General features: G+C 44.0%; 11 protein-coding genes and 2 long non-coding RNA genes across 15 annotated transcripts; 7 read left to right on the top strand and 6 right to left on the bottom strand.

Moving 5' to 3' along the window:
- Nucleotides 1–227: 227 nt before the first annotated feature.
- Nucleotides 228–3,680, bottom strand: LOC134222892 (uncharacterized protein K02A2.6-like). The gene has a single exon (XM_062702036.1). The coding sequence runs from the start codon at nt 3,678–3,680 to the stop codon at nt 228–230; it is 3,453 nt and encodes a 1,150-aa protein (XP_062558020.1).
- Nucleotides 3,681–7,530: 3,850 nt separating this feature from the next.
- On the bottom strand, nt 7,531–64,768 carry LOC134226521 (uncharacterized). The gene is made up of 5 exons (XM_062707353.1): nt 64,626–64,768; nt 37,348–37,732; nt 27,992–28,850; nt 27,891–27,927; nt 7,531–14,276 (listed from the first exon to the last, which is right to left on the bottom strand). Exons 1-4 carry the CDS (start codon nt 64,630–64,632, stop codon nt 27,907–27,909), a joined length of 1,272 nt encoding a protein of 423 aa, XP_062563337.1. The 5' UTR covers nt 64,633–64,768; the 3' UTR covers nt 7,531–14,276; nt 27,891–27,906.
- Nucleotides 13,268–17,868, top strand: LOC134222891 (muscle LIM protein Mlp84B-like). The gene is made up of 6 exons (XM_062702035.1): nt 13,268–13,354; nt 15,169–15,265; nt 15,340–15,427; nt 15,760–16,056; nt 16,116–16,436; nt 16,537–17,868. The coding sequence occupies exons 1-6, from the start codon at nt 13,268–13,270 to the stop codon at nt 16,811–16,813; spliced, it is 1,167 nt and encodes a 388-aa protein (XP_062558019.1). The 3' UTR covers nt 16,814–17,868.
- Nucleotides 38,488–41,805, top strand: LOC134223657 (uncharacterized). Its single transcript, XM_062702844.1, has 3 exons — nt 38,488–38,723; nt 39,488–40,110; nt 40,175–41,805. Exons 1-3 carry the CDS (start codon nt 38,502–38,504, stop codon nt 41,751–41,753), a joined length of 2,424 nt encoding a protein of 807 aa, XP_062558828.1. The 5' UTR covers nt 38,488–38,501; the 3' UTR covers nt 41,754–41,805.
- LOC134226519 (uncharacterized) lies at nt 48,493–50,090 on the bottom strand. Of its 3 annotated transcripts, none has more exons than XM_062707350.1 (3): nt 49,899–50,090; nt 49,633–49,837; nt 48,493–49,282 (listed from the first exon to the last, which is right to left on the bottom strand). In XM_062707350.1, the coding sequence occupies exons 2-3, from the start codon at nt 49,799–49,801 to the stop codon at nt 48,588–48,590; spliced, it is 864 nt and encodes a 287-aa protein (XP_062563334.1). In that variant the 5' UTR covers nt 49,802–49,837; nt 49,899–50,090; the 3' UTR covers nt 48,493–48,587. The 3 variants fall into 3 exon arrangements, with proteins under 3 accessions (XP_062563334.1, XP_062563335.1, XP_062563333.1); XM_062707351.1 differs by having other exon boundaries at nt 49,938–50,090; XM_062707349.1 differs by having other exon boundaries at nt 49,633–49,920.
- Nucleotides 50,353–64,399, top strand: LOC134226518 (uncharacterized). Its single transcript, XM_062707348.1, has 3 exons — nt 50,353–50,669; nt 62,768–63,767; nt 63,833–64,399. Exons 1-3 carry the CDS (start codon nt 50,404–50,406, stop codon nt 64,328–64,330), a joined length of 1,764 nt encoding a protein of 587 aa, XP_062563332.1. The 5' UTR covers nt 50,353–50,403; the 3' UTR covers nt 64,331–64,399.
- Nucleotides 64,650–67,312, bottom strand: LOC134226520 (zinc finger protein 311-like). The gene is made up of 3 exons (XM_062707352.1): nt 66,515–67,312; nt 65,392–66,358; nt 64,650–65,330 (listed from the first exon to the last, which is right to left on the bottom strand). The coding sequence occupies exons 1-3, from the start codon at nt 67,138–67,140 to the stop codon at nt 64,650–64,652; spliced, it is 2,274 nt and encodes a 757-aa protein (XP_062563336.1). The 5' UTR covers nt 67,141–67,312.
- Nucleotides 67,313–68,575: 1,263 nt separating this feature from the next.
- Nucleotides 68,576–70,906, bottom strand: LOC134222890 (uncharacterized). Its single transcript, XM_062702034.1, has 2 exons — nt 70,890–70,906; nt 68,576–70,553 (listed from the first exon to the last, which is right to left on the bottom strand). The coding sequence occupies exons 1-2, from the start codon at nt 70,904–70,906 to the stop codon at nt 68,576–68,578; spliced, it is 1,995 nt and encodes a 664-aa protein (XP_062558018.1).
- Nucleotides 70,907–81,736: 10,830 nt separating this feature from the next.
- On the top strand, nt 81,737–82,717 carry LOC134222889 (uncharacterized). Its single transcript, XM_062702032.1, has 4 exons — nt 81,737–81,843; nt 81,954–82,071; nt 82,237–82,364; nt 82,430–82,717. Exons 2-4 carry the CDS (start codon nt 81,954–81,956, stop codon nt 82,715–82,717), a joined length of 534 nt encoding a protein of 177 aa, XP_062558016.1. The 5' UTR covers nt 81,737–81,843.
- Nucleotides 82,718–83,020: 303 nt separating this feature from the next.
- Nucleotides 83,021–84,940, top strand: LOC134223656 (uncharacterized). The gene is made up of 3 exons (XR_009982660.1): nt 83,021–83,158; nt 83,805–83,950; nt 84,862–84,940. It is a non-coding gene; the product is annotated as an uncharacterized LOC134223656 (long non-coding RNA).
- A 1,028-nt stretch (nt 84,941–85,968) lies between these two features.
- Nucleotides 85,969–86,984, top strand: LOC134222888 (uncharacterized). Its single transcript, XM_062702031.1, has 2 exons — nt 85,969–86,004; nt 86,070–86,984. Exons 1-2 carry the CDS (start codon nt 86,002–86,004, stop codon nt 86,982–86,984), a joined length of 918 nt encoding a protein of 305 aa, XP_062558015.1. The 5' UTR covers nt 85,969–86,001.
- Nucleotides 86,985–89,922: 2,938 nt separating this feature from the next.
- Nucleotides 89,923–91,078, bottom strand: LOC134223655 (uncharacterized). Its single transcript, XR_009982659.1, has 3 exons — nt 90,909–91,078; nt 90,507–90,849; nt 89,923–90,432 (listed from the first exon to the last, which is right to left on the bottom strand). It is a non-coding gene; the product is annotated as an uncharacterized LOC134223655 (long non-coding RNA).
- Nucleotides 91,079–91,398: 320 nt separating this feature from the next.
- LOC134226517 (regulatory-associated protein of mTOR-like) lies at nt 91,399–116,991 on the top strand. The gene is given in 5 exon segments (XM_062707346.1): nt 91,399–91,570; nt 91,630–92,642; nt 92,757–93,976; nt 116,060–116,154; nt 116,157–116,991. Coding segments are annotated over 5 exon segments (3,117 nt in total). The 5' UTR covers nt 91,399–91,536; the 3' UTR covers nt 116,912–116,991.
- The last annotated feature ends 12,045 nt before the right edge of the window (nt 116,992–129,036 follow it).

Raw genomic sequence — 129,036 nt, 5'->3', positions numbered from 1 at the left:
CTGGTGATTTTCCTCCTGGCACGACATTTCGGCTGGGTGTTGAGCGATAGCAGAGTAAGAAAGTATCTATGGCTTGTTCTAGATCTTCCCCCCCGGCTTGAATTTTTTTGATTGTCCTTTTAAAGGTGTCGACAAACCTTTCAGCTAATCCGTTGCTTTGTGGATGGAACGGTGCTATTTTTAGGTGCATGATGCCATTTGACTCGCAGAATGTTTCGAACGCATCGCTAGTGAGCTGGGCTCCATTGTCGGAAACTAATACTTCGGGCATTCCGAAGCGGCTGAATATCTTGCGAAGAATTGCGATTGTTGCTGTTGTTGTAATCCGTTTGTTGGAACAACTGGGCCCACTTAGACAATGAATCTACAAGCAGCAGGTAGTATGTGTCGTTGACAGGTCCTGCGAAATCCACATGCACTCTTTCCCAGGGTTTAACGGCAGTAGGCCAAGGTTCCAATTTTGTTTTAGTGTCAGTCTTGGCTACAGCAGCGCATTCTTGACAGTTTCTGACTAGATCAGTTATGTGTTCGTCGATGTTCGGCCAATATACGAAATTTCGTGCTAACGACCTCATCCGTTCAATACCTGGGTGACCCTTATGTAATTGCCGAAGAACCTTCTGTTGAAGCTTTTTTGGAATAATGACTCGTTCTCCATACATCAAGACCTTTTGCGCTTCATAAAGAGATTCTCGACGAGCAAAATACTGTTGCAGACCACGATCCTCCGCCGGTGCCTTGCCGGGCCAGCCCTTCCTGATAAAACTCGTTATACTTTGAAGCGTTTCATCCTTAGCAGTCTCTTCTGCAATTGTTTTATAGGAAACTGGAAGATGCTCAATTGACTGACCTACAATATTGCAGATGACTTCTTCGATCTCAATAGATGCGATGACAAAATCTTCATCTGGTTTGATATGGGAATTGATTAATCGTGACAGGATATCCGCGTGCCCGAAATGATCCGTTGAAATGTACTCGATTTGAAAATCGTACAATAACATAGTGAGCGCCCACCTTTGCAGGCGGTTGGCAGTGTATAGCGGAATTCCTTGTTTCGACCCGAAAATGGCCAACAATGGTTTATGGTCGGTCTGTAGTGTGAAACGTCTGCCATAAACCATGCGATGAAATTTTGTAACAGCATAAACCAAACCCAATGCCTCCTTTTCGATTTGGCTATACCGACTTTCTGCCGGTGTAAGGCTCCTTGATGCGTGATATACAGCCTTTTCTGACCCATCCGGAAAACGATGAGCTATTCGGGCACCAATGCCAACGTTAGATGCATCCGCTGATACTACGATGTCGAGGCGAGGATTGTAGTGTGTCAACATTAGAGGTGATTGTAATATTTCTTTGAATCGATCAAAGGACTGTTGACACTGATCGGACCATCGAAAACAGACTCCTTGTTTCAGTAGTTCGTCCAGTGGTTGACGAAGCTTCCTCATTTCCCGGATGTATTTCCCATAGTAATTAACTGCTCCCAGATACGAACGCAGTGTCGCGATGTCATTGGGTGGAGGCATGTTAACTATAGCTTTCACTTTTTCAGGATCAGGGCGGACGCCCTCCTTGTCCAGCAACTGCCCCAGGTAATTTACCTGACGCATGAAGAAATGACATTTTCCGAATTTTACTGTAAACCCAAAGTCTTGGAGGCGTTCTAAAACTTTGTGTAGGTTCTGCCTATGTTCCTCCTCTGTACGGCCTCCGACAAGGACGTCGTCAAGGTATGGACATGTACAGGTCAGTCCGGCTAGCATTGCATCCATTATTTGCTGGAAAGATCCAGGGGCACTCTTGATACCGGGGGATAAACGGTTGAACTGGTAAAGGCCCTTGTGCGTATTGATGTTGATCAGCTTTCGACTTTCTTCATCTACTTGGACCTGAAGATAGGCATCCGATAAATCGATATGGCTAAACACAGTGCAGTTGGCCATCCGATTGAATATATCTTCCGGGAGAGGCAAGGGGTAATTATTTGCCTCCAGTGCGCGGTTTAACCCAGTAGAGAAGTCGGCACAAATTCGGACGGTACGATCCGGTTTACGTACAACCACTATTGGCGCTGCCCATTCCGCGTACGTAATTGGAGTGATTATTCCTTTGTCTTGAAGCCGGTTCAACTCGTCTTCCACGACAGCTTCCATGCTATACGACACCGGACGCTTTGGTTTAAACACCGGTCGAGCGTCGTCATGGAGGGTCAAGTGCACCTGCATCTTCGTACATAGACCCAACCGGTCGGTGAAAACGTTTGGAAATTTTGCTTTCAATTCCGCGACTTGCTTATTTTCTTGCTTGACATCAATCACCTTACAGAAGGACGAAAATGGTACGTCCCACAGCCCAAATTTGTCGAGTAGATCTGAGCCTAGGACGTTGAGAGACAGATTTGAAGAACAGACGTAACAGTCACCTTCTCTTTGATTGCCGCTGATGCCAATGTAGGCGCGGAACATTGCGTCGATGCCTAGTCTGTCGCCAGATGCAGTCTGAACTTCACAATCTGGTGGTGAAGTTTTTGGCGAACCGATTTTGAACCAGTTCTCCTTCGATATAATTGTGATGTCGGAGCCGGAATCAAGTTGAAGGTCAACAGGAACACCGTTGATGGTTGTCTCGACGTATCGTCTGTTTCGCTCCACGTTTTTAACCACCACAATCTTGTTTGAATGCTTATTACGGTTTACTTGCTTCCCTTTGCCTGGCTTCGGACGTTGCTTGGATGAAAAACAGCTGCAATAGCCCTCCTTATGTCCCGTTCTCCCGCAATCACGACATTTATGATCCTTAAATCCACACTGACTTGAAAAATGCATTCCGCCGCAAGACCAGCATGGTGACTTCGGCGCACTTTCTCTATAACGGATTGCCTTTTCCTTCCTATTAGACTGCGAGTACGTACGGACGGCATTTGTAGCAGCAACGGTTGATGTGGACGGTTTTCCTCCAATGAGTACCGTATCCTGCTTTAAATTGATGAGACTTTTGCATTCTTCGACAATTCGTTCAAGGGTCATGTCGCCCTCGTTCATTCTTGAAAGTAGCCGCATCCTTATATCCGAATCCTTCGGTGACTTGAGTCCACATACAAAGATAAGACATTTAAACTGATCTTCCTTCAATTCTTGGAGCTTGAAATCAACGCACGCCTTGTTGACTTTACACGAGTAGCTGATGAAATCTTCATCTTCGTCCTTCGTTGTTTGAAGGCACTGATATCGTCGATGAAACGTAGACACGGGTGTACCGAAAATCGTCTTCAATTTGGACACGGTTTCTTCAAATGAAAATTCCTTGGACAATTTCGGCAAGATGAATGATGTGTAACGTTCGTGCGCATGTGGACTCAACTTTCTTAATAATAGTCGTACCTTCGCATCATCTGCAAGTTGGGCTGCATCCTTCTCAAATAAATCTGCATACCGTGAGAACCAGGCATCAAACGAACAACCTTTTTCAAGGTCATATGCGAATTCGGTGATATTTGTTGCTAAGGAATCCAATATCAACTCATTCCGATTTGCATTCTGAACGTTTCCTTGGATGGCAGAAACTTGCTGCGACAGCTGTGTCATCAGCGCTTGCTGATTGCTGAGGATTTTCAATATCGTCTCTTTGAATGGCTGCTCTCCATTGTTGGACTGCGATGATTGTGATAGCGACATGTTCACACTATAGATAGTGGAATATATAGATGAGCGAAGATAAATCCTCTGTCTCCAAACGAGCTGTCAAACGTGTCTCCAAACGAGCATGACGTCACGATTTCAATGGAAACGTTAAGGGCTGTGACGTCATATGCGCGTGTGCACGGGCAAAAAAATCGACTCAGCCATGCTTTCGCTCATCTATAGATTCTACTATCTATAGTTCACACGTGGTGCCGCACTACAAGTGTTTATATGCTTCTTTTATTATCGCGACGCAAAAATCAATACTACGCGAATTCCCGCAAACTCGTCGCCACTTTGTTACGATGGACAACACGGAGTTATAGTGACTCGTAACAACTAATAACTTTATTATGCGAACTACATATAACGAAATAAAACAAAACTAACGCGCACACGTTGTGGCTTCTACTCGTGACCTCAGCTCGTGATGAATAGGATGATGACATGATGACGTTCGACACGAAGTTGTCACAGCTGCTGTTTGACAGCAGTAGAGGCTCAATAGATTTCGCGCTAGGGACGCGCAACAATTAGTACTGATGAACACTTTTGGAACTCATGAAATTCCTGAATTTTCAAAATGCTTTGCAGAAGGGAAAAACTTTCTAGAATTATTATCTAATATTATATTTTCAAAAAAATCCTAGAATTTCGGAAGCAATCTACTAGACAAATTCATTGAGAACTTCTGAAAAAAAAAACTATCGAGAGAGCACTTGTAAATTTCTTGCGAATTAGAAAGATTGTTTTCGTGAAAGATTGTTTATATTCAGTAGATAGTTTCATAAGATCGTCGAAGACATTGAATAAGAAACTTTTGAATAAACTCAAAAAAAAAAGCGTGAAGGTTGTGTAAAAATCATTGATGTAAAAAAAAGTAAATTAAATTAAATTCAGCCAACACCAGAACAATGACATAATAAATATTTTTTAGACTCTCTAACCCTAGAAACATCTCAAATATGCTTTAACAGGCTTTTTGAGATATTTCTAATTTATTTTAAAATCTAATATAAACTTCAATTCAGTAGTGCATATTTTGTACTTATATGCAAACCCAACATTTTTTGGATCATCAGTATTGTGAACAAAGTGTTCAAAAAAGCAATAAATTTTCAATTCTGGGTTTTGTGATTTTTTTACTGACCTCAATGAAATTCCATAACTTTCCCTGACATCACCAATACAAATTAAAATTTTCTCGAAATATATGCAGAGTCGGGAAGCAGATCCATATGCTATGATAAAAGACTTCGTTCACGCTCATTTGTCATTAGAGTGTACGGTTGTTTTTCGTACAGCTGTGTGAAATGAGTTAAAATACATCTTCAGCACAGTTAAGGGAAGAGGCCCCAAAACGACGTGTGGTACTTTGCTCCTTAGGAGCTGCAAGCTAAAAGGCGTTTTGCCACATGAGTTTTCCGGCAGCAAAATATCACCACTTTTTTTTTAATATGAATATTATTAATATGATGTAGGTATTAAACAATTCCAGTGTTGGAAAATATCATTTCAGTGTCATAGGATTAGATTGCTAATAACTTTAATTTGTTTTACAATTTTACATGGGACTAGCTTTTTAGTAACTTTATTTCAAAGATTTTATGATGTTGATGAAGCTAAAAAGCTTGAAGGATTCTATACCATTGTCAAACAAAGTTTGGTTCTAAACATAAAGCTTAGGACACAAGAACGTAATTACAAAATTTTCACAAAGAGTAATATCCCGTCTGACCAACTTATAAGATCATTGATTTTTTTTAGTTTCATGAAAATTACAAATTGGAAATAGCTTTTGAAAGTACATTTCTATACATTTGTTGATGCATTTACAATGAAGCTTATATAAAAGCAAAAATTCTAGAGGAACATTTGTCGGAATTTTCTGTCGAAATTCTATGGAGAAGTTTCGAAGATATTCCTGAGGCAATCTTCCAAGAAGCTCCTGAGTGAGTTCCCGGAGCAATTCCGTGAGGAGTCCAGGACGGCGTTTCTGGGTACGCAGAGTTTTTGATAGGGTGGCAATAGAGGTGGCATTCCAAAGGAATTTCAGGAGGAATTTCGAAAGAATGTTTTGAAACATTCCTAGTGAGAATCCTGAATAGTTTCATTAAGGAGGTTTTTTCCGAATGTATTGCTGGAGGAATTCTTAAAACAAATTCCTAAGGAATTCTTGAAGGATAGCCGGATAAATTCCTGGAATTATTTTGGAAGAAGTTTCATAAACACTAAAGAATTTTCAACGAAATAAAAATTTATAACCACTTTTAAAAGCTAAAAAAATTTATAACCACTTTTAAAAGCTAGAGTGAGAGGCATTTTTATCTTTTTGTCATAGTCTCGAAAACCAATAAAAAAGCCCAATTTTATTTTGTCAAACTCATCCGTACCAAATCGTAAGGTCAAGTGAAATGTTCTGTTACAGTGGAGTTCTAGCAAATGAACATTGTTTTCGTTGATTTTGGCCTCTACGACGATGGACGGAAATATCTGCCGTGTCCTTATAAAGTAGCGATTCTCAACCTGGGGTACATGTACCCCTGGGGGTACTTTTGCCGGGCACAGGGGGTACCTCGGACAAAAATGCCTAATGGCGGATGTATCACAATTTTAATCAAAATTAATCGATAAAGTTTTGATATATGTTTTTTTTTCAATATTTTCTACACTTCTTGAAAGCCTCCTTCTAAGGATCTCGGAGGACTCATTTCAAGAGGATCGGAAGTCTCCTTTCAAAAGGTTCGGAAACCTACTTTCAATACGTTCAGAGGCATTCTAGAGGTAACTAGAGGCTCAGAAGCCTCCTTTCAGCAGGTTCGGAAGCCTTCGGAAACGTTCTTTCAAGCCTCCTTTCAAGAAGCCCGGAAGCCTCCTTTCAAGAGGCCCAGAAGCCTCCTTTCAAAAGGCCCGGAAGCCTCATTTCAAAAGGCCCGGAAGTCTCCTTTCAAAAGGCTGGAAGCCTCCTTTCAAGAGGCCCGGAAACCTCCTTTCAAGAGGCCCGGAAACATCCTTTCAAGAGACCCGGAAGTCTCCTCTCAAGAGCCCCGGAAGCCTCCTCTCAAAAGGCCAAGAAGCCCCCTTTCAAGAGGCCCGGACGCCTCCTTTCAAGACGCCCGGACGCCTCCTTTCAAGAGGCCCGGAAGCCTCCTTTCAAGAGGCCCGGAAGCCCCCTTTCAAGAGGCCCGAAAGCCTCCTTCCAAGAGGCCAGGAAGCCTCATATCAAGAGGCCCGGAAGTCTTTTTTCTAGAGGCCCAGATGCCTCCTTTCAAGAGAACCGGAAGCCTTCTTTCAAGAGACCCGGAAGCCTAATCTCAAGAGGCCCGGAGGCCTTTCTTGCGAGGGGTACCTCTCTGGAAAAAGGTTGAGAACCGCTGCTATAAAGGAAGAATTTAAATATAAAATTTCCATGAATAAATCAATATAAGCAATAAGCAATTATAATATTTTCCACAAAAAAATATATTTTTCCACAAAAATAGGAACTTTCCATAAAAAAATCATTAAACACTTTTTAAAATAGGAAACTTTCCTTGGAAAAATATGAAAAAGGAATCAATCTGAGATTTTTTCCATAGATGACCCCTTCTTCAGAAACGTTTATCGTTCATGGAAATTTTAATCATTTTATGGCTGTGGAAATATTTTTATATTTTTATTGCTTTTTATAGATTTTTTCTTGAAAGTTTTATCGTGGAATAAAACATCTTTTTTGTGGATAATTTTGTAATTATTCATTGCTCATATTGATTGATTTTGTGAGAATTTTGTATTTTTTTCAAATGAACATTTTGATTTCTTTATGGGAAATTATTTTTTTTTATAATTGAAGGGGTTAAGCCTGTAGTACACTGTTTGTTATGATGACAAATATTTGTCAAGTCAGCCTGATATCCATGTCGATTTCTAATCAGTCTGATAAATGTCCGGATAAACTTGACAAATATTTGTCATTGTGACAAACAGTGTACTACGGGCCTTAGAAGCAGAGTGTAAATGACATATTGATCAAAATTGAGTTGACTACAATAAAAAATGCTTGGGTTCTAAAGCTTTGCGGCAATATATTGATGTAGTTTGTACGTTGTTCATAAAAAATGTGAGAATTCACAGAAAATTAGTAAATTTTTGATCTTCCATACTATTTGTATGAAACGAAAAAAAAATGATAAACTTTGCACTCATTTTTCTCAAAACTAAATTTTTGTCACTTACACCCCTTTGCGTTTGACCCCCTCAATTGCAGTTTTTGCTTTAAAAAGTGCTTAATATATTTCTGTTTCATGGAAAATTATTTATTGTTTATGGAAATTTTTGTATTTTTTTTTGCTTGGACCATGATTTCTTTGTTGCAAATTTTCTGGTTTTTGTATGGAAAATTTCTAATTCTTTATGGAAATTTTATCTAGTTGCCACTCTCGAATCGTACGGTCATAATACTCATGCTCGGTTTGCAGAGCCACTCTGATAGAATTCGTAAAGTATTTCAGACCTTCATCACGTCATTCAGCGAGTTCTTGACTCCTTTCTTAACAGGTGATTCGGAGATCTTATTTACAAAAGACTGAAAGAGTAATTATTCCACTGCAGAAATTTCTCGAGCAGTATACTACCGTTCCAAACATAGTTGTTCCATGTCATATTACAATAAAATTATTTTACAAACATACAAAAATAAACACTTAACAACACATTCAACGAATTAAAATAACTGTCGACCTCTCTGTGCCCCGAGAGAAACGTTCAATGTGCTACCCATTGCGAGATATGACGAGGTTTCCTTATACATACGATTTTGGTCCATCAGTCAAAAATCCCGCAAATGTGTTTTCATTGCGTTTTGCATTTTGTCTACAACAGCCAATTAGTTGTATTCATAGCTCAATTTCGTGTAGGGCACCCTTTCCTATTTGGGCACCCTTTAGTTAATCTGTGCCATGTGCGACCAGCAATATAAAGTCTGTGTCTGGGAATTTTGCCTATTTGTAGTTTTTATTGCCTATCTACAGGCCCAAACACAGAACATTGAGAAGTGGTACGCACACAATTCCATTCAAACATTTGTCGCTTACAGGTAAGATAAAATAAACCGTAACAGTCATTCAGAGGTGATATCTTTCTCGCTGCCATAGCGGTCACCACATGTATCCATCAATGGATTTAAACCCTAGAATGGATTGCTGGCAAATGATGAACAATGTCTGATAGAGAAATAACTTATTTGGACAAATGCGCAATGGGACAACTACAACAAGGCAGTATTTAAGCTGACAAATATGAAAAATTTCGAAGAATCTGCGATATAAATTAAATGGACTAGTACGAGTAGTGAAAATGTGGGACGTCCTTTATCGTAGAATAACATTGCCTCGTATTATTTAAAAAATATTCGATTTCCTTCAACGAATTCAACGTCTGTCTGCCCATTTGTGTGTTTGTTTCGTTAAGACGATCCCCACCGATGTGTATCCAAATGAGTGTCTAGTATAGGAACGAAATGCGTTCATATTTTATTTATGCACTTGTTCTCGCACCGGTTGTTTCTATCAAGGTTGTTGAAGTGCAATCATGCTTCGCACCGGTGGTGAATATCCGGTTGCTATTGAGGCAAACACGGAAATAAATAAAATCAGGAAAAAAATATTATTTATTTTCAAATCTTTCAGAACGCGCTCCATCTTTTTCAATATAAATATGTGCGTAATGCATTTTGTGATTATCAAATTAGCTAGACACACATATGGCGCTAGCTTATATGCAATAATTTAGTGAGGTGGAGATCTATATCTCGAGATCTATAAGACTTGGAAAGATTTTGTCTTCTACAAAGTTGTTCGGGTAGCCATAACATTTATGATGGAGACTAGTTTAGTTTGGAATTCATACGCATAGCGGCGCTGGTGTATAAGAAATAACCTGTTAGGTTAAATATTTCTCAATCCGTTAGAGTTAGAAAGTGGCCATCTTCTACAAAGTTATCCGAATTATCTGTTAGCACAGACAAACAGACATAACACTCGTCAAATTTCCATCGTTTACTGATTTTCTGGTCAATTCAAATAATCATTAGTTGGCCAATCGGTCACTAGTGGGGCGCGCATCGGATTTGCTCGAGTTTGACATATGCTCATTACCGCCATCTGGTTTGTGATTTGCCCAACTAACTGAAATCAACAGATGTCGTTAGTGTTTATATGACGATTAATTTTGTGATTGAATGTTCAATGTGTTATGTCTGTTTGTCTGTGCTGTTAGGTTGGTTATTATGTAAGATTTAAAAGGGTAGTTAAAACCAGAAGTTTAGTTTGAAACCGCAATACTCGTTGGCGCTCGAGTTGAGTCGAATCGAGTCAAGTGCGAGACACTGAAGATGGCCTTACTGCAGAAGTCGAAATAAGTATCTGTCAAAAGTACAACCAAGTGGTGGAATTAAATGGAATTGTACGAACTCGTCTTATGGCAAGTTACTTTGTAGAATACGGCAATATTCTGAAAATTCCAGATTTTGAGATATTTACCCTATCAGTTTATTTCTTATACACTAGCGCCACTAAGCGATTGTGTTTAAAACTAAAATTGCTTGCATCATGATGGTTTTCACCACCCGAACAACTTTGTGGAATACGGCAATATTCTAAAAATTTCAATATTCTAAAAATATCTAACCTAGCAGGTTATTTCTTCCATCCACTTCCATTACACTAGCGCCACCAAGCGGTTATATCTTAATCTAAACCTGCGTTGGTCATAATGGTTTTGACCACCCGAACAACTTTGTTGAAGGCGGCAATATTCTAAAAATTACATATTTTGAGATACCTGACCTATCAGGTTATTTCCAATACACTAGCGCCGCCAAGCGGTTGTATTATTAACTAAACTTCCTTTCGTCATGATGGCTTTAATCATCCGAAAAACTTTGTAGAAGACGGCAATATTCTTAAGATTTCAACTATCGAAATATCTAACCTTTTAGGTTATTTCCAATTTACTAGCGCCGCCAAGCGGTTGTATTTCAAATTAAACTTGCTTTCGTCATAATGGTTTTGACCTCCCGAACAACTTTGTAGAAGACGCCAATATTCTAAAAATTCCAGATTTCGTGATATCTGCGCTATCAGGTTATTCATATGCACTAGCGCCGCCAATCAGTTGAAATCCAAACTAAACAGACCTCAATCACAAAGATTTTGATGATGAATAACCGAACAATTTTTCAGAAGGCGGCACATTTTTTATTTATGCGTTACTCTTTATTTCCGTGTGATGGTTTGGCAACGGTTGGAGCGGGTCGCCAAATTTGCCAACTCGCTATTCACCGAAGGTTATGCGTTTACATTTCCCAAACCCGTTTACCAACGACCGGTGCGAGTTCGCGTCATGATAGAGGTTGCTATTTTGGCTTTATTTACGCACTGGTGGGGATCGTCTAAATAAACATATTTAAGACCATGAAAAAAATGACTCACTGATAAATTTGTATTTAATTATTCGCGAGGTTGAAACTAATAATTATTGCTGATCTTCGTTCCTGTGGAAAACTTCATTACTAGCTGTCAAAGTTTAAGTGAAACATGGCCGCCATTCGAAGAAACGAAGAAATTTGTTTCGACTTTGCAAATGGCGAAAACTCTGCATAGATTAATCATGTTCGGCTAATTACGAGGAAGTCAGCGAAATAAATCAAATTGAAACATCAAAATATCTTAAAAGTGTTATAGCCTGATAGTAGGCAATAAATAGGATAAATTCAATAACCCTAAATGAATTCCAAACACAGACATCATAATGTTGATGCCAAATGGCGTAAAGAAGTTAAGAAAATGTTAGACCCCAATCCCCCATAAGCCGTAATTAGTCCACGGCCCCATACTTAGTGACCGTGAACACACCAACACGAATGCATCCCAGGTGGTGTGAAGTGTTTTTAATAAGCAACAACATTTAATAAACAAATCAAAGATTCAAATGTGATGATCCATGATTATTCACAAAATAACAAGCAATGAAAAGCAAATAGATAAAGGAACCCATAACCACATTTGCCCATATTACTTACCAGTTATTTCCACTGGCTGGTGGTAGTTCTTCAGAGATCCTGAATTTACGAAGTACTCCGTCTCCGCTTATCAACATTGATAGTTAGCTGTAGATGACAAATACTCAGACGTAAATCATTCCGGATGTGTATCCAGTATTTTGCGCTCGATAATGGCGGCCTGGTGAGTGCCTTTTTGACATTCAGGAGGTAGAAAATATTTACATATTTCAATCAATGCAGGCCTTGACTCATTGAAAAACATTGGCACTCACCCGGTATCAACAAACAAACGAATTGTCAAATATTTCCTTCACGTTACACATGGGTTTGAACTTTCATCATCCTTTTTTTTAAATAATTTTATTGTTTTTTTCTAGGAATAGTAGAAGAAACAGAATAATGTATAATTTTTATAATCAGTGCTTTTAAGGGAAACGAAATCTGCACCCAGACACATGGGTGAGACGATAGCCAGGAATGGATTCATTACGCTCGACTTACTGAAATCAAGCAATACTTTAAGAGGACTTTTGAACATTATGGTCACTGATTTGCATGTACTTAGATGACTTAGACCACCCCCCTGGCGTCCTATACTATCACAAGGGGTTTGACAATAGCCACCATGTCCACGGACGGTAGCTCATTACCGTCCGTTGTTGTTGTACGAAAATAAACATCATGTTTTTTGTTTACTATTTGTTTTGGGTAAATCTGAAAATTGTTTTCAAAATAATTTGCAAGATTTACATCTTTGACCATGGGAATTATGTTATTTGATGATAAAATATAATAAACTTACGAATTGGAGGGAATCTAGAGGTGAAATCAAACGCTACACGAAATCATATTTTGTAACTTGTTCTCCCGCTCCGAATCAAACAAAAGATATTATTATTGTTTATACTGTGGTGAGCATCACAGTTGAAATGGTCCGGGGATGCAAATCGAACAACATTCATTAGTGAAATTTAAATGAAATAAATGGTGTGCTGAAAGATGTTTTAGGATCATGATTACATGCCCATAATAGCTGGTATTATTTTTGAGCAAATTGAAAAAGTGTAGCCAACAATATTTTGGATAAAATCCAGTTGCTTGTAAAGGCACGATTCGGGAGAAGTACTTTTCAAAATGTATGCTGGACATATTCATGAAGATGTTCGCTACGCTGAGAAGCATCTGTTGCCACGGGGCTGACTTAGACAGACACCTCTAGCATTTCCCTGTATTTCCCATGCTTATCCACTTCCATCTTGATCAACTTGGCACCACTGGATTGTTACAGGCGGGTAACAAATAATTTATGATTACGGCGGGTAACAAACAAATCATTATTACGGCAAAATAGAGTATTGTTAAGAAGTTTCAACTAATTGTTGGTTAAACTGGCAAGTTTGAAAAAGGTGAAGTAAAGAATACGTTGGGAAGGTCCTTGACTATTCCAAACAGATATCATATTGTGAAGTTGATTTACGAACTCCAACGATTGTTTTATATTGATGCGCATGGTTCAGTCGATATATGCGCGAGGCGCACCATGTTCGATTACATTACATATTTGGTTGCCGAGTGGGTGACGAGAACTATTGATCCAGTTCAAGGATGCAAGAAGTGGAAAGCAATTGTTGGTTTGGGCGGGAAGTTGTTTGTGAAAGCTTGGTGTGGCAGTTGATGTGAACTTGCGAATCGAGAAGCATCAAAACAGTAGAATGGGCATTTTTAACCTAGAAAAGCACATTTCGGTGACGATTGAATTGAGTTTTATTTTTCCAAATGTCCAACCGGAAAGTTTCAGAAGTTCCGAATCGGAACTATTGTGGTCAAACTAGCCTCAAGTTTATTCACGCAGCTGAAGTGCAGGTGAACGGTCATAATGGTCCGCGTATTCGAGGTTGCCATTCCGTAGTCATTCACGTGCCTCTGAATGGTGTATCTAGCTACGTTGGTCCATCAAACGGAGCCCCCCGAGGTCCACGATCTGAACCGCCTCCAGGGTCGTAATCATATGCACTCCGGAATTATTAAACCTGCTGCCGCGAGCCCCGGCTGAACGTGTTTATCAAACCCTTCCTAACATTGATACGGCCATCATTGGGATCGCAAATAGATGCCATTACAGGGAACCTTTGTTCTTCCCATTTGCGGTCTACAGGCCCCGATGCTTACAAAGCCCCGCGGCTAGTAACATAAACCGGCGCCAGTGAATTACCGATCGAGCCCTCCGTTCTAGAAGTTGCAGTTATGCTAGAAAATAAAATAAATTATTAACAAAAATCCATAGGAGAATTACCAATTACTTGAATAATACAATGGAACATATTTGACATATTATATTTGTTGATAACAGATGAGTGCCAATGTTTTGCAATGAATCAAGGCCTACATTGATTAAAATATGTAAATATTTTCTACCTCTTGAATGTCAAAAAGGCACTCATTCGGCCGCCATTACCGAGCGCAAAATACTGGATTAAAATTTCGTATATTCCTAATCGGTTCATCTCCAGAAAATTTCATGGTGCGTTACTTCAACTTAAAACTGGTACCTAAAATTGAAAAAATGAAGTGAATTAGAATCAATACATAACAACAATATCCTACAATCTTTTCTATTAATAATAATTAACATAAAGCTTTATAAGAAATGGACTTCAAGAGCATTATAAAACTTAAAATGTTACTTGGGATATTACATACAAAATTGATACTTTATCCCTTTCTTTTGGGAATGCATTACTTATATATTTTTCCCAATGAGTATCTTACGCTGATATTCACAAATCAAAGATTTATTTATAGTACATGTTTTCAAATAGAACACTCGGAACTCTGCCAAATCCGTCGTTATTAAACAAATATTATAAGAGATCTAAAAAACACCGTATGTGACACACTAACTACAACAACGTTCAACACTCCTTCAAAACTAGTCAACGCTTCTTCAACAAATGTTAAGCCATGAAATGACCTATGCCAAGCCTTATACACTGAAGGGGAACTTTGACCTGAAAACAAAGAACACCAATGCAACAATTAAATTAAGAACAATTTCAAATGTTCGACCAGTACTTTCTTCCAGTGTACAATACTTATGCTTATGCTTTCTGCCGCTACTAACCGCAAACCTAAACTAACCCGCAGGGCTACCATCGACGCTGCTTCAAGTGCTTGGTTTGCAATCGCACCCTTGACTCCACGATGCACTGCGATGGTCCGGACAAAGAAATCTATTGCCGAGGTACCTACTTAAATCGCCAAACCAAAGAAACATTCCCATGTACTCCTGTAGTATCAGACGATGTAGTTGTTGTATTACGCTTACGGAAGCCATTTGTACTAAACCAGACGTATTAGTCGTTAACTGGCGTGCCGTTCGAGTCCACGTGTTCTCACCACCATCTTTGTATCTGTGTTGTCCGTTGATAATGTCTTCCGCAGGCCTACCATAAGGGATGCTTCAAGTGCGGCGACTGTAAGAAGAACCTGGACTCGGTGAACTGCTGCGAGGGTCCTGATCGAGAAATCTACTGCCGAGGTGGGTTTGCTATTTGTTAACTGTACGTGTCCACTCCGTGTATGTTAAACGTATTCCTCGTGTTGTCTTCACAGTGTGCTACGGCAAGAAGTTTGGCCCCAAGGGCTACGGCTACGGCCAAGGTGGCGGAGCTCTACAGAGCGACAGTAACGATTCATCCAGGTAAGAATGGATTTTCTGTTTGTGGGAATGTTGTCGAAGTCTGGTACCAGTCACTAACTGCTCCGAAGTCTAAATGTTCCGTGTTTGAATATGAGATAAAACATTTAAGATTGTCCTTTTGCGCAGGATGCTACGCCAGTAGATTCGGTTCACGCGGGTATGGACACTCGGGTATTTCCTTCCTCGGGCTGATGTGTGATGCAAGGGACCTTGAGTTCCAGAGGTACAGATTCCATTACTTCGTATTTGTGTCGGCTAGTGACTACCAGCATCCATTTACAATGTAGAAGGTCAGCCCCAAATAAGTGAATAATTTGTTTTTTTCTCCATAGTGAGTTTACACCGAAACCATCGGCCATCGATACAAGTGCCATCAAGGCAACCCCCGGACAAGGCTGTCCACGTTGCGGTGGTGTAGTATTCGCTGCCGAAATGGTCTTGTCTAAGGGACGCGAATGGCATCGCAAGTGCTACAAATGCCGTGATTGTACCAAAACACTGGATTCGATCATCGCCTGTGACGGCCCAGATCATGATGTATACTGCAAGACCTGCTATGGCAAGAAGTGGGGACCACATGGCTATGGATTCGCCTGCGGATCCGGATTTTTACAGACCGATTGCATGACGTAAGTTAGATATTGTTTTCAAGACTTTGTTGTTGACTTACAGTGTGTTATCATTACAGAGAGGAGCAGTTGGCCTCCCAAAAGCCATCGGTTCCTATCGATACGACCAGCATCAAGGCTCCGGCCGGTCAAGGTTGTCCACGTTGCGGTGGAATGGTGTTCGCTGCTGAACAACAGCTAGCTAAGGGCACCATGTGGCACAAGAAGTGCTTCAACTGCAACGAGTGCCATCGTCCACTGGACTCGATGCTGGCCTGTGATGGACCAGACAAGGAAATCCACTGCCGTGCATGCTACGGAAAACTGTTCGGACCTAAGGGATTCGGATTTGGACACACTCCCACTCTGGTGTCCACCGAAGTGCAGGAGACTCCGTTCCAGTAAGTTAATCCGACGACACTATCACCACACGATCATTACTAAGCCTTTTTCTTTTCCCTACATTACTAAGCCCTTTTTATCTTCCCTACTTCCCTACAGTACCGAGTTTAACCCAATGAATGGTCCAAAGGCCAAGGACGGCAAGGGCTGCCGCCGGTGTGGATGCACCGTGTATGAAGCTGAAAAAATGCTTAGCAAGAACCTGGTATGGCACAAGCGGTGTTTCAGTTGTTTCGACTGCCACAAATCGTTGGACTCGACCAATCTGAACGACGGTCCCAACGGAGAAATCTACTGCAAAGGATGCTACGGTCGAAATTACGGTCCACGAGGCGTCGGATTTGGAATTGGAGCTGGTGCGCTAACGATGGTTTAAATCCCACATCCTACCAGATATAGATTCGTTTATTCTTTTTTCTATTATAATAATTTTTATTTATTAAACTAAATGTGTATTCTCGAGCTTCTATATTTTGGAAGCTTACAGACTTGATCGCTGATATTCCCTTTAAAATCCCTTTTTAAAATGTATAGCTCTGACCAACCAACCAATGCGTAAGATTTAGGAAACAACTTTGCTGCTCGACAAAAAAAAGGTCTTCAAACTAACCATCCCTTCAAACTTCAAAAACTGTCATCCATTCACTACAAAACGTAAAAAAAAACAACAAAATGAGCAGTGCAAAGTGTCCAGATTTAGTGAATACAATTGCGAACGACCAGGACACGAACCTGCGATCACCGTGAAAACACAAATCAAAAACAGTAACCGAAACCGCCAAACGAATTTAACCTGTCCCTTTTACCTTCTATCAAGCACCCTTTTCTACCACACGAAACCATTATTAATAATTTGCTCAGCAGTAGATAGGAAGTCCAAAATCTTATTAGGAAACCCCGCAGTTAGGCGAGTTATAGTAACAGCGCGCTTTTTGAGAGATGAATGAAAACAGGCTAACCACCCCGCCCCCTTTCGGTGGTTCTAGTTAACAAACATTACACAATAACAAATCAAACAAGTTCTACAATAGCTAGATAGGTTGAATGAATTGCAATGAAAGAATAACGATCGAATATATTGTTAGTTTAAGCTCTGAACCAAAGGAAAACAAAAGAATGTGCTTGTCATACCGTAGGAACTAGTGTGCAGCCCCTTTCCATTTTCTTCCCTCGAGAGAAAGAGAAAAGTAAAGATCTTGTTATATCACATAATTGATTATCATCATTACTGTAATAGTCTGTCGTTTTTTTTTATTATTTTACTATTTGCTAATTAATAATACAAAACCCAATATACAACGCGCTAGGTTAAGTATTACTTTCGTAACATGTAACGATGATTCTTGTGTACAATTGAAACACAAGCATGCAATCACACCCACAAAAAAATGATATTTATTCAATAAAGAGAAACTGCTAAAACAAAATAAATAGAGTCTTTATTGTTCTATCCTTCCTTGTCATATCGTAAGTTCGCTGATGGAACGCCGTCGAAGCAAACCTTCAACAAACATTGTTTCCGGGAAACAACAACGAAATCATCTGGACGATCATAACGACAAATGGTAGACCTTACTACCCTTGAGGAAGACCAAAACCCATCGGTCGAAACGTCGAGAAAGTAAAACACTTTCTTAAGTATACAAATCAAATTAAAACAGTATTTTAATAATTCTAAAACGATAATATAGGCAGTCTATACTTACAGACACAAACAAAAGTAGATCTGTACACATCGTTTCGTCCAGTTGCCCTGTACGAGTTGCAAGACAAGAACAGGGCGCTTATATCAGGCGTGTAGCGGCCGCAGAGAAGATAGCCAAAGGTATCCACTAATCCAGACCAAGGCCCTCTCCTCTCCTAGCGGTGTTACTGCGGCGAAAGAGGCGACCGCCCTTACGGCCAGTGAGGGTAAGAAAACGGCAAACTCGAAGCGACCCGAATGCGCTACCATTAAGGCAAAACGTCGCCCGAAAGCCAAAAGTTGCTGAGCCACAAGCTGATCCCAGCCAGCCATTGGTATCCGCCGAAGGGAATGCAAATCCTTGGCAGCTGGTCAGTAGGGTGCGGAAGTCGACCACCCCTCGACCTGCGAAGAAGGTGAGAGACAGAGGCGAGGCCTTGCTAGTGAAAGCCGACAAGGACAAGTACGCCGATGTCCTCAAATCGCTGCGAGCGGCCGATAGCCTATCGGCCCTGGGTCAGCATGTGCGCAGCGTCAGACGTACCAAGAACGGTGAAAAGATCTTGGTACTGAAGCATGGCGCGCAATCCAGCGGTGTAGCTTACAAAAAGCTTTCCCAGGAGGTTTCGGGTGACGGCGCTCAGGTCAGGTCGTTTGGTGCGGAAGTGACTCTCCAGTGTAAGCAACTGGACGAGGTCACGGAAGACGTCGTCTCTGCCGTCAAAGAGCAGTGCGGCACAGAGGTTTGGCGGTCCTCTGTGTCATGATTTTGGCCCTTAATTCACCGGATGCCGTCACGAACCGTATTCATGCGTCTTGTAAAACAGAAAGCTTCTTGTTTTGCCACGGTCACCAAGCTTCCACCCTTCACTTATTTTTTCACGCCGTTTTAGTGAAGAGGAGAAAGGTTCGTTCTTCTGTTATTTCTTGAATAATTTCACGCACATCGATACTCTTGATAAATCTGCAAGGTTGATTTTCTTCATAAGATGCGTTCGTCACGCCATCCGTTATAAGAATGACTTCTAGCCCGTTGACACCCGCATTTTATACTGTTTGGCGTTGGCAACGACGATGTGTTATTTGTTATATTTAACCACGCCAACCAAGATGCAGCGAGTTAAGCTTTGTTTTGTTGGTCACACCTCTTTTGATGCAAACACCGAAAATATCATAGAGTGGCGAATTTACATACTTTTTATTGTAAGACGAAATTATGTAACAATTTGAATAATGCTGTATTTATTGATCAAGTCTTATTCTCTACACTCTGTACGTCTAAGAGGGGGATTCTTTGGTACGCAGGTAGCCTATCTCAGACTACCGGTGGCTGATGCCGAAAAGGGCACTGAGAAAGGGAAGCTGAAGATCGGCTGGTCAGAATGCCCAGTAAGCGTGCTCCAGCCACCTTCAGTGGACAGGTGCTACTGGTGCCTTGAGTCCGGGCACAAGTCTTATGACTGCAAGGGCCCAGACCGAAGCAAGGTGTGCCATCGCTGTGGCGAGGAGGGACACAAGGCGCAGGAATGCGACAAGACACCTAGGTGCCTCATCTGCGCCAGTAAGAAGCAGGCCCGGAACCATGCTATGAGCGGAATTGCGTGTCCCTTCGGAGATGCCAATAGGAAAAATCCGTGCAAGTAACACAGCTGAACCTGAACCACTGTGCATCTGCCCAGCAACTGCTGTGGCAGTCGGTCTCGGAGTCGAGGACCGATGTCGCCCTCCTGTCTGACCCGTACAACGTCCCTGCCGACAATGGCAACTGGGTGGCGGACGGGTTTAGGTCAGCGGTAATCTGCACAACGGGAAGGTACCCGGTTCAAGAGGTTGTACACTCCTCCGCGGAGGGTGTCGCGATAGCCAAGATCAATGGTGTGTTCTATTGTAGCTGCTACGCCCCACCAAGGTGGCCAATGGAACAATTCAACCAGATGATCGACAGGCTATCGTCCGACCTAGTAGGCCGGAGTACGTTCATTATAGCGGGAGATTTTAATGCTTGGGCAGTGGAATGGGGCAGCCGCGGCCCTGGGACTGGAGGCCAACACCGACAGTCTAAGCGGGGATGCGCTGGTAGCTGTCCTACCACGCGCGTGCGACGCTACTATTCCGAGGAAAGCCCTGCCAAGAAATGGCAGACGCCCGGCATACTGGTGGAGTGCCGAAATTGCAGCCCTACGATCAGCCTGTCTCAAGGCTAGACGTAGGACGCAACGAGCCCGCACCGAGGAGGAAAGAGCGGTCCGCCGTGAAGTGTTTAGAGCTGCGAGACTGGCCCTTAATAAGGCCATTAAGAGCAGCAAGAGAGCGTGCTTCGACAACCTGAGCGAGGGTGCCAACGCGAATCCGTGGGGTAATGCCTATAGCATCGTTATGGCCAAGACCAAAGTGGGCTCTTCACCCCCCGAACGGTCACCGGACCGGTTGGCGAGGATTATCGAAGTACTCTTCCCGTCCCGAGCCACAAGTCCCTGGCCTCCTCCTGCGTTGCAAGGCGCTGGGAGTGTGGCCGAAATAGTAGCTCCGGTGACGAACGAAGAGTTACTCACAGTGGCTAATTCCCTTGCGATAAACAAAGCTCCAGGGCCTGGTGGAGTCCCAAACAGTGCACTCAAGGCAGCGATCATAGCGAACCCGAACATGTTCAGGCTAGCTATGCAGAGATGCCTAGATGAGTGTCGTTTCCCTGAGAGATGGAAAAGGCAGAAGTTGGTACTGCTGCCGAAGGCCGGGAAGCCTCTGAGCGACCCATCGGCGTACAGACCACTTTGCCTGATCGACACGACGGGTAAACTGCTCGAGAGGATCATCCTCAACAGGCTTACCCCGTACGCAGAGGATACGGATGGCCTGTCGAGCAATCAGTTTGGTTTTCGGAAAGGTAAGTCCACGGTGGACGCTATCAACTCAGTGCTAAAAACTGCAGAGGTAGCGATCCAACGGAAAAGGCGAGGAATTCGATACTGTGCGTTGGTGACACTGGACGTGAAGAACGCATTCAATAGCGCAAGCTGGGATGCCATCGCGCTCTCGTTACACCGGCTTAGCCTGCCGGTGGGACTGTACCGGATCTTGGAAAGCTACTTCCAGAACTGTGTGCTGCTATACGAGACCGATGCCGGTCAGAAAAGTGTTCCCATTACCGCAGGAGTCCCGCAAGGGTCAATCCTGGGCCCGGTACTATGGAACCTGATGTATGACGGGGTTCTGAAGCTAAAGTTCCCTCCTGGTGTGAAGATCGTAGGCTTTGCTGACGATGTAACCCTAGAGGTGTACGGGGAGTCGATCCCCGAAGTAGAACTAACCGCAAAACACGCGATCAGCACTGTGGCGGACTGGATGAGTGCGAGAGGCCTTGAGCTCGCTCAACATAAGACGGAGGTGGTTATCGTCAGTAACCGTAAGTCGGCACAACATGCAATTTTTCACGTGGGAGACGTCGCGATCACTTCAAAGCGGAGTCTGAAGATTCTTGGGGTCATCATAGACGACAAGCTTACCTTCGGTACCCATGTCGAATATGCGTGCAAGAAGGCTTCGACTGCTGTGGCGGCGTTATCGAGGATGATGTCCAACAGCTCCAAGGTGTGCGCCAGTAGACGTAGGCTACTGGCAGGCGTTGCCGCATCTATTCTTAGGTACGGCGGCCCGTCCTGGGTAAAAGCACTGGGGGTAACCAGTTACCTGCAGAAACTGAAGAGCACCTACCGCTTGATGTGTCTCATAGTGATATCGGCCTACCGCACGGTATCACACGACGCATCCTGCGTAATAGCGAGTATGATGCCAGTCGGGCTGGTCATCCGGGAAGACGAGGAGTGTTTTGAGCTACGTGGCACCAGAGGAGCCCGCGAGCGTACCAGGGCGACTTCGGTTGCCAGATGGCAGCGCGAGTGGGATAACTCCTCGAAAGGTAGGTGGACCCACCGGCTGATTCCTAACATATCAAGCTGGGTGGGAAGACCCCTTTGGGAAGTTCACTTCCATCTGACACAATTCCTGTCAGGCCATGGCTGTTTCCGACAGTACCACCACAGGTTTGGGCACGCGGAGGTCCCCGTCTGCCGTGACTGCCCAGGTGTTGACGAAACTGCAGAGCACATACTGTTCGTATGTCCTCGTTTCTACGTCGAAAGAAAAGCAATGCTAGACGTTTGCGGCCGGAACACAACTCCGGATAATCTTATCCAAAGGATGTGTCAAGCGGTGGAGAAGTGGAACGCAGTCTCGACTGCAACCACTCAGATTTCCTACAGCTTGCAGAGAATCTGGCACGCCGAGCACCAATCGACAAGCAGTACTAACTTGTGATTGGTTAGTTAGAGCGAAAAGTGCTGAACGCGGAGAAGAAAGGTCTGCCCATGCAGAGGTAATGGCGCAGCGGGTGGCAACCGAGATCGTCACCTCGAAGCATGGCAGAAGTGTGAATGAATAGGTGTATGTATGGACTGCACTCGCCGTGCTGGGAGTAGCGCAGGAATGTTGGTTCCTATGACTACTGATACCCCGCGGCGTGGCAGAGGAGTGTGGGTGAGCATCCAAGTCAGTCTCACATGGTATGAAAGGAATGAGCACACAAATCAGTCTCACACGGTATGTTTGAGTTGAGCTAGTCTCACATGGTATGAGCGAGGTAAGCACCAAAGTCAGACTCACATGGTATGTCAGAAGTTGGAACCTAAGTAAAATGTCCCATAAGGGATGCCAGAGCAAGAGTTAGGTCGAATGACTAGAGTAGTATGTGTTAGCGCGAACTGAATGAAAGAGGTGAGCATCCAAGTCAGACTCACATGGCATGATAAAGGTGGGCATACAAGTCAGACCCACATGGCATGATAGAGGTGAGCATACAAGTCAGACTCACAGGGTGTGACAGAGCATGTAGGGTGTGTTAGAGGGTGCGATAGAGCGAGCACCCAAGTAAGACTCGCATGGCACGGGTGCCTGTGTGAGCGAGAATGAGCGAGTACGTTAAGTACAGCCATCCCCCAGAAGTAGTACTGGGAGGTAGTTCCTGGGGGAAATGATGGCGGATCCCAAGGGAGTTTAGTCGGTATTACCGGTACGGTCGAGTCCGACACTCCAGTACACTTCCATGTGGTAGTTTGGCAACTACAATGCACGTGTGCTGGGTTAGTGTGTAAATGCATTCTCCCTTGTAAAAAAGGCGCCCTGTACAGTCATGAACCATGGACGTTAAAAGATACAAACCATCGAATTCTTGGAGTGTTTGAGCGGAAAATGTTACGTTCAATACCTTGCGGCGTTGTGGAAAATGGAGAATCAAGCGTTGTAGCAAGTGTACAAAAATGCAAACATCGACGGGCTGATCGAATAGGGGGGTCCCGTAGCGTAGTTGGCTACATGTTCGCCTTACAAGCGAATGGTCATGGGTTCGATTTCCGGCCGTTCCACCAAAATCCTCGTCAGTCGCAGCCTATGCGGTGGCATATTGGGGTGCGCGCCTTACCGTCACGGCTGCCTGATGGATTTACTACGAGATGGACCAGTAACGACAACAACAATGAATAATGGAAAAATCTAGAAATAGATTATGTGTGGATTCTGGCTGCAGACAGTAGCGGTTAAGTAACACAGAGTGCCTACCAAATAAAGAAAGGAATAAAAAAAGGCTGATTGAATACGGCAAATTACAGTGGGCTGGACATGTACTGCGTATGCCGGAAGAAAAACCAGCAAAAGTGATGTTTAGCAGAAAATCTGGAAGGGGACGTGGGCTCCAGAATATACCCCGCACTCGCTGGCTGTATGCCATCGAGAAAGATTCGCGTGCGGCCGGTGTGCATGGAGACTGACGATTGCGGCCCAAGACCGAGTGATCGGAATACGACATAATACTCGGTTTTGCTCCTGAAAACACGGAATGTGCTAGCATACGGCTTCTGGCCAGATTATTCTCATTTGTCGCTCTTTGGCATTCCTAACTTATCAGCCTTTCCTGAACGTCCGCCAGTATGCTCATCCAACGAATCCACTTTCTGAATGACTAGTCATCCACCTCGTTCGCAGCATTCCTTTGACACCATGCTGTCCACAGATCTTGGATATGCTTTTTTCCAGGATGGTGATTCTTGCGAGAAATCCATCCGGCAGTATCAATTTCTTGCTAGCTCGGTGGGACGTTCTTTTTTAAGTACCTTAGAATCATCAAACTGCGAAACTGTTTCAAAACAGAATTTGTCTTCGAACGTATCACACATTACGCCCAACACGCGTTCGTTTTCTGGCGAGCAAAGCGCCGGTCGAAAGAATGCATCTTACTTCGCTGGTTCTCTGGATGGATTCTTCTACGGTGTTCGCACTGTAGTAATAGTCGTCCACGTAATGGGGTTTGACGATCGCCTCCGAGTATTTTTCTGAAAACTGATCCGTATTTCTGTTCTTCACGTACTGCGCTGAAATGGACGAGCACGGTTTTACGTCCATCACGCGGAGTCTCATGAGAAAAAATGATCCTCATTTCCTAAGCTGAAGCGGGTTTGGTGGTACATTCTCTGGATGTCGTCTTTGAAGGCGATCGGTCGTTCTTGGAAATTGCAGATGGCACATGAAGCTACTGGAGAAGTTGATCCAAAACAGGCTGTCGCTGTACGTGGAGGAGGCAGGAGGATTTTCGAGCGAGCAATTCGGCTTTCGGAGAGGACGGTCTACTCTGGGTGTCATTGAATCGGTGGTTGGCACTCCAGAGGTCTCCATCGAATGCAAGCGACGCGGTGTACGTTACTAATCAGTAATAACACTCGACGTGCGGAATGCATTCAACAGTGCGTGCTAGATGGAGATCGCGAACTCATTGCTTCGACTTGGAGTACCGGTAGGGCTGTACAAGATTCTGGGAAGCTACTTCCAGAATCGAGTATTGATCTACGAGAAAGACGAAGGCTTGGTTAGCGCCCCCATCACGACATGCGTCCCGCAGGGATCAATTTTGGGTCGATAACTATGGAACGTGATGTACGATGGCGTGCTGAGGTTGAAGCTCCCGCCAAGAGTCAAGTTAGTGGGATTCCCCGATGACGTTATCGTTACCGCCGTGACCGTGTTCAGAGAGTCCATCAAGGAAGTCGAATTGACTGCAACCTATTCGATCAGTCTAGTAGAGCAGCAGTTCTCAACCTGGGGTACATGTACCCCTGGGGGTACCCTCACTGGTTCCAAGGGGTACCTCGGACAAAAATGCCTAATGGCGGCTGTATTACAGTTTCAATATAAAACTCATTGATAAAGTTTTGATAATTTTCATTCCAAAGCTCTATATTGTACATCATGTGCATGGCGATTTGTAAATCAAAGACTTCTGAATTCTGCCCACGCCAAACCAGTATAGTGTATGAAGGGATGGCACAGTGTATTGGGCAAATGATCAAAGAAAAAAGGTTGAATGAATTAAAAAAAATCAATGTTATCTACCTGAACGAGACAGACTGTTGAATAATATGGTAATAATAAGCTTTGGAAACACATCTTGAATCTAAAGGTTTAGAAGCCTATTTTTGAGAAACACGAAGGCCGAAAATGTCAGTTCCTTCATTAAAATAGGCTCGCAAACCTCTTTTCAAGAGGCTCGACAGGCTTCTTTCAAGAGGCTCAGAAACCCCCTTTTAAGAGGCTCGGAAGTCTCCTTTTAAGAAGCTCAAAACCCTTCTTTCCAGAGGATGGGAAGCCTCCTTTCCAGGGGCTCGGAAGCCTCCTTTCAAGAGGCTTGGAAGCCTCTTTTCAGGATGCTTGGAATTCTTTCGATATGCTGAGATGCTCAGAAGCCTCCTTTCAAGAGGCTTGGAAGCCTCCTTTCAAAAGACTCGGAAGCCTCCTTTCAAAAGGCTCGAAAGCCTCCTTTCAAGAGGCTCGGAAGCCTCCTTTCAAGAGGCTCGGAAGCCTCCTTTCAAGAGGCTCGGTAGCCTCCTTTCAAGAGGCTCGGTAGCCTCCTTTCAAGGAACTCGGAAGCCTTCTTTCAAGAGGCTCGGAAGCCTCCTTTCAAGAGGCTCAGAAGCCTCCTTTCAAGAGGCTCGGAAGCCTCCTTTCAAGAGGCTCGGAAGCCTCCTTTCAAGAGGCTCGGAAGCCTCCTTTCAAGAGGCTCGGAAGCCTCCTTTCAAGAGGCTCGGAAGCCTCCTTTCAAGGGGGCTCGGAAGCCTCCTTTCAAGGGGGCTCGGAAGCCTCCTTTCAAGGGGGCTCGGAAGCCTCCTTTCAAGGGGGCTCGGAAGCCTCCTTTCAAGAGGCTCGGAAGCCTCCTTTCAAGAGGCTCGGAAGCCTCCTTTCAAGCGGCTCGGTAGCCTCCTTTCAAGAGGCTCGGAAGCCTCCTTTCAAGAGGCTCGGAAGCCTTCTTTCAAGAGGCTCGGAAGCCTCCTTTCAAGAGGCTCGGAAGCCTCCTTTCTAGAGGCTCGGAAGCCTCCTTTCAAGAGGTTCGGAAGCCTCCTTTCAAGAGGCTCGGAATGCTCGGTCGCAAGAGCGACGTCCAGGATAGCCGACATTCTACATCGAAGTTGGATTGCGGATAGCGGATCATCAGCACTCCGCCACGAAAAATATATATCGAGTACTTATTCAAAAGGACATATGTGATTTTTTAGACAAAGATTCAAACGTCGATTTATCCAATCTGATAGCATTCCCACAGACAGGAATGGGAAGCCTTCGGCTACCAGTTGGTGGTGTTGTTTTACGTCGGAGTGTCATCAGATTGGACAAATCTTTGTTTATAAACTCACATATGTCCTTTTGAATAAGAATCCGAGATACGTCGATAATGAATGGGAACGCCAGTGACAGCTACCAACGTCGTCAGCTTGCAACGACCGCGTAGCCGCAGAAAGTGGCGAGCGGCCGGTTTCGGGGGAGCTTCCGCTTTAGAGGAGCTTCTCGTTGGAGTAGGTTATATCTGCCGTCGGGGACTATCCGAGTCGTTCGCGATCGCGAATGACGCGGGAGCTAAATGGCTCTAGAAATAAGGTGGGAGCTGAATGGCTCAAGGGCATCGAAACTCGGTTATCGGAGTACTCAAGTAACACCAAGCATTACAATAGTGCACATATATCAATTATAAAAGGGCATTCTAAATGCTAATTGCATTAAATCAGTTTTAACGATGTGAAGTTGCATTTATTTATCAACTGTCAGACAACGATACTCTAAATCATGTTCGAGTCATTACTCACCTGATGCGCTATGCTATGAGGAACGACAATTTTCGTGCCCAAGTCTAGTGCAAGTTATTTTATCGACACGACTTCGCATGTTTTCAAAAGAACTTATTACTAGGGTGCGGTGAAATTCGTGTGCCTAAATGTTTTTTTATGGAAAAAAAAGGGAAGGGGTTAAAATATTAAAGTTTAGAGGTCGCGCAAAGGCTCATAAGGGGATTTTTCGAACATCAAGTTTAGACTTTCATAATAAAGATGGGCGAGATGCTTCATCAGCATTTTTTATTATAAACTGTCTGGAGATGGAAAACAATTACAATAGATTGTAAATCGGCTAAAAATTGCCATAGATATGATTATTTTAATGAAAGTTTAAACTTGATGTTCAAAAAACTGAATCACTCAAACTCTGAGTCTAATTTGTTTTTCATAAAAAAAAGCGATTAAGCACACGAAATTCAGGTTTTTGAAACATTCGAAAAATAAGCCGCCCCAATTACATATGGTCTTTGGTCATCAGAAGCCATAATACGAGTTTTAATGATTTACAATTTAATTCAGATTTTTTAAAATTAAGGCCGATTATTTTTAAGTAACCAAATACTCACGCTCAGCATATATGTGTTACGTCTGAAAATGTTCATTCTGGAAAAAAGAAAAAAGTTGTTAGAATTTTACCCTACGAACCATAGTTATGCCAATAACATACCCTATGCGCATTCAACACATCGCGACACCGGAACAGCTTCCCGCAGATATCGCACGCTTTCAGCACCCTTTCCCCTATGTGTTGTGTTATCTCGTGGAATACCACGTCCCTTCGATGGTGGAACTGCAGCGGACAGTGATTGCATTGGAACATATTATGAGTGTACATGTGATCGTTGTAGCTGAGTGCCGAGCGAAACTCATCATTACAAATGTTACAAACCCGCCTGCATCTGTTGTGGCTTTCGGCAATATGATCGGTCAGAATCTGACGGTTTTCGAACAGTCCATCGCATATGAAACACTTTACGGAAATTTCTTCGGCCGGTGGCAGCGTCGGAATCGATTCCCATAAGTATGATTCAGTCAGTTGCGTTTCTTCCTTGACGATGGTAACTTCCAGTTGGTCCACATCGGTGCTCGCCTCATTTGAGTCATCATCGATTTTGATTACATCATTTTCATCAACACCGTTGGTCTCTTCCAAGGGACTTTTTGCAGGAGGTGGTGAATCGAGCACTACCAGAGCAGTCCGGTTTCTTTTCAATCTGGTACCGGTGCTACGAAAAGTCACATTTTCCGATGTCATCAATTCGCGGACCTTTCTGTAAGTTTTCCAGGCAAGATGGTTCCTCAACCAGAAGCAATGCACCATATCGATATGAACGACGCAGCCCTCACAAAAGTATCCTTTCACGGCTTTGGATTGGTTTTTCTGATCCGGTTGATTAAAATATTTTTGCGCCAATTTATGTAGCGTTTCTTTTCCGCCAATAGTTTCCGTTGGTTTGTACATTTCATCTACTATGCCGAAGCGAAGGCAAAGTTTACACTCGGCAACCTGTGTGAGGGTGTTGTCCCTTGAGAAAACAATTTTTTTTTAATTAACTCGTGCTATGTTGTGACTGAACAAATTTTCAAGAATAAAAAAAATTGGCGCTTCCTGTTCCACCTCGGGTTTTTTAAACACCACACTCCACACCACGTTCAACTATTGAAAATTAGAATTGTCGTCTTAAACTGTAATAAGGCTTTTATTCCTTAAGCATGCATCAATATTGACGTCGAAAGCACAAGCGTTCGGTTTTTTATTTCTCATTTAAAGCTAATTATTGTCTATTTTCCAGGTATTAGCCATCCGACATGCCACTTTATTTTGTACAACCGTTGGACTACAACCTCTTACATACGTGCCCAGGGTTGCCATTATGCCATACATATCTACCACCGCCAGACATTTTTACACCAAAAAGAGAAACCATTTACAATGCCAAACTTTTCGAATTTCAGACAGATTTTTTGTGACCAGCATCGGTAGAATATGATTCACAGAAAATCGTCTAATTAAGTGTATTGCTCGAAATGCTACAGCAAAAACAGAAACACACTGCATTAGCAAGTCTAAATTACCGCAACTACATTTCGCTTCCAAAAACTCATTGAATCAATTTCAATCATTTGTAATCAAAGTGAAGGTGTCGTTTCCGCGGATGCAGTTTAGCCATGCTGGTTTCCAGAGATCGGTTTTAAAGAAACAAAGCTTCTAAGGACAAATTTTGTCGTAACATCTTGCGTTTCGAGTTCTGGAAATGCTTACAACGTTCTGTAAAAAAAACCCTATAAAATGTTATCAGTGCCTATTTCCGTGGCTTTTCAAATCTCCTGGTTATTCGACAATCCGAAACATCATTAAACTTATTTTGATGAACCTGAGTGCCCACTGGACTGCCGTTATACGCATATTTGTCCCATGTTTGCTGGGAATCCCTATATACATGGGACAGTTATGCGTATAACGGCAGTGGAGGTCCTTCAGAAGATTTGAGGCATCCAGTTCATAAAATTCATCCGACTCTGAATAACGAATGATTGATATGGCCAATTCTCATGAACTTGACCGGCCACCGGAGGTCCTCAAGAACTTCCGTAAAAGTGGTTAATGCATAATATTCATCTCAGAGGATCCCAATTTGGATAAAATCTTTTCATTATCGTACTCTGAGTAACAAATGATTATGTTTAGCTTTTCTCATGGACTTGTGATGCTCCGGAAGTTAAAAATTATCTGTTATTATGGACATGGACAATTAATAAAACTTATGATGGCATTAATTTTTTGTTACAAAAATTCAATTTTCAACTACGTTTATCATTTTTTTTAATATCTATGGAATATATAGAAAATTTCTTCGTTGTTTTGAATGAAGTCAAGTTTCTCCAATAATTATTTATCTTTTTATAATTTTCAGAACTTTCAGAGTTTAGATTCCATTCAATTAAATCTGACTTTTCTGAAATACCTAAAATGTTATGAACTCTAAGAATCTCATTATTTATGAATATAGAATTGTTACAGCCGAGATTTTAACGAATATCTTAGGCGGAAGCAGACCTTCTTTTAGAAGAATGCAAAAGCAAAATGATGGTCAATCAAAATTACTTAATTTAAAAAATATAGTAATGTTATATATTATTAGAATTTCTACTTTTGTTTTCCAATGTAGGTAGGTATTTATAAATTACTAGCAGACCCGATGAACTTCGTTTCGCCTGAAATCAATTTATACCCTGAATAGTTATCGAGTTATGAAGAAATTGGTGTATCATTTGTATGGAAGCACCATTTTCCAAAATAGGAAGAGGCCTCAAACCATCTTAAGAACCCTCCCCGGCCCCAAAAACTTCTGTATACAAATTTTCACGCCGATCGGTTCAGAAGTTTCCGAGTCTATAAGGTTCAGACAGACATAAATTCATTTTTATGTATGTAAAAAAAAATATAGATAAGATATAGATATAGATTTGCATGAAAACTCTTTTAATTTATAAATTAAAATTTAATCAATGCTACTTTTGTGTGACTATTTCCACTTAGGGACACGGCAGGTATTTCCGTCCTCCGTCGTAGGGGCTAAAACCAACGAAAGCAACGTACATTTGCTAGAACTCCACTATAGTGGAACGTTTCTCCTGAGTTTACGATTTGGTACGTATAAGTTTTACAAAAAAGCGTCTTTCTAATTGGTTTTCGAGACTATGACTAACAGACGAAAATACCTGCCGTGACCGTGACCCTATTTATTCAGTTCGATAAAACTTAATAATTAATAGTTAATTATTCTCTTTTTTCTGGGCGTTGACCACCCGATATGGACTTATAATGTTTTGAAAATTCTCGAAGTGCATATAAGTATGTACACTAGGGTGGTTCAAAAAATTGATTTTGCTCCACAGCGCTCACCTGATTCTGTATTATGTTCTGAGCGTCCTCTTAAAATGAAGGCTCATTTGGATTAAAACTGATTTAGCACAAGCCGTTTCAAGTTTGCATGCAAATTAGTATGGGGAAATTTATTTTTTCTGTATAATGTTAATGACGCTTCCCCATCAAGCGAAGGTTAAAAGAAAACCTACATAGCTAAAAGGAATACTCAGTTTGCATTTTGCCGTCATTGTAGTCGGAAGAGCGAAAAGTTTTCTACGCGTGATTATAGGTACGGTAGGTACCAAACGGAAGTTTTTTGCCTTTTGTGCAGGGACAGAAAAAGTCATTTCAACTACACTCAAATAGCTGACATCCAACACACAATCAAGTTGCTAGTCCTTCCCGAATTTGAATGTGCGAATGAATAGGACGGCATGTGCACGAACAGCAGCAAGCGACGACTCTCGGTGTCAGCGTTGTATTGTGCGGTGTCAAAATGAATCTTCAGCTTGGCACATTGATATTCAATTTGAAATCTCAAAATATGAATATCATTTCATACTGCGGTGCATGGATTCAACATTTTGAAGTCAGATTCCTAAAATATATGCATCTGTTTAGTATATAAAGTAAAATAATCATCATTTATCGGTGCAAATCAAGCGCAATTCAAAATATTCATTACAGCCCCGGTAGATATTCATTTTTTACGCTCGATTATCAATCGGCTATTGAGGATCGGGCGGTAAATTTGGTATGGAAGTTTGACAGCATGCTGCGAGAAATTCGTGCCTGCATTGCCGAGCGTCTGATCAAAACAAACACGAATCAATGACGAAGCTGCCTACTGAGCATCGATGCAACTGATAGTAAAACGAAGATTTCCGTCCTTGCTTTTGTGTGCTCATTTTGGGTCAATTCGCTCGTTGTTCGCATGATGCTTGCAAATACAGTTCAATTCTATTTCCACTCTCCGCTCCCCGTCCGACATGGGCTGAGATAGCGGTTTTTGTAAAACCGTTGGACTGGACTGAAGTAAAGCTAATGGACACTGTTTACAAAACGTCTGAAGACAGATCTTTGTGCGTGAAATTTACCTCGACGGATGCCATGCAGGACGCGTTACGTAAGAATCGCGAACTTTTGTTATTCGAGCGAAAAGACTGTGGAAGTCCGAATGATTGTTGCGGGAAGTAACATACGGTATGTTAGGGTATGACGGTGTTTGATCTTCCACCAGAACTACCGGATGAGGATCTATCAGCGGTACTCGGACAATACGGTATAGTGGAGTATTCCGTGCGAGAAAAAATTCCCGTGGATTTGGGCCTCGATCTCTTGTACCGGGTGTACGAGGTGTCTTTATGTTTATAGACGTGAAAAGTGAAACACCACCGTCGCTGGAAATTAGAAATCATAGAAAGAAGATTTTTTATGATGATCTGAAGAACAAATGTTTCGAGTACTAAAAAGAAGGACGCAAAGATGCATGTCCTTTGCGAAATAAACGGATGACCAAAAAATCGGCAATCATATTTGCCGGGATAGTTAATGGATGCCAGGACAATGGAGAAGGTATTGATGAGGAAGATATTGAGGAAGAAACGATCGAAATTCTGGATGAAGCGATGCAGCAATATGTGGAAGAAGAAGAAGAACAGGAAAAAGAACAGGATCCAACAAAAATAGTATTTAAAAATAAAACGGATCAGCAGTGGTACGAGAAAAAACAGATGTGTTCAGGTTTCCGTCCCGTTTTTTCTTCTATCTGTCAGCTTGAATAATTACAATTCCCAAACAAAACATTATATTTATCATCCGATTGTTAATGCTTGCTGGAAAATATAAAGAAGCAGTAGAAGAATCCTTCGGCAATGTAATAATGTCGACCACTGACGACGGAAGCTGGAAAAGTACACCAGATAACGGATGGAGTTAACCAGCAGCCGGCAGATCCGGAAAAATGAAACAAATCTATTGTGCCACCATTGAATCATGCGAATCATTTTGGATATTTACATCTATGAGGTTGTAAAGTGGTTTGCCTTATAGACTTCCGAATGCTGTGGTGAAAAACGCACCCAACAGTGCGTTCTCATTTCCAATAAACGACGAGAAGGACAAGATGGCCAACATCCTGAACAGTACATAGTTGGAAATGGGCATTCCGACTACTATCTGCTGGAAATCCGTAGAAGAATCGTTTTTCTTATCGCTTTTGGCGTAAGCATAAAAAGGACACATGAATTTGACATTTGGTGAGCATGTTCCAGTTGTTTCTTTAACCTATATATTTTTTTGAATTATTTTACACAAATAAACAGGCGTAACACTTCTCGTCTGAACACCGTGTTTGAAGTATGGTTTAGAATGCATCTGTGCTGCGCGATTATACCAAAGGATACGCCAATGCTCAAACTCTTTGGTATTCGATTTTATTCGATTAGTGTACAGATTGTTGAATATTTTCTGTTCTGATGAAGATGTTGATTATTTTTGCAGACGCATGTTTTTAACGCTAGTGTCAAAAATGCCGACAGAAAATGTCGTAATTCTGATAATGGACGGCATTAATAATTTCTGTAAAATTCAGACGATAATTTTCCAACTAAGAAGAGTTACGTTTGTTTGTAGGTGCCTTATATGTACATATTTGATCTGAACTAATAACTAAATACGTACAGGGAATCGTTTGCTGCTATTGCCGCGGATATTGTGGGAGTCCCAGGTATCCGGTTCAAGCTCTAGTTGGCAACGATGGCTCTTCTTGACCTTCTATTCCCTGAGTAGTTATTACGAATAAAGGCGTCCTTGTGATGTTTTGCTGTACCTGTTATGGATAGCTAGTGTATCCCCATCCTCTACACTAACTGAAGACACCGCTTTGTCTTCAGCAGTGATTCCTTTTTACAGCACTAGTGTTCATAACAAAAAGGGCACCATTACTGAGCATGAGATCTGATCAAATTGTTCGTAGTACTACTTGACCAACACCCCCGGCTGGGTGAGGGGTAGAGGATGACACACAAACAAACAAAAACAAAAAAAACGTTTTTTTGTTAAATATCTTGGCTGTGCATATGCACAGCATATGTTTCGAAATGGACAAATTGATATGAAATTTTCGAAAAAGAATCCACGTGTCTTGGAGGGACTCGAACCCTCAACCTCCTACTCTCTAGATAGGCGTGATAACCCCTACACAACAAGACCACTTAAAGGTCACGTTTGCGGAAAGCCATCAGAATCCGAGTACCAACCTCCACCGCGGTTAGCTCTCTTTTTTGCAAATTGAATATCTTTCGGATGCTTGATTTGTCCAATCTCCACATGTGCTTTACTATTGTATATCCACAGCCAAGCGAGTGCACATTGTTTATTAAACGAGAGGATCGCACTCCATGCCCCCCAGTAACTGTCTGGGCGGGACGGTATAGAATGCGAATTCAATCGCACTCTGCTGTGCCAAAGGCTTGCTTGGCTAAAGCATTTGATGAGTTTGATTGCCTTTTTAAGCGGTCGCGTGTACTCAGACGACTGATGACGGTGAAAGACCGACACTTGATTACAATTAATTGGATATTATTCGGCAACTCGGCCGTACGAAAACCATTTTTTTGTTAAATATCTTGGCTGTGCATATGCACAGCATATGTTTCGAAATGGACAAATTGATATGAAATTTGCGAAAAAGAATCCACGTGTCTTGGAGGGACTCGAACCCTCAACCTCCTACTCTCTAGGTTTTCGTACGGCCGAGTTGCCGAATAATATGCAATTAATTGTAATCAAGTGTCGGTCTTTCACCGTCATTAGTCGTCTGAGTACACGCGACCGCTTACGTAAAAGGCAATCAAACTCATCAAATGCTTTAGCCAAGCAAGCCTTTGGCACAGCAGAGTGCGATTGAATTCGCATTCTATACCGTCTATACTGGGGGGCATGGAGTGCGATCCTCTCGTTTAATAAACAATGTGCACTCGCTTGGCTGTGGATATACAATAGTAAAGCACATGTGGAGATTGGACAAATCAAGCATCCGAAAGATATTCAATTTGCAAAAAAGAGAGCTAACCGCGGTGGAGGTTGGTACTCGGATTCTGATGGCTTTTCCGCAAACGTGACCTTTAAGTGGTCCTGCTGTGTGGGGATTATCACGCCTAACTAGAGAGTAGGAGGTTGAGGGTTCGAGTCCCTCCAAGACACGTGGATTCTTTTTCGCAAATTTCATATCAATTTGTCCATTTCGAAACATATGCTGTGCATATGCACAGACAAGATATTTAACAAAAAAATGGTTTTCGTACGGCCGAGTTGCCGAATAATATGCAATTAATTACAAAAAAACGAATCAGCTGTGGTACGAGCGCAAAGGAATTCTTAATTGCACCGAGAAAATAGAGAAAATGTTGCGGCAATATGCGGAGGAACAACGGAAAAAGAAAGAAGAGGATCTGAGAGAACAAGCAAAATACGCGGCTCGCAATAAAACGCGAAAAAATGTTTTGTAATTATGATAACTTTCGTACATTCAAAGTTAATTGCCTATATGCCGGGTATTAAGCCACCCGGAGTGGAAATTAGTTACTATGTTTGAAACTCGATTATGCATATGCACAACATGTGATAGATTTAGTTCGGAAAAGGTATTGGAGGGTAACCGCCCCTTCGGTGGGCTTTGATCCCACGACCCCACACACTTAAAATTCTAAGTTTACCGTTTGCCGAGAATCCAACAGCCGAGATATTGATAATAATTTCGACGAATTTCGGTAAAACTTTTACCGAGATTTCGGTAAACTTTACCGAGTGATCGGTAATCGTTACCGAGATCTCGGCAAAAAGTCAACTTTGCCGAATTTCGGCAAAATGTTGACGAAATTTCGGTAAAGAAATTACCGAATTTCAGTAAAAAATGTCACCAAGATCTCGGCTGTTGGAATCTCGGCAAAATTTTTGCCGAGGTCTACAAAATAATTTAAGTGTGCAGTACGCTAGATAGGTGCTTTCCCTACTAAGCTACGAAGGACCTCCGTCGTCCTCCGCAGCTTAGCGGGTACTGATGAAACCAAATTCCCAGCCTCGGGCCACCAGCCAAACTCTCGCAATACATTTTCAGAACTAACTCTCTCGTATGTATTTTTGTACACACGCCAACCAAGTAGGATGAGTATTTAGTATTGTCCGGCTCCTACAAACTTGCTTCATCAGCAACGGCGCTCAATGAAGTAGGGTTGTGTGAGGTTGTGCCAGTTGGTCGTCAGATCCCGACCCGACCACATAAGCGAAGAGAGATCGCCACTTGAGATCAGTACATTCAAATTTGTTTGTTAAATATCTTGGCTGTGCATATGCACAGCACATGTTTCGAAATGGACAAATTGATATGAAATTTGCGAAAAAGAATCCACGTGTCTTGGAGGGACTCGAACCCTCAACCTCCTACTATCTAGGTAGGCGTGATAACCCCTACACAACAATCACAATCAAGGATGTTAACGATCATTCAGTAATTTGCGTTCGATCATTTAGTAGTTTGTGAATAACACATTCCAGAAGCTGAATTTCAAATCATGTTGTATGGTGGACTTCTAGTGCGAAAATTTTTCTACAACTTTGCCTAATGGTACGTTATTAGAATTCAACTAATAACGGAGTTAGAGCGCTAGTTGCAGTAACTTAAACTAAATGATTGAAATTTTGTTATCATTTAGTCTAAGTCACTGAAACTATAGCTATAACTCCGTTACTAGTGGAATTCAAACAACGAACCATTACGCAGAGTTGTAGAAAAACCTTCGCACTAGAAGTCCACCATACAACATGATTTGAAATTCAGCTTCTGGAATGTGTTATTCACAAACTACTAAATGATCGAACGCAAATTACTGAATGATCGTTAACATCCTTGATCACAATACACAACACACAGTATAAGATAAGTCCAACCCCGTACTGCTTTCCGTTTTTAATTAAATCGCTTCTAGAATTTTTGAGAAGAGTTTTAAAAAAATTTCCGTATGCTTCCCCGTGCAATATTTTTCTAATATCATCCTTCGACTTCTTATTCTTCATGCAACCTTTAATCGCCAATAGTTTATTACCTCTACTGATAGCACACACAAATTCAGGTTACTATACTTATTACTTACCGGAAGAAAAGTCTCGGTTCCTGATATTTATCCCGACTGGCGGCGGTCCGGCTGGACTTGGGTCTATCCGCATCGTCATCGTACTCATCATCGTCTTCGTCTCCCAGCAGGGATGGTATGGCGAAATGCGCCTTGCAGATTCGCGCATCGGAATGCACCGCAGGCGTTTGACCGGTGCCTACTTGGATGGCTTCCCGCCAACGGTTGACGAGCTGCTCCACTCGCGGAAACTCGGTGGTCCACTCCTGGAGCAGATTCAAACAGCCTGGCACGACGCAGCGGGACATGGTTTGTGGGCGCGATTGTTCGGCTTGCGATTTGTTTTGATACTGGATTGCAACTGATCTTCGCGTTCTGTTATCAACGCGAGAATGAAAATTCGATGCTGGAAAGGATACAGTAAACAAAAAAACAGCTGATGCCAGGCAGTGAAGTCAACGGAAAATGAACACCGTTCATTCACGTGTGTGTGGGTGTGCATAAGAAAGTCTCGAAAAAAAAAAACAAAATAAACATTTGTAAGCCTACACAACAGTGTTTTTATTAGGCTCTCAAGATTTTGCCTTAAAATTTATAATAAAAAATTCACATAAATCATGTCCGCCTAGGATAGGATGTGACAATTGAATTGCGACTGCCTTGTTGTTCCCTCAGTCGATTGCTTTGACGAGGTGGTGACCAGTGCTTCCGAATATATTTTATGCAAAATCCGCCGAACAATACATTTTGAAAAGTCATGTTTTCTCGTTCATTTCTTACATTATTCGCAATAAAAGATGCTACGTACTATCAGAAAAAAGTTTTTACATGGAATTAGATGTGTTTTACAGTGAAATGAGTAAAAAGTTGGTTTATAATGCTTCAAATCGAGTGTTTTAAATTAGCATAATCCATGAGAACCAATCATACATCATTTGCAGTCTAGCATAAACTCATTTTGCCCAAAAAATCAAAAAACAAACTTTTGAATTATGTCATAAATTTCAATTTAATTACCCAGCAACACGGCCAAGGTAACAACAAGCTGCCCTTTTGAAAATGTGATACCGCCGATCGAAGTAATCGATTGTCATTTTCACCCAATCAGCAACCGGTACGATTTTGACAGAAAATCGGTACGATTTTTAATGACCAATTGTCACATCCTATCCTAGATGTCCGCTAACGCCTGCGATACAAAGCGAGTTTTCGTGAAGCGCTGCAAAGTTGTCAACTGCAAATCCAGCAGTGTGTCTAATCCTGGCATGTGTTTCTTGAATGTACCCAAGAATTCTTATCGCAGGCGTGCCTGGATGACGCTTATGAATCCAGACTCCCGGTCGAAAAAAATATCCAGTTTTCCGAGGAAGATGTACTGCTGCGAACGACATTTCGACGTGAGTATTTTTGTTTTTTAGTTCATTTTCATTACCTGAAGTTGAACTAATTTAGTGAGGTTTGTCTAATTTATTAAATTTAAATTTAAATATGGAGTTTTAAATCCTAACATTAACGACTGTACATATATGAAAAGAAATATATTTCAAATATTTATAAGCCTAATTGTATTTTATGAAACATCAGATTTAGTATAAAAGGTGACCTCGGATACTGAGAACGTCACTGACCAAATGGGACCACACATACAGTTGTCATTCATTTACAAGGCATTCAGTATTTCAGTGACGGACAATTTCATTCAAAGATTTGTTGAAGGTAAATAAAGTATTTCTCATAAATATTATCGAATGAACCAGGTAGATTATATATTTCCAATAATTAAGCAAGAGAAGCCGAAAAAGGATGGAAATATGTGGCAACCCCCGAACTAAGCGAATGCCTTGAAAATAAGAGTAGAAGTCATGAATTCACTTAATATATATATCAAATAAGCTGTCTAATAGTTTATTTAGTGATAAACTCTTTAATTTACTGAAAAATCACTCTAATAAAGATTTAAAAAAAAATAGAGCATGCCAACCTTTTACAATAATTGTAATATATGGCATGGGACATAGCTGCTAAGCCATTTGGAAAATTGAAACGAACCCAATAGAAACATGCAAACCCTACCTTGGGGATTCAGAATGTGCATTTCAGAACGGAACACGAAGTAAATGTTAACTTATATAATTTATCAAACTATTTTTGATTGTTCCAGCTAGAAGAAGATCTAGTCGACTACGAGGATTACCAACGTAGTGGAATTGTCTGCAAAAGGTACTTGAAGCTGAAAAAAGGGGTTCGCCCGCACAAGGATTTACCCTATCGATCCGACCGTGATAGCGATTCCGATGATTCCGTAGAATCACTGAATACGGCAAAACGTCCAAAGCGGTTGAAATCCGGCCAGGCCAGAGGACGACCTCCCGGTAACACCGCTTCTTCGAATGACGACCTAACACTACTGTTCGAATGCGCCCCACTGTCTCCCGAAATTAAGTCGGAAACATCGTTGGATGGAATCACTAGGCCAGATACACCTGAAGATATGAATTACGAAATCGAACTCGTTTCTGACACACAAGATTCCATGAATTCCAGTTCCAATTCCGTAGAATCAACGCATCCGGCTTGTACTGTTCCGAGTTGTGGAAACCCGTTTCCCCTATGGACGGCGCAATTTCCACGGGACCCGAGTTTACGTCAGCGATGGCTGGAAGCGATTTATGCGGGAACCGGTCAAATATTGCCACTGGAACCAGCCCCAGTGGTGTGCAATTTGCACTTCTCGGATAAAACGATCTCGGTGGAAAACTATCGGGAACCGACGATCTACCAACAGTGAGTAATCATACATGGAATGGTTCGCAGGTTAAACAATTGATTAATGGTTTTTTTTTTTTAGCGATGATTCCCTGACGTTCGTTTCCTGCTGTCGGTTGTGTTCTTCCTTCGAAGATTCGTCGAAAATGTTTCATTCAAGTCAGTGTCTGCTTCCAGGGCAGACAATTAAAACGATCGCGGACAAGTATTTCAAAGCATTTGAAGCGTCTATCGAGTGCGCAGAAGATGGATTTTTATGTGAAGGTTGCACAGTTCGTCTAGACATGATACATTCCATATGGCTGGAGGTGAATCAAGAAATGGAACGGAACAAACATTTATTGGTAAAGATGTCCAAAGAAACAATTCTTCCAGTCTGTAAAACTTCACAGTCCCAGCAAGAGGATATCGTTAAGGAGGAAATACTCTTGGAAACTTCTGGTCCATCTTCGATGGATCAGGACTCGACCGAACCACATTCCACTCATCCGCCCATTGTCAGCCTACGCTTGAAAGGAGTTACAGATGATGTCATGCAAAATGCAATCAACCGCGTTCTGCAGGGAGGTGTCCTCCGCCAGGTTGCCACCGAATATGGATTATCTCATCAGACTTTGTATAGATACGTAAGGAAGCGTAAGAGCACTCAGGAGAAGTCGAGTCTACTACGTCCCGAGCACGAGAACTTCAATCAAGTGTTCACTAAGGAACAGGAAGCAAATTTAGCCGAATATGTGATACGAGTGATTAATCTGTTGTACGGAATATCCTACCGAAATCTACGAAAAATTGCGTTCCAGTACGCAAAGACAAACAAAATCACGTACCCACACAAATGGAACTGTGAACAAATGACTGGAATGGGATGGGTAGTTGGATTCTTGAAACGAAATCCGCAAATCGCAGAACAGACTCCCAAGGGATGCGACATTTCCAAGAATGCTACATTCGATTTATCGCACATTGAAGTAAGTTACTCGGCCTTGGAAAAGGCCTTCAAAATACATTCGACCTTCGCTGATGGTACCCGACTGTTTTTGCTAGGAGAAGCGAACACGTTTAAACGATATCTGCCCACATATTTCAACATCATCCCAATCAAGATGTTTGTCATAGCGAACCCCCTCGGGAAACGAATTCCTCCCATCATAGTGTTTCCGACCACGCACATACCCAAATCCAAAAAGGCATCATCTGGGGTCCTTTGTCTCACCAGTTCTTCCGGGACCATTACCCAGGAGCTGTTCCCCGAAGTCGTGCAGCATCTCTGCAACCATATCAACGCATCGCCAACATCACCGGCCCTACTCGTCTGCGATAACTACGAAGACTGGCTATCCTCCTCGACGACGTTGGACCTGTGCGGCAGTAGCGGACTAAGCGTGGTAACACTGCCCCGCCAGTACACCAAGTCGGTGCAAGCCCAACGCGGCAACGTGTTCTCGGAGCTGCACAACGCCTACAAGAACATCTCGGAACAGTGGCTCCGGCAGCACGGCCGGCCCGGGGTAGGACCCACCACCGATCTGGTGGTACGATGGACCGACGAAGTGTACGCGAAGAACTACTGCAAGCAGCGGGCAGCGGAGTGCTTCCGGAAGTTTGGAGTGTTCCCCTTGAATCGGCGGGCCAAAGAGGGTATTAGTTTTGTGACGAAATGAAGCGGTGTTTATATAAATGATGAATAATTAGTTTTAAATAGTGTGGAAAGAACTCCTATTTTTATTATTTACTCAAATAAGGACTGGAGTTGCCTTTGAAGCTACAATATTGATCTTGGCTATCGCGACACCCTCAGCAGAGGAGTGTAACACCTTTTGGATCAGTTACCGCTCCGTTGTTCAAATAGCCGCCATCCAAGACCGGTCCGTCACCCAATTGCCGTTATCGACAGGGACATTGTACGGGTCGGACAGGATTGGGACATTGGTGCTCAACTACGAGACCGACTGTCACAGCAGTTGCTGGGCAGTTGCACAGTAGTTAAGATCCAGCTGTGTTACTTTCACGGCTTCTTCTTATTTGTATCTCCGATGGGCTATGAAGGTCCACCACCCTAACGTGGGTACAGGCCTGCTTTTTGCTTTTTTGCATTCCTGTGCCTAGTTCCCTTGCTCTCTGTTGCAATAATTAAACTCGCGATTATATTTACAACTAACGAATTAAAACTTTATTAAAAGAAGACAGACATGTGGACTTTGATTAAAGGCGAGCAAGTTGCGAATCTATTCGAGGTGATCACATTTCTCCGCATTGGTTAGGCGCGGACGACGTCTGTCAATCTGACGGCTGTCAGATGATGAGCCACCGGCTGAGTGCTGGTTGCGAATAGGGGTGTCCTCTCAACACCTCCCCCTTTTTAGTAAAGATGGTAAGGATCATACCTCACTGGCACCTTTCGATTTCGCGAAGAGTGGCGAGGTTGAATTTGATGTTCTTCAGCTCTTTTTGGAAGGCGTTGAGGTCTTCGTTGACGATTACTGTTTGAACTTCTCGGCCGCTGTACAGGTTCTTACAAAATACTGTTCGAATCAAGATCAAACAGTGGTTCGATTGGTTGTGTAGGACGTTGATTCAGACCCCACGAATCAAGCAGTATATCCAATGGAATTAAAGATGTCTTCTGTTCTTCTTCAGTATGAACTTCATCGGACTCCGACCTACTTCGTAACTGATTACAGTGCGAACGAATAAGTATGTTTTTCCCTTGCAACCAAACGTTGTAAACGACACTTCCTACACGTTCGAGAACCTGGCCAGCTTCCCACTTCCAACGATTATTTTTGTAGACTTTCGCCCAAACCAAATCTTTAGGGCAGTAGTTGATGATCTTGGCTCCATGTTTGCGATTGTATTGACTATCTTGCTTGTTGTTCTCAATTTTGTGGTATGCAGTTGGTGGTCTCAACAAATCTAATTATGTGCGAAGGTTTCTACCAAGTAGTAACTCCGCGGGGGACTTTCCTTCTGGAGCGCTTCGGTTGGGGGTAGAACGGTAGCACAATAGGAAAGTGTTAATTGCTTCACTAAGGCTCTCTCCCCCCGCCGTAATTTTCTTGAGGGTTCGTTTGAAAGTGTCAACGAACCTTTCCGCAAGCCCGTTGGATTGCGGATGGAATGGTGGTGTCTTGAGATGAAGTATACCGTTGCTGTCACAGAAGAGTTCGAACTGCTCACTGACGAATTGGCGACCGTTGTCGCTGACTATCGTTTCTGGCATTCCGAAACGGGCGAAGATGCCTTGCAGCATTTCTAGAGTTGCAGACGTAGTAATTCGACGGGTAGGTATTACTTCTGGCCACTTTGTGTATGCATGGTCCGGCGTAGTCCATATGTAGTCATTGCCAGGGTTTTTCGGGTACTGGCCAGGATTCCAGCTTGACTCTGTTGTTGGTTTTGGCAGCCAACGCACACTCATTGCAAGAACGCACTAGCTGGGCTATACTGTCGTCGATTCCGGGCCAGTATACATAACTTCTAGCAACTGCTCTCATCCTTTCAACGCCGGGTGACCTTTGTGCAGCATCTGGAGAACTTTTTTCTGGAACTTCGACGGAATGACCAATCGCTCACCATATGCCAGACAGTTGGATATAACTGATAATCCTTCTCTACGAAGATAGAACTGCTGACAAGATTCGGCAACGTCACTTTTGTTGGCAGGCCATCCTTGCTGAACATGTTGAACAACTTCTTGGAGGATCGGGTCTGCTCTAGTTTCTGACTGGATCGATTTGTACGTCAGCGGTAGGAACTCCAGCGATTGATTAACAGCATCCTGAAAAATTTGTTCCAGTTCGATTGCCGCTATTACATAGTCTTCTTCAGGACGAATGTAATTGTTTATTAGTCTCGACAATAAATCAGCATAACCAAAGCTCTCCGTGGATACATATTGAATGTCGAAATTGTATAGAAGAAGTGTTAACGTCCAGCGTTGTAACCTGTTAGCGGTATAAACGGGTATGCCCTTTTTAGACCCGAATATCGCCAACAATGGTTTATGATCGGTTTCCAAAGTGAAGTGTCTGCCGAACATGCATTCGATGGAAACGCGTGACTCCGAATATCAAGGCTAATCCTTCCTTTTCTATCTGGCTGTAGTTTTCCTCGGCTGGTGTAAGGCTTCTGGATACATGACTGATTGCTTTTATAGTTCCGTCTGGGAACCTGTGTGCGATCCTAGCACCGATTCCAATAGAAGACGCATCTGCTGACACCACTATATCCAGTCGTGGATTGTAGTGTGTTAATACTAACGGTGACATCAATAACTCCTTGAATCGATCAAACGAGTTTTGACAGGCTGCATTCCATTCCCATTTGACTCCAGCTTTCAGTAGCTTATCCATAGGGTACCGCAACTTCCGCATTTCGGGGACGTACTTGGCATAATAATTTACGGCACCTAAATAGGACCTTAATGATGGAAGGTCATGTGGTGGTGCCATGTTGACAATGGCTGCAACTTTGTTCGGGTCCGGTCGAATACCATCACCATCCATAATTTGTCCCAGGTAATTGACTTGCTCCATGCTGAAGCTGCATTTTTCAATCCTCACCGTAAAACCGTATTCTTGCAGACGGCTAAGGACCCGTTCGAGATTCTGCTTATGTTCCTCTTCCGTTCTGCCTCCTACAATGACGTCATCGAGATCACCACTAGTGAATTCGAGTCCTGCGAGCATTGCATCCACCACTTGCTGGAATGCCCCTGGGGCTGACTTGATGCCAGGTGATAATCGCGTAAATTGGTACAGTCCTTTGTAGGTGTTTTTGGTTAGAAGCTGTTGACTGCCTTCTTCCACCTCCACCTGGAGATAGGCATCGGAAAGGTCTATGTGGCTGAAGTATCGACATCCTGACATCTTTGAAAAAATATCCTCAGGTAACGGGAGGGGGTATTGATTAGCTTCGAGAACATTGTTTAACCCCGTTGAGAAATCCGCACAAATGCGAATTTTCCCGTTCGGCTTCCGTACAACCACTATAGGTGCAGCCCAGTCTGAGAAATCTACTGGCTTCAAGACCCCCAGATTGTGGAGACGCTGAATTTCTTCTTAAACTGCGCCTTCCATGCTATAAGAGACGGGACGTTTTGGTCTGAATACAGGCCGGGGATTTCCTCGAAGTTGGAGCTTGACTTTCGTTTTGCTGCATAACCCCATCTTATTGGTGAAAACATTCGGGAACTGTGCCTGCATCGATGCCATGAATGACTGGGATCGATTACAAACTTGATTGCAAAACGAGTTGATAGGCTCATCGTATAGACCGAACTTATCCATCCAATCGGAACCCAAAACCGATAGCTTGATTTCTGGCACCATAACACGACACAAACCTCTTTTGGAGACACCGTTTATCGCCACGTCACACCAAAATTCGGACGCGATATTGAGCGGCTCTCCTGAAGCTGTTACTGCTTGACACGAAGGCGGAGTAACCTCCGGTTTACCGATTCGTTTCCACATTTCATCGGTAATGATGCTGATGTCCGATGCCGAATCAATTTGAAGACGAACTGGAACGTTATTGATTCGCACTTCTGCATACTTGCGTTCACGACTGACGGTGTTTACGGAGACGACCTTGGTTGATTTTTCGTTCCGTATGAAGGTTTTCTTCTTACCGTCTGCTGATTTTCCGCTGAAGCAAGCACAGTACCCTTCCTTGTGTCCTTTCTTCCCACACTCACGACATACGTGTTCCCGAAAGTGGCAATCCTTGGAAAAGTGCATTCCTCCACACGACCAGCATGGAGAACGCGGCTGATTTGCACTGCTGCTGGTTCCAGCAACGGATGATTGAAACTTTGACTTGGAAAATTTGTTCTGCTTTACCGCATGCACACCTGACGGAGATGTTTTTTCCACCAGCACGTTGTCGTTCTTCAAGTTAACTAGGCTTTTGCAGTCCTCCACAATTTTCGCTAAAGTGATATCCGATGATTCATTGAGCTTCGTTATTAGCCGCATCCGGATATCGGAATCCTTCGACGACTTGAGACCACAAACAAAAATAAGGGATTTGAACTGCTTCTCAGACAGATCAGCAAGTTTAAAGTCCACACATGCACGATTCACTTTACACGAATACGCTACGATGTCCTCCGTATCATCTTTCACAGTTTGCAAGCACTGATACCGCCGAAGAAAAATAGATACAGCTGATCCAAAAAGCGATTTCAATTTTTCGATGGTTTCGATGAAAGTGAATTCCTTGGGTTGCTTTGGAAGGATGAAGCTTGTGTATCGCTCGTGCGCCGCTGGGTTGAGTTTCCTCATAAGGAGTCGAACTTTCGCAGAGTCGTCCAGTTTTTTGGCATCCTTATCAAATAGTTCCGAGTACCGGGAGTACCAAGAATCGAACGTGCATCCCTCTTCTGGGGCGTATCGGAACTCAGTGAGGTTACTGGCCAAAGAATCTAGAGCGATGTCTTCACGAGAAAGCTCCTTCAAACAAAGTTGCGTTGCCGACACTTGCTGTGACAATTGGGTGATCAGTCTCTGTTGTTGAGTGAGAATCTGAGTCAGGGCCTGCAGGAATGTGATGGCTTCCGCTTCGTTTGCTCCCCAATTTGATGCTCCATCTTGTGCCAATGCAGCTAACCTCAATTTTCGACAGACTGTAGGAAGCTGTTTCTCGTCGACGAAACACTGTTTACACGATATTCCGCGAACCGACCGGGTTTCCTCGTCGCCAAACTGTTGCAATAATAAAACTCGCGATTATATTTACAACTAACGAATTAAAACTTTATTAAAAGAAGACATGTCTGCAGACATGTGGACTTTGATTAAAGGCGAGCAAGTTGCGATTCTATTCGAGGTGATCACATTTCTCCGCATTGGCTAGGCGCGGACGACGTCTGTCAATCTGACGGCTGTCAGATGATGAGCCACCGGCTGAGTGCTGGTTGCGAATAGGGGTGTCCTCTCAACACTCTCCACAACGACAACACAGGTTGCTACGGTCTGGGCCCTTACAGTTGTAGAACTTGTGCCCCGGCTCTATGCACCGATACCACCTGTCCACTGAAGACGACTGGAGTTTGCTTACTGGGCATCTTCAACTTCCCTCGCTCCATTATCTTGTTGGCTTCCGCAACCGGTAACCTAAGGTTGGGAACCTGCGTGCCATATGGACCGCCTCTTAGGCGTACAGAAGTCTTCACGACCTCGGTACCGCACTGGTCTCTGACGGCAGAGACGACGACGTCCGCGTTCATGACTTCGTTTGTTTCTTGCACTGAAGGGTCACTTCCGCACTCAACGACCTCTCCTCGACGCCTTCAACCAAGACCTTTTGGGCCAGCTTGCGTCCCACTAGCTGGCGCTCCGCGTTTCAGAACAAAGATCATCTCACCGGTCTTGGTGCGTCTGACGGTTCGCACGTTGACACAGCGCCGAAAGCTTTTCGGCCGCCCGTATCGATTTAAGGACTTCGGCGTACCTACCTTTATCAGTTTTCACCGACAAGGCCCCGTCACTATCCTTAGCTTTCTTTGCGGATCGAGATGCGTTCGACATCCGCTTTGTCCTACTGACTCGGCAGTCTCGGCTGGTACCCTCTTGCGGCCCGGTGACTTGATATATATTGTCGTCTACGTCGGTCCATAGGTCTTCCTTGTCTTCGTTCTTCGGCAGTAGATTCGTTTGCTCCGATTGTTGACGGTATTTGCAGTTCAATTGACTTTCCATTGACTTTTCGTTCAAGTGAATTGAATGACGGTGTTTACATGTTCAATTCGCGTTCAATTCGAGCGACTTGCTCAATTCACTTGAACTGTCTAAATGCAGCATTACTCTCGGTCGCGGCGAATGACGGCGTATGTCACAATTTTATTTTCGTCTTCAATAGTGGTAAAGTGACTTACCGACGAAGGTAGATCGTGCACCCGTATTACGTGTGCATTACTTTATTTGATACTGGGTGGGTACCTTGTGTGGACGCATCTTGGAAAACCGCTACGTGGACATCGACCCTTAAATCTATAACAAGCGTGTATTTTTGTAAGCCACTCATCTCATTTTCAACAGATTGCAAATGTGACGGAAGAAGTGAAAAACGCATTCGACTATAGAATGGTGTCTGCGTGCCAACTGAAAACGCCTACTTCGATGTGCGCTAAATATTGTTGTTGTAACAACAGTCGCATCGTGGCGTTCACCGTACTCGAAAAAAGTGGTTGTACCTCGGACAGGGCTGGAAACACATGCCAATTTACCAACAAAAAAAAAACAGTTTGGATGTATGTATATATAAGAAAGTTATATGAATTTTTGGGAATTTCAAATACTCCAACTGAACTTGGTCTACTTCGTTAATCTTCTTCCATAAACGTCGGATTGTCGCATTGCTCAGATTTCCGGAAGAATCACCACGCACATACTGATGTACAGATTGAAAAAGTAAATGAAAATGCTTTATTGAAGTACAAATACATAAAAGTAAAATCTCAGTCATCGTCTACCCTAAACAGAAATATCTCTTCACGCTTCCGACGGTTGGTTCGAGAAGATCAACGGCAGCGGTTCGGTCAACATCTTGAGCTCGTACTTTTGAACAACGGCGAAGATTTCCGTTTTGACCAAGTTCCGATAGTAGGGATGCAGACTCTTCATGGTCGGCGCTAACCCCGCCAGAAACGCATCCACCGGATCGGGAGAATCCGTGGCGACCACTTTTTTCACCAGCAGTTCCAGTATCCGATCCGAGCTTTCGCTGCCCGTTGCAAAGCCTGACGATGGCGCAATTTCAACGATATCCCCCTGTTTCAGCGAGGGTCGATGAACCGTTCGGATGGTCGGTTGAATTCCGGCCGTTTCGGCTGTTGTGTCGAAGGTAGAAGATTTGAGTGGGTCCTTTGCCATTTCGCCCTCGTTGATTTCGTTCTTCATGACGATGTCATCTATATAATCCTCGTGTTCTGAGCCCGCAGTGGGTGCTTCTATCGGGGGTTCATCTGGTGGTGTCGGTGAAGGTGACGATGATCGAGTGTCCAGGTCGTCCATATTGACGGTAGTGTGTGCACGTTTGACCTCCTCGGCATAACTGTCGAGAAAGCTCAGATTCGAGGCGTATTTGTACTGCTTGGATCTTCTGTTGCCACTTCGGGTGTAGCTAGTCCTCAGCGTTTTCCGGTAATTATCGCGAATGTTGTACCAGCGTGCTTTGCAGGCCAATGCTGAAATTAAGCATCGGATAATTGTTTGAAATCAGATTTGCGGAATGTGCTTTACTAGTGTAAGCTGTTCTGTACAATTTTCAAATATTCCAACAATTTACAGGAGAAGACATAATGAGTTATTAAGGTCGAAGAGGTGGAATAAGACCTGGGAAACAATGTTTGGTGGGAAATGAAAGAACTTCGCTTAAAAACGACGAATATCGAGCTCTAGCTACAAAACTACCTCTTCTCAGTCTTAATCTAAGCTTCTATAGTAAAAAAAGACGTGCCGATTTGTGTATCTAAACATGAATTGTCTGTGATTTGAATATCTAAACACTAATTCAATTTTCTTACTATGTACTTACTTTCCTCCTCCATGAACGCTCCAATGGTGTTCCAAATCTTCAGCTTATACTTGGTATCCATGTACTTCGGATGGGACTGAGTGTACAGGACCGGATGCTTCTCGACCAGTGCGATAAGCTGCTCATCTTTGCTTATATCCGCGTTCTGGAGAAGCATCTTCGACATCATACCGTCCCGGACCGAATACGTTGCAACCTAAACTACCTATAAAACAAGCAAATTTGTCACGGTTGAGGCAAGAAAAAAGATGTCGGAACGGAATGACCTGTCCAAGCACTGACAGACGACTGACACTGTACGGTACCTGCGGCCTGCCTTGACAAGACGAACAACGGCGTCGTCGCGGTAGCACTTCACTGTCACCGATCCGTACCGTCCGACGCAAAAATGAACCTATCGGGTGCGTATGGACCAGTGTTGCCACTAACAGATTCATTTGTTTTATGAGATATTAACTGATTTGACTCATTTAAAATTTGCTTAAATTTTTAGAAAATGTAGGTATTTGGTAATTTTTCACTTTATAATCCAAAATATTTTCGACATCTTCCCACAACCACAGCTCGTACGATGAAATTTTAGAAATTTTACATCGTTGTCTTCGATGAGAATGCCATTTTCAATTTAAGAGTGTATCACTTTCCGTGATTTTTTGTTTGCATTCATTTTGCTTCATCAATAATGTTCACTCCGAGGTTCACTCGAAGCAAAACAGTGCCTGTTTTTTTTTGGTCCTCCGTTCGCGTAGTTGATACATCGGCGCCTCCGTCATGTCGTCGTCTTCGTCCTGCTGTTGTATTCCCGGGTGCAGCAATCGGCATATCGAATGGACCACCCCACTTCCGAGAGATGAAGTGCTACGGGCTCGCTGGAGCGAAGCCATTCGGACCGGTACCGGAGGGTTGTCGCCCATAGAGGCCCGAGTTTGCAATGCCCATTTCGTGGACAAAGGAGCAGCTACAGCTTCGAACGATGGATACGGTCGACTGCCGGCTTGGGGCACGCTGGAATACCAGGAACCGACACTGTTCTATCGGTAAGTTTAACTTAGCAGTTTTTATGAAAATTCTCATACAACAATAATAGTTATTGAAATATTGAATAATTTATGCTTATAGAATGTTCTAAAAACTCCGATGTGAATATGTTGGTACATTATGCGGAAGATTATGATTTGAAGAATATATTGGAGGTAACTACTTTCCCTCGATGGGACTCGAACCCACGACCCTCAGTAGTAGGCTCCAATACATTTTTCATATCATATTGTTCCACATAATGCACATCAAGCTCTATCTGGTAAAAGAGCGAATGTCGCAAGAGAGAATTCTCTTCGTCGACTTCCCCTCTTTGGGATCGTTCAAAAATTACGTCCATCGTTTTTCGGCATTTTCAACCCCCCTCCCCCCCTCCTGTCACAAACTGTCACAAATAATTGCCCCCCCCCCCTCCCCCTGTACGTACATGTCTCATTTATATTTTAGCGATTACTGTGGTTTATCTTTTTCGTACACTATTTTCACAATAACATAGTGAGTTATGTCCCTTACTAACAGTTTGAATGTTTTTAAAATGCAAGTTGTTTCTAAAATGCTTTCAGTATTTTTTTCTTGTGGACGGACGTCACATAAGACGAACCCCCCTCCCTCCCCCTGTCACAAACTGTCACAAAACTCTGACCCCCCTCCCCCCCTCAAACCTTGGACGTAATTTTTGAACGGCCCCTTTTGAATAAAAGTGACAAGCAGAGGATTTATTTGCAGTTTTTCACCTCAGAATGCAAGTTTGCATTGTGTTCTATCGTTCTGAGGTGATAATACACAAAGAAATCCGCTGCTTGTCACTTTTATTCAAATGAGGGGAAGTCGACGAAGAGAATCCTCTCTTGCGACATTCGCCCTTATTCCAGATAGAGCTTGTCATATTCACAGTTTTCAGAACATTATAAATGAATGCCCAAGTCGAGTGGTCTAATACCCGGAAAACAGGTAATTAACTTTGATTGAACTGAATAGTTTATGAAAAAGAATTGAAGCTAGAAAGTTATACCTTGAAGTACCCTAATTTCGCGCACTTAAGGTCTGACAAAGTTGAAACGTTCATAGAAAAACATGTAGTGCCTATTTGGGAACATTTGCTACTGCATCACGTAGTATAATGATTCTGGGTTCCCAAAAAAATGTTACTTGCAAATTTTGCTGCCATATAAAAAAAAATATTATTTATTTATTCAGACTAAGGCCGAAGTGGCCTGTGCGGTACATAAGAGTCTTCTCCATTCTGCTCGGTCCATGGCTACACGTCGCCAACCACGCAGTCTACGGAGGGTCCGCAAGTCATCTTCCACCTGATCGATCCACCTTGCCCGGGTTACCGGGTTACTGTCCGACATTCTGGCTACGTGCCCGGCCCACCGCAGTCCGATTTTCGCGGTGTGAACGATGGATGGTTCTCCCAACAGCTGATGCAACTCGTGGTTCATTCGCCTCCTCCACGTACCGTCCGCCATCTGCACCCCACCATAGATGTAACGCAGCACTTTCCTTTCGAAAACTCCAAGTGCGCGTTGGTCTTCCACGAGCATCGTCCAGGTCTCGTATCCGTAGAGGACTACCGGTCTAATGAGCGTTTTGTAGATAGTCAGTTTGGTACGGCGGCGAACTCTATTCGATCGGAGCGTCTTGCGGAGCCCAAAGTACGTACGATTTCCAGCCACTATGTGTCTCCGAATTTCTCTGCTGGTGTCATTTTCGGCAGTCACCAGTGAGCCCAAGTACACAAATTTTTCTACCACCTCGATTTCGTCACCACCGATGCAAACTCGCGGTGGGTGGCTCACATTGTCTTCTCTTGAACCTCTTCCTATCATGTACTTCGTCGTCGATGTGTTGATGACTAGTCCGATCCGCTTAGCTTCCCTCTTCAGTCTGATGTAGGCTTCCTCCATCTTCTCAAAGTTACGTGCCATAATATCAATGCCGTCGGCGAAGCCAAATAGCTGGACGGACTTATTGAAAATTGTACCACTCGTGTTAATCCCTGCTCTTCGTATTACCCCTTCTAAAGCGATGTTGAATAGCAGACACGAAAGACCATCACCTTGCCGTAACCCTCTGCGGGTTTCGAAGAGACTCGAGAATGACCCTGAAACTCGAACTACGCACATCACCCGATCCATCGTCGCTTTGATCAACCGTGTCAGTTTATCCGGAAAACCGAGTTCGTGCATTAGCTGCCATAGCTGGTCCCGATCGATTGTATCATATGCGGCTTTGAACTCGATGAATAGATGATGTGTGGGCACGTTGTATTCGCGGCATTTCTGCAGTAATTGCCGAATGGCGAACACCTGGTCCGTGGTGGAGCGTTCGCCCATAAACCCGCCTAGTACTGCCCCACGAACTCCCTTGCAGTTGGTGCTAGTCGACGGCATAAAATTTGGGAGAGTACCTTGTAGGCGGCGTTCAGTAATGTGATTGCGCGGTAGTTGCTACAATCCAGCTTATCGCCCTTTTTGTAGATGGGACACACGACACCTTCCATCCATTCCTGCGGCAAAACTTCCTCCTCCCAAATCTTGGTAATGACCCAGTGCAGCGCTCTAGCCAGTGCCTCACCACCGTGTTTAAATAGCTCTCCTGGTAGTTGGTCAACTCCAGGGGCTTTGTTGTTTTTCAGCCGGCCAATCTCCTCCTGGATTTACCGGAGATTCGGAGCCGGAAGTCGCATGTCCTGCGCGCATGCTCCTAGGTTCATTACCATACCGCCACCGTTGTCTGCCACATCGCCATTCAGGTGTTTTTCGTAGTGCTGCCGCCACCTTTGGATCACCTCACGCTCGTTCGTAAGAAGGTTCCCGTTTATGTCCTTACACATATCAGGCTGTGGCACGTGGCCCTTACGTGAACGGTTTAACTTCTCATAGAACTTTCGTGTGTTATTAGCGCGGTACAGTTGCTCCGTCTCTTCACGGTCTCGATCTTCCTGCTGGCGCTTTTTCCTCCGGAAAATCGAGTTTTGACTGTTCCGCGCCTGTTTATATCGTGCCTCGTTCGCCCTCGTGCGGTGTTGCAGCAATCTCGCCCATGCTGCATTCTTCTCTTCCACTAACTGCTCACATTCGCCGTCATACCAGTCGTTTCTCTGATCCGGGGGCACCGTGCCAAGTGCAGCGGTTGCGGTGCTACCAATGGCGGATCGAATATCTCTCAAGCCATCTTCAAGAGACGCTGCGCCTAGCTGCTCTTCCGCTGGGAGTGCCACTTCCAGCTGCTGCGCGTATTCTTGGGCTAGTCTAGCGTCCAATGTTAAGCCGCGGCGTCCGACTTCGACGCGTGTTGTACACCGTCGAGAGTTTTGAGCGCAGGCATACTGCAACGAGGTAGTGGTCGTATTCAATATTCGCACTGCGGTAAGTGCGGACGTTCGTGATGTCGGAGAAGAATTTACCGTCGATTAGAACGTGGTCGATTTGATTTTCCGTTTCTTGATTGGGTGATCTCCATGTGGCCTTGTGGATATTTTTGCGGGGAAAGAAGGTGCTTCGGACTACCATTCCGCGGGAGGCTGCGAAGTTTATGCATCGTTGGCCGTTGTCATTCGATACGGTGTGCAGACTATCCGGTCCGATGACCGGTCTATACATTTCCTCCCTTCCTACCTGTGCGTTCATGTCACCGATGACGATTTTGACGTCCCGCATGATTAGTTTTTATTGTTTCTAATAAATAAGTGCTCAATCATTACTTTATTTTAATGAAATGTATATAATATTGTAACAATCAATAATGAGCTTGGCTCCGCAAAGTGCTAAGCACGACTGAGCCTAACAAATAAACCAAATGAATAAAAAAAACGACATGGTGATCGGGGGATCGCCCTTCCCTCATCGACCGGTTCACAAGGTCACGTGGGTCTCCCGTGACGGCTTTACAGAAAATCAAATCGACCACATCTGCATCAGCCGAAAATGGAAACGGAGCCTTCTTGATGTACGGAATAAACGTAGTGCCGATATCGCGTCTGATCATCACCTCCTCATCGGCGAAATACGCCTGCGCATTGCGCGGACTCGTCGGCAGGAGGAAAGAGTTGGACGACGATTCAACACACGCCGACTGGAAGATGCCACGGTGAAACGGTCCTTCGTTGAAGAACTGGAGACGCGTGCTGCAGATATTCCGGAAGGTGGCAGCGTGGAAGGCCAATGGACCGCCATCAAGAATGCCTTCATCGCCACCAGCGAGAACAATCTGGGCGAACTACGCAGCCCAGAGAAAACAATGGATCACCGATGAGACCTGGAGGAAAATAGAGGAGCGAAGAGAAGCCAAAGCCGCGATAGAGCGATCGAAAACCAGAGGAGCCAAAGTCTTAGCCCGTCAACGATACGCGGCTCTTGAGCAGGAAGTAAAACGCTCATGTCGACGGGACAAGCGAGCGTGGGCACACTCTCTGGCCGACGAAGGAGAGAGAGCCGCCGCAACCGGGGACATTCGCCTCCTCTACGATATCTCACGACGCTTAAGCGGGGCGAAGATAAATGCAGCGATGCCTGTGAAAGACGCGAATGATCAGTTATTGACCGACCCAACTGACCAGGTGAAACGCTGGTTCGAGCACTTCGAACAACTTTTTCAAGTGCCAGCTAGGCCATCACCACCTCGGCAGGATCTGCCTAGGATCCGACGTATAACACGCGTCAATACCGAAGCTCCATCACTGCTAGAGATTCAAACAGCAATCCAAAGCATGAAATCGAATAAAGCCCCAGGGGTCGACCGCATATCAGCCGAGATGCTCAAAGCTGACCCCATGACATCCGCTCAACTACTGCATCGTTTATTTCGTAATATCTGGGACACCGCAACTTTCCCGGTCGACTGGATGCAAGGTATCTTAGTGAAGGTGCCCAAAAAGGGTGACCTGACTGTATGCGATAACTGGCGAGGCATTATGTTGCTGTGTACCGTTCTCAAAGTTCTGTGCAAAATTATCCTAGCCCGGAATCAGGAGAAGATCGATGCGACTCTCCGGCGGCAGCAAGCCGGATTCCGTGCCGGAAGATCCTGTGTGGACCATATTGTCACGCTCCGCATCATTCTGGAGCAGGTCAACGAATTCCAAGAGTCCCTTTACTTGGTATTCATTGACTACGAAAAAGCTTTCGACCGTCTCAATCACGAGAATATGTGGGGCGCCCTGAGACGCAAGGGAGTTCCTGAGAAAATCATCGGCCTCATCGAGGCACAGTACGAGGCCTTCTCGTGTAGAGTGCTGCACAATGGGGTCTTGTCCGACCCTATCCGGGTCGTAGCTGGTGTGAGGCAAGGATGTATTCTATCACCGTTACTGTTCCTCATCGTAATCGATGAGATTCTGGTAGATGCGATTGACCGTGAACCAAACCGCGGGCTGTTATGGAGCACCTAAATGACTTTGAATTGGCTGATGACGTTGCACTCTTCGCGCAACGGCGCTCTGATATGCAAAGTAAGTTCAACGACCTTGCCGAGCGCTCTTCCTCGGCAGGTTTAGTCATCAACGTCAACAAAACCAAATCGTTGGATGTAAACACGGTGACTCCTTCCAGTTTCACAGTAACCGGGCAACCAGTAAAGAATGTTGAAAGCTTCCAATATCTTGGTAGCCAAATGGCGTCAGACGGCGGTACCAAAGTCGACATAGGCGCACGGATCAAGAAAGCAAGGGCTGCCTTTGTGAGTTTAAGAAATATCTGGAAAAACAGGCAGATAAGTGAACGCACCAAAATACGAATTTTCAACTCTAACGTGAAATCTGTGCTGTTATACGCTAGCGAAACATGGTGTGGAGAGCACTCAACGGTTGCAGGTGTTCATTAACAGATGCCTGCGGTATATAATTCGGGCCTGGTGGCAACGAGCTCAAACAACGAGCTCCATCGTCGTTGTCACCAGAGGCCGATAGCAACAGAAATTCGGGATCGGAAGTGGGGCTGGGTCAGCCACACTCTACGTAGGGGCGGAAACGAAATCTGTAAACAAGCATTAGACTGGAACCCAGCGGGACATCGCAGCAGAGGCAGACCCAGAGGCTCATGGCGGCGAAGCCTCAATAAAGAAATAAAAGAAGTCGACCGAAATCTAACCTGGCAACAGGTTAAAGCGATAGTTGGGCAACGCTCAGGATGGAGATGTTTCAAGTCGGCCCTTTTTTTTGCATTGCATGCATTTACACACTAACCCAGTACACGTGCATTGTAGTTGCCAAACTACCACACGGAAGTGTACTGGAGTGTCGGACTCGACCATACCGGTAATACCGACTAAACTCCCTTGGGCTCCACCATCGTTTCCCTCAGGAACTACCTCCCAGTACTACTTCTGGGGGATGGCAGTACTAAACGTACTCGCTCATTATCGCGCACACAGGCACCCGTCCCATGCGAGACTGACTTGGGTGCTCGCACACCATTCACACCATTTGAGTCTTACTTGGATGCTCTCCCAGGCGCTCCACTGCCATGCCTCGAGGTGTCGATAGCGGTATGTAGGGACCAATCAACGATACTACGCTACGACACTCCTACCTCAGCATGTGCAGTCCATACTCAGACTTCTGCTGCGCTTCGAGGTGACAATAGCGGTGACGCGCTATGACACTCCTGCCTCAGCACATACAGATCACTCACTCCCTGCCGAAGCAGCTCACGCGCTACCCTTACGAAGTAGGGACACTCCCCATGCCAATTGGCACTCCCTGGGCTTGTGCTTTTGAAGTGGCACACAGTCGCTTTGATAGAGTCTGATTACGGGCACTTGTGGTTTTTTGGGAGGGATTTTAGCAGAGCCCACTGCTAAATCCCACCACGCCCTAGACAGTTCTCCCTGACTCACAGACAGCTGAGGAGGAGTCGTCAAGCCCTTGGACATGGTCCATGCTGTCCCTGCTGTCCCTGCTGCCCCCAAGTCGGCCCTTTGCACCACCGGAGGTGTACAGGATCCGTAAGTAAGTAAGTATCAAATCTTTTAATCATTAGCACATTACCCCTGGAATACAACTCACCTTTTGAAATTAGCGTCAGGATCCAAAAAATAACCTATCAGGTATCAGGTATCAGAACGTCGGCTCCAGGGGCACGTTCACCTCAATTCGGGAGATTTGTGCCATCGCCTTCACAGCCTTTCTCATCACGCACCTGACGGAAAAGGATGTGAACAAAAAGGAAAGGAATATGGATGGGAGAAAAATGGGAAGTTTGGGAAAGGTACCCTTGAAGAGGGCATACAACGTATACAACACGTACAAAAGCTCATAGCTCCTTACCACAACGGGTTATGAACAACAGAATACTTTGAAGGTTCAGGTTTCTGTAGTCAATTTCACTTAGTAAGTGTTTACCAAATATTTGGAAACGCAGTTGCGCATAAACTGGGCAGTTACATATCAGATGATAAGAAGTTCCATAATCGGATTCACAACCATCACAGACAAAGGATTCAACACGTTGAATATTTGCCATGTGATAGTTGAGTCGGCAGTGACCTGTCAAGGCCTTGACTAAGACACTGCAATTCTGTTTAGACAGATTAGCTAAATAGTTAGCTACTACCGGAGATGGCTCTCGGATATACAATTTTGTTTGTCGACATGAATCAAAACTACTCCAATACCGTTTGTGCTGAGTGGAAGCCCAAGAGCTAATCAAACGCTTCACCCAACACTTAGATATTGGAATAGCTGGCTCAGGACCAAAAAAGTCTTGTGATGCTCCAGTGCGAGCTAACTCATCAGCCAATTCGTTTCCAGCTATGGAAGAATGGCCAGGTACCCATATAAGGTGCAATGTATTAACTGAATTCAGTTCCTCTATTTGAGTTCGACATGCGATTACTAACTTCGACCTTGAGTTGGCCGAAGCGAGGGCTTTGATAGCTGCTTGACTATCTGAACAGAAGTATATTACTTTGCCCATTATGTGTTTCTGCAGTGCGGATTGCACTCCACACATAATGGCAAATATTTCCGCTTGAAAGACAGTGCAGTGTCTACCCAGTGAGTGGGACTGTTCCAATCTTAGCTCACGCGAGTAGACACCTGCACCCGCTCTACCTTCGAAGAGGGAGCCGTCAGTATAACAAACAATGCTGTCCGACATACTTCTCTCCAAATAGCCAGATGTCCACTCATCCCGCGAGGGGAATTGTGTTGAAAATGTCCTATAAGGGAAACTACTAGCGAGTGTGAGATCACTTGGAGCAAGGACTGTTCTGTCCCAATCAACCATGAGTTGTAACAACGAAGTGTGTGTAGAACTGCGGTTTACAGGATTCTCTTCCATGAAACCGAGAACCCATAATCGGTAAGTACAAGAAAGTGCTTCTTGTTTGAGATGTATGTGTAGTGGGACAACGTCGAGAAGAACCTCGAGAGCAGCCGTGGGAGTCGAAGAGAACGCACCAGTCATTGCCATTAGGCACATCCTTTGAAGATGGCCTAATTTAGACTGAATTGTCCTCACTTCACCCTTTTGCCACCACACAAGACATCCATAAGCCAAAATTGGTCGTACAACTGTTGTGTAAATCCATTTGATATATTTAGGTTTAAGACCCCAAGTTTTACCAAAAGTTCGTCGGCATTGACCGAAAGCCATACACGCCTTTTTGACTCTGAACTCAATGTTAGGAGTCCAGGAGAGCTTGGAATCAAGAATTAGTCCCACATACTTTACCTGATCCGTTACATTGATTTCAGAGTGAGAAAGATGTAATGGGCGAATACCATTACGGTTACGTTTTTCCGTGAAAAGTACAATAGATGTTTTATTCGGATTAACCGAAAGGCCATATTGGCGACACCAACTTTCGACTGCCTGAAGAGCATTTTGCATCAGGTCGAATAAAGTAGTAATACACAAACCGGCTATTAATATTAGATAGTCGTCGGCAAATCCATAGGTAGGAAAACCGCCATAATTGAGTAATCTCAATAGCGTATCTGCAACGATGTTCCACAATAGTTGAGATAATACTTCCCATTGGGGGCATCCACAGACACTTAATTTCCTAATCGCTGCTAGACGTAATGTCGAGTAGAGATGTCAGTTTTCAAGCATCTGATGAATCCATTTGGTTAATATGTTAGGTCGCACATGACAATGTGCAGCTTCTAATATTGCATCGAAAGACACGTCGAAAGCACCCTCAATATCTAAGAACGCACCCAAGCATGATTGCTTTTGAGCAAATGCTTTCTCGATGTCGTAGACAACCTTGTGTAGAAGAGTCACGGTGGACTTTCCAGATTGGTAGGCATGTTGATTAACATGAAGAGGCATATTTGCCAAACAGTCATCACGAATGTGATGATCGATAATACGTTCTTAGCATTTCAGAAGAAATGAGGTCAGACTGATGGGTTTAAAACTCTTTGCTTCTTCATACGAAGCGCGTCCTCCTTTTGGGATAAACTTTACAGTGACATCCCGCCAGGATATGGGAATATACCCAGTAGCAAAACTGCATACTAAAAGTTTTTTCAAAACATGTTTGATATGCTCAAAACCCCTCTGAAGAAGAACAGGATAGATCCCCTGGAGATTTGTAAGGAGCAAAACTATTAAGAGCCCATTGAATCGATTCAGTAGTTATGATTCTACGAGCCTGAGCCCAAGACCCATAACTACATGAAAAGACATCAGGAACATCCGAAGATGCAATATCTACACATCCAGGGAAGTGTGTATCAAATAAGTGCTCTAACGCTTCTTCGTCAGAAGAAGTGTAGTCACTCATTTGGCTTGCGAATTTCGCCAACTTGGAAATCCTTGGATCTCGCAAGAATTTTGTTCAATCGAGTGGCTTCACTCAAATTGGAAACATTTGCACAAAGGTTTTTCCAGCCGAATCGTTCAGCAGATCGTAGAGCCTTCTTGTAAGCTTTGCGAGCCAACTTGAAAGAATCCGTCCCTGCTGAATGGCGTCTGTTCCAACTCCTTCTACACTGCTTCCTGAGCTTAGCCAAATCGGAATTCCACCACGGGGTTCCTCTTGAGGTTTTCACAGAACGCAAGGGGCAAGCTTCTTCAAAAGCTTCCACGATATGCAACGTTGTAGTACCAACGGCATCATCCAAGTCGGTAGGAGTTTCAATGGATGGTAGATATCCATGAAATTTTGTCGAGAGCAACTCTGTATAGAGATCCCAGTTGGTTGAACGGGGATTTCTAAAACGCAAAGTCTGCGAAGAAACATTCAACTGATCAAAATAGATGTAGCGATGGTCAGATATGGATTCCTCATCTGACACATGCCAATTCGTCAACTCGTGACTGATTCTATTGGAGCAGAGAGTTATGTCTAATACTTCTGCTCTATTAGATACCATAAAGGTTGGGCGATTGCCTATGTTAAGTAAACCAAGTTCGGTACTACTTAAGTATTCCATCAAGCTGGAGCCTCTCAGATTGATATCCGAGCTACCCCAGATGATGTGATGAGCATTAGCATCACTACCGACAATTAGCGGAAGGCCTTTTGACGTGCAATAACTGACCACTTGTTTGAAAGCATCCGTAGGGGATGGTTCATCATGTGGTAAATAAACCGAACAATAGACGTATTTCCTGACGGGGATCCGCCAGTTGCATCAATTGTGACAGCACATACATCTCTGGTTGTTAGTTCAGAGATAAGTGTAGCAACGATAGCGTTGTTAACAAGTACACATGCACGCGGCATTGATCGAGAGTTTGCCATTTCATTACTGAAAGCAGCAAAACCGGGTTCACTAGGTTACCTAGGTAAAAGCTACCCTTGCGAAAATAGGGTTCCTGCACCAAAGCCACTTGGGATTTGCCATTTTGCATAAGTCTACAAAGATTAATCGTTGCTGTTCTTTTGTGCTGAAGATTGATTTGAGCTATCCTAACTGTAGCCATTGCGAATTACGATAATACACTCCACAACTTCAACATTTATGTGAACAGCAACGATGAAACCAAGTCGGTATCGTATCAAGAACGTCAAAGACGAAACACAGAGTACACTGTGAAAAACGCATAAAGCGAATCCATATAGGTGACAATTAGATAAAAAACTAAATAAAAACATACTCATAATCCACCCTTATTTAACCTCAAGTTGAGATTGAATAAGAGTAGCCGATTATTCCGGAGAAGTAAACAGTCAACTACGCCATAGCTCCGGTTGGCGCAATAAGGGCTCAATACTGTGAAGGGTGCCCTGGTGCTTCACAGGCTCCGTTAGCGGTTAGGTTCATTTTAGACCCCCCTAACCATTCATTCATAGGCACGGTAAGCATAAAGCCGCATCACACCAAGAATTAGGGGTCACCTGTATGGTGGACTTTTACCACTGGAACAGGCAATCCGTAGCGTTATTCTTAGCCAGACAACCGGCTGCCGACACCACACGGCTATCTAGGCTGTTCGTGGAGAGAAGTTGACATTGACTTTACGTCAACTCTCAATGTGGCCGAACAGCCGTGCGGCACTCCCTGGGCTTGTGCTTTTGAAGTGGCACACAGTCGCTTTGATAGAGTCTGATTACGGGCACTTGTGGTTTTTTGGGAGGGATTTTAGCAGAGCCCACTGCTAAATCCCACCACGCCCTAGACAGTTCTCCCTGACTCACAGACAGCTGAGGAGGAGTCTTCAAGCCCTTGGACATGGTCCATGCTGTCCCTGCTGTCCCTGCTGCCCCCAAGTCGGCCCTTTGCACCACCGGAGGTGTACAGGATCCGTAAGTAAGTAAGTATCAAATCTTTTAATCATTAGCACATTACCCCTGGAATACAACTCACCTTTTGAAATTAGCGTCAGGATCCAAAAAATAACCTAGCAGGATCGCCGAAATGTATGGCCCCAAATAGACTGAACGAAATGCGATGACAGCAGCTCTCCGTGGGTGCGTGTGCACGCCACGGAGATCTGACAAGAAGAGGCCGAGTCATGGCTTGCTGCTCAACAATTGACGCGCTGAGATGTTAATGTATAATCAGATCTCCGTGGCGTGCACACGCACCCACGAAGAGCTGCTGTCATCGCATTTCGCTCCGGCCATTTGGAACCACACAATTCCGTTGATGAATCAATTACTAAGCTGCAGCACCTCCTTTCACCCGTTCCAGAAACGACATTCCACTGCAAGTGACTTGGTGTCGCCTCTGTCTCCGCCATGGCACACTGGAAAGCATGTTCAACATTCACGGACGATCATCGATCACAGAACAATCCCTAGCCTGGATGGCAAATAAACACTTTGGAGTCTGGTTAAACGCACAGTCTCCATCGGAGACTCACTACTTTTGTGAGAAGTGCAAACTACGGCTCGAGGCAACGCACACCTTCTGGAAGGAAATTCAGCAGTCCGACCAGAAGTATCGAATGCTTCAGGAAAAAATGTCCATCCATAGGCTGTCGCTCAATTCTTGTGATTCAGTCCATTCCTATCCTACGGAAACTTATCCCAGTAATGACAAAGCCACACAAGACGGTATACCACTTCCGTCAACACGACCTTTTGACTTTGAACCGTTCTCAAATTCTCCATTATCGACGAAACAAAACTTCAACAAAATGTTTGCCGTTGTCGAGTTTACTTCTGGAACGCCAACTATCGAAGTACTCGCCGTTCCGACTTCTTGGATCAAAGACAATCTGTTAATGTGGCCAAAACGGTTGAACGGTGAAGCGATTTACGCTCTGCGGAAGGAAGGAACGCACCTCGACGACTCCATTGAAACGGAAAACTTTCCCGTTGTGGTCCTACAGCACTTTACTGACTATTATTTGGCGGAAATTGCAGTTCAGGATATCCTCAAACAAAGAAACAGAGATTCGTCGTCCCGGATCGATCTTCCTAACGCCAATCGAGATGTACTCACTTACACGGCATTCCGCAACGAAATCCACAACCTTAAAGCCAATCTTGACTCGCTAGTCCAAGCGGCAGTGGAAAAAGGTTTCCGCTCCAAATCGCTTCGCAACAATGCAGCACAGTCGAGGCAAGCTTCCGAACTGGTAATGACAATCCAAGCGGAGGTCGAGAGACACAAGAAGATCAGCAACGCATCGGAATTGGACGATTTCAACACCAGGTTGGCAGATCCCTCAGTGGGTCGTAAATATGTGAGTGACTTTTTTATCCCCAATATAATCAAGCCCTCTACAAACATGCTGTTCTATCATTTCAGTTGGATTACTTCGCCAAGCTAATCCACCCGAATAACTGCTCCAGCGGGGACAACGCAATGTACACCATCGTGGACTACCTGTTCACGCGGGACTTTTGGAACCACTTCACCTGGACCGGAATCAACCGCAGCCAGAAGTCGTCCCGCGGCTTTCGAGAGTTTGCCAACGTCACGCAGCTGCTGCTGAACATCGTCCTGCTCGGGGACAGCACGTACGACGCCCCACGGTTGGAGCAGTTCTGCCGGACGAAGCTGTTCCGATACTGTAAGTCCCGGTCCGCCGGGAAGCAGCTGCGAAAGTCGACCTGCCGGCCCGGCAGAAAGCGACCGGCCGAAGATTCCAGGAGCTCCGATGGCGGTGGTGAAGTGGAGCCGGCGTTGGGTGACGGGGGGACCACTGATTCGAATGTGGTTTGTAAAGTGGAGGTATTCAACAATGACATGTGGCAACAGCCCGAAACTGAAAATACGGGAGAGTTTACTGACGAAATGATGTGAAATTGTAAAATAGAGAAAAATATTTGACGCACCAAATAAAAAAGAGATGTTTAAATTGAAATACCTAAATTGATTCGTATTTTGACTAATGTTGAAATATGTCTAAAAGTTTTTCTGTTTTCTGTTCTAGCTTGACGATCATTCAAGCTCCATTTGTTTCAATCGTTGTTTAAGTCAGCCATTTAAATCGAAATATTGCGAAAACCCTTTCAAAATCATGACCTTGAGGCATTCGAAGAAATTAAAAGGACACCAGCTTTTTTATGATAAGTGATAATTAGTTCATAATATTTACCCAACATGATACGAACCCGACTGCTCAGTCTTGCTGGTCCAGGATGATTTTCGGACAGGTCTTCTTGTGCCGGGTCACCGATGCTGGCGAACCGAACATCATGCCACACGCCGGACAATCGTACGGTTTTTCTTCGGTGTGCACCCGCTCATGCTTCGTCAGCTGCACGCTCGTCTTGTACGTCTTCCCGCACGTCTCGCACGAAAACTTTTCCTTCTCGTGGCTTTGCTCATGTCTGATGAAATCCCATCCCTTGATGAAACGCCTCGCGCATATCCGACACGTCTCGTACTGATCGTCGTCCAATTCGATGCCGTGCTTTTTGTTGCGGTGCCGCAGCAGCATCATTTTCGAGTAGTGACGCTTCCCGCACAGATCGCATCCGAACACGTCCGAGTGGATGTTGCTGTGGTTGGCGAGCGACGGCTGCGACAGGAATATTTGGTCGCACTGCTGGCATGCGTGAATCTTGAACTTCGCATCCGGGTGGGTTTCCTTGAGGTGCTCGGCCATGTCCCGAGTCTCCGAAAATACCATGTCACATAGGTTGCACGCAATGACGCCGGCTTTGCGGTTTCGCGTCGTCAGGTTGTCAGCTTTAGCATCCTCTCGATGTAGTTTCAAATGGCGCGAAAGGTTGCGGTTGGAGGCAAAGGCTTTGTCGCAAATTTCGCAGCGGGCAATAGCTTCTCCTTTGTGTTTGAACTGTGGGTAATTAAACAATTTGAGCTGTAAATTAAGTTGCAAACGATTAACGTAGCCTTACCTTTTCATGACGCTTGAGCTCGGAGATATAAACAAAGCTTTTATCACACTGCGAACATTGGTTTTTCTTCGTTTTATCCTTAACCGCAGGTGTAGTCGCCGTGGCATTCGACGTGTTGGCAGTGCCATGCCTAGCTGCCTCATGTTTCGCCCTTGCACTGGTCTTTCGGAACCGCAATGGGCAGTGCGAGCATTTTATCCGCTTGACGGGATCGTGCATGGCCAAGTGTTTGTTGAAAAGAATGATATTTTTGTAGGAAATGTCGCACTCCTGGCACTTCAACGCCGTATGATCCTGGTGGTCCATCATCAGATGATGGATGAGGGTGTTTTTGTTCTCATGACGGGAGGAGCAAACGTTGCACTTGAAATTGAGTTGCACTTTCAGCGGAGGTGGTTTCACCAAATGTATTGAAGGTGGCTTGCTTAATTTAGTTTGTTCCTTAGTTATGGTACTTTTAAGTTTTTCAGGACCGTCCGACTCCCCTTCAGATGAAGTATTATACAGTTTGGGATCACATTCCACCTGCATTTCCCCATCATCTAAATCTTCAGGCTCCTCCTTTATAAAAAGAACTTCTGCGCTAGGTACAACGTCGGGCTGTAAAGGAACTGACCAAAATTCAAATCCAGAATTGAAAGATGTTTGTTGGCTGCTGGCGTCAATCTTGCTGCTAAATTCCACCCTTTCGGATGCCATCTTTCGGAGCAACCATTTAAACTTGCGCGATTTGTCGCTGATTTCTCGCCAGAACACGTGAGTCATATCAACCTGCACTGTGCATCGCTCGCAGAAGAACCCCTCCTCGGCATATTCCGTCGCCGACAGGAACTGCGCAAAGTACTTTTTTGCCAACCATTGGAGTGTGTGTCCGTCGCTGATCTCCCGCTTCATATTGTACATGTTATCCACCGTGTCAAAATTCATACACAATCGGCAGCTCGTCACCTGTATTATTATATTGTCCCTGAAACGGTGAATATGACTCATTTATTAAGTTTCATTGAGAAGAAATTTGTTAATAAACACATAATATGTTCAATAATGCGCTTATCTTCATATGGAATCTGTTTCCCTGCAGAACTAAATTATGCGATGCGAATAGAATCTAAGACCCACTCACCTCACAAACAACGTCGGTTCCCGGTACTCATTATCAACGCCATTTGCGATCGCTTCCGGAGCCCGGGCCGCAAAGTGCACATTGCAAACCTGTGCCTTCCCGCCCACTTCTTCTTCCACGAAGACCGTCTCTCCACTACCGACCAGAATGGCCGTCAACCAACGTTGCTGCAGTTCTTTATCTCGGGGAAAATCCGTCAGCCACTGCTGCTGCTGGTTTTCACATCCCGGCACGCAACAACTAGCTGCAGTTGTCTCAATCCTAGCGCCGGACGATTCTCCCGCTACCTCAACGCCCGATTCAGTTTCGGTGTTCTCCGGCTGGTACAAACTACGCCTTCGTACCAGTTCATCAACATCCAAATGGAGTGTTGGTACCCAATCAACGCTGTCGATCTCTTCCGGGGCGGACGGTTTGCCGGACACGAAATGTCGGCCGCAAACCAGGGCGTGCGACATCTGTGGATCCGACAGATGTAGCACTTCACCCCAGCGGGCACGCCGCTGGAGCATCTGCACCCGGAGGTCTTCGCTTGCTCGAACCCGTACCGCCGGTATCCGAAACAGGCCAATTTCCTTGTTGGGAGAGTAGATGGGGCAGCTCAGGACAGCGCATTTACTTGGCATTGCGAGACGATTTTACCGTACGTATTTTGTTCTACTTGCTGATGCTAGCCGACGGACTTCAAAACTTCACTTCAAGTTCACAAAATAAACAAACGAAACAAAATTTTCACTTTGTCCGCAGCAGCAGCGCAGCAGACAGACTGACTAAAAACAGCTGCGAAAACCCGTGCGAGCAAACACCAGTGCGATGTTTTTTCAACTGATGCATAAAATGTCACAATTCGACCGACGAAATCGGAGCACTCGAGATTCATCAATCGACCTATTTTTTGCACCGACGATATTGCGGATCTTTTTAAAATTTTCCATCTTGCGGATTTCGTAAAGTTCTTCCGCAGCTGTCAAAGCTGTCCACAAACAGAGGGAGCGCATGTGAGATGATGAATAGGGTGCATTAGCCGCGAATATTGTCCACACGTAATGTTTTTTTTTAATGCAATAGCATTTACAGTCGTGATTCGCTGGTTGGGCAACGACCTCGGCCCAACTAACGAATTCGGTTTTTTAGTTGGGCCAACTGACAGCCATTTGAACACGTGTATTTCGACTTGAACATCACAAATGATGTCCAGTGACGCCCAATCCCGTTTTCCGTGTTTACATTGAATTTTGACGTACCGTTGCTTTGCCATGGCCCAACTAAAAAGTGACCCAAGTATTAAAATCCCAACCAGCGAATCCCGACTGTACCTATAAAAGAAGGGTCCTGCAGCTGAATTCCGAAGGATTAAGAAAAAATTGAAAAATTTCTTTATAAAAAGAGATTTATAAATTCTCTTTCTCTTTCCAAAAATTTCTTCTCTTCATACCGTATTCCGATAGACTGAAGAGAAAGAAAAAAACTAAAATTTCTTGCGAAGAAAAATATTAGTTCACATATTTTCCCCTAGATGTCTTTTGACAACTATTTGCATACCGGTTGTTTAAAACATCCTCATATCGAAAATAAAACTTGCTTTTTGCTTATTGTTATCGAAATAATGAGGAAAAAAAGATAGTTAATCAATCTAGTAGATTGAAAATGTGCAATGTAGCAACCAGCAACATTGTTATATGGGTTCTGAAAGCACAATCTCTAAAGAAGCAGATAACTCTAATAGTTACCTCGAAACACCGAAGACCGTTAGCATTTGAGCTGAAAACGCTTTAGCTTTAAACGGCAGCGAAAACGCTTTAAGCTTGAGCTGAACGAGCACTTTAGCAAGGCACGAGCAGCTGAGCTTAGCTTTAAACAACTGACTTATTTAAGCTTCAAGCAACTTTAGCTGACGAGCACAACTTAACTTTAAAGCGAGCTTTGAGCGAGCTTTAAAGCTTAAGCACGAGGCTTTGACGAGCTGAGCAGGCTTTGAGCCCAGGCTGAGCGCAGGCTGAAGCCGAGCTGAGCTTAAAAGCTTCAAGCAGGCTGACGGCTGAGCTTTAAACTGAGCCCAGCTTAGCTGAAGCAAAAACAGGGCATTTTGAGCGAGGCAGGCTGAGGCCAGCTGAGCTGGCTTGGGCGGAGGCAGGCTGTTGGCTGATGCAGCTGAGCGGGCGAGGCCGGGAGGCGGAGCTGAGCTGAGGCTGAGGCGGGCTGAGGCAGGCTGAGGCAGGCTGGTGAGGCTGGGCGCAGGTTTGGCTGAGGCGGAGACTGAGCTGAGGGCGAGCCAGGCAGGCAGGCCAGGGCGCAGGCGGAGCTGAGACGGGGCACTGGCTGAGCACGGGCTGAGGCGGGGCTGGAGGGCAGGCTGAGGGGCGGAGCCTGGGCTGGGAGCCCAGGCTGAGCTGAGGCTGGGGCTGAGCAGGGCGGAGGGCTGAGCCCAGGGCTGGGCGGGCTGAGGCCCAGGCTGGGGCCGGAGCAGGGAGCTGGAGCCAGGCTGAGGCAGGGCTGGGCCAGGCAGGCAGGCTGGGCAGGCTGGTGGGCTGGAGCAGGCCGGGCTGGTGGGCAGGCCAGGCTGGGGCCCAGGCTGGGGCGGGCTGGGAGCAGGCTGAATGGGCTGGGGCCGGGCAGGACTGGGGCAGACTGACGGGCTCCGGGGCTGGGCTGGGTGGGGCTGAGGGCCGGGGCTGGGGCCAGGCAGAGCCAGGCACAGTGCTGGGGCTGGGGCTGGGCCGGGCTGGTGGACCCAGGACTGGGCACGGGCTGAGGGCTGGGCAGGCAGGCTGACCCAGGCTGAGGCAGGCATTGAGCAGGCTGGTGCAGGCTGAGCAGGCTGAGCCAGGCTGAGCCAGGCACTGGCGCAGGCAGGCTGAGCCCAGGCTGAGCCCAGGCTGAGCCCAGGCACAGGCCGGGCTGAGGCGCAGGCTGGAGCAGGCCAGGCTGGCTGGCCCCAGGGGCTGGCTGAGCGGAGGCTGGAGGCGGGCTGGAGGCCAGGCTGAGCCCAGGCTGAGCCAGGCTGAGAGCCCAGGCTGAGCCAGGCTGGGCGGGCACAGGCAGGAGGCTGGTGGGCTGGCTGGGCAGGCTGGGCCGGGGCTGGGCCCAGGCTGGGTGGCTGAGGCGGGCGCTGGGAGCACGGGCCCAGGCTGAGGCGGGGCTGGGGGCCGGGCTGAGCCCAGGCTGGTGAGCTGAGGCACGGGCCGGGCTGGGGCCAGGGGCTGAGCTGGCCCAGGTTTTGGGCTGGGGCTGGAGCTGGGCCTGGGGCCAGGCTGGAGCCCAGGCTGAGCCGGCGGCTGAGCCCAGGGGCTGGTGGGCAGAATGAGCTGGAGCCCTGGGGGCAGGCTGGGCTGGGGACCCAGGCACTGGGCGGGGCTGGGGCCAGGCTGAGCACAGGGCAGGGCGGGTTTGGCAGGCTGAGCAGGCCAGGCTGAGCCAGACTGGGGCTGAGCCCAGGCTGAGCCAGGCACGGGCAGGCTGAGCGCAGGCAGGCTGAGCCAGGCTGAGGCAGGCTGAGGCGGAGGCTGAGCGGAGGCTGAGCCAGGCTGAGGCAGGCTGAGCCCCGGGAGGCAGGCTTTGCAGGCAGGAGGCTGAGGCCAGACTGAGGCTGGGGGCGGGCTGGAGCAGGCAGGCTGAGCAGGGCTGGGGAGGCTGGGAGGCTGGAGCCCAGGGGCTGAGGCGGAGGCGGGGCAGACTGAGCCCAGGCTGGGCCAGGAGGCTGGAGGCCGGGCTGACCCCGGGCTGGGGGCCAGGGCGGGCCAGGCAGGGCTGGAGGCTGAGCCAGGGCGGGCTGGCGGGCACCTGGGGCCCAGGCTGGGGCCGGGCACTGGGCTGGAGCCCAGCTGGGGCCAGGCAGGGCCAGGCACGGGCTGGGGGCCAGGGCTGGGGCCCAGGCTGAGGCCAGGCTGGTGGGGCTGAGCTGGGCTGGGCAGGCTGGGGCTGGTGGGGCGGACTGGAGCGGGCTGGGGGCGGGGCTGGGCCACGGGCTGGGGCCGGGCTGGGGCTGGGGCCCGGGCCAGCTGGGCCCAGACCCCGGGGCGCGGGGCAGGGCACAGGGCAACTGGGGAGACTGAACTAGCTAGGGCTGGTGGGGCGCTGGTGGCTGGTGGGACTTTGGGACAGACTTGGGGCAGCTGGGGCTGGGCAAGCTTTAGCTTAGCTTTAAGCGGCTTTAAACAGCTTTAGCAGCTTTAAACAGCTTTAAGCTTAGCTTTAACCAACTAGCTTAGCTTTGAACTTTAGCTTAGCTTAGCTTTAGCTTTGCTTTAGCCTAGCTTTAGCTTAGCTTTAGCTTAGCTTTAGCTTAGATTTAGCTTAGATTTAGCTTAGATTTAGCTTAGCATTAGCTTAGCTTAAGAAAACTGCGTATTTTTTATTATGATAGTTGATTGTGTACATAAGGATATTAATCATCTGAATTGTTGATGGATTCAAAGCAGGATGATGAATAATCCTCAGGTCATAAGGCAAGAAGGAGGAAAAGCAAACAGATATTGAGAGTGAGCAGAGATAGGAATAAACCGAGGAAACAAAAAAATCAATTTAATGAAGATGGACGAAAAATTTAAACGACGGAGTTGGTGAAGAACAACCGTCCGCGGAGGGAAGTTTCTTTGTTGCTGAATAATAATTCGGATAAAGATATTGATTTGAAAGGTAAGTTATTTGATTAAAATTTAATTTGCAATGGGATAACCATGGATTTCATTTTGATTTTAGATATGTTCCCGAACTTTGATGTGTCTGCTGCGAATGAAAGTTTGATTCGCGTTATTAATCTGAAGCTGCCCCTGATGAATCTTTTATACAGCTAGTGCTCCTATCCAGCTTTCCACGCTCGGTAATGGCGGCTTGCTGCTGTGTAAAAATCAATCGGTCACTGTACTGTTTGACACTAGCTGGAGGAAAGCTCACTGGCGTTTCTGGGTGAGGGGAAGGGAAAAAAGGCCTTTTCGCCAGTGAGTTTTCCTCCAGCTAGTGTCAAAAAGTACAGTGACTGATTGATTTTTACACACCGACAAGCCGCCATTACCGAGCGTGGAAAGCTGGATACCATCATTCATGCTGCCACAAGATCTGGAATGGCATGTCGTTAAACTTGTGCCTCTATTGTCCGCTAAGTGGTAATCCATTTCCTGATGCGAGTGACGTTCGTTTCACCATACTGCATCGAACTTGCTGCTGATGGATATATTAGTACGTTCGTTCCAACAGGTGCCAACTAGCATCTGTTCCGGTTTCGGTTCCGAACCTACATTAAATTATATAAATCAATCTCGAAATAAATAAAATAATTTGATCAATTTTATCCAACATGATTTTAAATTTCCGTAGCAAATTGGTTCACCCTCGGGTTCACCCATATTTGAGTCAATTTCACCTAAAATAGAATACCCATAAATAGGTAAACATTACCGATTCTGCCGTGAAGCACTTGTACTCAAATATGGGTAAATGGCAATTCACCCATATTTAGGTATGTGCACTTTTTGGCGATTTTGGGTACTCTTCACCCATATTTGGGTGAACTGAAGTAAGCGTGTCACTCAGAAATAAATTTATACCAAATAGTACAGTGACTATAATACACTGAAAATATTCTACACGCTTCTTTAATATTCCTTTACACGTTAATCGAACGTGTTATTTCAATTCAAAAATTCAATAACATTCCACGTTAAAATGTTGAGAAATAATATTGAATCGATACCACTGGATATTTCTACACAATATAACGTGTTTTGCACATCGTTGACTACTGAACCTATTTTGAACAGTGTTCTGACACGCGGTAGAAGACAATCATATAAAGAAAAGTAATCATGATTACCAAAGTTCCTGCAATGTGCGAAATAAACAAGATCTAGGTTAATTTGTTTTATTCTCCCGAACTACAGCAAAAACCAGTAAGCTAAAAGGTATGTTTATAATCATTTTTTTCAAGAAGTTTTTCTTATTTCTATTTTTCTTCTTTCTATTTTTCTTCAATTTGTATTACAGATCCCACCATTCCTCGACAGTTCTATAAGTACAATCGCACGGCTGAGGAGTACCAAGTGGTATTACAATAATGCTACAAGTGGAAGCCTGTTTTGTTGTTTACTATATGTTTTTGTTTTCTGGAATCAAATGTTCAGATCTCAGATAGCGCATCATCATGTTCTCAGAACAATCATGTTCTGTTTCAGTGAGCATTCAAAAGGAGATAACATACATAAATATATCAATAAATGTTCATGTTTAGAACTACCAATGTGTTTAATTTGTTTTATTAGTAGTCCTCTATATAGACTCGAAGATTAATTTATTATTATCTAAAACGACTATTTTCGCAAAACACACAATGAATCCACGTGATAAACACGTGAAATTATCATACATTTTCTCAGACTGTCTACGGCATTTTAACGTGTTTCACACGTGAGATCATAATGCGATTCTAATCTATTGAACGATTTATTTTTTGACATTTGAGACTGGTTTTACACGTTGCTTCAATATGTATCTCAAATAGTGAGGATTCACGTGTAAAACCAATAGCATGGGCGTGTAAAATATCTTCAGTGTAACAGTGTCGTCAAGCAGGCTATTGACATGCTATTGTTTAGCCCATCGCCAGATCGTAGCCAGGATGTCCCGGGCTATAATATTTTTTCATACTGCATTTCAATGATGACAGCGGGCTATGTCTATTGATGATGATGACACCGCGCTTGTCACCGGCTCGTCGTCAAGTGTCAGAATTGGAACAGAATCGTCTGTCAGTTCCATACAAATGCGCGTTCCAAACGAGCAGGAGACCTGTCAAACGTGGCACATGACGTTACTCTTCTTATAGGACTCTACCAAATAGGTTAAAAATCATACTAAATGGCTATTCGCCTGGTTGACCCCAAACTCGTTTTTGATGCAACAATACCCGGATAGTATAAACACAGAGAAACAGACGTCTCACTTAGAACAAATTTACTTAAAAATCATTGTAATTAATTCAAATTCATATACGTTAGAACACTAGCGCTATCTGTTTGCCGCTTGACCACCTAAAAAAGATATGCATATCAAGACGATTTCGTTAAAAGAACCTAATTGGTATGATGAAAAAATATTCAATGTGCGATACTTAAAATAACGAGTAATTTAACACAAAACAACAACCGTGTCATGTAACACTACTTTTATGCTATCGCCTAGCAATATTAGATTCAAAAATAAATAGAAAGTAATACAGAAATGCGCAATGCAACAATAATATTTTATTCCAAAAACAAATAAGACATTTTGGAAAACTACACCTTTTTATCTGTCAACTTATTGCTGTTACGCACACACACTCATTTGTTGTTTAACTATTGGATGTTGTTTGGACCGTGACATAGTCGATCATTTGCGTTTTTAGGGATCTTATTTCCATTTTCCGGACAGTGTTCCGACGAAAAAGTTAATCGTCTACTCAGCGGATAACTCAAGCATAATTTTTCATAACGACGTATGTAACAATTATGAGGATTCGAGAAATCCTTTGCAGAAAGTTGGCAAAACTTTTTCTAAAACTGTTTTAAAACTAAATCTTTTTTCAATACTTTTTTCCGCTGGCATGCGTCATTACATGACACGTAATAAGCGTGCTTCACAGCAAAGCTTAGTTCATTCAAATTCACTGTTAAAAACGATAAAATTATACATACACCGGTATGCTACACGTACGTCGGTGTACATTGGTCGGTTTTCCATAGTGCACGATTGACGCAACTGCAGTTTTGTTTTGTTTTGCTTTTTTTGTTACATAGGTCGCTCTCAGTTCCCATATGTTAAAGCGACGTATGTAACAGTGAGACTTCAAAAATAGAAATTTTTACATACGTCGATTCGCAAAAAGATTGAATTAAAGAATTTTAAGATCTGAAATCAGTAAAATCGATACGTATTATATAAAGCCGCGTGTGATTGTCACGTTGTATTAAAAACCCCGTTTTGTTTACTTTTGTTACATACGTCGTTATGAAAAATTATGCTTGAACTCAACTTCCAGGAGCTAGGATTATGGATTACAGAATCGATTTTTGTGATTATATTCGAAAAGCAAGAAAAGGCAAGTTGAATGAGATTTTGCATTTGATGACATTGTAAATAATCGTTACCATTTTCGGAAATAACAGCGTCTTCGGAGAGTAACTCTCTCACTCTCGATGCACAAAAATCTGGAATGCAACAGAGACTGCTAATTGAAGTGGGGAACAGCCCAGTCGACAGAACCGATAGTTGTAACTGATTTTGAAAGTGATGTGTTGCCGCAACCGTTCAATTATACTGGAGGTTCCCGTACTATGAATTAAGCTAGAGTGTTTTCTGTAAAAATCATCATTGTGATTTCAATTGCACCGGTGTTTGTTGTTTGACAATAAATTATGGTTGCAAAGAAGTGGAATTATTTTTGTTGACTACTCGACGCATATTCCACAATCAGGAGGATGTGGGTGTATCCGAAAATGTATATTCTGTGAAAAATCATCAATTACAAGTACCACGACAAAGCTCGAGGTTTTCTAAATTGTGTAAAATATTGCTGATGCCGTGGCATTTTAAGAGATCGGTGAGCCTGACCGTGAATTGTAAATAAAGGCGAAGGGTGATTCAGAAAAAATGTGATGATGGAGAAAAGTGTTTGTAGGTATATTTATGATTTTTTTTCCTTACGACCAACTAGTTATAATGACTTTCATAACGGACGGTGCAAATTGTAGGTGTTACACTTTCATCTGTCTAGGTAAATTCATACGAACAGCTTTTCGGTTGCGCTTACCATCACGCTTAGCCTTTTGTTTCATACGCAGAGATAGTTTTACTTCCCTTAAAAACCCTTGAATGAATGTGTTAAAAATCTTATCTAGAATCGTTTCGAAGCATTTCTGACACATCTCATCACAGAAATTATCGTAAATAATGTATTGCTTTAGACGTGTTTTAACATTGCGTCGATTTTGATATAGGAATTTCCTAAATTTTTGCTTGTATGCGGTAAATGCCTGTAGTCCTATTTCGAATAATAACGTGCTTGGATAGCAAGAGGCATTTTTTAATGTGCTGAAGCAATATACTCGATCGTTTTTATCCAGATTCTCTCGATCAGTAGTCAAACGTTGTCGACACTTACTGTGTGATAGCTTTACAACAGTCGCTCCTAAAATATAGGTAAGGCCGTTGAGTTCCTTGTTGGTGAAGTTAGAATTTGCAGATTTTAGTGGTCGTAGTTTGTATTTGAAATGCAGCGAGTATTCCTCCATTTCCCAAAGATCTTCTAATTCCATATCATTGAAGTCACATAGTGGTACGGCATTGTCGGATTCACAATTGCTTCCTTGTATTTTCTCGTTCGCAGCGATTGTCGCACTTTTCAATGCTGCTGCAAATTGAACAGCATTAGGTGAATCATTTCGGCCGCATCGACGCCTTACTTCTGAGAACAAATTTTCATTGGGATCTTGGCAAAGATGGTTTGTTGAAAGATTCTCGTAGCCAAATTCGTTGTTCAACTTGTCCCATAGCCATTGTACGGCGTTGATATTCCTGACGAACCCGTAAACAAAATTCGGGTGACGTTGTTTTGCAGTCAATTCTTTCGAGTCTCGAATCGCCTTGAAATTAAAATCAGAACACGACTTTATCCAGCTTTCCACGCTCGCCATAATGGCGGATGCTATAAATATTTTGACAGTAACTGCTTCCAGACATTGAACTGAAATTTCGCTCTTAGCAAACCATGAAACTTTGGTAACCAATACCTACGAGTTGTTTATTTATTGTGAAAATGAAAATGAATTTTTATTATAGAGAAGCTGCAGCCATTTCGATAAAAACTAAATCATTTACTAAAATTATTTCATACATTTCAGGAAACGAATAAGGTGCATGAAATTTACTGAATCTATAATTAAATCTATAACAAAGGTTCCAACAGTAGAGATGAAAATGCGAAACTACGTTAAATTTTTTTACTGATTCATTCGCATTTCCAAGCATCATAGAATATTGCCATGTGAGCTTATTATTAAGTCTAAATTACAGTTCGGAAAACGTGTCGCGAGATGTGCCCCCCATGCATTTTCAAAGGGGCGGGAATTTCGTTTTCCGTACTCAAATCCTTTGAAACGAACAAAATTAATTGTATACTTAATGCTAATGAAAATTCAGTTGATACAATCATGAATCACATAATTTTTCTAAACTGCAGAACTGTAGCGCCTTGTTTGAGCAATTTGAGATGGCGAGAAATAAAATAAACCAGATAGTAATTCTCCCCAATCATGTTAAACGACAATATTTAATTATTTCGTTTAGGATGATTTTCAAATAATTTTTCCTCCAAGGACAACTGAAATTACCAAAAAAATATTCTGCTCGTTTAACATTACTTAAGACTTGTCATAAGACAAGTTTGTACAATCCCATTTAATTCCACCTCCTAATTGTACCACGACAGATACATATTACGACCTCAACAGTAAGGTCGTCTTCATTGTCTCTTACTTGACTCGACTTAGTCGACTTAGAAATAATTAAATATTATCGTTTAGCATGATTGGGGAGAATTACTATCTGGTTTATTTTATTTCTCACCATCTCGAATTGCTCAAACAAGGCGCTACAGTTTTGCAGTTTAGAAAAATTATGTGATTCATGACTGTATCAACTGAATTTGTCATTAGCATTTAAGTAACCAATTAATTTTGATCGTCTAGAAAAAAAAACATTTCAAAGGGCATTTAGTAATTTTGTTTCTATAAACTTTATTTCTGTTATTTTCTATGTTTGTTATAAGTTCATCGCTTATTTAATAAATAAAAAAGGGTTGAATTTAGAATACGATTGGGGGAAGGCTGTTTTCAGTTAAGTTAAGAGCGGGATTCAAAGGCCCTTTTTGAAAATGCATGGGGGCCAAATTTCGCGACACGTTTTCCGAACTGTAATTTAGCCTTAATAATAAGCTCACAGAGCAATATTCTATGATGCTTGGAAATGCGAATTGATCAGTGAAAATTTCTAACGTAGTTTCGTTTTTTCCATCTCAGAACCTTTGACGAGTAGAACGATATTCTATGCAATTCGTAGAGATCTTGGAACCTGGTATGCTAGGAACTGCATTCAACGCCTTAATTATAGATTCAGTAAATTTCATGCACCTTATTCGATTCCTGAAATGTATGAAATAATTTTAGTAAATGATTTAGTTTTTATCGAAATAGCTGCAGCTTCTCTAATAAAAAATCATTTTCATTTTCACAATAATTAAACAACTCGTAGGTATTGGTTACCAAAGTTTCATGGTTTGCTGGTTTGCTAAAAGCGGAATTTCAGTTCAATGTCTGGAAGCAGTTACTGTCAAAATATTTATAGCATCCGCCATTATGGCGAGCGTGGAAAGCTGGATTAAATAAATAAATTACATGTTGTTAGTTTAGCGTTTCACAGTATACGACTAATACCTGCTTAATGTTGAAACAAGTGTCTTTTGTGAAATATAAATCATTCAACAGCTTTGAAGCTTTCGAAAGAAATCCCCAATGACAAGAATCATTCAAGCCCCAAACGCAATATAACGGAACGGCGACGGAAACGGCAAATTTGACAGAAAATATATGGGCTAACTGTCAAATTTTCCGTTTCCGTCGCCGTTCCGTTGTATTGCGTTTGGGGCTTCATGATCGCGTTACGATCAAGGGGTGTCTCACAGCTAACGATGGCAGCGAATTTCAATCGAAATAAAGTCGATTGCTATTCAATTTTATGAGAAGGTATTATTTGATCATTTTTGCAACACACCTTCTACGACGCTGAACTGTAATTTTTATCTAAGCAAACTGGATTTTTCACGTTACCAAGGACATCAAAAGAGTTGTTTATTTTCCCATCAACAAATCAGGGGGCATGAATAATTCCATCCTCACTATTATTCGTATCAATTAACTCTTTTCTTATTTTAGGTTTTGGTTGCAAAATTATGCATCAAGAAGACCCTATCTACAGCTTAGTTGATTAATAAAGAAAACCTGTATACAATATTGTTAGAAGCGTAGCGTATAAGCTATTGTTAACGGTGGCGCAAATGTACTATTGTTTTTTCTCAAACTTACAGTACAACTTTCGTATTATAAATCTTATCCGAAACTTAATTGATATGCTTAGACGTTGTACTCGTACAGAACCACTATTCCATATTCTAAATTGCTGCTACTGGAAGATATATTTTTCATTTTCGGATTTCCCAAGGATCCCGAGTCGTGCGCCATCTCTTCAGTTCCATCTGGGAGTAATGTGGGACAAGTCAGCCATCTGGGAGTAATGTGGGATAAGTAGCTTATGCTCAGATGTGTATTTGGAACATAATTGAATGGGCGCAGCAGATGTGCTCAACAAACTGCAACGTAATATGAAATGAATGAAATTTCTGCATGATATTTTAAGGACTCTAGATGGGAGGTGACAATATGTTCGGCTTGAACAGTAGACCTCTCAACTGTGGATTTATGGTGACATTGAGACATGTTTAGCACAAATAGAATGTTATCTCAGCTTTCCGCATCTCATTCCATTGAGTAACAATCATTCCGACATAAAGAAAAGTCAACCCACTGATTTTTTTCGTACGCTCAGCTTTGAAAGAAGATCCAAAAGACAATAATTATACATCGGTCAGATATAATAAGTAAACGCTTTGGAATTGATGGCCCAAGTCTTGTCCATCTTACAGATGAGAGCCTTAATCACATTTTGCTATGTTGCTACCAATGCTGCAGCGATCAGACAGAATCCATTTCATCATGAAAAACCCGGTGTTGCCTGAATAGCTCTATGCCTTTCATAGGTACTAACTTTACAAATTCGAGCGATAGTGCAGGCCAGGTGTAGGCCAAGGTGAATACAAACAGGTGTAGCAGTATGCCAATTTCATGATTCAGCCATCTTGGATTTTTATATAGGGCAGCCACCGAGTTTGTTTATTTTTTGCACTGAAAATGAATTTTTCACCCCCGCGCTAGTCTCTCCCATGTACTGTCAAAGTGAGTGAACCCTGATATAAGAACCCTGGTGTAGGCTACTTCACATTATGACAATGCAGTCACTGTATGATTTGACAGATTCGTTGCGTTGCTAAAATCAGCTCTGTGTCTATGAATAATTTTGATTTATATCGAAATAAAGTCGCTTCGGTTGCTTGGTTGATTTTAAGCGGATAAATTCAAATCATTCTATGTGAGACACCCCTTGGTTACGATACGCCTGTATAAAAACATTGTACTGTTTATTAGAGCGAAATCAGAGTAAATGTAGGAAATATTCAAATTATAGTATTGTACATAGTTGATAACATTCGAATATTTTCCAGATCGATAATTTAGAATTAATTCCTTACAAAACTATTGTATTTTACCTTTCTTTCATTTTGGGATCCTTTTGAATTGAAGCAATCAAACAAATTGTCGAAAAATCCTACAAAGCTTGCTGTTCCTTTTGCCTCCTGTGAAAGCTCCTTAGATTCTACGTAAAACTCTATACCTTTGGCAACAGAGTTACTCAATGTTCGAGCTGCTTTCGATACGTTCATGGTTGCAAATGGAGCCATGTTAATAAGCTCTTCTTTGAGCTTTGGTACAAGTCTGGGAATGGAACAGTGATCGATTTCAAATAGTTGTCTTATCCATTTGAATGATGCTATTTGACCAGCAAAAATGGCATTATGCTTTAGTAGCATATTACGGGCGCTTTTCAGTAGATGAGGAGTATCAAACATTACAGCAATATCAGTACCTTCTATTCTAACTGTTGGTTTCTCCGTGGTTGATTTAATTTCTTTCGCCATTTTAACATTGGTGGTGCATTGGTCCATGGTTAACACTAATGGATATAACCCACGCAGCCTCAATGCTTTGATAGATCGTTTGATAAGATCAAACTGATCCTGACTGCCGAGAGTATTATGCGCCAACTCGTATCCAATAGCCTGCAATTTAAAGTAAGTTTAATAGAAAATAATGATACATGAGCTGCTATAGGGTTACGAATGGTATTCCCGTCAGGGAACAATTCCCGGCACAGGCTCAACAATTAAGGATAGAAACATTATTTTGCCAAAAGTCCTCCGTAACCGTGTGAGCTCACTAGAGAATTTACGATGCAGTTAGTTGAAATAGGATTTAACGATGCAATTGCGGCTTTAGAGGGGTATGTCGAAGCGCAATAGCCTGCCGGGAATACCTGCCGTTACCCTATGTCAAAATTTTTAATACCTGTTTGAATCTTTTTCGCACTGTTCTACTACGCTCATCGGTTTCATCATATGTTTCCCATCTTGTTGGTTGCAATGGAGCAATACCAGAGACCATTACAACAACTGCTTCTGTCGCTAGTGTCATAGGGTTATTCTTTTCGATTTTGAGGTTACATCCTGTGCTGGGAAATCCGAAAAAAGTGTCCGTTTTGGCGTTGTATGTTAGTTCGGATTTAATAGACATTCCATCGATCGAAACAACTACTGCTTTCTCTGCCTTGGTGAAGCCTCTAATTTTAGCACCCAAGCGGTTCAGGATTGATATATTTAAACCAGTTTTCATTCCAACTGATGCATTCCATCGTCCAATGGTCGCTTTGTTGGGAAGGCTCAAAATTTTTGATCGTTGTACATAACGGAACGCCGCTGGTCCGGCTAAATAGGCTCCACGTGCAAATTTCTTTAGTGCCGAATTATAACGCCGTCCTTTTGGCTTCCGCGTAGAATTCAACAGACTGTTGTGCAACACTGGGTTAGCTCGAACCAGCCCACCTAATGACTCATCCTGTGATTTATGCTTCCGTAGCTGCTTCAATTCTTTTTTCAGGTTCTGTATTTTTCTCCGTCCTCGTTCCATAGATTCGAGTCTCCATTTATCCTTCCGCTTCACTTTCAGATCACTTCTTTGCCATTCTCTTTTAACTTTCTGAACTTCATCGCGCAGTCGCATAGAAGTCTTTTTTTCATCAAGAACACGGACAGAAATTTCGGTTATTTGAATCAACAATAATAATGTTTATTCATATTCATTTAACATAAATATATAATCTATTTGGACAAAAAATATATACATTTAAAATAAACCAAAATATATATTTGTTTCTAAAATTTCTTTTGGAGAGCCCCCTGTGCTATTATATTATCACTTCAGATGCCCCTAGGTGCCGCAAAAGGAAAAAAAGAAAAAAAATAAAAGTGTTGATTTTGCGATGCAAAGTATACCATTTTTGAAGTCCGATTAACGTGATTATTTAAAGTGTATAATTTTAAGTTCAAACCGATTTTATAAACTGACGGGAAAACTGTATGTATAAATAGAGAAATCTTTCGCTTTTTTATGCAATAACTATATAAGCAAGCAAAAAACGTGTAGTTAATTGCCACTTGTTTCATATACATACTGTCTAATCGTAGATGGAGTGCAAAGAAGAAGTTGAAGTGTTGTACGAGGAACTGGACGTTGAAAGTGTTGAGATCATCAATCTGCTGAGTTCTTTTGGTTTATCCGACCGATTCGTGACGGAATTCGTGGGTAACTTAAACATTTTCGCTTCAGCTTCGCTGTAAAAAGCCCCGCACATAGGATACGTTTGCGTTGCGTTTGCCTTATTTCCCAAAGAAAACTGTCAAACGTAACGCACACGTATCCTATGTGCGGGGCTCTTAAGGCTATAATCATTATTTCAAATATTTCCAGAAAACGGGTATACGGTGGAATTACTAAAAAATATTGAGCGAAGGGAGATTGAAGACATAATCGGTCCTCCCCATCTGGCTGATCGAACGAAATTAATTGTCGCTCTCAACGAGTGGAGACAAGAACAGGTGAGAAAAAAAAATGTATTTGATCGTCGCATCTAAAACCGAAAATATGTCTGTTTTATATACAGGGTCTCTCCACGCCATCCGATCCTTCAAAAAGTCCCATCAAACTCAATCGATCAACAAACTTGCAGCGCCAAGATTATACGGCCAGATTTCTGATTACTTCGTCACCGAGGGGAAGAGCCATTATTGAAATATATGGGAGCACAAACATCCTGACGAAAGCGCAGAAGAAAGCGATCACTCACATTGTCGTAGACGAATTCAAGGACGTATTTGGAAAGCTTACGAGCAGTGAATTGAAAATAGAGCAGCGGAACTCAAACAACTGTTTCCCACTGAATCGGAGGTAAGTGATTAGTTATACCGTCTCCTGAAACAACAGTATTTTATAAGTACAGCATAAATATGTAAAGGGAAGATCCATTAATTACGTAACGCAAAAATTGGCCATTTTCAAACCCCCTTCCCCTATGTCACACTTTTGTATGAAGCCTCTAATTTTTTGTATGGATTGTCATGCGTCCCCTCCCTCTAAGCGTTACGTAATTTATGGATGCTCCCATATCTATTTTATTTTCATTATTTCATTTTCCATATAATATTTTCAGTATACATGGTATCAACCTGCAGTGGAATTCAAGGCGCTAAGAAAATCCGATTGGGCAAATTGGCAAAAGGATGTCTGTATGATAGGAATTTAAACTACAAAGCTGAGCATCACAAACACCAACAACTCCAAATTTCTAATTCGGAACAATCACAGGAACGAGACCTTCTGTCTGAAGCGGCAAGTAAGTTCAAATCCTAATCTGTACAATGATAACAAACTGTAATCTAGCAGTACCATTGTTTTGCAACTATTTATGTGTTTATTTATTTTATCGAAGAGATTTTCAATTTCTGCAATTAGTTTCTCTTAAATGTTAAATGTCTTTCTTAAATGTTTTTGCTCCAACAGGTTTGAATGAATTTTAATTGCAATGAAATCCTCCGTCAACCTTTTTATTTTCACTGGTATTATTTATATTGAAGTGAGTTAAAAAAAACATTGTTTCAATCTCCACCTCCTTGTAGCAAACTGTAAAAGTTTGTGATAACCACACCCTCCAGATATGTATTTATTTATGGAATAATAGTTTCACAATGGGTAAAAAGTGTTACTAACCGAAATTTATCAATTCAAAGATAAATTTTGATGTGTGATTTGACGTAATTATTGAGTTTACCTATGAAGCCCACCTACGCTTATTGAAATTGACTCCATGGTTTACCTTGTGTGTTTACCGCTATGTTGCAAAAGTAAATACATAACCGCTCTTTATTGCAGATATGTATAGACCAAGACCATAGCTTGTTCAACTCATAAATTTATAATTGTTCGTTTCAGTTGACCTAGTGATTTTAATATGTTTTCTTTCTATTTTTTTCTTACCATAGTCGCAGAATACGAGCAGATCAAAAATTGGATACGTCACAACGAAGACGAATGGGAAAGCGTTAAGGAGAAGTGGTCTGCTACAAGTGCTCATCGGCTCCAGGAAAATCTATTTTGGCCATACTGGAAGACGATTCATTAGACGGAGGTAAGGAAATTTGTATTATTGTACATATACAGAGAAGGAGTATGTTTAATCATGCATACAAACCTCGCATTAATTACCTACTATAGTGTCGTAATCATTAGAGAGACAAACCCAAATCATATTCATTAGTTTCAACGATGTCATGTGAAAAGTAATCAGTGTCTAAAATAAATTATCATTTTATATTCTCAATTCAGTTAAAATACGAATAATTCGACTAACGAAACTGGATTTTCCGAACTATCTGTTCGTTGAAATTAACTTTGGAAATGGGATAATTTTTACTATGACTGTGCGCAATACAACACGTCTTTTCCAAAGTTTGATTCAACGTACAAATTTGAAGAAGATTATGATATTCACTACTAATGACAAGATTAGAATGGTCGCATCTCGCGTCACGAAGCGAATTTTGATGATTCATTTATCTAAAGGCCGTGCTACAAATGGTGAGAAGAGCGGTGCATTTTGACATAAAATACATGGATTAACTGTCAAAACGCCATGCTCCGCTTATACTATTGTAGCTGGGCCCCTCATGCGTTCTTAGCAAAACGTTATTGCAAGGTTTTTTTCCTGTTTCCTATCCGGTTTAAAATTTCCAACTTATATACTTTATATTTATATTGCAGTTCCAGTTGAAAACCGAAGTAAGCTCTGGCGCTCTGAATATATTCCAGTTCCAGATGTCCCAACTGCATCGTGAGTAGTGCGCATCCATGCCACAGCCGTGCGTTATCATGCGAATTACTCGTTTAATAGTTGCAACATTCCAAAAATCCAAAATTATCCCCAGAGCTTACTTTCGTTTTCATCTGGAAATACAATATTGTACTATCAGTGTGGAACATTTAATATTCATAGTAACATTGCTTCAGTGATCATATAGCACTCTTATTTTTATATTCAAGATACATGCGACTGGCTTACTGCGAGTTTGTTGGCTTATTTGCTACCATGCCCAATGTTGACCACTCGAGAGCGTAAAAATGGAAACCAACGTACATGGATGTCCGAGAAAGTTTCGTGCTTTGGATCAAAGGATTAGAAGAATTGGAGACAGAAATTACCAGAATCATTCATCTGTTTGAACGCTGCGACCAACCTCAACGCCCTCTAGTAATTGTGGTGGGTTCGGATATAAAGAAAATTACTACATTCCTGGTTTATTGTGCTGGATCATACTACAAACTTCCCACGTTTCAAAAAGCATTGGACGTATGCTTCAAAACATACAAGGTTTACGGATTAACCTTCCCACGGCCGGCAGCTGGAGTATGGAATTTATTGGGCCACTGCATTTACGGGTTCGAACCAGAAAGTGACAGTAAGGCTAAAGTGATTTCAATTGCTAGTGCCATTGCTGTAAAAATCTAAAATGATACGTTGTGCATACCAGGGGTGCATGTGGCAGGCACCTTCCATCGATGGATATATTCAACACCTCTCACGTATGCATGAGACGATAAATGGTTTATACTGCGTTTTCGACAAAAGCCATTCCAAATTTTCAACGTTGAAATTACTGCGACAACACTTAATCAAATACCATAATTCTTGCGAATCACAAATTTCCGAAAGAGAAAAAAATTCAAACATTTTCGTCGACAAAACAAATCCCTCTATCGTACACCCTACTGAGGACACAACTGGAGAAAATCACCGTTATGTTGATGATACAGACGGGGAAAAAACTGCGGAAAATATTTTCGATGCTGAGAAAATTAGAGAAGAGATCCAGCGCATGCGCTTGCTATTAACGCTCAGCTGGCTGAGTAAGGACTCAATATCTAGGAAAGCAGCATTTGATATTCAAAAGGATATTGGAAAATTTGTCATTGAACCAATAAGAAAGACAGTGGAGCTGATGTTTCGGTCCGGTATGCTACCAGATACATGCAAGTATCTTCTGGACGAGCTACTGGACAATTTTGAGTTTATATCCGAATACAAGTTCATCCAGCAACTAAAGACCACAATCTCTACGAAGATCCTTTCTTTTCACGATAAGTGAAGAACTCAAACCTGCCGTGATTGACAATGTACAACAAATGGTGATTAATAACGACATTTCTCCCATTGGCTTATGTATTATATATAATAATTTCTTCTTATTTAGGTTGTTGATCAAATCCAGGGAGTAATAATGCCAATAAAATTTATGCTGCAACAATACATCGAATCGGATCACGTACTTCAGGCAATCCGTGATGGCCTGAAGATTTCAACCGATGGGTCGTTCAAGTCATTAGTAGATGGCTCTATTTGGCAATCGAGAACTGCAGAGATGGTGGACCGATTGGTCATACCCATAAACATCTTCTTCGACGATTTCGTTACCGGTGATACATCGTCACCCCATGCAAGGTCCACGTCAATGTGCGGTGTTTATTTAAGTGTGGCATGCCTCCCTCGCTATCTGTCCGGTAGATTATGTAATATCCTTACAGCAGGGTTTATTAAAACACAGGACAAGAAGGATTTTAGGAACGACCAAACATTGAAGAAAATTATTGCAGACCTAATTGATTTGGAAATCGATGGACTTGATATACAATCAAATGGAAATACAATTAAGGCATACTTTGTTATCGGATTCGTCGTAGGAGATAATCTTGGCGTTAACGGAGTACTAGATTACGTTGAATGTTTTAGAGCAAATCATTTCTGTCGCGTTTGTAAACGAACTCGTGTTCAGACAGAATCAGATTGTTTAGAATATCCTAATTATTTGAGGTCTGTAGAGAACTATGAACAGGACATAGAACTCAATGACGTATCGCGAACAGGTTTAAAGGCACGAAGTATATTTAATAACATACCATCGTTCCATGTCATCCACAACTTTTATTTCGATGTTATGCATGATGTGTTAGAAGGCGTAGCTCTGTATGATCTACAGCATATTTTATATTACTTAGTGAACGTCAAACAGTACATATCCGTAGTTGATCTGAATCACAGGAAAAACTTATTTGTTTATGGTAGCTTGAATTCGATAACATACTGGACGACTTCAGGGAAAGCAACATAAAAATAAGCAACTAAAGATCACTGCTAGCGAGAGTATGCAGTTTGTAACGTTTCTGCCTCTTATGATAGGGTCGTTGATTCCGGAGGACGACGAAATATGGATCTTTTTTTGCAGTTTAGTAAAAATTTTGCATATAGTTCTTTTGAACAGCGTTCCATACGAGTTAGTAGATGAACTACGATCGTTGATCAAATACCATCATGAGCAGTACATGAACTTATTTAACGATACTTTAAAACCAAAGTTTCATAACTTGACGCATTATCCGACGGCCATCTTGAGAGGTGGGCCTCTACGATCCCATTGGGCAATGCGCTTTGAGTCCAAACATAAAGAATCAAAGCAGTACAGCAAAATTAATCAGAATCGTAAAAATTTGTGCAGTTCGCTTTCCATAAAAGCTAATTTGAAATTTGCTGATCATCTAATGAGAAAATCATTTATCACTCCACAACTTAATCTGTCTGTTGGCACACGGTGTATATCCAGGTTTAATCAAAACAAGAGAGTTCCATTAACTGCATTTCGTGTTCCGTTCAAGTAGGGTCCGTTACATTTTGTCATGTTTCGAAAAAAGTGGTGCAATTTACAGTAAAGGCACATTGTTTTATCTACAATTAGGAATAAGTCTAAATGTTTATCAGATCGAGGAAATATTTTTAAATGAAAAAGAGGAATTACTGTTACTTTGTAATATGTTTAAGGCTATAAATTTTAACAGTCATTTACAGTCATACACAGTAGAAAAGTGTCTTTCATACAAAGTTGTACGAATCGCTGAGTTTGAGACCAAGCCAATCAACATACATACTATTAATGATACTATGTACTTGAGGATATGTAATTATTATAATATCAATGACATTGTACCGAACAGTGTTGTAAACTGATTAAAAGATGTTTAAGTTTGTTTAATTGAGAGTTTTGCTACCTACCTACAACCTACGTCGATTGTTCTTATTGTATTATTTATCTCCTGGATTAGTGATTTGAGATTCTGAAATAATATGATCAGTGATAGTATATTCATTAAATCAAATAAATCTAAAAACCTGGGTCTAATTATCATGATTCCTGCTCTTCCGCACATTGACAACACTCTTTAGTGCTTCTGTTATTTTCTATTTTCTTTTCGAATAGCTTTTAACAAATTTTGATTCCATGAAGAACATTTGCGAGATCTATAGTACTATTCCTAGTCCTTTTATGCTTTCATCGTAATTTAATTTGGTATGTTTATTTTGATTCAAAGAACTTTTAAAAATCAAATGAATGTGCACAATAAATTCCTTTTATTTTAGCCTAGAAAATAACATTTCGATTAGAAAGACGGTTAACAAGACATTCAATTACCAGATGAACATATCAATTTATATCGATGAAACATATGGGACCTTTCATAAAAGCACGCGAAAATCAGATGAAGGATGCACCAAGCTACAAAATACGCAAAACACATTATGGTTTAAAAAAATACTTCACGGTTGATTCAAACATAAAGATGTTTGAAAGAAAATGGTCCACATGTTTGAGATAAAAATATTTATGTTTATTATGAGAAATGTCAAATCGTGATAAAAATATTTATGTTTGGATCAAATATATTTCAGATCAAAACAAACTTTGAATATTTTTGTTTCAAACAAGAAAATTTAGTAGCTTTCAACGATGAGCATGTTTATTTTGAATCAACTTTATTTTTGATGCCAGAACAAACTGAAGATATGTTTGTATTCAACTAAAATATGTTTACTTCCACCGTACTTTTTTCTGCGTGAATAATTGCTCGAAGTTCGGATTACGTCCGGAATCAGTGTCATCATAAGACCTAGAAAATCGTGTTCCTGCATAAAAGCTATTCGGTCTGGTGTTGTCTGAATCTAATTGGCATTCCGGCTCATTCAAATTAGGAGCTGATTCAGAATGTGTTTGTAAGACTTCCTGGATAGATTCTTGATAACTGTCAAGATCAGAAGACTTGCAAGAATTTGGAGATATGTGCAGTTCGATGGTTCTTGATTGGATGATAGTAGGTGTTACCTCTTCAATCAAATACTGTACATCTAGGTATTCGGCATCATCCTCGTCGGAACTTTCAAGAAATTCGATTTGTTGAAAATCTAATTCCACTTGAGATGAGAAACCAGGATCTTGTGAACACAGAGGTGCACTACAAGCCGACATTGATTCTTGTGGACAGCACGGGATCACATTGTCACGTAACCTGGTCAATAAAAAAATACGTTTGTACTCAAGTCAGCTCAGCTCGTTAGGTATTTAGCTCACCCTTTCTCCGGCTTCGAACTGTTGTTGTAGTCTGCTGAACTGAAGTGGTCGGAACACAAAACTCGTTTCTGCACAGCACTTTGCCCACCTTCATCAAACTCTAGAGTAAGTTCCTTCGATCGACAAAATGATACCCACTTTGCACACTTCACACGATCTCGAGGAAATCTAAAGAAAGATTTTCCACAGTTTTTCCCTTCTCTGTTGGCACATAAGAAGAATTCACACTTTCGCCCCATATTTTGACAGAGAAAACTTAGTAAAAACAACAAAAGTCGACGGTCACAAACACTACTACAAATATATTTGATATAAAAGCAGATGAAATGTCAGACGTTATTATTTTTACTGCAGCGCTCCGAGTGGCGGTTCGACCACCTACTAGAATTCAAATTGACTGTTTTTTTATCGAAACGATAGATGTAAACCGAAGTGAGACGTCTGTTTCTCTGTGGTATAAATTCAAGAAATCATGAAATAGTATAAGTGGGCTTTATTATTTTTCAGATTATACTTCCGTGTAAATTATGATCCAAAATATTTAGGTTATGTTGTTTTTTTTTCGTTTTCAAAATGATATAAATAAAAGAATACTTATCAAAAAAAATCATATTTAATTAATCTTGGTGGAGTAATATACAATCAAAAGTGATAACATGCGATAGTTATTTTTTGTGGTTCGAATCGTCCTGGTCACATCACCATCATGCACTACACATTCCTCGGCACTTCCTAGGAACCGTATTTCGTTTCGCAGATCCTTATGAATTCGTCTTCACTGCTGAGGGTAATGCTACGTTTAGACAAGGCAAGTGAATTGAGCAAGTCGCTTGAATCGAACGCGAACTGAACGTGTAAACACCTTAATTCAATTCACTTGAATAAAAAGAAAGTTGAACATGTTCAACTTTTGGCAAGTCAATTGAATTCAACTGAGTTTTTCAATTCACTTGCCCTGTCAAAACGTAGCATAACCATGAGAAGTGTCTCGACGCCGAATCGGCAGCGATGTTTGTAGCGATGAAATTCCAAAGCGGGATGTAATTCTTGACTGGGAAACAGCTCTCGCACATCCGACACATTCAAAGAAACGTCGCCGTGAAGCAAAATCACTGAAATGGAGACCGGCGTTGGTCGGTTTGAAGCAGACTTTGCCGTAGAGCTGAAAATAATTTTGACGATTTAACGTTAGATATCTATTTTCATTCAAAGATAGCACTTCGATTCATTACTTACATAGAATCATTTGTAGTACGTAGTCCTGAGATAAATTGCGTCAACCCGAATCTTCATTACTTGAGACCGCCGGAGGGGGCAGCGAGACTTGATTTGGTACTCGCTTCTGACGCGTTTGATAAACAGTGTGGCTGGGTGGCCAAGGTAGAGGCATTGTGCGAGTTTCGGAATTGGTTCGGTTTGGTTCGACGGAAGAAGTTTTTCTACATTCCGGTTGACAGGGGCAACCAGGCAACCAAGATGGCAAAGATCAATGCCGAGCGCTGTGAGTTTCATCCGGAAAGGCGTGCTTTTCCACATTGCACAACAATTTAACTTATATGCATATAAACGAATAGCGGATCTAGAAAAAGAAAATTAATATGAATCTCAACGTTTTTAACCATATGCTCAGTTTCTTACTTTTTAGTCGTCTTTAGTCGGTTTATTGAAAAAAGTATTAAATTGATCGAAATCACCACGCGTATGAAGAAATTATCAAAATCTGCAAAAGACAGAATGCTAACAAACATATTTTAACGTTATTCTTGCTTAGTATAAATCATAATGACAGGTAGTATAAATTTTAATCTGAAGCAAGTATAATTCATAGAAATGACAAATAAGTATAATTTCAAAACTTTCTTGGATTAATATTATTTCTGAGTGAACAAAACAACATGGAAGCTTTTGATTGCAGTACTCAAATTAATTCATGAAAAAAAGTTACTTAGGTTAAGTTAAGTTAAGTTAAGTTAAGCAAGAATTTAAGTGTGATGGATGTAGGCCCTTTTCACATGTTAAGCGAGAAATATGCTTTTTTCTTCAAATTTCTGGCAGCCCTATTATTGCTATAAATTTTATAGCACTTACTTTTTTCTTTCCCAACTCTCGGACGGCTCGCGAGATGCGATGTTTTTACTTTTTTGCTTGCGGTTTCGCGTTTTCAAAAGGCGAGATAAACGGACAGTGAAAAAATCAAGTTTTTCGTAAGGAAATCTGAATATTTTTACGGGTGATTTCGCTGTTTAACACGTTGTTTTCATAATTAATGAGAAAACCATTTGAAACTAACATGACTCAAGGTAAGCACCATTTAAATTACGTTTTGTTTGAATGTAAAAACCAACCTCGACTTAACCAGACGTGCATCCTTCTTGGGCGTTGGCCCACCTGAACACGTCCGTACGGCTGCCGGACGTTGCCTTGTTCGACCTTACCAGACGAAGCTACTCGTGGATCAACGTACTGTGGATCCCGGACAGAACGGAAGTTCGATTGCATTCGGTGGCCCAGCGGGTGGCACACGTAGATCTGGAGGATTCACATTACGCTCGGGCCAAATTCAGGAGCCTTCCGGATGCGAGTGGGCAAGATTTGCAGCGAGCCTGTCAGAGAGTTAGTGACCAGATTGGAGCGAGTGCGCGTCCGATTGTGCATTACAACTGCCGTGTACGAGTCTCGGACGATGGCCAGAAGAAAATGCCTAAAGTGAATGGAAATTTTTGGCTGAATGATGATAAATACACTGGGAAGCTGGAAGAGGTTCATCAGGATCAGGTTCAGAAGTGGTTCGGCACTCCCGGGGTCGTTTATCTGTACGAGTGTGATTCGGCCGAAGAGTTTATCCGAATAAATGGCGATAATGACAACGGTTACCATTTGGGAGCGTGCGCTGCAGGACAGAAACTTCCGTTGGAAGATCTGCTGACGGAGGCCATTTGCCGTCCAGTGCGGGCGGCCTTCAAATGGCACTGTACGCTTCTGAATAATATAAATCTACCGAGTAAGTTGCTTCCCGGAGATATTGCCGATCGACAATTGTTGCTGGGTCAGCTGGATTGGGTGCTGACGTTGATATTGGATGCAATCGCGTGGGATTCAATGCCGAAGGATATGTTTCAGCAATTGTTCCGGGGGGATTTGCTAACGGGAACCATATATAGGAGGTTCATACTATCGCAAAGAATGCTGATACGGGCTGGATGCACTCCCGTGTCAAAGCCTTCGATTCCTGATAACAGTCGGCACCGGTTGTGGGCCGTCTGGGATCGTTTGATGAATATGACCATGAATCTGTTGGAAAAGCAGAACGAGAAAGAGTGCCCAATCATAAGGACGTTCTTTCAGATCATTTTGGACGGACAATATCAGCAGGTATGTTTCTTGGCAGTTCTTTATTTAAATGTTTCGTTGGTTTTCGTGTTAGATTTATAAATTTAACAATCGTTTCGAATAAAAACCCTTGACCAACATATTCCTCTTTTTTAGCACCTTGACCTGTTCCTATCTGCCATGAGCCTTTCGGTTCAATCCCCCAACACGTTTACCCCATTGAAGGCAGGCTGGAAGAAGCTCGGTAATGATGTGCAGCTGCAGAATTGTATTGTGAATCAAGCGATCAGATTGCTGCAATCGAGGGATAAAATTTTGCGCCAAAAGACAACAATATTCTTGACCGAAGTTTTTGCAGAAACTCCTGCAGCCGAAGAGTTGCTAAAATCGGAAGGTAGAGTTAATCTTCTCCAAGACCTTTCCAAGAAATCAGACAACCGTTTGCTTATTACAACGCTCTACATGCAATTGCTGCTAGAAAAGCATTCATCTGCTTCCGATCCTGCCCATTGGCGAGCGCTTGCTGCAAACTGTGTCGACCTTATGAACCATCCCGATTCTGATGTACGCGTGTGGTCGGTTCTCTTGGGACAAACAATTTCTGCCGCAGGCCTTACAGATTTACGCGGCCGTATTGAAGAACTTTTGGACGATGTCGTTCCCAAAGTTCGTGCAGCTGCCGTGGAATCCTGGATCGCTTCTTACTCCCACCTACCGGAACAGAAGGACACAGCAATAAGCAAGCTCCTCACAATGATGGGTAACAATTCTAGTTCCCTTGTGCGGCGCGAACTTGCTTACGCTCTCAATGTAATCGCTTCCGATCGGACGGTGGAGTTGATTGCCGTCTGCAAACAAGAACAATCGAAACCCCCAGAACCATCTAAATCGAAGGGCAAAGCTAAGGCCAAGCAGCAGCAACAAAGAAAAGGTTCTCTTACGTCGTCCAAATCGGAATTGCCTCTTGCCAAAGCATGGCGCCTTATGGTGACTCTGCAAGTGGATCCTGATCCGGAAGTGGCCAGCGCTATGCAATCCGTTGTGACATTCGTAAATCGATGCGTGACGGAACAAGAGTCCGCTGGTACGAAGCGAAAAAAGAAGATATCCGTGGGTAGCTGTCCACTGGCCACGAGAGCAAAACTACACGAACGACTCAATTGGGATTTGACGAAGGATCGACGCCACGTTCAGCAGAATGGCGAGGAGGAAGCCTCGAAAGAGAACAATGCCGGAGCGCTGAATTGCAATCCTCCGATTGAATCTCGCAATCCTACTTTGGCGCTGCTGAACCATCAATTGCGGAGCTTCCAGGTGCAGAAAGTGCCACAAATGGTACGGTTCGGAGCTCGTCACGAAATGGTTACCGTATTTAAGTGAGTATGACCAATAGATAATCGTGCGATGTTGTTGTTATTTGTTTGTTACGTTTTTTGTTGTGCTTTCTTCAACCTTTGTTTCTTATGCTAATAATATAATCATGATTTAAACATTTTTCCTGCGCTTCATTCACTTGCTGCAAGAAGCTACGGATCTGTTCATACATATATTACGTCGCTATGTATGGGAAGGAGGTTCAGTTTGAGCGTTACGATTCATTCAAATCGATCATTTATTACGAAGGAGGAGAAGGTTCTATATCACATTCATTTGGATATGGAATTTTATAGCTATACATAGCTGTGCAAAAAACTCGTATTCGATGCACTTGTCGATAAGCGTAAGTCCTGTACGCGGATTGAAATTTTATCGGCGGTGGCTTGATAGATCATTTTAAGCCAGCCGCGGCGGCGTGAACTAAGTTCATAAATTAGATATTATATTTTCCGTCTTTTCGGAATTACTTGCAAGAATTGCTCCGGAAGTTCCTCCAGAAATTCTTCCGGAAGTTCCTCCAGGAATTCCCCCCGAAGTTCCTCCGAAAGTTTCTCAAAGAATTCATTCAAATACAATTTATCCTGAAGGAACTTTTGGAGGAACTTCCGGAGGAATTCCCGGAGGAACTTCCGGAGGAATTCCCGGAGGAACTTCCGGAGGAATTCCCGGAGGAACTTCCGGAGGAATTCCCGGAGGAACTTCCGGAGGAATTCCCGGAGGAACTTCCGGAGGAATTCTCGGAGGAATTTCCGGAGGAATTCCCGGAGGAACTTCCGGAGGAACTTCCGGAGGAACGGAGGAACTTCCGGAGGAACGGAGGAACTTCCGGAGGAATTCCCGGAGGAACTTCCGGAGGAATTCGGAGGAACTTCCGGAGGAATTCCGGAGGAACTTCCGGAGGAATTCGGAGGAACTTCCGGAGGAATTCCCGGAGGAACTTCCGGAGGAATTCGGAGGAACTTCCGGAGGAACTCCCGGAGGAACCTCCGGCGGAATTCCCGGAGGAACTCCCGGAGGAATTCCGGAGGAACTTCGGAGGAATTCCGGAGGAACTTCCGGAGGAATTCCCGGAGGAACTTCCGGAGGAATTCCCGGAGGGACTTCCGGAGGAATTCCCGGAGGAACTTCCGGAGGAATTCCTGGAGGAACTTCCGGAGGAATTCCCGGTGGAACTTCCGGAGGAACTTCCGGAGGAACTTCCGCAGGAATTCCCGGAGGAACTTCCGCAGGAATTCCCAGAGGAACTTCCGGAGGAATTCCCGGAGGAACTTCCGCAAGAATTCCCGGAGGAACTTCCGGAGGAAATCCCGGAGGAACTTTCGGAGTAATTCCCGGAGGAACTTCTGGAGTAATTCCCGGAGGAACTTCCGATGGAATTCTCGGAGTAATTTCCGGAGGATTTCCCGGAGTAATTTCCGGAGGAATTCCCGGAGTAACTTCCGGAGGAAATCCCGGAGGAACTTCCTGAGGAATTCCCGAAGGAACTTCCAGAGTAATTTCCGGAGTAATTCCTGGAGGAACTTCCGGAGTAACTCCCGGACGAACTTCCGAAGGAATTCCCGGAGGAACTTTCGGAGTAATTCCCGGAGGAACTTTCGGAGTAATTCCCGGAGGAACTTCCGGAGGAATTTCCGCAGGAACTTCCGAGGAATTCCCGGAGGAACTTCCGGAGGAATTCCCGGAGGAACTTCCGGAGGAATTCCGGAGGAACTTCCGGAGGAATTCGAGGAACTTCCGGAGGAATTCGGAGGAACTTCCGGAGGAATTCCCGGAGGAACTTCCGGAGGAATTCGGAGGAACTTCCGGAGGAATTCCGGAGGAACTTCCGGAGGAATTCCGGAGGAACTTCCGGAGGAATTCCGGAGGAACTTCGGAGGAATTCGGAGGAACTTCCGGAGGAATTCCCGGAGGAACTTCCGGAGGAATTCCCGGAGGAACTTCCGGAGGAATTCCGGAGGAACTTCCGGAGGAATTCCCGGAGGAACTTCGGAGGAATTCCCGGAGGAACTTCCGGAGGAATTCCGGAGGAACTTCCGGAGGAATTCGGAGGAACTTCGGAGGAATTCCCGGAGGAACTTCCGGAGGAATTCCCGGAGGAACTTCCGGAGGAATTCCCGGAGGAACTTCCGGAGGAATTCGGAGGAACTTCCGGAGGAATTCCGGAGGAACTTCCGGAGGAATTCCGGAGGAACTTCCGGAGGAATTCCGAGGAATTCGGAGGAACTTCCGGAGGAATTCCCGGAGGAACTTCCGGAGGAATTCCGGAGGAACTTCCGGAGGAATTCCGGAGGAACTTCCGGAGGAATTCGGAGGAACTTCCGGAGGAATTCGGAGGAACTTCGGAGGAATTCCGGAGGAACTTCCGGAGGAATTCCGGAGGAACTTCCGGAGGAATTCCCGGAGGAACTTCCGGAGGAATTCCAGAGGAACTTCGGAGGAATTCGGAGGAACTTCCGGAGGAATTCCCGGAGGAACTTCCGGAGGAATTCCGGAGGAACTTCGGAGGAATTCGGAGGAACTTCCGGAGGAATTCCCGGAGGAACTTCCGGAGGAATTCCGGAGGAACTTCGGAGGAATTCCCGGAGGAACTTCCGGAGGAATTCCGGAGGAACTTCCGGAGGAATTCGGAGGAACTTCCGGAGGAATTCCCGGAGGAACTTCCGGAGGAATTCCCGGAGGAACTTCCGGAGGAATTCCGGAGGAACTTCCGGAGGAATTCGGAGGAACTTCGGAGGAATTCCCGGAGGAACTTCGGAGGAATTCCGGAGGAACTTCCGGAGGAATTCGGAGGAACTTCGGAGGAATTCCGGAGGAACTTCGGAGGAATTCCCGGAGGAACTTCCGGAGGAATTCCCGGAGGAACTTCCGGAGGAATTCCGGAGGAACTTCCGGAGGAATTCCGGAGGAACTTCCGGAGGAATTCCCGGAGGAACTTCCGGAGGAATTCCCGGAGGAACTTCCGGAGGAATTCCCGAGGAACTTCCGGAGGAATTCCCGGAGGAACTTCGGAGGAATTCCGGAGGAACTTCCGGAGGAATTCGGAGGAACTTCCGGAGGAATTCGGAGGAACTTCCGGAGGAATTCCCGGAGGAACTTCGGAGGAATTCCCGGAGGAACTTCCGGAGGAATTCCCGGAGGAACTTCCGGAGGAATTCCGGAGGAACTTCGGAGGAATTCGGAGGAACTTCCGGAGGAATTCCGGAGGAACTTCCGGAGGAATTCCCGGAGGAACTTCGGAGGAATTCCCGGAGGAACTTCCGGAGGAATTCCGGAGGAACTTCCGGAGGAATTCCGGAGGAACTTCGGAGGAATTCCCGGAGGAACTTCCGGAGGAATTCGGAGGAACTTCCGGAGGAATTCCGGAGGAACTTCCGGAGGAATTCCGGAGGAACTTCCGGAGGAATTCCGGAGGAACTTCCGGAGGAATTCCCGGAGGAACTTCCGGAGGAATTCGGAGGAACTTCCGGAGGAATTCCCGGAGGAACTTCCGGAGGAATTCGGAGGAACTTCCGGAGGAATTCCCGGAGGAACTTCGGAGGAATTCCCGGAGGAACTTCCGGAGGAATTCCAGGAGGAACTTCCGGAGGAATTCAGGAGGAACTTCGGAGGAATTCCCGGAGGAACTTCCGGAGGAATTCCGGAGGAACTTCCGGAGGAATTCCCGGAGGAACTTCGGAGAATTCGGAGGAACTTCGGAGGAACTTCCGGAGGAATTCGGAGGAACTTCCGGAGGAATTCCGGAGGAACTTCCGGAGAATTCCCGGAGGAACTTCGGAGGAATTCCGGAGGAATTTCCGGAGGAACTTCGGAGGAATTCGGAGGAACTTCGGAGGAATTCCGGAGGAACTTCCGGAGGAATTCCGGAGGAACTTCCGGAGGAATTCCGGAGGAACTTCCGAGGAATTCCCGGAGGAACTTCCGGAGGAATTCTGGGAGGAACTTCGGAGGAATTCGGAGGAACTTCCGGAGGAATTCCTGAGGAACTTCGGAGGAATTCCGGAGGAACTTCCGAGGAATTCCCGGAGAACTTCCGGAGGAATTCCCGGAGGAACTTCGGAGGAATTCCCGGAGGAACTTCCGGAGGAATTCGGAGGAACTTCCGGAGGAATTCCTGGAGGAACTTCCGGAGGAATTCCCGGAGGAACTTCGGAGGAATTCCCGGAGGAACTTCCGGAGGAATTCCCGGAGGAACTTCGGAGGAATTCCGGAGGAACTTCCGGAGGAATTCCGGAGGAACTTCCGGAGGAATTCGGAGGAACTTCGGAGGAATTCCCGGAGGAACTTCCGAGGAATTCCCGGGGGAACTTCCGGAGGAATTCCCGGAGGAACTTCCGGAGGAATTCCCGGAGGAACTTCCGGAGGAATTCCCGGGGGAACTTCCGGAGGAATTCCCGAGAGAACTTCCGGAGGAATTCCCGGGGGAACTTCCGGAGGAATTCCCGGGGGAACTTCCGGAGGAATTCCCGGGGGAACTTCCGGAGGAATTCCCGGGGGAACTTCCGGAGGAATTCCCGAAGGAACTTCGGAGGAATTCCCGGAGGAACTTCCGAAGGAATTCCCGAGGAACTTCCGGAGGAATTCCAGGAGGAACTTCCGAGGAATTCCAGAGAACTTCCGGAGGAATTCTGGAGGAACTTCCGGAGGAATTCTGGAGGAACTTCCGGAGGAATTCCCGGAGGAACTTCGGAGGAATTCGGAGGAACTTCGGAGGAATTCAGGAGGAACTTCCGGAGGAATTCCCGGAGGAACTTCCGGAGGAATTCGGAGGAACTTCGGAGGAATTCAGGAGGAACTTCCGGAGGAATTCCGGAGGAACTTCGGAGGAATTCGGAGGAACTTCCGGAGGAATTCGGAGGAACTTCCGGAGGAATTCCCGGAGGAACTTCCGGAGGAATTCCCGGAGGAACTTCCGGAGGAATTCCGGAGGAACTTCCGGAGGAATTCCGGAGGAACTTCGGAGGAATTCCCGGAGGAACTTCCGGAGGAATTCCGGAGGAACTTCGGAGGAATTCCCGGAGGAACTTCCGGAGGAATTCCCGGAGGAACTTCCGAGGAATTCCCGGAGGAACTTCCGGAGGAATTCGGAGGAACTTCCGGAGGAATTCCCGGAGGAACTTCCGGAGGAATTCTGGAGGAACTTCCGGAGGAATTCCCGGAGGAGGAACTTCCGGAGGAATTCGGAGGAACTTCCGGAGGAATTCCCGGAGGAACTTCCGGAGGAATTCCGGAGGAACTTCGGAGGAATTCCCGGAGGAACTTCCGGAGGAATTCGGAGGAACTTCGGAGGAATTCGGAGGAACTTCCGGAGGAATTCCCGGAGGAACTTCCGGAGGAATTCCCAGGAGGAACTTCCGGAGGAATTCCCGGAGGAACTTCCGGAGGAATTCGGAGGAACTTCCGGAGGAATTCGGAGGAACTTCCGGAGGAATTCCGGAGGAACTTCCGGAGGAATTCCGGAGGAACTTCGGAGGAATTCGGAGGAACTTCCGGAGGAATTCCCGGAGGAACTTCCGGAGGAATTCGGAGGAACTTCCGAGGAATTCCCAGGAACTTCCGGAGGAATTCGGAGGAACTTCCGGAGGAATTCCCGGAGGAACTTCCGGAGGAATTCCCGGAGGAACTTCCGGAGGAATTCCGGAGAACTTCCGGAGGAATTCCCGGAGGAACTTCCGGAGAACTTCGGAGGAATTCTGGAGGAACTTCCGGAGAATTCAGGAGGAACTTCCGGAGGAATTCGGAGGAACTTCGGAGGAATTCCCGGAGGAACTTCGGAGGAATTCCCGGAGGAACTTCCGGAGGAATTCCCGGAGGAACTTCGGAGGAATTCCCGGAGGAACTTCCGGAGGAATTCGGAGGAACTTCGGAGGAATTCCAGGAGGAACTTCGGAGGAATTCCTGGAGGAACTTCCGGAGGAATTCCAGAGGAACTTCCGGAGGAATTCGGAGGAACTTCCGGAGGAATTCCGGAGGAACTTCGGAGGAATTCCCGGAGGAACTTCGGAGGAATTCCCGGAGGAACTTCCGGAGGAATTCGGAGGAACTTCCGGAGGAATTCCCGGAGGAACTTCAGAGGAATTCGGAGGAACTTCCGGAGGAATTCCAGGAGGAACTTCGGAGGAATTCGGAGGAACTTCAGGAGGAATTCGGAGGAACTTCCGGAGGAATTCTGGAGGAACTTCCGGAGAATTCCCGGAGGAACTTCGGAGGAATTCCTGAGGAACTTCCGGAGGAATTCGGAGGAACTTCCGGAGGAATTCCAGAGGAACTTCCGGAGGAATTCGGAGGAACTTCGGAGGAATTCGGAGGAACTTCCGGAGGAATTCCTGGAGGAACTTCCGGAGGAATTCCAGGAGGAACTTCCGGAGGAATTCGGAGGAACTTCGGAGGAATTCGGAGGAACTTCCGGAGGAATTCGGAGGAACTTCCGGAGGAATTCCCGGAGGAACTTCCGGAGGAATTCCCGGAGGAACTTCCGGAGGAAATTCCCGGAGGAACTTCCGGAGGAAATTCCCGGAGGAACTTCCGGAGGAATTCCCGGAGGAACTTCCGGAGGAATTCCCGGAGGAACTTCCGGAGGAATTCCCGGAGGAACTTCCGGAGGAATTCCCGGAGGAACTTCCGGAGGAATTCCCGGAGGAGGAACTTCCGAGGAATTCGGAGGAACTTCCGGAGGAATTCCTGGAGGAACTTCCGGAGGAATTCCCGGAGGAACTTCGGAGGAATTCGGAGGAACTTCCGGAGGAATTCCTGAGGAACTTCGGAGGAACTTCCGAGGAATTCCGGAGGAACTTCCGGAGGAATTCCCAGGAGGAACTTCCGAGGAATTCCCGGAGGAACTTCCGGAGGAATTCGGAGGAACTTCGGAGGAATTCCCGGAGGAACTTCCGGAGGAATTCCCGGAGGAACTTCCGGAGGAACTTCCGGAGGAACTTCCGGAGGAACTTCCGGAGGAACTTCCGGAGGAATTCCCGGAGGAACTTCCGGAGGAATTCCCGGAGGAACTTCCGGAGGAATTCCCAGAGGAACTTCCGGAGGAATTCCCAGAGGAACTTCGGAGGAATTCCGCAGGAACTTCCGGAGGAATTCACGGAGGAACTTCCGGAGGAATTCCCGGAGGAACTTCCGGAGGAATTCCAGGAGGAACTTCGGAGGAATTCCCGGAGGAACTTCGGAGGAATTCCCAGAGGAACTTCGGAGGAATTCCGGAGGAACTTCAGGAGAACTTCCGGAGGAATTCGGAGGAACTTCGGAGGAATTCCGGAGGAACTTCGGAGGAATTCGGAGGAACTTCCGGAGGAATTCCCGGAGGAACTTCCGGAGGAATTCGGAGGAACTTCCGGAGGAATTCCCGGAGGAACTTCGGAGGAATTCGGAGGAACTTCCGGAGGAATTCCCGGAGGAACTTCGGAGGAATTCGGAGGAACTTCCGGAGGAATTCCCGAGGAACTTCCGGAGGAATTCCCGGAGGAACTTCGGAGGAATTCCTGAGGAACTTCCGGAGGAATTCCTGAGGAACTTCGGAGGAATTCCGGAGGAACTTCCGGAGGAATTCCCGGAGGAACTTCCGAGGAATTCCCGGAGGAACTTCCGGAGGAATTCGGAGGAACTTCCGGAGGAATTCCCGGAGGAACTTCCGGAGGAATTCCTGGAGGAACTTCGGAGGCATTCCCGGAGGAACTTCCGGAGGCACTCCCGGAGGAACTTCGGAGGAATTCCCGGAGGAACTTCGGAGGAATTCTGGAGGAACTTCGGAGGAATTCCCGGAGGAACTTCGGAGGAATTCCCAGGAGGAACTTCCGGAGGAATTCCCGGAGGAACTTCCGGAGGAATTCGGAGGAACTTCCGGAGGAATTCCCGGAGGAATTTCGGAGGAATTCCCGGAGGAACTTCCGGAGGAATTCCCGGAGGAACTTCCGGAGGAATTCCCGGAGGAACTTCCGGAGGAATTCCCGGAGGAACTTCCGGAGGAATTCCCGGAGGAACTTCCGGAGGAATTCCCGAAGGAACTTCCGGAGGAATTCCCGAAGGAACTTCCGGAGGAATTCCCGAAGGAACTTCCGGAGGAATTCCCGAAGGAACTTCCGGAGGAATTCCCGGAGGACCTTCCGGAGGAATTCCCGGAGGTACTTCCGGAGGAACTTCCGGAGGAATTCCCGGAGGAACTTCCGGAGGAATTCCCGGAGGAACTTCCGGAGGAACTTCCGGAGGAATTCCCGGAGGAACTTCCGGAGGAATTCCCGGAGGAACTTCCGGAGGAACTTCGGAGGAATTCCCGGAGGAACTTCCGGAGGAATTCGGAGGAAGTTCCGGAGGAATTCCCGGAGGAACTTCCGGAGGAATTCCCGGAGGAACTTCCGGAGGAATTCCCGGAGGAACTTCCGGAGGAATTCCCGGAGGAACTTCCGGAGGAATTCCCGGAGGAACTTCCGGAGGAATTCCCGGAGGGACTTCCGGAGGAATTCCCGGAGGGACTTCCGGAGGAATTCCCGGAGGGACTTCCGGAGGAATTCCCGGAGGGACTTCCGGAGGAATTCCCGGAGGGACTTCCGGAGGAATTCCCGGAGGAACTTCCGGAGGAATCCCGGGAGGACTTCCGGAGGAATTCCCGGGAGGAACTTCGGAGGAATTCCGGAGGAACTTCCGGAGGAATTCCCGGAGGAACTTCCGGAGGAATTCCCGGAGGAAGTCCCGGAGGAACTTCCGGAGGAATTCCCGGAGGAACTTCCGGAGGAATTCCCGGAGGAACTTCCGGAGGAATTCCCGGAGGAACTTCCGGAGGAATTCCCGGAGGAACTTCCGGAGGAATTCCCGGAGGAACTTCCGGAGGAATTCCCAGAGGAACTTCCGGAGGAATTCCCAGAGGAACTTCCGGAGGAATTCCCGCAGGAACTTCCGAAGAAATTCACGGAGGAACTTCCGGAGGAATTCCCGGAGGAACTTCCGGAGGAATTCCCGGAGGAACTTCCGGAGGAATTCCCGGAGGAACTTCCGGAGGAATTCCCGGAGGAACTTCCGGAGGAATTCCCGGAGGGACTTCCGGAGGAACTTCCGGAGGAATTCCCGGAGGAACTTCCGGAGGAATTCCCGGAGGAACTTCCGGAGGAATTCCCGGAGGAACTTCCGGAGGAATTCCCGGAGGAACTTCCGGAGGAATTCCCGGAGGAAGTGGTGTGTTACGGTCGATCTACCACGGTCATATTGTCAGCTACAGGCAAATCCTGACCCAACGAATACCTTCCCCAATATCCAACTCCGTGGTACTTATGAGGGTTTCGCTGATTCGGAGTTTGATTGAAATCAAGGACCACACCTACCTTGATTTCTGATAGCAATCTGGATAAGGATTTCAAAAGAAAAACATGAGTATCACTAGTGTCCAATCTACGAAGTACACCGTAACTATGCTATGTTATGCTAATTCCCGGAGGAATCCCTGGAGGAATTTCTGGATCAACTACCGGAGGAATCCCTAGAGGAAATTTCGGAGAATTTCCTGGAGGAACTTCCTGAGGAATTTCTGAATAGGAATAGGAATATGAATAGGAAACCCAGCAAAGATGGGACAAATATGCTATTCACGGCAGTTTATCGGAAGAATCTCTGAAAGAGAGTCAAAGAAAACCAGTTATTTGAAACCGAATCTAGAAAGAATAACAAAAAGTGGTGCTAGTGTAATGTTGCTACGATCGGGGAACCCGAAGAAGAAAATACTATTTTCAACGCCAAAAGTAACCACACGCGTTTCTCCTGTGGTCCATTCCCCTCGCGTAGATGCTGACATCGACAAGGACGTTGAAGACGTCATACCGTCAGTAATTAGTAGTGTACGGGCACAAAGGGAAGAGCAACTAGCACGCCAGAAGCTCGTTAAAATGGCGGAATCAGTTGCTGCATTGCAGCAATGCTTGGCGGCGACAAGAGGTAAGGTCGAACGTATCCGACGCGCGATAGAAGCTGCGAATCAGGATCATGGTAAGTTTTCCTATCATGCTCTTAAATTATATGTCGAAACTGTTGTTGCTGCATACAACGAGTACAATTCTTTGCAAAATCGGGTTTATCTTGCCGATCCGATGCGACGAGAAGAGTTTGAGCAGACTTACATCGAGTTCGAGGAGATTTACGAATTTGTTCGAATAAGTCTCGCTGAAATGATCCAAGCACACAAAGACATCCAAAAGAAGACTGCGGAGCAACAGACAAAGCTGGTTGAAACAAGCAGAAAACACCTAAGCTTCGACGTAATACACCGTACCTAAACGTAAAACCTTATCAGATACCCTTCATGGATAACGAAAGGAAAGAAATAAACATACTACAAGTCAACGTACAAAGCATCTTCAAACATAAAGAAGAAATACACAGAACACTCATAGGAGGGTCGTATGCCGCGGCCCTTATCTCCGAAACTTGGACGAAACAAGAAGACGAACAATCCAAAAAATACTGCATCAGTGGATATAACAAGGTACTAACTTCCAGACACGACGGATATGGCGGAGCTGCCATATACATCCACAAGGACTATGGTTTCCAGACCCTTACCATACCCCCGACCAGCCATGGCAGTCAATGTGCAGCAATATACGTGCCACTTCTGAAGCTGGTGCTAGCAGCAGTATATTCTGCCCCCTCAATACCACTACAGGACTTCCGTCAAGACTTAAATCTGATACTAACCGAGTTGGCAAGGTTTCCAAAAGTAATAGTTGGTGGGGACTTCAACTGCCATCATACGCAATGGGGAAACTACAAAACGACTCCATGAGGAACGACCGCACTGCAAGAAATCAACTCATCAGATCTCATCCTACTAAACGACGGTAGCCCCACCTTTCGGGCGCAACAGCTCAATAAAAACGCGTCTGCCATCGATCTCACACTGGCATCCAGCACCCTGCTACTAGACTGTACTTGGACAGTGCTAGAGCAGTCAATCGGAAGCCATCATTTAGTAATCGAAATAAAATGGAACGCCGGAATACCAAATAAAAAGAACTTCATTTACAACAAGAAAAGAATCCTTACAGACCTAGCTGAAATGGATTCGGACTCGATTCGTGGCATTGGTGACCTCTCACGTGAGGTGAATACTGTAATAAAAAAGAACAAAAAAGTCAACCTATTCAAACCCAAGTACTGGTGGGACAATGAAGTGGAGGCTGCATGGACTACGAAACAGAAGGCACTAGCAACATTTAACCAACACAGCACCTTGGAAAATCTGATCAACCTCAAACGATGTTCTGCCATTTTCCTCAAGAAGAAGAAACAAAACATAAAGGAAAGTATAAACAAACTCGCCGAGGAAGTGGATCCACAGACTAGCTCATCCGAGCTGTGGACAAAAATACGTCGCCTTGCCGGAAAGAGAACAAGCACCCGCAACAACATAATACAGGACAGTCCGGAATTAGCGAAGGAATTCATCGACCTTCATCTAGGACCGAGCGATGTCCACCTGGAGGAAGCAAGCAGTTGTTCACTGGTATCCAACTACTACATAATCGACCAAGATAAATGGGACAACATCCTCAGCCGTAAGAAATCGTCTGCACCTGGAGCTGACCGCATCACATACGACATGCTCAAATCGCTGAAACCGGAGGTGACAAAACTTATCCTGATCGACCTCAACCGCTACTGGAGACAAGGAAGTCTTCCAGATCATCTAAAGGAAATCCGCATAATCGCCATACCCAAACCGGGTAAGGACAATACTACGGCAGCCGGAAACAGGCCTATAGCGCTAGTACCCACCCTGACGAAAACTATCAACACAGCAGTTCTTGACGGACTAAACAAGATCATCGACAGCCAGGAATTATTACCCAAATTGTCTTTTGGGTTCCGCAAAGGACAATCCACGAACACCTGTACCACATACATCACTAACCTCATCCAAGAAAACCGAAGAAAAGGACTAACCGCAATCGGGGTGTTCCTGGACCTAAGCAATGCATTCAACGCCGTCCGCACGGAAACACTTCAACAAATTATGCAAGAATTGAGAATACCCCAGGAGTACATATGCTGGATATCCGGATTTCTGCGTAATCGAGTCGTAACCATCAGAAGCGGGGAAGACCACATCAGAAGAGTTATTAGTAATGGACTACCACAAGGGGACGTCCTTTCCCCGACTCTTTTTAATATATACACCATCGGACTACACAACACCGAAGACGCGGAGATCGTTCAAGGTCACGTTACCCAATTACTGGCGTTGAAACCAATGGCAAAAGAGAGTCATGCAGAGCTGAAGGCATTACTTGATGTTGTGGAAAAACGTCTGGAGTCACTCGAGTTCCACAATCTCGAAATGACAGACAAATTATCGGAGGCGATCATCGTGCATTTGGTTATTTCCAGACTCGATAACGAAACCCGCAGAGCTTGGGAGGCCACGATGGAACATGGCGAACTCCCGGAATATGGTAAAACGATGGATTTTCTTCGAGAGCGGTGCTACATGTTGGAGAGGTGTGAGTTGTCTGTTAACACACTCAAAAATAGAACTCCGATCAACCAACGAAGCGGAGTTTTAGCTCCCTCAAGCAAGGTGCATGCGGCTACCGTACAGCAAACGAGTTGCGCTGTATGCAATAACGACCATATGATCGATAATTGTGAAGTGTTCAAGAAGATGACGGTGAACAGTCGTTACTCCAAGGCAAAACAACTAGGTCTATGTTTCCTGTGTCTGAAACGTGGACATCGCACGGCCAACTGCAAGGTTGAAGGAAGTAGATGGTGTGGGTGCAAGAACATGCATCATGCCTTGATGCACCCGAAGGACAAGAGCGAGAACGTTGAAGCATCGGCGGCCAAGCTTGAAACGGGTTCAAAGGCCGGTAGTTCCGCAAGCACTGGGGAACCACATATCGTCGCGAAATGTGAAGCCTCTGTCTCGTCGAACGAGTCCCTGAAGCAGGTGCTGTTGGCAACTGCTATTGTTGATGTGATTGATTCTGGTGGAGCAGCGCACAAGCGTCGCGCGCTGCTAGATTCAGGTGCAATGGCAAATTTCGTGTCGGAAAGATTGAGTGATGTGTTGAACTTGACAAAACGGTGTGCGAATGCATCAATTATCTTTATACAATTATCTATGGTACCAGAACAACTGTGAAATTCAGGGTCAATGTTACTGCCAAGTCGAGGACAACGGATTACAAGTTTTCTCTGCACTACCTGGTGGTACCTCGTATAACTGGAGCATTACCCTGGCCGATCCCTACCGAAGTGCAATTAGCTGATCCGAGATTCTACGATCCTAGCCGAATAGATATGCTGATAGGCGTGGAAATATTTTTGCAGATGCAGATGGGGAAGATTCGAATGGCTACGGAATTTCCATTGCTACAGCAGAGTCATTTAGGATGGTTGGTGGCTGGACCAGTATGGAATGTTCGAAACGTTGTGAGTGTTCAGAACTACCACGCAGTTCCCACTAAGGGTCTGTCTCATTTGGAGAATTAAACTGAAATTAAACTTAAAAGTGACATTTCGATGATTATCGAATAACCCTGCTCGCAGAGCATGATTACTTTTGACAGATATCGAATCATTTTGCATCGATGTCTTATTGGATTTGCTGGGTAGCACCAGCCATTTTTATGACCGGGTTATTTGCCAAATTTTCGAACTGTCACTTTTAAGTTTGATTCTCCAAATGAGACAGAACCTAATTGTGGTGATGAAAATTTGAACGAGCTGATGAAACGGTTCTGGACGGTTGATGAGCAAACAATAGAACCATTGGAGAAGGATGAATAATGGACTACCACAAGGGGACGTCCTTTCCCCGACTCTTTTTAATATATACACCATCGGACTACACAACACCGAAGACGCGGAGATCGTTCTGATCCAATATGCAGATGACTTTAGCCTAATAGTAACAGGAAGCAATCTGGAAATCGCCAAAGCAAAAGCGCAAACTTACCTCGACAGGTTTGACGAAAAGGCCCGAGAGTTAAATCTTGCAATAAATCCCGAAATCCAAGGCGATGCTTTTCAAAGCCACTAATGTGGATTTGGGTCTGAAAATCGGAGGCAAAACTATCGAAACAGTGATAAACTACAAACACCTAGGAATTTACCTCGATCGTACAAACAGCTTCGGGACTCACATACGCGAACTCTGCCGGAAGATTCAAGAACGATTCAACATGCTAAAAGTCATATCGAAAATCAAACATGGTGGCCACCCGGAGACCATGGGACTTTTGTATAAAGCTCTCATACGAAGCGTCGTCGAGTATGGTTGCACTGCGTTTGGAAATGCGAGTAAAACCAACCGAGAAAAACTTCAGGTAATCATCAACCAATGTTGGCGAAAAGTAACAGGATGTTCAAAAACAACTCCAAGAAATACGTTGGCAGCTTTGGTAGGAGACAGTCCTCTAGACTTTCGCCTCGAGCAAATCACGAGCAAAGAAATTGCAAAGCACTTTCTAAATAACAGTGTAGTAGCCGAACAGCTTATGCAGCTAAGGGGACAGGACACCGCGACAGATACGCTCACACTAATAGAGCGGACATATCTAAAACACCAGCCCATTTTTGATGCGATTATCCCAGATACCAAAGTATACCACCAGCACAAGCTAGACATCCAAACTACGTTGATAGAAGGAGCGCCAACAAAAAGAAACTGCGACCCCCGAGTCCTGAAACAATCATTTCTATATCAGCAAAACACCAAGTTTAAAAATCGACCCAACATTTACACAGACGCTTCGAAGATTGAAGAGTCCTGTGGGATAGGAGTTTTCTGTGAATTCACCAATCGAAGGATCAGCCTAAAACTTGAACTGGAAACCTGCATAACGACGGCTGAATTGTTCGCCATCCTAGTGGCACTGAATCATCTGAATGACGAACACATCGTAGGGGCCGTACTGTTCACTGACTCACTTTCATCCTGCCAGATGATAGAAGGGGCACAGTTGAACATCAAACGCAGCTCTATGATACAGGACATAATCGAAATAGCATCATCTCTGAAGGTAACCATACAGTGGATCCCGAGTCATATCGGAATCAAAGGCAATGACATAGCGGACGAGTTAGCCAAGGCCGGCGCAAACTCCGAGGAAGTTCTGGAAAACGGAATATTTAAGCACGACGCATTCAACATCTTCAACCAAAATCGTAAAAACAATACGAATCACTGGTATACCACGTATGCGGAAGAAAAGGGTAAACACTTTTTCTCCATACAACCACACTACAGCGATGCCCCTTGGTACAAAAATAAACAGCTTAATAACCGTGAGGTCCGGACTCTAAATCGATTGATGGCCGGACACAGCTACGCAAACAACTGGCTGGCAAAAATGAAAATAATTCAGGACCCCGAATGCGACGTCTGCCTGACCGAGGACACGGCAGATCACGTTATACTGCACTGCAACAAATACGCCCTGACTCGCTCGGAATTCGATTTCGACGGAAAATTCTGGACGCTGATTGATATATTCAAAACACAAGACTTGCAAACTTTCTCGTTCACTTTTTGAGAAAGGTGAAATTGGATTTATAAAACTACCCCATGGGTGCTTGAGCTTGTGCCCAAAGCACCCGATGCCCGACCGCGCAGGCATCAACAAAACGTACAAACACAAAACCCACTGGGCATATGGTCGCTGTCACCGGTCCCATTCATCACAAGAAGAAGAAGAAGAAGAAGCTCAGCCGCCTTACCAGCTGAACAGGAATGAGATGAGAACCCAACAATTTGTACCATCCCTTCTACTACAGCAAACGCCGCTGCCAACTTTCGATGGTCGCTACGAAAATTGGCATAAGTTCAAAGACAGATTTAAGGATATTGTAGACAAGTGTGCTATCGACCAGCAGACATTGAATGACAATAATTACGATGGGCCATGGAGGATATTGACCAAGAAGTTTGAGAATCTTCGCATGGTGGTTCAAGGTCACGTTACCCAATTACTGGCGTTGAAACCAATGGCAAAAGAGAGTCATGCAGAGCTGAAGGCATTACTTGATGTTGTGGAAAAACGTCTGGAGTCACTCGAGTTCCACAATCTCGAAATGACAGACAAATTATCGGAGGCGATCATCGTGCATTTGGTTATTTCCAGACTCGATAACGAAACCCGCAGAGCTTGGGAGGCCACGATGGAACATGGCGAACTCCCGGAATATGGTAAAACGATGGATTTTCTTCGAGAGCGGTGCTACATGTTGGAGAGGTGTGAGTTGTCTGTTAACACACTCAAAAATAGAACTCCGATCAACCAACGAAGCGGAGTTTTAGCTCCCTCAAGCAAGGTGCATGCGGCTACCGTACAGCAAACGAGTTGCGCTGTATGCAATAACGACCATATGATCGATAATTGTGAAGTGTTCAAGAAGATGACGGTGAACAGTCGTTACTCCAAGGCAAAACAACTAGGTCTATGTTTCCTGTGTCTGAAACGTGGACATCGCACGGCCAACTGCAAGGTTGAAGGAAGTAGATGGTGTGGGTGCAAGAACATGCATCATGCCTTGATGCACCCGAAGGACAAGAGCGAGAACGTTGAAGCATCGGCGGCCAAGCTTGAAACGGGTTCAAAGGCCGGTAGTTCCGCAAGCACTGGGGAACCACATATCGTCGCGAAATGTGAAGCCTCTGTCTCGTCGAACGAGTCCCTGAAGCAGGTGCTGTTGGCAACTGCTATTGTTGATGTGATTGATTCTGGTGGAGCAGCGCACAAGCGTCGCGCGCTGCTAGATTCAGGTGCAATGGCAAATTTCGTGTCGGAAAGATTGAGTGATGTGTTGAACTTACAAACGCAAAACGGTGTGCGAATGCATCAATTATCTTTATACAATTATCTATGGTACCAGAACAACTGTGAAATTCAGGGTCAATGTTACTGCCAAGTCGAGGACAACGGATTACAAGTTTCTCTGCACTACCTGGTGGTACCTCGTATAACTGGAGCATTACCTGGCCGATCCCTACCGAAGTGCAATTAGCTGATCCGAGATTCTACGATCCTAGCCGAATAGATATGCTGATAGGCGTGGAAATATTTTTGCAGATGCAGATGGGGAAGATTCGAATGGCTACGGAATTTCCATTGCTACAGCAGAGTCATTTAGGATGGTTGGTGGCTGGACCAGTATGGAATGTTCGAAACGTTGTGAGTGTTCAGAACTACCACGCAGTTCCCACTAAGGGTCTGTCTCATTTGGAGAATTAAACTGAAATTAAACTTAAAAGTGACATTTCGATGATTATCGAATAACCCTGCTCGCAGAGCATGATTACTTTTGACAGATATCGAATCATTTTGCATCGATGTCTTATTGGATTTGCTGGGTAGCACCAGCCATTTTTATGACCGGGTTATTTGCCAAATTTTCGAACTGTCACTTTTAAGTTTGATTCTCCAAATGAGACAGAACCTAATTGTGGTGATGAAAATTTGAACGAGCTGATGAAACGGTTCTGGACGGTTGATGAGCAAACAATAGAACCATTGGAGAAGGATGAATGTGAACGGCATTTTGTGACTACATATGCTCGGGGTGAAGATGGAAGATATGTGGTCAAACTTCCGTTCCGCGAAGGTGCTGGTGAGCTTGGCGATTCCCGAGTGCAAGCGGAGAAACGGTTTAAGGCCCTAGAAAACAGGTTGGATAAATATCCTGATACGAAGCGGAGGTATGGAGACTTCATTCGCAAATACATCAAACTCGGACACGCTAGAATTTTAAAGGATGAGGAAAGGGATCCTACGGGGGCTTACTATTTACCACATCATTGCGTTTTCAAACACGACAGTTCGACAACGAAATTACGTGTGGTGTTTGACGCATCTGCGAAAACCTCGTCCAATTTATCTCTGAATGACGTGCTGCTGGAGGCGCCTACTGTGCAAAGCCCGCTATTTGACATCCTACTACGGTGGCGTTTGCACCAGTATGTCTTCTCAACCGATGTACAACGCATGTATGAACAAGTCAAGATAAATGGTGCACATACCAAATACCAAAAGTGTTTATGGCGCGACGAGCGGTCTCAACCGTTGTTAGACTTGGAATTACAACGGGTGACTTACGGGGTGGGTCCTGCAGGATTCTTGGCAACGAGATCATTGGACCAATTAGCTCATGATGAGCGAGAAAGTTTCACGGAGGCAAGCGATATCATCCTGAAATGCTTCTATGTTGACGATGCGCTTGTAGGAGCGGACACAGTGGAGAAAGCGAAAAGGCTTCGTGAGGATCTACAAATTCTTTTGAGAAGAGGAGGTTTTAGGCTGCACAAGTGGTGTGCAAATGACCCGAAGATACTAGATGGGATACCAGTTGACGATCGTGAGAAACAAGTTTGCTTTGAAGACATTGACGTAAACGGAGCAAGGAATGTAATTGTCGCTGAAAAATGCAAAAAACAAGCGACAAAAGAGAATAGCGATAACTCTTTGTCCCCATCTGCAGAGGATAAAGACATTGTTGCATTCCATTTTATTTGCAACAAACATGGAGAGGTAATTGTTGTGAACTTTTCAAACTGCGATAACTTGTATATTTCAGAAGTAAAACGCAAATCATGTCAACAGATGGTTAAGTTTATGTCTAATCTATGATAACTGATACTAATTTAACCAAAAACATCATCGGAAACCGACTACTTCTCAAAATGCGTCGAAGGCGATCATTGTCCTATTCTGTTGCAGTTTGGGACAAACGCTTATTGCGAGTAGAGTTTGTCCCAACATTTACAAGAGAGGATAATGTTGTTGTCATTGGCAATGTTGTTATTTTACATTCCTTGAAACGGAGTGATAAAAACCCTCGGTCTCTTGTGGGATCCGCAAAGCGATGACTTTCTTTTTCGAGTCACGAAGATGCCAATGACTTCCGGAGTAGCAACAAAACGTCTGGTTTTGAGCGAAATAGCCAAATTGTTCGACCCCCTCGGCATTTTGAGTCCTATTGTGGTGTTAGCAAAGTTAGTGATGCAGCAACTTTGGAGGAAGAAACTTGATTGGGATGAAGCAATCCCTAACGAAGAACTGGAAATCTGGCAAAAATTGAGAACGGAGCTATGTGAAATAAGCAATATGAAAATACCAAGATGCATCACAGTCGTGAACCCAACTAATTTTGAGTTACACGGATTCGCGGATGCATCTCAAAGAGCCTACGGATGCTGTATGTATTTGAAAAGTGTGAACGCTGAGGGAGTAGTGGCTATGAAGCTGATCTGCGGCAAGTCAAGAGTCGCTCCGCTCAAGGAGCTCAATCGAATGGACAATGTAGGAGTTTCGCCGGCGGAAATGACGATTCCAAGACTGGAGTTATGTGCAGCCGTGTTATTGGCGGAACAGTTGAAAACAGTGCGCGAAGCCTTGGAACTTGACTTTCAACGTATAGTTCTGAGGTCCGACTCAAAAATAGTGTTGTGTTGGTTAGAAAAACCGAGCTCTACCCTGCCAGTATTTGTTCGAAACCGTGTTATGAAGATTCTTGACTTGACTCCAGATGTCGAGTGGAAGCATGTTGGTACAAAAGACAATCCTGCGGATCTCGTGTCCAGGGGGGTCCATCCAAGGGAGTTAATGAGAAGTGAGTTGTGGTGGAATGGTCCCGGTCTTTTGGATGGTGCGGATGAGGAAGTTGATACAGGGTATCTTGAAGGTGGTGACGAGTGTGATTATGTCTTAAGTGTGTCTGAAGAGATTGCAGCGGTGGCGACACAAGATCGCAGACTGTACGACGTGATTCAAGGCCGCAGTGATTATCGTAAGACACAGAGAATATTCGGTTACGTGACTCGGTTTATTCACAATTGTAAGGTGAAGAGACTAGGTGTCGATCGTAGAAGCGGCAGTTTGCTTGAGTGTTGACTTCCGTGATTCATTGTTAGCAATGGTGAGAATTGTTCAAAACGTCGTTTTCGATGCTGAAATCAAGAATATTGAGCGGGGTAAACTGGTGAAAGGTAAACTTCGAAACCTGAACCCCATTTTTGATAAGGGTGAGAGACTGCTAAGAGTAGGGGGTAGGATCAGACATTCGGACTTGCCTAGAGATCAGAAGCACCCTATAATCTTACCCGAGAAGAATTTTTTTACTGACTTGGTGATCGAGACAATCCACCGTGAACAATTGCACATCGGACTGAATGGGTTACTCGCAAAGGTTCGACAACAGTTCTGGCCAGTTAATGCGAAGCGAACAATAAATCGTGTGTTGGGAAAATGTGTGAAGTGTTTTCGTGCAAATCCAAGGGATGTTGTGCAATGTATGGGGGATCTTCCAAGTGTGCGCGTAACAGCTGCTGAACCGTTTTTACGAACTGGCGTAGACTATGCTGCCCCGTTTTTCTTGAAGGAAGGTCGGTTCAAGGCCCCAAGGAAAGCGTTTATATGCGTTTTCGTATAGATGTGTACTAAGGCAATCCACTTAGAACTTGTGGGTAATTTATCTGCGGATGGATTTGTGTCAGCGCTGCATCGTTTCGTAAGTCGAAATGTTGCAGAGTTGCGATCCGATAACGGCACCAATTTTGTTGGGGCTAATCGAAAACTGACGGAGTTGAGAGAGTTACTGGTGTCGCAGGCATTGGATAACAAGGTCACGGAGTTTTGCCAATCTCGTGGTATAACTTGGAAATTTATACCACCGCGTGCACCCCATCAAGGGGGACTCTGGGAGGCTGGAGTTAAGTCCGTGAAGAACCATTTGAGTAAGGTATTAAATGAATCACATTTAACTTATGAAGAGATGTGCACTTTGCTACATCAAATAGAAGCCATACTCAACTCGCGCCCGATGGTTCCGCAAAGTGACGACCCTATGGACTATCAAGCACTGAGTCCCGGACACTTTTTGGTTGGGCGGGAGTTAACAGCTATTGCTGAGCCTTTCTACGACAACGTGAAGGAGTCGACGTTGTCTCGGTACCAAGTGATCCAACGAAGAAAGCAAGCGTTTTGGCGTCGATGGTCTGCTGAATCCTTGTTACGTGAAGGATTGCTAGTAATGTTGAAGGAAGACAATTTGCCTCCGTTAACATGGAAGATTGGGCGAATTGTTGAAACACATCCGGGCAAAGACGGCATCGTTCGCGTGGTAACCGTGCGAACTAGTTCCAGAGTCTACAAACGAGCGACGACGAAAATCGCAGTGTTGCCGATTGATGATCCGTTCATGGGCGATGGAGCGTCGAGCCATCCGGCTCCGGGGGGAGAATGTTTACCCAAAAATAGGATGTAAATGAGTATTAGTTGTTTTCCGTGCAAGCTACACAGGCTAACCTCTCGTTTAATTTCTTGACAGAACAGATTTGCTTGATATGCATTGCAATTTGTATTTCCGGTTAGGGCACCAGCAAAATGTATTTTTTCTTTCACTTGAATAAAGACCGTTGTGAAGTACGGATGTAGAGTTATTTGAAAATTACAGTCCATTAAGTTTTTATTTAGACCACTGAACTCCCGAAGTAACAGAGTGAAATGCTGCATGCTTCGTGGTGGGACATCCGACATCTAGTTGATAGTAGTTGAACTTTCCTTAAATAAAACAATGCTGAAATTCCAAGACAATTGATTCACTTGTGGCAAACAACTAAAAATCGATCAAATAAATGGAGTAGGTGTAGCTCCCCTTAGCATTGATTTGAGACTAGTTATGCCACGTCTTAACAAAAACGACCTATTTTTTTGGATATTTTTCCATGGGACCATTGGGAATTACGATAGTCTTTCAGGAGTTCTGCGCATTTACTTCAATCTTTGTGAACGACCAGAATTACCTACGATTTTCTACAAATCTTCGATGTTCTGCTTCTAGAAGTGATTAGGCTTCCAGGAACACCAGAGATTTTTGCAGAGATTTTTTCGAGAAATGGTCTGAAAAGTCAGGGAATAAAATTTACAGAGCGCACAGGAAATCAAGTTTAGCAGAGCAACACTTCAAGCTCTTTGGAATGTTCCTTATGGTGATGGAGTCCTCAAGCCCCGCAAGCTATTTTAAACATTACCCAGCTAAGTGAGCTATGCAACAATTGTCAACCTGAGGAATAATAAAATTTTATTATCTCGTTCCAGGGACCACATTGCTTGGCAAGATTCCACCAATGTCAACGGTAAACCCCACATTTTCAAACACCCTACCGTACCACTCGTCAAGGTTACCTCCCTGCTGTTGGACATCCCCATCGTTCGTCTTCTCTACTGGTGGGCTACAATGACGGATCCATTCGATTGTGGCACGTCGAAGCCACGCCCGATCCATGCCTGGTAACCGCTTGGCAAGGTCTCCACGATTTGAATGAAACTACCCTGGCCGAAAAAATCCACGGCATAGTGATGACGTCGATCGGCACTCGACAGCTGATCACCGGTGGAGACGCCAAATACCTGCGCAAGTGGGACCTTACCACGCAATTGACCATTGGCGATATGAGCATTGGGACCGATCAGCCGGTGAGTGCCCTCGCGAGCAACGGTGTGCACAATATTGCAGCCGGATTGGAAGGCGGAACCGTTCGGCTGTTCGATACACGTACGGAAGCGGACGGAAAGATAGCAGTTGGTCCGAAGCATTCGAAACCTGTTCGGATGGTCAGCTTGCGGCAGGACGAGCAAACCATGGTCAGTGTGTGCACGGGGGGAAGTGTCCACCTGGTAGACCTGAGGAAGATGATACCGGCGTTGAAAAAGTGGTCCTGGGACACAGTACCGTCGGATGTGGCCGTTCATCCAAGGTTCGATTTGGTGGCCTTTGCCGGAAGCGATAGATTAGAAGTGTATTCAATCGACGGTGAACGGAACAGCGGTTTGCAGGTGGGAGCGGTTTGTGTAGATTTTCACCCGAAGGAGGCGGTGCTGGGAGCCGGAAAAGAACAGGACAACGCAGTTGTACTTTACGGAGATTTGGAGCAAAACGCAGGTAGATAAGAAACAAAGTTGAATACTTTATTTCAACTGAATTTTAACGTTTTGATTACGATAATATAGAGAACTGACAGATTTTTATTCTTCGTATAATGGTAGTTTCAATCATGACCTCATCATGACCAAATTGGCTTCACACAAACTTGCTAATGGGTTCTACGACACTGCCTCGAATGTGACTCACTACCCAGAAAGATCATTACCTAAATGTTTCACTACCTCGAATGGCCATTAAGGTTGCGCCGCACCTCAGGAATTTTGACCCATTACGTTGGAATATAGATACTCCATCCCCTCGGATATCAAGACAAAATTTTCAAAACGACTTATCTGCTTTTGTAAACAAAAATTCAAACGACGATTTGACGAAACTGATAGCTCTCCCACGCAAACCAACACCATCAACAGGTAGCGGAAACCTTCACCTACCTGTTGATGGTCTTGTTTTGCGTGGGAGAGCTATCAGATTCGTCAAATCGTCGGTTGAATCTTTGTTTACAAAAGCAGATAAGTCGTTTTGAAAATTTGATCTTGATATGTGATATTCATGCGATGGTCATGCTTACGCCATTGACACTGAGATGGCAACCAAACATATATCCTGTCGTGGTGGTATCACATGTTGACTATTTTTGTTTGGTGTTGCGTCACATATCTGACATTGACGCACTGATTTTACGCATGTGCGTGTGATACAACGGACATCGTGTCTTGGAGCCTTGAATGGTAGTGCAATCAAGCAGAGGCCCTTTTCATCAGTGATCATGATGCAGGATCTCTCCTTTTAGGCAATACTCTTCTGATGCGTTCCCTCTGACCATGAGTCGAAGCCACGCTTAAAGTTAGCTAGCTAGGCATTTATTGATAAACAATGTGTTCAAGACATTCGTATAGGAAATCGACTGCTGGATTCACTGAGCACAAGTTCTTTTTTTTCAAAACTAGGAACGCCAGTCTTATACATTTTTGCCTTTCTCGTACAACAAAGTTGTACCGAAAGGCTATCATTTCACTCCGAATACGAACTTTTTATATAAGTCTCGGAGACCCATAGTGTTATATACCAATCGACTCAGCTCGACGAGCTGAGCACATGTCTGTCTGTCCGTGTGTATGTATGTGTGTATGTGTGTGTGTATGTGTGTGCACAAAAGCTAGGAAAAACATTAGACAACTTTTCATATAGTAATCATTAACCGATTTTCTCGCAACAAGTTGCATTCGACAGAGGACAAGTCCTAGTTAATCACTATTGAATTTGGTAACGATCAACCGTTGAGTTTAGAAGTTATTAAGAAAATGGTTCATCGAACTATATTAGCTCCATATAAGGTTGGCGTCTTGGCTAAATGCGAGAAAGGCAGTATCACTACTCGGTGAATTAAGTTGGGTTTTTATAAACAAATTAACACCATTATGCTCAAAAGTAACCTTAAAATGATTGAATCAGCAATGGAAAATATGTTTTGAATACGAACTATGCCTTTCAGTATGTGCTGACCCATCTTGCCCCATTTGCAAGTTCATGTTGGAATATCAAATTTTAGATAAAATTTATTTATTTCAACGCAGTTAGTACAATCGTCTACATTCTTATGATACTTTCACTATTATATTTATTATTAAACATGTTTAAATTTGAGATTGCTCGAAGAGATTACACGTTTTACAGAAAGTGTGTTTCGCATAAGAACTTACTTGATACTTGATGGGCTACAGCTCTTCGATGAACCTACGCCGAATGGAGTATCCTTCTCCACTGGACTCGATCCTGGGCCAATCGCTTCCAGTCGCCCTGAACATTGAGCGCCCTCAGGTCCTCTTCAACTGCAAAAAGCCATCGTGTACGCGGCCTTCCACGAAGCCTGCGGCCTCTTCCGGGTTCTCTACTAAATATTATCTTTGCTTGACGTTCTTCCGGCATACAAACAACGTGACCAGCCCACCGTAGTCTGCCGTGTTGTATAAGCTTAATAATATCCAGCCCTTTATACACCTGGTACAATTCGTGATTCATGCGACGCCGCCAGATACCGTTCTCCTGTTTACCGCCGAGTATTGTCGGCAGCACCTTACGCAGGGTGGCCACCGAACCGGGAAAAACGGGAAAAGCGGGAAAAAGACGGGAAATTGAAGTCACCGGGAAAAAAAGCGGGAAAAACCGGGAATTCAGGACATGAACCGGGAAAAAATAAATTTTTGACAAATTTCATTCAGAATTCTTCAAAGTTTTGAATGAAGTTGATACAAAAGGGAAACTGAGTTATTTGATTTTAGTACATAATGTGTGAGGTATAAAAAAATAAGTAGATCTTTTTCCCAGATCCAGTTTGTGTTGTCACTAGATCATTTTGATTTCAATTCCGAGTAAGCGGCTTTTTGACTGACTTGTGTGATATTTTGTACGTAAAAGGAAACGGATTTTTTTTTTTCAAATCAATTCGTGTGTACATTTGTTGTAGGATATCCTCAGTTATGGGGTTGAGAGATAGCCTATAGTATAGGACCTATACGATTTATGGTCAATTAAATTTGTTAAAGAAAAACTTGGGCAAAAATATGAGTACTTTTTTGGCGCTTGGTGTGATTTGGTAAAACCCCGGCCATATGTCATAAATATTATGTTATAAAGCATAAACGTATAGAATCGAATATCGAAATATTCATTCTTTCGAATAAATGTTATTCTTCTAATCTCCAAGCTTACCTTTGTACTTCTGTTATTTGTATGTAATTTCCATTTGCACAGAATTCGAAAAAAATGATAATGGTAGATAATATATATTTTAACACATGTTCAAGAGTTGTTTGGAATTATTTTTGAGAATTCTACAAATCATTGAAAATGGTAATTTTATTACTACGTGAATATGTCTGTAATATTGTAAAGAGTAAAATATCTTTAGTTTAGTATTTTTCCAGAACTAACGTAATGTAATATAAGGTTATGATGGTGAAAGAGATACTCTAAGATAGTTTTCTAATTTGTTACACGGGAATTAATGAATAATTTCCAAAGCTTAGGACATTTCAATATAGTAATATTGAATTAGGACGTTCAAAGTTTTTAATAAAAAATCCAAGATTTACTTTCTAGACATTAATTCTAGGAATTCAAAAAGTAAAATTGAATAAATTACGAATCGGATGTTTTGATTGCCCAAAATGTGTTAAATTTTTTTTTAGAAATCTGAATAATTATTTCGATCGAAAACGAAGATTGTCTTCGCGTTAAATCTGTGTTCAAATTAGTTGTTTAAAAATTCTGTAGATTTTTAATAAAGTAATGTTTATTACTATAATGAGGTTATACAGTGATTTATTACTTTATTGCTAAGTTTAACTGTGATTGAATTTAATTTAGAACTGTGTCTTTCCTCACGATTGATTGCACCATCACCGGAATGAATTGTGAGTTGTTTAAACTTTGAACAATGCTAAATCAAACATGAAAATACAGTTAACTTATCTGTAACTTAATTAAAAAAAACAATTCAATTTTGAAAGACGCATTGAAGTTACATGGTAAAAAATATGCAACTTAATGATTTTGTTTCATGTATGCAACATGCAGTGCAGCATTCTTTGCTTGTTTGTTTCCAAATGCCAAACTCGTACTGTATTGCAATGTTAATGAAACATTGATCACAATTCGAACGTTTTTCACATCTTGATAACTTTTTCGTGCTTTGATGTTTTTCCAATACCTTCAAATAAAACTGAATAGGAACAAGGTGCTTTTTGGAAGATGTTGCGTGTGCTACTTGGGCACATAATTTTGCGATAATTTAAAAAGCTCCATCAGTTACTCAGGAAGCTATTCTTTGAAATAGCCTGAATAAGATCAAACCGAGAGCTGAACATTAAAAAGATGTCGGCTATACTATAAGATACTATACGTTTTATTGCTTTCTGTAAACATTATGCTCTAAGAAGGAAGAAGCATACTAGACTGGCATGTAATTTCCAGAAACTAGACTAACTAACGAAAGTTGTGCATCCAAGAAAAAATACAAATAATCTGCAACTAATAAAAAAATCAAATCATTGTAATTAGGTGCCAATGTAGAATTACAATACGATATTGATGAAATGCCGGTTGACACTAACTACATGGCACAATTTCAGTGTGCATTGTGATAAAACTATTTTCGCATAACACGTTGTAGTTTAATGTACATCTATTTCAAAGGTTCGTTACAAATTATCAGTTGCTTCGATATAAAACTGACCTCCAGTTTGGTCAGAAAATAAAATATCAGTTTGGTCAGAAAATAAAGTATTAAAACTCTTACCTTGATTTTTTTCAAGTTAAATTAAAACCGGGAAAATTTGACAAAAAATACCGGGAAAAGCGGGAAAAAACCGGGAATTCGAAAATCGAATTTCAGTGGCCACCCTGCTTACGCTCAAATATATACGCCTTTTCACCTCGCGGGTAACATCATTATCCCACGTCGCTAATGTTCCAAGATACACAAATTCTTCTACCACTTCAAATTTTTCACCATCCAGCACCATTTCGCTACCACCACCACTAATGAACCCACGTTGATTGCCAGCGACCATGTACTTCGTTTTGCTGGTATTGATCGTGAGTTCAATCCTCGCTGTCTCCCTCTTAAAAGGCGCATAAGCCTCTTCCACGGCACGGCGATCAATTCCGATAATATCGATATCGTCCGCAAATCCCAGGAGCATATGCGATTTTGTGATAATGGTACCCCTTCTTTGCACACCAGCTCTCCTAATCGCTCCCTCGAGCGCTATATTGAACAGTAGGTTCGAGAGTGCATCACCCTGCTTTAATCCATCTAAGGTAACAAATGACGTCGATATTTCATCCGCAACCCTTACACTTGATTTCGATCCGTCCAACGTTATACGAATCAGCCGTATCAGTTTCGCCGGAAAACCATGTTCAAGCATACTTTGCCATAATTCATTCCGTTTCACTGAATCGTACGCCGCCTTGAATTCAATAAACAGATGATGTGTCTGCAAGTTGTACTCCCGGAATTTATCAAGGATTTGTTCCAGGGTAAACATTTGATCCGTCGTTGATCAGCCCTCACGAAAATCTGCTTGGTATTCGCCGACGAAGGACTCTTCAAGCGGTCTCAATCTGTTGAACAGAATACGGGACATAATTTTGTACGCCGAATTAAGGAGGGTTCTTCTTCTTCTTCTTATTGGCATTACATCCCCACACTGGGACAGAGCCGCCTCGCAGCTTAGTGTTCATTAAGCACTTCCACAGTTATTAACTGCGAGGTTTCTAAGCCGGGTTACCATGTTTGCATTCGTATATCATGAGGCTAGCACGATGATACTTTTATGCCCAGGGAAGTCGAGACAATTTCCAATCCGAAAATTGCCTAGACCGGCACCGGGAATCGAACCCAGCCACCCTCAGCATGGTCTTGCTTTGTAGCCGCGCGTCTTACCGCACGGCTAAGGAGGGCCCCTTAAGGAGGGTTATTCCTCGGTAATTGGCGCTTTCCAGTCTGTGCCCTTTCTTAAAGAGAGGGCAAATGAGGCCGTCCAACCAGCCAGCAGGCATTTCCTCGTCTTCCCATATTTTCGACATAATATGGTGCAGCACTTCATAAAGCTGCACACTGCCATGTTTGAGAAGTTCAGCCGGGAGCTGGTACTTCCCCGCAGCCTTATTGTTTTTCAGCTCTTTGACAGCTTTTTTAACCTCATCTAGTGTAGGTGACTCCACAGCTTGTCCATCGTCGCTAATATTTATTCTGTTCACCGATGCACCGTCACTCCCTCCATTCAACAAAGTCTCGAAGTGTTGCTTCCACCTGGCAGCCACTTCAGTTTTATCTGTCAGCAAATTCCCTTGTTGGTCGTTGCACATGACGGGAGATGGCGCTGTCTTTCTCCGCACGCCATTGACAGACTCATAAAACCTCCGCATATCGTTCTGCTCCATTTTTTTTCCTGCGCCTCACTAATCACTTGTTCTTGGTACTCTTTTTTCTTCCTGCGGTGGGTTCGTTTTTCGGCTGCTCTTGCTTCCTTGTACCGATCTCTATTCGATCGGGTACCTGACACCAACATCCGGCTTCTGGCAACGTTCTTCTCGTCTGTCACTCTCTGACACTCCACATCGAACCAACCCGTCCTGGGTCGCCTCTGTGCAGTGCCTACCACTTCTCGTGCTGTTGTGCTCACCGCTCCATGGATCGACTCCCATAGATCGTTGATGTTGTCGCTAACTTTGTTTGCACTTATCCGTTCGTCGAGCTTCTGGCGGTACTCAGCCGATACTCCTTCCGCCGACAATCGCTGGATATTGTAACGCATCGTTCGCTGTGATCTTTCGTTCGATACAGTTGACAACCGTGATCGAATTTTACTGACAACGAGGTAGTGATCAGAGTCAATGTTCGGACCTCTGAATGTCCGCACATCGATAACATCCGAGAAATGGCGCCCATCCACCAGAACATGGACTATCTGGTTGCAAGTTTCACCATTTGGGTGTCTCCAGGTGTGCTTTCGGATGTTCTTTCGTGCAAAGTAGGTGCTACGGTGCTACTGATGGCCATCCCTCTGGCAGCAGCAAAATTTACTAGCCGTAGGCCATTGTCATTGGTAGCGGAGTAAAGGCTCTCCCTACCGATTATGGGACGGAAAAAGTCGTCTCTACCGACCTGAGCGTTAGCGTCTCCGATAACAATTTTCACGTCATGCTTTGGGCACTCTCCATAGGCTTTATCAAGACATTCATAAAACGTGTCCTTCACGTCGTCGGATTTATCGTTTGTCGGTGCGTAAACGTTGATTAGGCTGTAATTGAAGAATTTGCCCCGTATCCTCAACACACAGATTCGTTCGCTAATGGGTTTCCACCGCATCACTCGCTTCATCTGCTTGCCCATCACTACGAAACCAACTCCATGCTCTGCTTTTTCACCGCCGCTGTGATAGATGTTATACTTGAATGCAGTATTGGTCGTGGGGTCCACGGCTCGGAACTCACGTTCTCCGGATCTAGGCCATCGGACTTCTTGAATAGCAGCCACGTTCACTCCAACCTTCTGCAGTTCACGAGCCAGAAGGGTCACTCGTCCAGGTTCATTTAGGGTCCTGACATTCCAGGTACCGAGTTTCCAATCATAGTCCTTATTTCGTTGCCGGGTCGGTTGCCAAAAATAACGTTCTCTTTTTCTTCTATCTCCATTTTTCGTGGTATTTGAGAGGCTTCAGTAAGCTACCTTACCGGGGTCGCGTTACCTACATCGCGCTGGTGGGGCTGCCACCTTAGGTATAGCTGACGCGATACAGCATTTCGTTAATCAGCCGCTGGATACCAGGCAGACGCTGTTTGAACCGCACCTCCTGGTGAACAGACGCTCGAGGCGTACCTTCTCACTCTAGCTGATGTCAGAAGGACAACAGTGCCCAGGCTGCACTACCAGCTAAGTACACAACCCTTAGCTGGCGGCCTGGCCCATCTTGCCCCGCCTAACCCTACAAGTTACCACAGTTTGAAAAGTTCACAACAATTACCTCTCCATGTTTGTTGCAGATAAAATAGAACGCAACATTGTCTTTATCCTCGCTATTCTCTTTTGTTTCTTGTTTTTTGCATTTTTCAACGACAATTACACTCTTTGAACAGTACAAAGCATTAGATAGCCAATAGTTGTAATTAGCGGCCTGGAGTAGGAGGAGCAAAACTGAATGCAACAGAAGGTCGGAAAGATGTAGAGTCTCTCTATCGCACTAAGGACTGAACAGAGTTGATAACAACCAGCATGATTACGTGCAACATCAGTTCCGGCGGAACCAAGGTGTATACCCCGTTAGGCATAAGTGCCTTAGGCATAATGGACGTTACCTACCTGGATACCTGGTTGGCTACAGCGACGATACACTTATGTCTGGCGTATTGTAGAGCTCCATAATCGCCGGTCTTGGGCCATGTTCGTCCAGTTTCCCCGAACGTTCAGAGTCCCCTGGTCCGATTCCACCGCGTGCAGCCAGTCGCCGGCCCCTATCTGGTTCTCTGTTAAATATTGTTTTCGCTATTCTTTTGTCCGGCATTCGCACTAAGTGACCAGCCCACTGAAGTCTGCCGCATTGTATACGATTCACAATATTCTCTTCTTTGTATACTTTATACAGCTCATGATTCATGCGTCTGCGCCACACACCATTTTCTAGTTTCCCTCCGAGTATTGTACGCAGCACTTTTCGCTTGAAAACCCCGAAAGCTCTCCGGTCGGCCTCTTTTAACGTCCATGCTTCATGTCCATAAAGGGCCACTGATAGAATCAGAGTTTAGGGTGTCTACTCATCTGTAAAAACAAAAGTCCCTGATTTTTCCAGGTCATTTACATTAATTTGCAGGTACAAACAAACGTGTCATATATAGAATTCCGTCGAAAATTCCTCCAAGTGTTCCTTTGAAAATTTCTCCAAGGATTTCTTCGGAAACTCCTCCGGAAAGGTACTCCTGAATTTACCTCAACAATCTTTTGGAGCTTTCTATAGAATTTTAATCCAGAAATTACTTTCAACAAAATTAAAAAAAAAACACCTCAAGGAAATGTTTCGTAAATTTCATTGAAGATTTCATTGGCAATAGCTTTTCGGATTTTTTGAAAAATCCTTCAAAAATTCCTTTAGGGGCTTCTTCAGAAATTTCTTAAGAAAATTCCTCAGAAATACCTTCATAAAATACTTTGGAGATTTCTTCAGAATTTATTTTGAATTTCTTCGAGAATTCCTTCATGAATTTCTTCGGAAATGTTTCTAAGATTTTCAGAAATTTATTTAAAAACTCTTAGAATGGGATACACGAAATGACGGAGCAAACTTGAAAAGCGACTGCTTTCAACTGAGGTTTATTAAGAAGTTACTATTAAGAAAAATAACAAACTGTTAGTAACTAAGGTAAGGGGGGCGTAGCTAGGAAGATCAAGATTGCTTAGAGCTACTTAGATTACACCCCCTCTCAATCAGATAATCCAATCATCATTCGCAGGGTCTTGATTTGGTTATGCTCCAGAGCCTTCGTGAAAATATCTGCCAATTGATTTTGCGTTTTGATGGGTTCAAATTTTCAACACTCCAGATGCCACATGATCACGCACGAAATGATGTTTGATATTAATATGTTTCGTACCTTTTTTTCCAGGTTCTTTGGCATACAAATACAACTTCGGTTGTCCTCATACATAGTGATGTGTATGTTCGATTCTTGTAGATCTTCAAGTATTCCTTCCAGCCAGAGAGATTCGGCAACTGCTGCACTGAGCGCGATGTACTCCGCTTCACTAGACGAAGTTGCAACAGTGGTCTGCTTCTTGCTGGATCCAAATCTTCCGAGGATCCAAATACTTTAAACAGATAGCCACTCACTGATTTCCGATCTTCTGTGTCGGACGCCCAACCTGCATCAACGTATCCAACCAAAGGTTTGCTTGTTGGGTCTCGCTTGAAATTCAGCTTCGTTTTTATCGTACCTTGCAAGTATCGAACAATTCGTTTCAGGGCTTGCCAATGTTCAGTGGTCGGTTGTTGCTGAAAACGCCCCAAATATCCGACAGGGTAACAAATTTTAGGTCACACACTTAGCATTATGTACATCAGTGATTCCAGTAGCTCACGATATGGTTGGCTTGCATCTGGTCCACTTCGACTAAGCGTGAGGCCTTTCTTCATTGATGTACGAGCTGGATTACACTCGGACATCCCAAAACGGTTCACATGTTTTTCGATACTGGTATCTTGAGAAAGCTGTAGTTGACCATTGCCACGATTATACATAATCTTCATGCCCAAAAAGTGTCGAAGCTCCCCACAGTCAGACATATCGAACTTGGTTGCAAGATCCTTCTTCAGCTTCATTACTGACGGAAGATTGCGGCCAGTCACCAGCAGGTCATCAACGTACAGAATTAGCACCAGCTCATCGTCCTTATCGAACATCGAGTACAGGCAATAATCATGTCTTGATCTCTTGAAGCCCATCTCGAGAATTGTTTCGTTGAATCGTTCATTCCAACATCTAGGATGGCTTCAAACCGTATAAAGATTTCAGCAACCGACAAACTTGGCCAGGTTTTGCTGATACACCCTCCGGGACTTCCATAGAGATGGTTTCCTTCAAGCGGTCATGGAGAAACGCAGTACGTACATCCATTTGGTGGAAAAAGTATTTTCTGTGAACGCCAACTGCAAATACGGTTCTGATTGTAGCTAGTCGAGCTACCGGTGCATGGGTTTCTTCATAGTCGTGTCCTTACTTCTGAAGGTAACCCTTCGCTACAAGACGGGCTTTGAAGCGAACCAATAGTGGGCTTCGTGGACGTGCGGTTAGCGACGTCAATCGTCTAGACGCATGTGCTGTGGAGTGTGGGTTCGATTCCCGCCCCGGTAAGGAGAAAACTTTTCGTAAAGCGAAAAGCTCTCCACTGGTCCTCTGGGTGTTGTATAAATGTCCTGTCCGTTGTCTCATACTAGATGTTAAGTGTTCAGTCTGTGCGACCTCTGGTCGAAGACGGTGATTCTGTCTTTTCTTTCTTTTAAAAATTTGCCGTTCTCATCTTCCTTCAAATTGAACACCCAGAGATTTCAGAGGTTTAGTATCTTTGGGACAGGTCACCATTTTCCAGACATCGTTCTTCCTCAGTGACTCCAGTTCGCTTGCTACAGCACTCATCCAATCGTCTCTGTCATCTCGACATGCAATCTGACCGTATGTTTCGGGTACATCTGTAGATAACGGGACCGCAGAAATTGCTCCATAGCCAACAAAATAGTCTAGGAACTTACCCGGAAAGGAGCGCTCCCGATCGCTACGCCTCACCAACGGTTGCCTTTCGGATTCGTGGTTTTCTGATTGCGATGGGAGCGCCGATGCTGTTGGTTCCTCTATCTCATCATTGGTTTCGTTTGACTTGTCATCATCGGATTCATTTGATAGCTCATCGTCGGTATTGTTCTGCTGGTTTAACTGCTCAATTTGTCTAGAGACTTCTGGCTCTTGATGTGCTTGCGTTGCGACTTCTTTATCCCCCTCTTTTTCGTAAGAATATTGCACTACCAACGGCGAATCTTTATTAGCTTTCGCTTCAACCTCATACGGAAAATGACATTCATCGAACTTACGCGCCACGATGATCTTTCGACGAGTTCGGTCCCAAAGCCGATAACCGTTCGGCGCATAGCCAACCATCACAACCTCAAAACTTTTGGCATCTAGTTCCTTTCGTTGCTGTTCAGGTATCCATGCAAATGCTCTGCAACCGAAAATTCGAAGCTTCTCCAGATTGGGCTTTACTCCCATCCATAACTCAGCGGGAGTCAACTGGACCGACAGAGCATTTGTCGGACTTCGGTTCAGTAAGTAGACACCGGTTAACGCTGCTTCACACCACATCCTTTTCGGCATTTTAGAAGTCGAGTCAAGTACGAGACACTGAAGACGGCCTTACTTTTGAGGTCGAAATACGTATCTGTCAAGATACAATTAAGTGGTGGAATTCAATGGGATCGTATAAACTCGTCTTATGACAGGTGAAAACATTCCACTAAAAAGCTCAAAATAATTTTCTAATCTAAAAGCATTGAACGTACCTTTTCAATAAGCGTTCGGTTGAACCGCTCGGTCACTCCGTTCTGTTGCGGGTAATAAGCAACTGTCGTCTCAATCTGAATGCCTTTATTCTTATACCATTTCTTTTGCTCGGTTGATCCGTACTCTGTGCCTTGATCCACCGTTAGTTTTGAAATTTTCTTGCCGAAAGCTGCTGTCACCATTGCTTCATATTCTCGGAAACGCTCGAAAACATGGTTTTTCTTCTTCAGCATATAGATGACCGAGAAGTGGCTGTAATCATCGATGAATGAAACAAAATACACCCAGGTTTTTTTTACACGGTTTGGTTTTGGTCGTTTAAGACCTTCAGCGTCAATACAGCAATGAGTTAACCCCACGAAAAAATTCACAAAAAATCAAAGAAAATTCAGGGGGTATTTACAAAGCTGTGAAAGTTCAGGTTAACCGAGAAATTAATGAATTCCAACCGTGTAAAAAAAAACCTCGGTGTAACGCGATCCATCCCATGCCGGGGGGTCAATGGTACCTCATATGTCCG

Source organism: Armigeres subalbatus, chromosome 3, assembly GCF_024139115.2.
Source record: "Armigeres subalbatus isolate Guangzhou_Male chromosome 3, GZ_Asu_2, whole genome shotgun sequence".
Taxonomy (NCBI): domain Eukaryota; kingdom Metazoa; phylum Arthropoda; class Insecta; order Diptera; family Culicidae; genus Armigeres; species Armigeres subalbatus.
The sequence above is the reverse complement of the archived record's forward strand: the minus strand, read 5'-3'. Positions and strand labels throughout refer to the sequence as shown.

Coding starts and splice junctions, on each gene's coding strand:
- LOC134222892 (XM_062702036.1), bottom strand. CDS start 3,680: ATGTCGCTATCACAATCATCGCAGTCCAACAATGGAGAGCAGCCATTC.
- LOC134222891 (XM_062702035.1), top strand. CDS start 13,268: ATGTTCGATTACATTACATATTTGGTTGCCGAGTGGGTGACGAGAACT. Junction 15,266..15,339: donor TCGAGAAATCTACTGCCGAG/GTGGGTTTGCTA, acceptor TTGTCTTCACAG/TGTGCTACGGCAAGAAGTTT. Junction 15,428..15,759: donor GACAGTAACGATTCATCCAG/GTAAGAATGGAT, acceptor TTTTCTCCATAG/TGAGTTTACACCGAAACCAT.
- LOC134223657 (XM_062702844.1), top strand. CDS start 38,502: ATGTCCGCTAACGCCTGCGATACAAAGCGAGTTTTCGTGAAGCGCTGC. Junction 38,724..39,487: donor GCTGCGAACGACATTTCGAC/GTGAGTATTTTT, acceptor TGATTGTTCCAG/CTAGAAGAAGATCTAGTCGA. Junction 40,111..40,174: donor GAACCGACGATCTACCAACA/GTGAGTAATCAT, acceptor TTTTTTTTTTAG/CGATGATTCCCTGACGTTCG.
- LOC134226519 (XM_062707350.1), bottom strand. CDS start 49,801: ATGATGTCGAAGATGCTTCTCCAGAACGCGGATATAAGCAAAGATGAG. Junction 49,283..49,632: donor AGCGTTCATGGAGGAGGAAA/GTAAGTACATAG, acceptor GCTTAATTTCAG/CATTGGCCTGCAAAGCACGC.
- LOC134226518 (XM_062707348.1), top strand. CDS start 50,404: ATGTCGTCGTCTTCGTCCTGCTGTTGTATTCCCGGGTGCAGCAATCGG. Junction 50,670..62,767: donor GAACCGACACTGTTCTATCG/GTAAGTTTAACT, acceptor CACCCGTTCCAG/AAACGACATTCCACTGCAAG. Junction 63,768..63,832: donor CCTCAGTGGGTCGTAAATAT/GTGAGTGACTTT, acceptor CTATCATTTCAG/TTGGATTACTTCGCCAAGCT.
- LOC134226521 (XM_062707353.1), bottom strand. Junction 28,851..37,347: donor GAACCGAGACTTTTCTTCCG/GTAAGTAATAAG, acceptor TGTTTTCTCAAG/GGACAACACCCTCACACAGG. Junction 27,928..27,991: donor ATGTGTTGAATGCGCATAGG/GTATGTTATTGG, acceptor TCTTTTTTCCAG/AATGAACATTTTCAGACGTA.
- LOC134226520 (XM_062707352.1), bottom strand. CDS start 67,140: ATGCCAAGTAAATGCGCTGTCCTGAGCTGCCCCATCTACTCTCCCAAC. Junction 66,359..66,514: donor GAACCGACGTTGTTTGTGAG/GTGAGTGGGTCT, acceptor TCACCGTTTCAG/GGACAATATAATAATACAGG. Junction 65,331..65,391: donor AGCTCAAGCGTCATGAAAAG/GTAAGGCTACGT, acceptor AATTACCCACAG/TTCAAACACAAAGGAGAAGC.
- LOC134222889 (XM_062702032.1), top strand. CDS start 81,954: ATGGAGTGCAAAGAAGAAGTTGAAGTGTTGTACGAGGAACTGGACGTT. Junction 82,072..82,236: donor ATTCGTGACGGAATTCGTGG/GTAACTTAAACA, acceptor AAATATTTCCAG/AAAACGGGTATACGGTGGAA. Junction 82,365..82,429: donor ACGAGTGGAGACAAGAACAG/GTGAGAAAAAAA, acceptor TTTTATATACAG/GGTCTCTCCACGCCATCCGA.